Source organism: Salvelinus fontinalis, chromosome 39, assembly GCF_029448725.1.
Source record: "Salvelinus fontinalis isolate EN_2023a chromosome 39, ASM2944872v1, whole genome shotgun sequence".
In the NCBI taxonomy this organism is placed as follows: Eukaryota; Metazoa; Chordata; class Actinopteri; order Salmoniformes; family Salmonidae; genus Salvelinus; species Salvelinus fontinalis.
In genome coordinates, this window is record NC_074703.1 from 16,716,432 (window position 1) to 16,860,610 (window position 144,179).

General features: G+C 42.5%; 4 protein-coding genes across 9 annotated transcripts; 2 read left to right on the plus strand and 2 right to left on the minus strand.

Moving 5' to 3' along the window:
* Positions 1–4,977: 4,977 nt before the first annotated feature.
* LOC129838943 (ubl carboxyl-terminal hydrolase 18-like) lies at positions 4,978–9,208 on the minus strand. 2 transcript variants are annotated; one of them, XM_055906221.1, is made up of 11 exons: positions 9,095–9,208; positions 8,801–8,925; positions 8,207–8,303; positions 7,945–8,075; positions 7,752–7,831; positions 7,496–7,630; positions 7,234–7,329; positions 6,975–7,139; positions 6,670–6,798; positions 6,518–6,561; positions 4,978–6,398 (listed from the first exon to the last, which is right to left on the minus strand). In XM_055906221.1, exons 2-11 carry the CDS (start codon positions 8,850–8,852, stop codon positions 6,326–6,328), a joined length of 1,002 nt encoding a protein of 333 aa, XP_055762196.1. In that variant the 5' UTR covers positions 8,853–8,925; positions 9,095–9,208; the 3' UTR covers positions 4,978–6,325. The 2 variants fall into 2 exon arrangements, with proteins under 2 accessions (XP_055762196.1, XP_055762195.1); XM_055906220.1 differs by having other exon boundaries at positions 8,789–8,925; positions 9,095–9,206.
* A 2,716-nt stretch (positions 9,209–11,924) lies between these two features.
* Positions 11,925–40,589, minus strand: LOC129838942 (protein mono-ADP-ribosyltransferase PARP12-like). Of its 2 annotated transcripts, none has more exons than XM_055906219.1 (13): positions 40,024–40,589; positions 19,808–19,943; positions 19,244–19,574; positions 18,226–18,372; positions 17,889–17,939; positions 17,665–17,791; positions 17,305–17,470; positions 17,064–17,184; positions 16,749–16,845; positions 14,296–14,380; positions 13,994–14,124; positions 13,330–13,481; positions 11,925–13,187 (listed from the first exon to the last, which is right to left on the minus strand). In XM_055906219.1, exons 1-13 carry the CDS (start codon positions 40,296–40,298, stop codon positions 12,679–12,681), a joined length of 2,328 nt encoding a protein of 775 aa, XP_055762194.1. In that variant the 5' UTR covers positions 40,299–40,589; the 3' UTR covers positions 11,925–12,678. The 2 variants fall into 2 exon arrangements, with proteins under 2 accessions (XP_055762194.1, XP_055762192.1); XM_055906217.1 differs by having other exon boundaries at positions 18,226–18,384.
* Positions 40,590–43,133: 2,544 nt separating this feature from the next.
* Positions 43,134–61,076, plus strand: LOC129838314 (transcription factor ETV6-like). Of its 4 annotated transcripts, none has more exons than XM_055905222.1 (8): positions 43,134–43,749; positions 45,467–45,599; positions 56,397–56,561; positions 57,674–57,808; positions 59,311–59,898; positions 60,049–60,191; positions 60,301–60,401; positions 60,542–61,076. In XM_055905222.1, exons 1-8 carry the CDS (start codon positions 43,717–43,719, stop codon positions 60,642–60,644), a joined length of 1,401 nt encoding a protein of 466 aa, XP_055761197.1. In that variant the 5' UTR covers positions 43,134–43,716; the 3' UTR covers positions 60,645–61,076. The 4 variants fall into 4 exon arrangements, with proteins under 4 accessions (XP_055761197.1, XP_055761198.1, XP_055761199.1 ...); XM_055905223.1 differs by having other exon boundaries at positions 45,470–45,599; XM_055905224.1 differs by having other exon boundaries at positions 43,138–43,921.
* An 867-nt stretch (positions 61,077–61,943) lies between these two features.
* Positions 61,944–114,114, plus strand: LOC129838508 (chemokine-like protein TAFA-2). The gene is made up of 6 exons (XM_055905532.1): positions 61,944–62,554; positions 98,526–98,629; positions 103,055–103,207; positions 107,875–107,999; positions 110,254–110,310; positions 112,858–114,114. Exons 2-5 carry the CDS (start codon positions 98,527–98,529, stop codon positions 110,281–110,283), a joined length of 411 nt encoding a protein of 136 aa, XP_055761507.1. The 5' UTR covers positions 61,944–62,554; position 98,526; the 3' UTR covers positions 110,284–110,310; positions 112,858–114,114.
* The last annotated feature ends 30,065 nt before the right edge of the window (positions 114,115–144,179 follow it).

The following is a 144,179-nucleotide window of genomic DNA, read 5'->3' on the forward strand; positions in this document are numbered from 1 at the left end:
GAATGTTTTTTTGGGGGCCGAAGCATTCAAAGGTACGTGACAGCGACCATTTGACAAAATTTGGCCACTGTCCAACTCATTTCACTTCCTCTTAAGTTGAAAATTATTTTTTCGAGAGCATCTGGGCTCCTCTTCTGCTGAGAGTAGAGTGGAGCACTTTGATGGAAATTCCTCTCTTAATCTTCACAGACCACTGCTCAGATACAGCTCAGAGGAGGGTCATAGTAGTTGGAGTAAGGTGAGGTCAGAACCTTAACAAACCTTACTCAACCTTGAACTCTCCTTGTCTCACTCCTCAAAAAGTGTGATCGTGTGTGGTAGAACTAGCCTGGCTACCATAGAACGATGTAAGGCTTCAGACAATGTAACTTAGCTCAACAGAAGACTGATCATTCGTATGCTATGCTATGTTCAAAATCCTCCTCATCTTAAGGAGGAGGACACCATTAAGAAGACCCATAGGACAGTCTGGTCTGGGGTTAAGAGGAAATTACCTCATAATCAGAAGTCCCCTCGGCCAATCTCTGTCAATCATGGCTCATGATAGATTGATGGTTTGTTGAATGTCTCCAAACATGACTACAAAGGAAGATCTAAAACGACAGTCTAGGCCTCAATGTTAAAAAAAGAACTCTGCTCTGTCCTCTTGACTAAGACCACATCCTATTATATAGCTGCCTTTCTCCCTCTATGGACCTCCACCCTATCAGTCTGCAAGACTGTGTGTGTCACTGTCATAGTAACTGGTGAGCTATGCCATGGTTCACATTCCACTGCCATCCACCTCCTGTCCTGCCCATATTTTCCCACAGAACTTTAAACCCTGTGAATGAGAGTCTGCCTTTGTTTTCATGCATTTTTCCTCCAGATCCCAGCAACTTCTCCAAGGTAGGAATGCAGCCGGAATGCCAACACCAGCTACCTGCATTAGAGGGCCTTTGTCCGGAAATAGGAGTGGCTGAAGAAGAGAACAGGTCAAAGAGGTTTGACAGTTGATACCTCGACTCGAAGGAGCCAAGCCCACAATCCTTAGCAAATGAACAGTACATACAGTCTGGATCAATGTTTAAACATGGTAAAGGGGCACAAGCAGAGAGGCAAAAAAGTATGTTTGCGCAGGCCAGTTTCAGTTTGTGTCACAAGAGCCTCTCCCCATATGCCCCCCTGCACAAATCATTAACTTTTCTGCTGATGAGAGAACTGATTGCACACATAGCACACTCAACACGATCACTATCTAAGGGTAGCATCCCAAATGGCACCCTATTCTCAATATAATGCACTTCTTTTGACCAGATCCCTTTGGGAATAGAGAACAGGGTGTTTTGGGACACACCCCAAATGTGTCAGGAGCAGATACAACACTGTGCTGTGGACTTATCACTTCAGCCCAGAGCTTGGAATGATGAGACAGCCGTTTAGCCTGAGGTTCTAATTCCATATGTTCCTGCATGCTTGGGTTACAATCGCTGCATAAATTAATTAAAAGTCGTTATATCATAGCCTGCAGAAAGTGGACTCTCCCTGTTCTCTGCATAACAGTAATTTGTGATGTAATTCCTAAACCGATGCACCTATTTCCTGACATGATATGGCAGCATACTGCTCTTCCGATATGAATGTTGTTAAATTAGATAGGCTACATGAGCCATGAGTAACTGCTTGGACAAGAAACCCACATTCTCAAAGTATACTTGAGAGGAATCTAAACATTTGCAATCATTTGCAATACCAGCCAAAATAAAAAGTCACTGTAAGCGTGGGAACCATTGAATGCCGCTGTACATGTTGGAGCAAGAGAAGACAGAGGCTTTGCGATGGCATGCACAGGCAGAGACAGCTATAAGGGCCCTGTGTGAAGACAACAGAGAGGACCGTTTCTCCCCTGTAACCTGAGAAGGCCTATCTCACGGAGTGAGACCGATTACTGATCTGGCCTGGAATCCCAGTTTGACAACTAACGAAGATAAGGTGCTAACAGAGGGGTAGTAATAGAGGTTGAATGAATAGAGATTGGGACATCATATCATGTTAGCTGTTAGCCAACGTTCTGAAGAAGATAAGATTGTCTGAGTTCATTTCCTGGGTGACAACAACACAAAGCGAACCAAATCCAAACCACACCTCCCTCAGTCTTTGAATCTTTAGTTATGGTGGTCAGACATATGATACAACATCCTCTTAGAAAACACAGCAGATGTACAGTTTTAGTTTTACGACCCTCACGCCAACTAGACTCATAGGGAGCAAAGCTGACCGAGGGGAGAGGTAAACTTCATGAGGTCCAGACTCCCTCTGGAGAGGATATATTTTATGAACTCAGAAGGGGAAAGCTGAAGCACGGCAGCCTATATATGACCAGAGAAAAGATTCCACTGTTTCCAGACAGTTTAATGTATGAGTGAATCTTAGACAAGGGTTACTGGTAGGAACCTAGGACTATTAGGAATACCATTTAGCCAGAGTATCGTAGGAACACATGCCTGCATTCACAGTCAGTCAGTGTTGACATCAATATGAGTCAAGGGTCATGACCCTAGAAGCAAAGGTGAAGTGTCACAGGCCACCAATCAAAGTACATCACAGGGATACCTCCACAATGAACTGACAGATGGATGTCTCACTGCTCAGCAGATGGAAGACCATCTAACAAGAATTAGGCGTTGGTCTACATTTACCACTAGACGGTACACAGCAAGAACTTTTGATAAACCTATCGTGGCAGGTCAGAATCATGCACCTTTACTTTTCAAGAGACAACAAGGGGATAGTGATTCAGTGCTACATTCCATTATATTATTCTACATTGATACGCATGGAAATATCAAAGTGATGCAAAAGACATTCACATTCAGTTCTTGTTTGTTATTATTTACATCCTCACTTCACCATGGACACCAGGGTCTGCACACTCAACACGGAGAGCGAAGCAGAATCATTTCCTCTTTGAAAACCTATTACATAACCACGACAGCCGGTAGATAAGCTAGAGATTTCAAGATGATAGGTTGACTGAGATTAAAATAGAAGAGTAGGCCTAGTCATGACAGGGTGGAAATCAGAGATTGAAGTAGTTGTCATTGGACATATGGAGGAACATAGGCTTTTCTTCATGGTGAAGTAGGTGAAAATTCAGCAGTAAATCAAACTATTCTAACTAACACCATTGGCAATGTCCTGATTTTAGATACGAGATGGTGACTGCAAAGGCAACACAAAGGGATGGTTTGTCTCTCGATCCTAAGACATTCATTGTCCTCTGAATAATTAGAAAATGTTGCAGGAGACTACTAAGCCCTCAAAATCAATTGCCATTTTTGTGAATGGAATCCTCTGCACAACAGCATATACTGTGCAGTAAACATTGCTCAAGAGGAAGGAAGATCGGACGGATGACACCAGTGATGTAACACCCCTCTTTCACAGCTACTAAGTGGATGAAAGCAGTGAGAAATGCCCAAAGGAAGCCATGTTGAATTCCGAAACTGCCATCTTTGGCAAGACAGACGGAATACTGGGTTGGGTAGGGATATGTCACAAAGATTCACTCACATTCTCAAGCAAACCACTGACCTGAGCTCCTGAAATCCACCATAAACCATCCACACTCTCCTAGTAACTGGTACACAGACATAAACAAAGAACCCAAAGCATTAGGAAACCTTGTCCAAAGACAACACTAGCACTTGAGTGCTGCCACACTGCAAAGCCTGTAGAATATCATCACCTAGATCAGTTTTGGGGGGGAACTCAGTCCGGCTCTCAACGTACTCTTGAAAGTTGTAATAGTAGAAAGAATGCACAAGGTACACTTTCAAAATTGGGTAGTACATCATCAGTTTTCCTCTTGTCATGCCAGTCATTTCATACCTTAGAGAGCTATTTATTACTTGTCAGAAATGTCCAGATCAACTAGCCCATGTCAGCTAAAGTTTTTTTAGCTAGGTTTTCTAGCCCATAGATTTTGTAGTAATGTTCGAGTCACTCAAATATCCCACCAATACATGGCAAAATATATAGAATTGCAACAAAATTTGCTCTGAAAACGGCTAAATGTTCTCTGAACCCTGTGACAAAATGTGTAGAATTGCAGGAAATAATCTTTAAACCTGCAAAATGTTCTCTCTGCCAACAAGAGGGCTGTGAACAGTTTGTGTCATGAACAGTGCTTGTGCCCATACAAAGGGGGATCTGAGTGAAAAGTTTGGGAACCTCTGACCTAGATGACACTGTGGTCAGGCAATGAGTTCAGCTGGCCCACATGCTAGTTTAGTCTCTTCCCTCGCTCTTGGCATGTCAAGAACTGTTATGGGCAGAGATAAGTCACCTTGCCAAGACCTAGAAGAGGAGATCCTGTAAACACAATACAGTAACCAATCCAGACCGACTGAAAACCTTCCAAATACAAGAACGGTTCATAAGGTGCCTCCCATAAGGTGTCCACTGTCCAGGTGGGTAATGACAGTACAAAGGACAGACGACAGACTGGGAGGCTCAACAATGGTGGTGCAGACATGTAGCGTGTGCCACACGTATGAATAGGAGCTAATGTGTCGCCTATGTTAAGGTAGGTTAAGCGTACACTGGAGCCACATGGTGGGGTATGGAGGGGTGCGTTACGGCAGGTGTTCTCCTTGAGTGAAAATTGTGGCACACGCCAGCCATCCTGTGACTATAAGGGGACATTCACGCAATAACAGCTGGTTAGTGTTGGCCTCATTGTAACTGGGCATCAATAATTAATTTACAACTATAATAGAAGAGAAAGAGGTCTATCAACTAACTCCAAGTTCAGAATTATTTTGGACGCATTGTTCTATGTCATTGTCTTACTGCTGTAAGTACTGAAATTCAAAACTGTTAATTCAACTATCAAAGTCAAATATCTATTATTTTTCAGTTTATTCCTCATGTTATTATTTTTCTATTGGCATTGTTGGAAAGTAAGTAAGAATTTCACCTGTTGTTTACGAAGCATGTGAAAAATGACTTTTAATTGGATTTGATTCAAAAACAGAGTAGCATTTATAGAGGGCAGCCCGAAAATATATATCTGCCAATCAAGAGTGAGGTTTAAGACTTAGTTACAAAACTGTTACATTTCTGTAGTGTCGAGAGTAGATTCGAGCGTCAACTCTAGAAATGCAACATCTAAAAGGAACAGTGACACGCCAGTAAAAAGCGCTGTACATCACCACTGTACATACTGAATGTATTACTCCGCTACTGTCCGCTGACTGTGGGTGGGAGATGCCCACGTAGGCTACTACCTGTGGCACCGTGCAGACGTCTTCCATTCTGTCAGCGCGAGGCAGGCTGCGAGCACACGGACACCATTTCAACTGGTCCTCAGTGTCTTGGCTAAGGTAGTGGGAACAGTTTTTATTAACTATGTGTGAGATTCCCCAGACAGACAGCCTATACCAGTTGTACATGTACTGTAAAGTATGTTGAGAAGGAATAGGTGGATTGGAGATATTCTATCTGTGCATCACTCTCCTTTTCTGAGAGAAAGATGACAGGCAAATGAGAATAGAAGAAAATAGAAGATAAGAAAATAACAGAACAGAGAAGATTATACAAGAACATAAAATTTCAATGCATGTCATTCCAAACCACATTTAAGTATGAGTATTGAGAGAGCCTGTGGCACATACGATGGGTGTTTTAGGTCTTGCAGGGCTCATATCAGTAACTGGAAAAAGACGCAATGCATTTTCAGGTGCTAGCTGGGAAAACGACCGTTTAATTCTCTGTTGACAGCCTTATATCTGTAGTGAAATCGAAACAGAACAGAGTACCGGTAACTACTGTATAAACCAATTGTTCTGAAACAAGGTGAGTCACATGTTTTCCATGTCAGGCAAATATTATCACTAATGAGTCAATGGCCTTTTTCAGGTTTTCCCCCAGAATACCTCAACTCAGCACTCTCTTCAAACCACCCGTCTTATAGTGGTTTCAGAACGGTTTCAGAACCTGTGGTCTCTGGGGCTTACAAGATGACTGTACTAATGACAGGGTGAAGGGTCTTTGCCTCCACCTATTGGCTAAGCTCAGTAACGCCCTATGAATGTCCAATGTATCCAGCATAAACAAAACCTCAAAACATATACACACCGCACCAAATATACTTAAACAAATCCATGTAATTGCACATAAACAATGACCCATTAACCATCATTTTAAAGTGAAAATCATCAAGATAAAGGACATCCCCAATGCTACATGAAGACAACACCCCTCCAATAGGTAGTTGTGCACTTTGTGTTTGGTCCTTGATTCCTACGGTCTCCAGTCTCCACCCTTCATTCCTTTAGCTCCGTCAGCCCGAGGACCCCTCCTGTTGCTTTCCCTCTGGGGTTCGTCGGTAGAGCAGCATATATGCTGTGTCTTCTCTGTTAACAAAGGATAAGACACCTGTCAACTGATGCCATTTCCCCCCCAGAATTGACCGAGGATAATACTGAGAGTTGTCGCCATTCTAAAGAGAAGTAATTTTGTGTTAAAACCTTACCCCAGACTTCCTCCATAGGTGTTCTGTACTTCCTTCCAGCTAACCTGTGTTTGTGCAAATGTTATGTTACTTTTAATGATACCAAAAAATCGTATAGGTATAATACAAACTTGCTGAGTGGTGTAAACATTCTTCCACTCATTTTCTCTTACCTGCCGTACATAACGATCATTAGCGTAGTACCAGCTCTGGTCCTTGTGACGAACGTATGCTGTGTAGTGTCCAAACATGGCATCGCCGGAGTGCACTATGACTGCACACAAACTGTACTGGCTGTCACTCTGAAAGAAAGAACAAATACAATTTGATGTCTGTCAGTACAGCTGTACTATTTCCCTCCAATGATGTGTGATAAAATGTAATTGTGTTTATATAGGCCCATGTGTAATTGTTTTATGTGCATAATGTTGTATATTAGCATACCTCAAACAAAAATTGTAAACATATGCCTATCTACCTGTACATAACTTTCTGACAGTGCCTCTGCTGTCAAGATCTCAGAAATGTTCAGGGTTTCTGGGAAGGTGACTTTGCAGTGTAGTTTCCTGGTGTAACCATGGGAATGACGGAATCTCTTCAGGTGAAGACACAAGACAGGGGGCAGGGAGATGAGCTTGAAGCCCTGCATAAGAAAGAACAAAATAGAGTAATTCAGTGAAGAGGCAAATCACAACAGTCTCTACAATGGAACATCCCTTCAGTTAGAAAGAACTGACCTGTTTGGATGGCGTCTTCTCTCCACACCTTTCACAGTAGCACTTATCTCCATCCCGTAGCTCCTGAAGCTTGAAGAAAAACCGCATACAGTCCTCCTGGAAGACCGCAGAATAGGAAAGACAGACTAAATGTTCAATTTTAACAAACCACATCCTCCCTTTGACAGCTATCAAATAGAGCAATGTAACATTCAGTGCTAAGTACTTTGAATAGAATCCCAATATTAGAGGAAACTTTTGCCAAGTTTGAGGGAACCCTCACCAGGGAGTTGTGGCTCTCCCTTATGTGCATGGGGAGGCTGAGCAGAAAGCTGTTCCCAGTTTCGACGTATGTACATTCTAGACACTGAAGGTATGTCTCCATGGTAACCTTGTACAGAGACTGAATCTCCTGAGCCTGGGGATGGAGAACACAGACAGAGAAGCTTCCTATCGTATCATCTCCAACATGCTTTTTGTTGGGTGTCCTTGTTCTTTTTTAGTTGAGCTAATATTATGTCAATTTAAGTAGTACATACCAAGGCCTTGTCACTCATCTGTTGTTGGATGAGGTTTAAAATGGAGAGGAATACCTCATCTGCATCCTGCTGAACATGGTCTGAGAAACACATTCTTGTCAGTGTTAAAGTTGCAGACAGAAAAATGATATTCTTTGTAATTCATAATTGTCGTTGCTTTTTTTCCATGTAATGACACGTAGACTACTCATACTGCGGATGTAATTTCTGTCCAGGCAGTGCAGGAAGTCTTTATGAGGAGCCGGCTGGGATTGGTCACTCTGCATGGCTATTAGCACCTTCCTCAGATACAGAGGGACACTCTCCTTGTCAACTGGGTTCCACCTAAGGACACAACATTCCCAGCACTCAATGCTTTCCCACAAGCAGCCTGATAACTACCAGTAAGCTAACTAATGTCTTTGTTACATGTTGATTCTTAATAGCGAAGTATTGTAACCTGCCACCTGGCTTACCCTTCTAGAAGATCTACCAGTTCCCAGGTGGCAGAGAAGGACTGCAGCAGAGCATTCACACAGCATGACAGGCCATAGTTCAGTAGACCCCTTAGGCCTATGGGCATCAATATGATCAGAACATAGCTGCATGCCTCAATTCTATCCAGACAGTTAAGTAATAATAATGTATTATGTCTCACAGGAGGCTGTTGGCACCTTAATTTGGGATGGACCGGCTCATGGTAATTGCTGCAGCAGAGTTAGTGGAATGGTATCAAATACATCAAATATATGGTAAATATATGGTTTCCGTGTGTTTGATGCCATTTAATTCACTCAGCAGCCTCCTGTGCTTGTGTCCATATTGATCAATGCAAAGTGTGTGGTGTAAATTGCAGTGATGCTACTGCTGATTATGGTCAGAATTTCTTCCTGGCCATGTGATCAGGAAGAGGGAAAAGTCAAAGCCCTATAGCGGCTCAGTAGGGTTCAGTAATAGGGAAAGTGTAAAACAGGTCCCGTGATCAGGGAAAAATAACCAGCCCATTGGCTCGTTTCAGTATCTACTTTCCACCATATGCATTCAGTCCAAGCCCGTACCTTGTGACCTACTCCCGATAGGTAGACTCCAACTTCGGTAGAACATTGAGACACTTCGTGACATCAGGGCTATCGTTTTAGCTTATCTATTGTTGGACTACTGTTGTTGAGTTAAGAAGTACAAGGGGTCCACCTCCCTGTGAGTGAAATATAAAATTAATAACTGGATCGTCATCATACATTTGTACATAGCTGAGTTTACTCAACTTTGATAAACACGGCTAACATTAGGGGTGCAATTTATGTGAATCCAAAACACTGCATGTAGCTTGATATATATTTGTTTTAAGCAAAGATTTCACTTACTTTATCGATCTCATTGACTATCCACAGCCTTGGGAAAATATAATATGGAAAAGACGCGACTTGACACGACTACCGCAGCATCACTTTCAATTTCTATTTCTGGTAAACTTTAGGTAAAAACGAAACTAACGAAACTGAGTCCATTATATCGCCATCTGTCGGCCTTTGGGCTAAGTGCCATTCATTTCTACCGATTTCTATCTTATCTTATTGTTGGGCTTTGTTGAAGTCGCCACATACAGTATTTTAAAACAGCATTGACTGTCATTTGCCTGTAAAAATCCATGTCAGGACTATAAAGTATTTGACAGCGACAGTTAACAAAAATTGGACTTATGTTATGTAAAATGTTGTCCACATTGTTCTAGACAGCTGTGTAGGCAACTATTTTAAATCAGCATGGAGGCAACCTTTCGCAGCAAGAGAAGATATGATACTTATTATGGGACAAGATATATAACTATTGATGGGGCCCTCCTTCAGAGCAGTACAGTATGAAACCCACATAGTTGGTTGGATGGCACCCCCTAGTGACAAACCTGATCAAGCTGTAATTTCTTCAATGGAGAATGAGGATGAAGCTCACAGGGGTTGAGGTCTTCATTTCATCTAAACCTAGGGTATGGCAGCTCATTTACTGCATTTCTACACAATTCAAAAACTCTCAAATGCATTTAGGAGAACAGCAAAAACAACCCGAATGCACTCCAGCCATTATCACCTTGGCTGCAGTAGCTTCATCCACCTCAGTCGATAGGGGACTTAACATTCTACAAACATGTCATACGGCAATTAGCTACTACGCACTATAGCTAAGCACAGGGGTCAAACGCTCTAGTTTAGTTACACGTCAAGTCAAACAGTTAACGTTGCCTAGCCGTCTTCCAGATCTGCATTGTTCTCTGGAGAACTGCGTCGATGTTCTCTCTGTCCATAGTCCTAAAGCCAGTTAGCCGGGCAAACAGCCTTCTCGCCCTGCTCTGAGCCTTTCGCATGTTCTTAAAGCCAGACCTCTAATACTGCTAAACTGCATTTTCCTTTTAATTGGGATTGGAATGACTTTAGTTTACAATTTTAAATTTTTGGTGTTGAGCTAGGTAGGGTATGGTGACCAGCCATACCCTGCCATGCCCAATTGACGCCCTACTTCACAGGTCCAAAACGTTGGTCCCAGACCCGAACGAGGACAAATAGACCCGGATTCGAACGGACCCGGTCAGATCTTTGGACCCGGTCACTTGTTTAATTATTATTTTTTTAACCAATGATGTATATAAACCCTAGATTGCTGATTATTCGTATTGCCCAATGAGAGGTTTTGAAGCCACCGTACGCCATATTGGTACTCCTCAGATGGAGCAGTCCTCATAGATGGGTTGGTTGTTTAGCAACAAAACTGACAACTATGGGGCAAAACAGAGGGGGTTATCTTAGATTGTTGTCAACATGTTAACTCTATTATGTCTCCAAATGTTTATTGAAAACTTAAATACATTTTCACAATGAGCACTTGTTGTCTCTCAAATACATCATGACAGTTGTTGATAAGCTAGCTAGTGATTTTTTTTGCCATATTAGCATTGACATGAAATCAGTCAAAACACCTCAAAACAAGACATAGTATCAAGCACAAGATAAAACTAGCTGAAACAAACCACCTACAAATCCCCATACGGCAGCTTCCTGTCATTGTTACCAGCTATCTGACCGCTCAGAATCATAACAAAGTACGGCTTCCGGCCACATCAATGTGCCCGCATTATTTATGTGACGTCAGCCGACCCATCATTACAATTACAATCACTTGGTTTAATTTCATTCTTGGTGCATAACTTTACACTTACATTCTGGTGTGTTCATAAGAATGAATAAAGTGCTACTTCAATCAGCAAAATTATACTTATCAAAATATTTACAAAATTGTGATTAATGCAAAGAAAACAGATGGATTATATTCATAAAATGAAGGAAACCCCTAATCGTACAAACATTGAACTAATGCGCATCAGCAGATACTGTAAAAATACTGTACTGTACTAGAAATGTGTACATTATAAGCTTTATACAACTACTTCATGTTGTGAGGTTCACAATATGCCATTATATAAAGTGTGCAAAGCTATCAAGGAAAATGGTGGCTACTTTGAAGAATCTCAAATATAAAATATATTTTGATTTGTTTAACACTTTTTGGGTTACTACATGATTCCATATGTGTTATTTCATAGTTTTGATGTCTTCACTATTATTCTACAATGTAGAAAATAGTAAAAATAAAGAAAATCCCGACTTGCCAAAACTATAGTTTGTTTTAACAAGAAATTTGTGGAGTGGTTGAAAAACGAGTTTTAATGACTCCAACCTAAGTGTATGTAAACTTCCGACTTCAACTGTACATACACTCTAATGCCTCACTGCCACTGCGGCTGGGACTTTCGTCCCTCTTACAGATCTCACAGGGGAATACCCCACTAGGGACCTATCCTACACGTCACGCATGGATCTCGCAGAGAACTAGCTCCTCGGGACCTATCCTTATGGAACCTACCCTACACCATATATTTACGACCGGTTGTTACACAATGGGCCTACTGAATAAACTCAGGTTTTCTGGGTCCGTATCCTATAATTGTTCAGCCTACGATTCTCATCTCCCCAAGATGTCAGTATTGGTGGTAACAGGTGTAGGAATTGTGCCTACTTTGTTTCTTGTGCCAGCTCGTTTCACTGATTCGGACTCTCTAGTTCGACTGTAAATCGTGGTGAACCCTGCTCGCAGCTCCAACTGTTGGATTCTAAATAAACGGAGTAAAAACTCATAGACGACTAGTAAAGCTCAAATCAAGTTTATTCACCCAATGGGTCAAACAACTGAAAGACAAAGACATATTTACACAAGCACTGGTATTTAAATCTTCCTCCTATGCGGAGTCTCGTCCTTACACATCTGGACAGCCAATAGATCTGTTGCTAGACAGGACATTACTGTTCTTTCTCACTTCATCTGACCTCAGCCCAAATTCCTCACTCCTCCCCAACTCACGGCTGTCTTGTTGACTTGTACCAGACTGTGGCCCTTCTCCTTTCCATAGGATACCTGATGTCTAACCATAACATGTTCTGACTGAATGTAAATGTTCTGCATTTCCCTCTCTCCCTCAGTGACATGAATAAGGATATTTCATATTTTGAAGTTTAGAAGTCAGAACCCATCAATGCAACGAAAACAGATGGATTATATTAATAAAATGAATGAAACCCATAATTGCACAACCATTGAACTGATGCACATCAGCAGATACTGTAAAACCACTGTACTGTGAAGGTATAAAGCTTATAATGTACACAACTATTTTGTGAGGTTTGCAATTTGCCATTATATAAAGTCAGTAGCACTACAAAAAATGCTTGCATTACAGAAAACAGCACATCTAGTAATCATAGTAAGGTGCATCCCAAGATTATCTGTAATTTGTCAAACACATTTAACAGAGTGCTAAATCCATTTCTCTAATTCACAAAAGCATATGTTTTTGCCTCAGTTTAATATCAAAAGGTTCACAATTCCCCCCTCGCAGTCAGCCTCAACTAATGACACAGGAGTTGTCAGGTTTAGGTGCAGGGGTTGGTGCAGGGGTTAGGTTTGGTGTGTATGCTGGTGCTGGTCTAGGCGCTGGTCTGTATGCTGGTGCTGGTCTAGGCACTGGGGCAGCCGCTGGTCTGTATGCTGGTGCTGGTCTAGGCACTGTGGCAGCCGCTGGTCTGTATGCTGGTGCTGGAGCAGGAGCAGGTACAGGAGCTGGACTGTATTGCTGGTAGACTTGTGGCCATGCCTCGTCCTCACCATAATGGATGAGGTACTCTGGGTACACCTGGTGCTTCTCAAACACCACAAAGATGGAGGGGTTGCTGACGTCATCCACACAGCTGTCGTAGAAGATGGTGTCCCCTCCGTCCTTCGAGGGGGGCCGGAGGTAGCTCGAGTGCCCTTTGATGTAATCTCCCACCAACACACGACAGACAAACATGGACCTCGTATTTAATTGGCCAGTGTAGCTGTTGGAGTATTTGGCATCCCTGGCAAAGTAACTCCCTGAAATTGGATGTTAGGGGGATGAAGGGGTAAGCAGTAATCATTCATCACAGGAAAATATATTATATCAACGATATATCATCTTAATTTATGTCAATAATTAGAATGACATGTAATAGCACAAGCACATGAGATGGCTCACCTTTCCCATAGGCTGTTCCGTTTAGTCCACAGATCCGCCAGTCAAAGTTGTTAAGGCAGATAGCATCGAGGTATTTGGAGTCTGTGCCATGGAAAAGCTGTTTCTCTGTCACATTCCTCCCTCTGTTGTTCTTCTTCATGAGATCCCTTTGCCTTGCAATCAGAATTACACAAATAAATCCCTTTGCCTTGCAATCAGAATTACACAAATAAATCCCTTTGCCTTGCAATCAGAATTACACAAATAAATCCCTTTGTCTTGCAATCAGAATTACACAAATAAATCCCTTTGCCTTGCAATCAGTATGTGTGCAGAATGTATTGAAAATAAATTATTTGTATTTCCTTTTGAGATTATATTTGTGACAGAAAGTTAGTCGAGAGAGAGAAATATTGTATAATGTGCAATTATTGTGGGTGCAGTCAGGAAGTGAGCATCAGGCTGTATCACATCCGGCTGTGATTGGGAGTCCCATAGGGCGGCGCACAATTGGCCCAGCGTCATCCGGGTTTGGCTAGGCTAGGCCGTCATTGTAAATAAGAATTTGTTCTTAACTGGCTTACCTAGTTAAATAAAGGTAAAAAAATCAAAAATAAAACATCTATTCTAGACCAATCAATAGGTGATTGTCAATTGAAAGTGTATGTAGTCTTAGGGAACGTACCACTGAAAGACTTCCCAAAGGGCTTTGTTCTGAATCCTCTCGATTTGGTGGATGCTGAAGCCTCTCATGGTGTTCTGAAAAAGCCCTTGAATCTCCTTAAACTCCACTGACGAGCTCGGAAGATCAATTCTCTGATAGGGACATGATGGGAGACAGAGAAACAGTCATTATACACCATTAGCCTACCATGTAGGGACAGATTGGAGCAGTTATTTGCCCAGGAACAAAACAAACAGTCATCTCCATTGGTCTAAAACAGCAGGTTCCTTGCATCCTTGCATGTACTGTTTATAATATAATACCTTGTATCCTGTTTCAGGAGTTTGTGCCTTGTCCCAGTGTCCTGGTAAAGCTCTGAAATTTGAGTGATTGCTCGGAGCCCTTTTTCTGAAATGTAGAAGAACAATAAATATTCCTAAATGTCACGCCCTGACTTTAGTTATATTTGCTTTCTTTATTATTTGGTTAGGTCAGGGTGTGACAAGGGGTGGTTTGTTTAGTTTTTGGCTTTTTGTCTTGCCTAGGGTTTTTTGTTATCTATGGGGATTTTGTATTGGCTAGGGGTTGTAGGTTTATGGTGGCCTGAGTGGGTTCCCAATCAGAGACAGCTGTTTATCGTTGTCTCTGATTGGGGAGCCTGTTTAGGTTGCCATTTTCCATGTTTGTTTTGTGGGTAGTTGTCCATGTTTAGTTGCCTGTGAGCACTACGTTGGCTTCACGTTTCGTTCGTTAAGTGTTCTTCGTGGAATAAAAATATGTATTCCAATCGCGCTGCACCTTGGTCCACTCCTTTAAATGGCCGTGACACTAAAGATAAATGCAAAGAGACATTTGGTTGTCTAGCACAGAGGCCTAGTTCAACCACAAAATGTAAAACAAAACAAAAAGACAAATTAAAAAAGGCAAATGGTTGCAGATAAATAGTAACCTGAATAATAAAAGACTGCTCTTAGAATTTTTAAACTGCCATTGTTTTGGGGAAATCTGTCTATTTCACCAAATATCAATATATTTATGTCTTCTGATGTTTTGAAGTTCTACAGCATTTTAATTAAGATAATCTATTCTTTCTAATGATGTACATACGTTTGGGTAGAGTATTATGCTGTGCTCAATTGCTGCAAGTTAAAACTTCAGAGCTCGTCCCATTGTTTCCTATAGGGGAAATAGGGGTGTCTATTTCGCCAGATATCTACAAAATGTATATATTGATTATTTTCAAGTCTGACACCATAATAAATCACTATAATCTCCTCTAATGATGTAAGGCTGGGTAGCGAGCTCTGCTGTCATCAAACGCTAGTCTTTAAAATGTCAGAAATTACACATTACTGTTGAGGCTGCTGCTCCATTGTTTCGCTATGGGGAAATTCTACAAGGACATGTCTGTCTATTTGTCCAAATATCTCACAATGTGCATGTTTAGATTTTTTTCACGTTGGACACAATTTTTAATCAGGAGAATCTCTTTTTAATGATGCAAGTCTGGTCAGCGAGCTCTGCTGTCATCGATAGCTAGACCAGAAAAAGTCAGAAGTTGCAATTTTTCTATACTTGCTCATTGCGCAGATGTAAGCACACTTGACACCACTGAGTTATTTATAAAATAATATTTATACAATAAAAAGGGATACTTCTTTTGGTGCCATTTAGGGGAAATGGAATTCTAAGTATCTCTTCTATCAAGGATCATGGTAAGACCCAGATGCAGACCGTGTCAAAGTAACAATGTTTATTACAGCAGCAGGGGCAAAGGTACAGAATGGTAGGCAGGCTCAGGGTCAGGTCAGGCAGAGGTTGGTAATCCAGAGGTGGGGCAAAGGTATGGGACAGCAGGCAGGCTCAGGGTCAGGCAGAGTGGTCTTACGGGGTCAGGACATCAATGATCAAAAACCAGGAGGATGAGAAAAGCAGGAGCTGACACAAAAATGCTGGTTGGCTTGACAAACTGGCAATGGACACAGACAAACACAGAACACAAGTATAAATACACAGGGGATGATGGGGAAGATGGGCGACACCTGGAGAGGCGTGGAGACAATCACAAGGACAAGTGAAACAAATCAGGGCGTGACAACTTCAGTCAGAAGAGGCTCAGCGAAGGTTTGTTTCAATTCATTTGCTATGGCATCGCGCTGGTGTTCCAGCTCAGCCAATGTTCCTTTGGCCGTTTTTCAGCCTTGGGTGAATATTTACTTATTCTATTGTCCAGCCTACCAGCGGAGCTAGCTGGTAAATCAAGCTCTTGCCGAATCCAGTCGGGAGAAGAGCGATAAAACATCTTCTCCCCCAAGAAAAGCCTTCAATGCAGTTTTTTGCTGTTCTTTCAAATAAGCTATTCCCTCCAGTTCTTATATAACTGCTGATATAGCAGCATCAACACCAACCTCCAGGCACTTCTCGTTGTCATCATTAACTAAACCACCCCCACAGATTATCAGAGGACGCTGATTGGTCAGGCTGTACGGTGGAGGGAGAGGGATGTGCTCAAATGGTTTGAATCTGGTTGTTGCCAGACTGTATCCGTGTTGCGAAACAGAATGTAAGCTTGCGTCATCAGGATGGTTCGTACGAGGCTATAGTGCTACGGCAAAAATCAAAACGTGCACCTGGTCAGCTACTCCTCTTCTATAGACTACTTTCAAGGCAAGAGAACACACGAGGAGCCTAGTGGTGAAGTGAGTGAACAATCCCCAGGAGAGTCATTTCAAGAGCAAATTGATCCATACAAAAAACATTCACAGCTTCATCTTACCTGGTTTTGATAGTTTGTGCATCAGCTGAAGAGACAAACACAGGCCGTCTTCTCACAACCTTCTTGGTGCTGTACTGCTTGTTATTTTGAATCATGTCTGAAAAGGAGCAGAGCTGTTGTAACAACAGACAGTTCACTTCACATGCAGATGTCACTGTTTTACCATAGTGACTCCATCGAGAATTATCAAAATTTGTCACATACAATAGTAGCTGTAAGAATCACTGCATATCTGTTCGTAATATACTATTTTTGGTGTATATGGTTTTAAGGTTGCAGTTGGTTTATCTTGGATATCACGTCATCTGTGCTCACCAGGGAAACTGAGTTCATAGGTCTGTGACCCCGCGGTGAACTCTATCACAGCCTTGTTGTCTTCCTGGAACCTCTTCTCCAGGTCTTCACTGGTGATGGTAGCTGCCCTGTGTCCACTGATCTGTAGGGCAAGACAGAAAACATGGAGGTTATGCATTATTTGCATAATTTTCTATTTAAAGAGGTACTGAACTCTGTCCTATTCAACCATCACTATTCAACAGTGCTCGTCGTCACTCACTGCTGATGCGTACTGGATCCAGTTTCCAAACTCGTCCTCCCAGAACCAGGCCCACTCAGTGGTGAGGATGAAGGTAGGCTGTAGCACAGAGGAGACGGTGGAGAGACGCCGGGCTTTGTTCAGACCGCAGGTCATCGTATCGAAACACACAGGCTGGACTCCCCGACTAGACAAGAAAGAATAAAAGACAGCGAACAATCAGCAATCACAATAGGGGAAGCTGTATATCACACTAACTAGAAGTGTATATGGCATTAATAACTCATTATATTAGCAACTAGCAAAACTTGCCCACCATGGACCAAGAGCCCTACGTGTTACTGTCCATTCAAGTTCATTCTTCTTAAACGTAGAGCCCACCTGTATGTCTTTGCTGGGTCGCAATAGTCCTTCTCAATCACCTCGTTGTCTTGTAGAGCTGTCCAGTTTAGTCCCTCCCTCACCTCCCATTGGTAGGGCATGGTAGAGTGGGCTTTAAAGCACTTATCTGAAATATGAGTAAAGTTAGGTGTTGAAGTCTTATGTTTATTAAGCTCTAAGCATTGATTATTCATAAAATGATGCTTTGCAAAATGCTGTCTTACCACTGTGTATGCAACTGCCCTTGATGAAGTACATACATATTTCAGTTTTATCTGAAAAAGATATCTGGACATTTAATTTACCATGCCAATAGAATCAACATCTATACATTTTGATAGCTTGTGACTGGGAACTTGTTCTTAATGTTCATCACTCATCGGATCTTAATACCAGTTAATAACCATACAAATACACTGTAACTGAGCACATAAAATAGTTTCTGCTAAATGTTATTTTAAACAAGATATCCACAATTAACCTACAACACGATTCTTGACATCAATGATGGGCTATCCTATGACTGCATGACCACCATGCTACGTGCAGTATTGCCATTACCTTGACTAGGTCTGTTGGACCTCTGGCTTGTGTTAAGGGCAGCGGTGGCAGCAGCAGCAGGAGTAGCAGTATCATGCTCAACCTCTTGGAGGTGGAGCGCCCTGAGTCTGGCGAGCATAGGAGCGGGAAATAGGGGTGCTGGAGTTTCTGCAGCACCCTCTGATAAATGTAAATATATTTCCCAAAATTATATAATTAGCCTACTCCTGTCTGTACAGATTTATAAAAGCATTCAAAATAATAATACAACAGAGAGCCGCAATTTGGGCAGCAAGCGCGCCAAATATCAAACTGCTTGTTGCATTGTGGCCATAGAAATATAATCCATGGAAGGGTCTTGGAACCTCTAACCCTGGCAATTTGACTGGTAAACTCATGAGTACACTCAAGACGCCTGCCAGTCCTGACTTCAATGGACACAACTGTTCTATGTATTCTAATTATATTGTTGCGGTTGTCAGTGAAAAGCAAGCTATAGGCCTTTCGTTAATGTCGAAACACAATCGCGGGAAAAACTTATTTTGAAAAGCAAATGCCTCTTGCTGAACAGAGAAGACTAATCTGTCTGCAGAAGCTACCAAATGGTTTCTCAACACCTGCCAATATTAAGCAAAGAGCTGTTATTTTGATTGGCTCATGCGAATTGGCCATCACCGGTGAGTAGCCTATGTATATTCATGCATTATCATGAATGCATCTTTATCATTGGGTAAGCCAGTGTCACTGGACATTTTATTTAGTAGCCTATACTGTAGCCCAGGGTTTCTTAAATCATGAGTCGGGACGGGTCATGTGAGAGGTGGGTTGCAGTTATGAGAATGCATCTATAATCACACACTATTTCTTCTAACGCCTACAAGATATTAGGAAGTAGCATTAGGTTCCACTAAATGCTATGTTCTCATAAATTAAACAGTCTCACTTTACCATCTTCACACTTTAGTAAAACTATATTAAGGTATAACACAATATTATTTAATAACTTATGAGTTAACATGCTAATAACTGTCGGCCTTACCGTGAGTAAGTGGGCCTCTGTTAGACTTGTTACTTCTGTTAGCGGTTGCATTAGCTTTAGCTCTTTGATGTTGCCCCTTGCCTTGCATGGCACGGTCTTGCTTTTGCAACCACTCGATGTTCATGTACACAGACTTCAGGGAGGCAATGAGCTCGTTGGGCACCCCTCTGTCCTGCAGGATTTGTAATGGGTGGGGTTCGTAGAAATCATGACACCTGGGACAGTTGCAGCTACCCCTGAGATACATCTCACAGATGTGGAGCCTCTTGCATGTCTCGCCATCCTGGCATTTGCCATACTCTCCAACGCCGTTGTTGTAGTTGTGGCACACCTAGCAGAAGGAAAACGTTTGTACGAGAAAACAATACACACAAACACACATGCATGCACACACACCCATACATGTATGAGTACACACACACACAATATTCTGGGATATTCCATGTATATTTCTGCACACCACAGCACAAGATTGGAGGAACATGATCTTAATTTAGATCATACTAAAGGCCTTAACCAGACAGAACATACTTTAGCAAAGGGGCCTACTGCAGTGTTACATACTGGTGGTAAGAGGAAGCCATCATTCTGAAGCAGCAGGGTGCACAGCTCAGATCTGTTCAGTTCTTCCAGTCCGTGTTCTTTCAGGATTCTGCTGTTCTCCCCCGAGGTCATGTCATGGTTGAAGCGACATCCTCCTCTGTAGTCAAAAGTAAACATTTTCTTGATACAACCTTCCATCACACTAGGCACAAACTGTTATCAACGTTATTTGTCAATGTATTGTAACGTGAAATCTATGTGGAAAATACTCAGTGTACAAAATATTAGGAACACCTTCCAAATATTGAGTTGCACCCCCTTTTGCTCTCAGTACAGCCTCAATTCGTCAGGGCATGGACTCTACAAGGTGTCGAAAGCGTTCCACAGGGATGCTGGCCCATGTTGACCCCCATGCTTCCCACAGTTGTGTCAAGTTGGCTGGATGTCCTTTGGGTGGTGGACCATTCTTTTTTTGCAGACACCCGACCCGCCACAAAGAGTCGCTAGAGCGCCCGGCCAAACCCTCCCCTAACCCGGACAACGCTGGGCCAATTGTGCGCCGCCCTATGGGACTCTCGGTCACAGCCGGTTGTGACAGAGCCTAGGATCGAACCCGGGTCTGTAGTGACACCTCAAGCATTGAGATGCAGTGCCTTAGACCGCTGCGCCACTCGGGAGGCAGTGGACCATTCTTGATAAACACGGGAAAGGGTTGAGTGGGAAAAACACAGCAGCATTGCAGTTCTTGAGACATTCAAACCGGTGCACCTGGCACCTACTACCTTTCTCCGTTCGAAGCCACTCAAATATTTTGTCTTGCCCATTCACCCTCTGAATGTCACACATACACAATCCATGTCTCAATTGTCTCGAGGCTTAAAAATGATTCTTTAACCTGTCTCCTCCCCTTCATCTACACAAATTGAAGTGGATTTAACAAGTGACATAAATAAGGGATCATAGCTTTCACCTGGATTCACCTTGTCAGTCTATGTCATGGAAATATGTTTTGTACACTGAGTGTACATTTGATTTGAAAAAAGTTTTGAAGGTGACATTTCAACATAGATAAAGCTCATCTAAAATATGTTGAATTTGTATCTTTGAAACAACGTCAGATCTTCAACGTTATATCCAATATCAGAAAAAAACAATAGACTTGGCAGCATCTCCTACCTCTACTGATCTACAGCTACCCTTTGCTCTCCCATACAGGATTTTAACCAAGCCCTGCACAGCTTTGATATTTGTCACTGACTACAACCAATGTGCTATTGTGAGAATTATTATTAAGAGATCTCTTAATAACCAAATAGATTTACTGTTGCTATCGAAGTCATTCCAAAGGGTAGTTTTAACAGAGCAAATCAAATGTTACCATTCTTTAAAAGTCATATATTATCTAATAGGCCTATGTAGCATTTGCAAAATCAACAGCTATTGTTTCTATTCAACCCAGGGTTCAACTAAAAATAGACAACACATATAGGCCTAGGGTTTCAAGCTTTGGTTGATTTCAAATATACTCAAGTTAATAATTAATATGTTGGATTCATGTCTCCATCTCAACGAAAAATCCAAGTGAAAGATTAGGACTAAATCAAATCAAACCACATTTAAAGTTTGATTTTGTCCTATTCTTTAACTTAGATTTTGGGTTGAGATGGAGACGTGATTCCAACATATTCATTATTCCTTTGTAGACAAACTGCTTATTGAATTGTGTTTGGTTGTCAGTGCAACCAAATATCAACATTTGAAACAGATGTATATTTTGTGCCACTGATTTAGTCTGGATTACATTCCAGTTGGTCTACAAATTCATAATGGATATGTTGGATTCCTGTCTCCTTCTCCATATAAATCGAATAAAACTGTATTTAAAGTACATTTAAAGTTTGATTTGATTGAATCATTTAACTTATTTGTAGACCAACTGAAATTTAAGACAGACTAAGTCAGCACCAAAAAATATACATCTCCTTCAAATGTTGATATTTGGTTACATTGACATTGGTTACAATTCAATATCACTTTTGCCATACAGTAAATCGCCTTAAATTAAGGCTATCTTACAAACTAATGCAACAGTATTTATTTAAGTGATAATGCCCGCAACGCCGGTGTTTGGAGGATATATTGGCACGGGATATGTTGGCAAACCGTGCCAACATATCCTCCAAACACTGGCTTCAATGGCATTATCACTTTTATACAACGGGTTACCAACATATTCAAATAATGATTGACATTTTCATTAACGTTATTTAGATACATTTATTCATACAATTTCATCCATACTGGCTGGCAACGTTATTATCCCTTGCTTGCTAGCTAGCCAACTACGGCTAACTTAGTCACGTCAAACAGTGCAGCCAGAATAACAACAAAGTAGCTGCATTTGCTTTAGCTTTTTTCTAAATGACATTTATTTGGATACATCCATAACAATGAGCGATTTCCCTTGGTATAGAAAAGGTGCTCACTCGTCAGGACACTATTGTTCAGAGGAGCTAGCCAACAACACAGCTAACACAATCACTTAAAACTGAAGCTGAAAAGTCTGCAAACTAGCTGCACTCCGTTTCGTTTGACGTTTTTTCAATTTACATTTATTTGTATATATCCATAAAAATGATGCCAGCTGATTCATGATTTCGACTGGCTGAGAAACGCTGCCTGCCTGTCTGTATCGTCCCGACATATTAATTACTATTGGACAGTTGGAGATTAAAAAAAAATATTGAAACAATGTTGCAAATGACGGGGAGACAGACAGCAAGGTTTATACAAATCTCTGCTGTTGAAAACTAAATGTCAGTCTAAAAGAAATGTGAGTTAATGTCTAGATGCTTTTTAGAGTGGAGATCAAGTTTATAAATTACCTGGCTGGGCTGACGAGACAGCAGATTGCGCAGTCAAATGGAACACAGTAAATAGCAGGTGTTAACTTGTGTAATAGACACCGGCTGGAATGCGGTTTTAACCAAATCAGCAATCAGGATTAGACCCACCCATTGTATAATCAACTATAAATGTCTTCTTATGTAATCACTGAAAGTGTGCGTGCTCAAAATAGCATGCAAAGGTTGCAGGTCTGTGAAGGTGATAACACATAAAATAGATGCATAAATACAACATATCTGATATTGTATTCCCAATTGAAATTTGTTGTGGTTTTAAATGGTTGAAAGCGCAGTAATAACACATTTAGATGATGTCCGGCTGGTATGAAGAGATTCGGGAGACAGGCGCAGGAATGCGTCATAGGGTTTTTTATTACACCCAAAATTACGGCCCATCTAGGACAGTAAAGATCGTGTTCTGAAATTGTGCAGTGGGAGTTTCTTGTAAAAGGTGTTGTCAAGCAGTTGTCTATGACACTGTTGATGGAATTTATATGTTTAAATGAATGATTAGAATATTCCACCCTGAAACCATAATTGTATGAAATTGATTAGAATCATAAAATTATTATTAATGATGTGTGTAGTTTTAGTCAGAATTAGGGTAAAACAGTATATCTGTACAATATGTCTCTAAAGTATCTTAAACACAGACTGTCTGAGCAAAATTCGGTGCCGACCTTGGCCAGGGGCCACTGAGAGATTTGGGAGAGGGCAGGGAGTACTTCTCACGGCCTCCCTAGTCTTGGGGGAGGACAGGGAGAGCTTCTCACGGTCTCCATAATCTTTGTCGGCTGGGTAGTGATACAGTATGTGTGTAGGATACCTACTGTCCGTGTGTATGTATGTGCGTATGATATCTACTGTTTGTGTGGAAGTATGTGCGTATGATATCTACTGTTTGTGTGGAAGTATGTGCGTATGATATCTACTGTTTGTGTGGAAGTATGTGCGTATGATATCTACTGTTTGTGTGGAAGTATGTGCGTATGATATCTACTGTTTGTGTGGAAGTATGTGCGTATGATATCTACTGTTTGTGTGGAAGTATGTGCGTATGATATCTACTGTTTGTGTGGAAGTATGTGCGCCGCTATAAAATGGATGTCTTTGTATTGTGGACTTCAGAACGTTCTTCTGAATAAACATTCTGACTATTGTAGACTGGCCTCTGTCTGTTTTCATTTCAACCAGTATCTTACAAATTTTGGGTTGCAGACTGAGTAGTTAATAGAAGTTCAGTTTATGAACATTGAGAACATAATTCTCTTAACAGACACTCATTTACATAAGCTGTCCTATCCATGATTACAACCGACCCACCCTTATCAGCAGGGCGGGTAAAGACTGACGTATCGGATTGTAAATCAAGCAAAGTTTGTTTTTCATCCTTAGGTAAATTGTGGAAAGATTTGGACTCCTGTTTGTTCTTAAGGAGACGAACAACATCTTTTTCAACAAGTCTGCAGTATGTCTCGATAGAGTGATTGCGATTGGATGGAGGTATAAAATAACTCTTGCTTCTAAAAGGAGTCGGAGTATGTACAGGTGAGCAACCTACTAGTTCAGTAGAAATACCACGATTAGGGGAGCTTAAGTATTCCCTAAAACGGATGCTTCTAAAAAACTTAAACATGTCTACCTTAACATCAAAATCGTTGCACTGAGTTGTAGGCACAAAAGATAACCCTTTATTAAGCAAAGAGACATGGGCAGGGCTCAATATCTTGCTTGATAAATTGAAAACACTCAGTCCCGTGGGTTCTGGGACCGTGTGAACGGTCTCCTCTGCCTCTGATAGTCGTTTCTTCTTACCCCGTCGGGTGCGGCATCTCGTCGATGTGCGTGCCTGCGGCCACCTCCGCCCTTCCGTCCGTCCAGTCTCTCGTTGAATAAAAAACTACCACTGGAAGCCAATGAGGCGCTGGTTGTAGAGTGTTGATCAGACGGGGGTGGATCGAAGTAAGCGGCATCCCTCCTGCGTCTGCCATAGAGAGGAGGAGCAGGACCTCTTTGGTCAGGGTTTCTCCAGAAGTAGACTGTCCTCGGCCTTGTCTTTTTTGTCTTGGTTGAATTTCTTGATCTTAATTTCTGTAGACAACTTGTCCTGGAGCATTTAGTTAGTTTTCATCAGTTCAATGAATATGCTATCATCATTAACAGCTCCTTGCAGAGCTGTGCATTTCTCTTCAGTCGTGTTATCCATTTCAATAAAATCATTTTTCAACTGGTCAACAACAATTTTGTCTCTACTTTATATTGGCATCGAACATGTCACCCTCGCTAGGAGAGGGGGTGACCTCGATAATTTATTGTCGAGATGCTGCCTGGATCTTTAATTTAAAAACGTTGGACATTACATTTTTGCATCTGAGCTCCTAGAGTGTGCGGCTCTCATTTAGAGCATAGTGATAACACATTGGGAATTCAACAAACTTTTGGCTGTCTTTCTGAGTGGATGAATAAATATTGAAATCTCACTGATCAACATCTCAAACAAATATTACAAAAATATCAACATTGAAATTATGTGGTGTGCCCAGTAGGATGCGGCTATAGGCCTATACTTAATCCATTGGAAAAATAGGGATCCTACACAGTACCCACTGGGCCAAAAAATGGTTGAATCAACGTTAATGACGTTGAATCAACATGAAACTGATTGGATTTGCAAAATGTCATCAAGGTAAGGGAATTTCGTATTTATCTCACCCAACCTTTAACCTAAATCCAATATGATGGATTTTTAGTTGATTTCACATTGAATTCATGTTAGTTGACAACTCAACCAAATGTAAATCAAAAATAGACTTTGAACAGACATTTGTTCTCATTGGGTATTTGATCAGTGCATGATAATATGCCCAGGCCTGTTTCTTATAATTTATTGCAACTATGTTTAGCTTAGTGCACAATGGAAAAACATTTGAATGCAATGCGTAATTTCATGCATAATTATGAAATATTTTGGATAGGGCCTACTGGAAAAGTTATTAAAAGTAGGCCCCCTCAGATGTGCCTCCTCAGATTTGCCCTGTTTAAAAAATAGTTGTATTATTTTTTGGTTTCATTTTTTGTTGGTGTTTCTCTGTAATAATACTAGCCACCTAGCAATTTTATGAAATTGGCTATCTCCCAACCTTAAAACTGGTCACCAAGAAGCCATTTCAGCTAGCTTGTCTAACTATCTTAGTTGGCATGCCTGCTGGCACGGTTGGTAGACTTTAGAAAAGCAAGCACTTACTAAATGTACTGAATAAGACTCACATTCCCCACATTCATGATTTTAGCAGATACAGAGAAGCATATTTATATTCTTTAAAAAAAGAACCAGGCCCAGATCTGGGGAAGTGTATCAAAACATTTCTGCAGCATTGAAGATCCCCAAGAACACAGTAGCCTCCATTGTTCTTAAATGGAAGACGTTTGGAACCACCAAGACTCTTCCTAGAGCTGACTGTCCGGCCAAACTGAACAACCGTGGGAGAATTTAAGTACTGTATGCTTAAAAATACAGAAAAATAAAAATTTCTGACATAGAATTAAGCAGAGTGATTATGGCTCAAGATTGCAGGAAAAGGCTGTTTGGGGGCCTAGCCCCCCTCAGACCACCCCCGAGATATCCTCACATACTTTGTGCCCCCTCAGATTTTTGGTATGCATGATATGGAAGACTATTAGGCTTAAGTGAAGACCAAAAAAAATAAAAATACTTTGAGTGGTGGTACTTGGATTTTTTGGGGCACAGATTGTACTTTATAAACTTTAAAAACTTAGGGAATAAAGTCGAGACATTTCGAGCATAAATTTGAAATGTAGTTTTTTTAAAAAATAAAGTCAATATTTTAATTTGTGAATAAAGTGGCAATATTTTGAGAATAAAGTGGCAATATTTTGAGAATAAAGTTGCAGTTGTATTTCAAGATTAAAGTAGGTGATTTGGTTAATAAATGCATACCTCCCTGGCTCCCTGTTGCTGCGTGCTCCACCTTTGAAATGCCTGAGTTAGATGACCGGTGAAACTATACTTTAGAATTGGCTTTAGTAACAAATCCTTGCTCTTTTGGCACATAATAACCAAATTATTATAAGTTTTAGGACCTGGAAGAGGTTGTGACTGCCACAGATTGGGTCTTTTCAGAAGGAGGAACAACACAGACTTGGATGAGGTATTTAAGTCAGTGTGGTTACATAAATAGGTAGAGATGAGCAGGTTAAAACAAACAAATGGCCATAATAATCAAATACATTGTTCAAACAGGCGTCACTGTGCACTCACGCTTATCAATCTAATAACTTGCACGCACCCTCACACACAACAAGTTTCCATCTGGCAATTTCAGCATTACAAGGGCTTGCTCCTACCAATCTCTCCGATTTGGTCCTGCCGTACATACCTACACGTAGGCTACAGTCCCAAGACGCAGGCCTCCTTATTGTCCCTAGAATTTCTAAGCAAACAGCTGGAGGCAGGGCTTTCTCCTATAGAGCTACATTTTTATGGAATGGTCTGCCTATCCATGTGAGAGATACAGACTCGGTCTCTACCTTTAAGTCTTTACTGAAGACTCCTCTCTTCAGTAGGTCCTATGATTGAGTGTAGTCTGGCCCAGGGGTGTGAAGGTGAACGGCAAGTCACTGGAGCGACGAACTGCCCTTGCTGTCTCTGACTGGCTGGCTCCCCTCTCTACACTGGGATTCTCTGCCTCTGGCCCTGTTATTGGGGCTGAGTCACTGGCTTACTAGTGCTCTTCCATGCTGTCCCTAGGAGGGGTTCATCACTTGAGTGGGTTGAGTCACAGACGTGATCTTCCTGTCCGGTTTTGCACCCCCTCTGGCTCGTGCGGTGGAGGAGATCTTCGTGGGGTATACTCAGCCTTGTCTCAGGGTAGTAAGTTGGTTGTCTGTTGATATCCCTCTAGTGGTGTAGGGGATGTGCTTTGGCAAAGTGGGTGGGGTTTTATCCTGCCTGGTTGGCTCTCGCCCGAGGGTATCGTTGGACGGGGCCACAGTGTCCCCTAAACTCCACCCCTGTCTCTGTCTCCAGTATCTATGCTGAACTAGTCTATGTGCCGGCGGTCTAGGGTTGGTCTGTCATCTCTGGTGTCCTGTGTGAATTTAAGTATGCTCCCTCTAATTCTCTCTCTCTCCCGTAGGACCTGAGCCCTAGGATCATGCCTCAGGACTACCTGGCCTGATGACTCCTGGCTGTCCCCAATCCACCTGGTCATGCTGTTGCTCCAGTTTAAACTGTACTGCCTTCGGCAAGGGAACCCTGACCTGTGAACCGGACGTGCTACCTTGTCTCAGACCTGCTGTTTTTGACTCTTTCTCTCTCTACCGCACCTGCTGTCTCGACTTCTGAATGCTCGGCTATGAAAAGCCAACTGACATGTACTCCTGAGTTACTGACCCGTCGCACCGTCTACAACCACTGTGATTATTATTTGACCCTGCTGGTCACGTTTGAACATTTTGAAGAACAATCTGGACTTAAATGGCCATGTACTCTGATAATCTCCACCCGGCACAGCCAGAAGAGGACTGGCCACCCCTCAGAGCTTGGTTCCTCTCTAGGGAGTTTTTCCTAGCCACTGTGCTTCTACATCTGCATTGCTTGCTGTTTGGGGTTTTAGGCTGGGTTTCTGTATGAGCACTTTGTGACATCTGCTAATGTAAAAAGTGCTTTTTAAATAAATACATTTGATTGATTGATTGATCTAAATATAGGCCTATTAGATATCAATGATGATAGGGCTATATAGGCTAGGCCTATATAAAGAAATAATAATTGATCTGACATGACTTGGTTGGTAGCCTAGCTAATATCTCCTTTCATTAGGAATGAAAGATGCATAGGTTATCCCAAAACAGGGGCATCATCTCTGTTATAAGTTATTTGTTTCAACTATAACGCTTAGGCTATCACTTGTTCACCTTATAAAGACTAGTGGCTACATCTGTCAGGTTATAATAATGGAATGCAAAATTGCTGTTTCAGATAGGGCTTTACCGATGCACCGACAGTCACGAGTCATGACTGCAGTCAAATTCCATGTGACTGTTGAGTCACGGTAACTAGGCTTCTCCTAAACTGCGTTCTAATGACGCTGATGGTCATTAGTAGCCTACCTAACTTGCTAACGGCCAGTCGCTAACAGCAGTGGTGTGTGGGTAAAATCACAGGGGAAGCCAGAAAAAAATCCATATCACAACCTGTGTTGTGATAATTGTATTGTTTGCTCCAGGTTATGAGGCGAACACACCACCCATCGCTTCCGAGTATATTACTCGCTAATGTTCAGTCTCTGGATAATAAAGTTGACGAGCTCAGTGCGAGGATTTCCTTCCAGAGAGACATCAGGGATTGTAACATACTCTGTTTCACGGAAACATGGCTCTCTCTGGATATACTGTCTGAGTCCATAGCGCCAGTTGGGTTCATCGCGCTGACAGGAATAAAGATTTCTCCGGGAAGAAGGGCGGGCGGGGGTGTATGTTTCATCAATAACTACTCATGGCGTGATTGTGATAACATACAGAAACTCAAGTCCTGACCTGGAATACCTCAAAATCAAATGCTGTCCTTATTACCTCCCAAGAAAAGTCTCTTCGGTTATAGTTACAGATGTGTATATTCCCTCTCAAGCCGATACTACGATGGCCCTCAAAGAACTACACAGGACACTATGCAAACTGGAAACCATATATCCTGAGGCCACATTTATTGTAGCCGGGGATTTTAACAAAGCTAATCTGAGAAAAACTCTACCGAAGTTCTACCAACACATTGACTGTAGCACTCACTCTGAGAAAACATTGGACAACTGTTACTCAGCCCTTCTTATAGGCAGAAAATCAAACAGGAAGTACCTGTGCTACGGACTATTCAACGCTGGTCTGACCAATCGGAATCCATGCTTCAAGATTGTTTTGATCATGCGGACTGGGATATGTTCCAAGTAGCCTTTACAAAAATATCGTCTGAGTTTATCAGGAAATGTATAGGAGATGTTGTACCTAGGGTTGCAAAGGGTCGGAAACGTTCCAGTAAATTACCATCATTTTTCCAGAAATATTCCACGGGAAGTTAAGCCTGGGAATTTGGGGGATTTTGCATAGATTCATCAAAAAAGTAAGTTTATAACAGTGAACTTTTTTTGTGGGATACACAAGGCAATTCTAGGTCTTATGGCATATTTGGTTAAACTATCCCCAATGCAATGGAATTGCAACCTTCTGCATGCACAGTGCATTCTTCCATCACATGAACAGCTGATTCTCAAGATCTTACACACTAATGAGATGCTATTGAGCCCACACTACTACACTGTCTGAGCCAAGGACTACATGCTTTCTGGTAAGTTTTGATTACAATACTGGGTGCGGGGAATATATTTTATATGACATACATGATTTTCTGTTAACTTCTTATGGCTGGGAGGCGCTATTTTCACTTTCGGATGAAAAGCATGCCCAGAGTAAACTGCCTGCTACTCAGGCCCAGAAGCGAAGATATGTATATTATTAGTGGATTTGGATAGCAAACACTCTGAAGTTTCTAAACTGTTTGAATGATGTCTGTGAGTATAACAGAATTCATATGGCAGGCAAAAACCTGAGAAAAATCCAACCAGGAAGTGGAAAATCTGAGGTTTGTAGTTTTTCAAGTGATTGCCTATCCAATATACAGTGTAAATTTGGTCTGATTGCACTTCCTGAGGCTTCCACTAGATGTTAACAGTCTTTAGAACGTTGTTTCAGGCTTCTACTGTGAAAGGGGAAAGAATAAGAGCTGTTTGAATCAGGGGTCTGGCAGAAAGCCTTGAGTTTAGTCATGCGAGCTCCGTTCCTTTTCATTTCTAAAGACAAAGGAATTGTCCGGTTGGAATATTATTGAAGATTTATGATAAAAACATCCTAAAGATTGATTCTATACATTGTTTGACATGTTTCTACGAACTGTAATATAACTTTTTAGACTTTTCGTCTGGACTTAGTGCCTGCGCCTTGTGCATTTGGATTACTGGACTAAACGCGCAAACAAAAAGGAGGTATTTGGAAATAAATTATGGACTTTATCGAACAAACCAAACATTTATTGTGGAACTGGGATTCCTGGGAGTGCATTCCGATGAAGATCAAAGGTAAGTGAATATTTATAATGCTATTTCTGACTTGTGTTGACTCCACAACATGGCGGGTATCTGTATGGTGGCTGAGCGCTGTACTCAGATTATCGCATGGTGTGCTTTTGCCGTAAAGCTTTTTGGAAAGTATATCTTTAATTCTATGCATAACACTTGTATCTTTCATCAACGTTTATGATGAGTATTCCTGTAAATTCATGTGGCTCTGCAAAATCACCGGATGTTTTGGAGGCAAAACATTACTGAACATAATGCGCCAATGTAAACTGAGATTTTTGGATATAAATATGAACTTTATCGAACAAAACATACATGTATTGTGTAACATGAAGTCCTATGAGAGTCCTCTGATGAAGATCATCAAAGGTTAGTGATTCATTTTCTCCATTTCTGATTTTTGTGACTCCTCTCTTTGGCTGGAAAATGGCTGTGCTTTTTTGTCACTAGGCGCTGACCTAACATAATCGCATGGTATGCTTTCGTCGTAAAGCCTTTTTGAAATCGGCCACTGTGGTGGGATTAACAACAAGTTTATCTTTAAAATGGTGTATAATACTTGTATGTTTGAGGAATTTTAATTGAGATTTCTGTTGTTTTGAATTTGGCGCCCGGCACTTTCACAGGCTGTTGTCAAATCGATCCCGTTAACGGGATTTCAGGCGTAAGAAGTAAAGTAGCCTACAGCAAAGTGTGTTTAAATCATTTCTAACTTGTTAACAATTTCTGCTTGTTAGTTTTTGCTACCATGTGGGTTTTAGCTTGCTTGAGCCTGCTAACTGAGGAGTGTTAATTCACCTGTTTCCATATAGGTTTCATTTTAAAACATGTATCTTACAAAGGAGTTGTTTAATCTAACTGCTTAACTATTTAACTGTACGTGTAATTGTATTTGTTGTTTTTTACTCATTTTTTCTAATCTTTACAGGAAAATGACACGGGCACTATCTGATGTGTGGAGACATTTCACTGCAGCTAATATAGAAGGAAAAGCTGTGTACATTTGCAAATACTGTGCCAAATCATATGTGAAGAATGCAACAAAGATGCAGAATCCTCTGGTCAAGTGCATAAAGTTCCCTCAGTGCTCACAACAAGCAATCTCTGACAAAAGTCCCTCTACTTCTAATTGAGGTGAAAATTATGAATCAGACACCTTATCGATAGCAACAGCTAACGGTCCTCCTGGAATCAGACGTTTTTTGACTCAATGGAGGAACGTAGTCAGAGAAATGCTGATGAATGTCTTGATCGAGCTGTGTATGCAACTGGTTCAACTCTGATGCTCACAGGCAATGTGTATTGGAAGAGATTTCTGAATGTTCTTCGCCCAGCATACACCTCTTCAACCAGACATGCTTTATCTACTCATTTGCTGGATGCAGAGTTCAACAGAGTTCAAGTGAAGGTCAAGCAAATCATAGAGAAAGCAGGCTATACTGCAGTCATTTCTGATGGGTAGTCAAATGTTCGTGGGCAAGGAATAATTAACTACATCATCTCAACCCCCTCAACCAGTATTATCCAAGAGCACAGACACAAGTGGTAAGCAACCTGAGCCCTAGGACCACCCTAGGACCATGCCTCAGGACTACTTGGCCTTGATGACTTCCTACTGTCCCCAGTCCACCTGTTCGTGCTGCTGCTCCAGTTTCAACTGTTCTGCCTGCGGCTATGAAACCCTGACCTGTTCACCGGACGTGCTACCTGTCCCAGACCTGCTGTTTTCATCTCTCTAGAGACAGCAGGAGCGGTAGAGATACTCAATGATCGGCTATGAAAAGCCAGCTGACATTTACTCCTGAGGTGCTGACCTGTTGCACCCTCTACAACCACTGTGATTATTATTATTTGACCCTGCTGGTCATCTATGAACATTTGAACATCTTGGCCATGTTCTGTTATAATCTCCACCCGGCAGAGCCAGAAGAGGACTGGCCACCCCTCATAGCCTGGTTCCTCTCTAGGTTTCTTCCTAGGTTACGGCCTTTCTAGGGAGTTTTTCCTAGCCACCGTGCTTCTACAACTGCATTGCTTGCTGTTTGGGGTTTTAGGCTGGGTTTCTGTACAGCACTTTGTGACATCAGTTGATGTAAGAAGGGCTTTATAAATACATTTCATTGATTGATTGACACACCTGTCTCTACATTGCAGATGAGTTGAAGGCAGTCATCAATGACCTTGAACCACAGAAGGTATTTACACTGCTGACAGACAATGCTGCAAACATGAAGGCTGCTTGGTCTAAAGTGGAGGAGTCCTATCCTCACATTACACCCATTGGCTGTACATTACACCCATCTGCTCCTCAAGGACATCATGGCACTGAAAACAATTGATACACTCTACAAGAGAGCAGAGGAAATTGTTAGGTTGGGAAGGGTCATCAAGTTATAGCAGCAATCTACCTCACCAAGCAAAGTGAGAAGAATAAGAGCACCACATTGAAGCTGCCCAGCAACACCGGTTGGGGTGGTGTTGTCATCATGTTTGACAGTCTCCTGGAGGGGAAGGAGTCTCTGCAAGAAATGGCCATATCACAGCCTGCCGATATGGACAGCCCTATCATGAGGCTCCTCGTGGATGATGTATTTTGGGAGAGAGTGGTAAGCAGCCTGAAACCTACAGCAGTAGCCATTGCACGGATTTTGGGAGACAATGCCATCCTGTCTGATGGTCAGACTCTGCTTGCAGATGTAAGAGAAGAAATCCATACTGTCCTGCCCAATTCACTGTTGCACCAAGCAGAATAAACTGCAGTTCTGAAATACATCAAAAAGTGTGAAGACTTCTGCCTGAAGCCCATACATGCCGCAGCGTACACGACGGACCCCAAGTTTGCTGGCAAGAGCATCCTGTCTGGTGCAGAGATCAACAAGGCCTATGGTGTCATCACTACTGTGTCTCGCCACCTTGGCCGTCTTGGCAGTCTGGCGAAGTACACTTCCAACAAGGGCTTTGGGATGGAGATGCAATATGGCAGTCGTGCCAACATATATCATCAGCCACCTGGTGGAAAGGACTTTGTGAATCTGAGGCTCTTTCCCCTGTTGCCTCCATCATCCTCCAAATCCCACCAACATCAGCTGCCTCAGAGCACAACTGGTCCTTGTTTGAAAACACACACACTAAAGCATGCAACAGGCTGACCAATACAGGCTTGAAAAATTGGTGGCCATCCGGGCAAATTTGAGGCTTTTTGTGCCTGATAACGAGCTATCCTCAACAAGGTTGGAAAGTGAAGATGAGGCCTCAGAGTCTGATGTTCAATAGGTGGACATTGAGGAGGTCCATGGAGAAGACATGAAAGCCTGAGAGGATGACAACCAAAGCTTTAGTTTCTAGGCTATCATTTTACAGATGTGTGTTGAAAATGTTTTTGGGAGATGCGATGGCTCATTGGGGATCATTCAAAATTCTCTTTCTTTTGTTGTTCAGTGAAATCATCCCATGTGAAGAGTCAACTCATTTAATTAAAGTTCTATTTAATAAAAGTAGACTACATAAAGTTGGATACAGATTATATATTTTGCCTGGGTTAGGCACAACATGTTATCTAAATGTATGTGTGTTTTTGTAGTTTGTATAGTTTTTGTTTCGTTTTCGTCTTCTTTCTCAAATAAAGAGGATGTACTTCCACGCGCTGCGCCTTGGTCCTCTCTCAGTCCCTTTGACGATCGTGACAGAATTCCCCACCACCAAAGGATCAAGCAGCGGTGTAAGGGGAGAGAGAGACAGCGCACGAAGGAGGAATGGACATGGGAGGATGTGTTGAACGGCAAGGGTTGCTACACATGGGAGGAGATCCTGGCTGGAAAGGATCGGCTCCCATGGGAACAGCTGGAGTCAGCTCGGAGAGCGGAGGAAAACGGAGAGAGGAACCGGCTTATGAGGGGACACTTCTAGCACAGAAGCCTGTGAGTAAACCCCAAAAATATATTGGGGGGGGGGGGGGGCTAGAAGGGAGAGTGGCGAAGTCAGGTAGGAGACCTGCGCCCACTCCCTGTACTTACCGTGGAGAGCGAGAGTAAGGGCAGACACCGTGTTACGCAGTAGAGCGCACAGTGTCTCCTGTACGTGTGCATAGCCCGGTGCGGGTTATTCCACCTCCCCGCACTGGTAGGGCTAGAGTGGGCAGTGAGCCAGGTGCCATGATGCCGGCTCAACGCCTCTGGTCTCCAGTGCGTCTCCTCGGGCCGGCATACATGGCACCAGCCTTACGCATGGTGTCCCCGGTTCGCCTACCTAGCCCAGTGCGGGTTATTCCACCTCCCCGCACTGGTCGGGCGACGGGGAGCATTCAACCAGGTAAGGTTGGGCAGGCTCAATGCTCAAGGGAGCCAGTATGCTTGCACAGTCCGGTATTTCCAGCGCTACCTCCCCGCCCCAGCCCAGTACCACCAGTGCCTACACCACGCACCAGGCTTCCAGTGCGTTTTCAGAGCACTGTTCCTCCTCCACGCACTCTTCCTATGGTGCGTGTCTCCAGCCCAGTGCCTCCAGTTCCGGCACCACGCACTAAGCCACCTGTGCGTCTCCAGAACCCTGTACACAATGTTCCTTCTCCCCGTACTCGTCCTGATGTGCGTGCCCTCAGCCCGGTGCCACCAATGCCGGTACCACGCACCAGGCAAATAGTACGCTTTGAGAGTCCAGTGTGCCCTGTCCCTGCTCCCCGCACTAGCATGAAGGTGCGTGTCCTTAGCCCGGTGCCTCCAGTTCCGGCACCACGCACCAGGTCTACAGTGCGTCTCATCCGGCCAGAGCCATCCGTCTCACCAGCGCCATCTGAGCCATCCGTCTCCCCAGCGCCGTCTGAGCCATCCGTCTGCCCAGTGCCGTCTGAGCCATCCGTCTGCCCAGTGCCGTCTGAGCCATCCGTCTGTCCCGAGCCGTTAGTCAGTCAGGAGCCACTAGAGCCATTTGTCAGTCAGGATCTGCCAGAGCCGCCAACCAGACAGGATCTGCCAGAGCCGCCAACCAGACAGGATCTGCCAGAGCCGCCAACCAGACAGGATCTGCCAGAGCCGCCAACCAGACAGGATCTGCCAGAGCCGCCAACCAGACAGGATCTGCCAGAGCCGCCAGCGAGCCATGAGCGTCCAGAGCCGCCAGCCAGCCATGAGCGTCCAGAGCCGTCAGCCAGCCATGAGCGTCCAGAGCCGTCAGCCAGCCATGAGCGTCCAGAGCCGTCAGCCAGCCATGAGCGTCCAGAGCCGTCAGCCAGCCATGAGCGTCCAGAGCCGTCAGCCAGCCATGAGCGTCCAGAGCCGTCAGCCAGCCATGAGCGTCCAGAGCCGTCAGCCAGCCATGAGCGTCCAGAGCCGTCAGCCAGTCATGAGCTGCCCCTCAGCCCAGAGCGGCCATTAATCCAGAATTGCCCCTCAGTCCAGAGCTGTCTCTCTGTCTGGAGCTGCCTTTCAGTCCGGAGTTGCCCCTCTATCCTGACCTACCTCTCTGTCCTTAGCTATATCTCTGTCCTGAGCTACCTTATCCCGGTGCTGCCCCTTACCCTGGTGCTGCCCCTTAGTCCGGTGCTGCCCCTTAGTCCGGTGCTGCCCCTTAGTCCGGTGCTGCCCCTTAGTCCGGTGCTGCCCCTTAGTCCGGTGCTGCCCCTTAGTCCGGTGCTGCCCCTTAGTCCGGTGGGGTTAAGGTGGAGGGTGGCCATTTGGAGGAGGCTACGGAGGCGGGTATTGACTGTGGTGGGGTGGGGACCACGACCAGTGCCGGAGCCGCCGCCGTGGAAGAAAGCCCACCCAGACCCTCCCCTAGACTTTGTGCTGGTGCGCCCGGAGTTCGCACCTTAAGGGGGGGGTTATGTCACGCCCTGGCCTTAGTATTCTTTGTTTTCTTTATTATTTTAGTTAGGTCAGGGTGTGACATGGGGAATGGTTGTGTTTTGGGTGGTTATATGGTAAAGGGGGTGTTGGGTGTAGTGTATGGGTTTGTGTTAAGTGAAGGTGTCTAGCTGTGTCTATGGTTGAGTGTAGGTTCTAGGAAAGTCTATGGTTGCCTGAATTGGGTCTCAATTAGAGACAGCTGGTTATTGTTGTCTCTGATTGGGAGCCATATTTAAGGCAACCATAGGCTTTTGCTGTTTGTGGGGAATTGTCTATGTCTGAGTGTTTAGTGTCAGCACTTTTGTTTGTATAGCTTCACGGTCGTCTGTTTTGTTGTTTTTGTAGTTTGTATAGTGTTTGTTTCGTTTTCGTCTTCTTTCTCAAATAAAGAGGATGTACTTTCCACGCGCTGCGCCTTGGTCCTCTCTCAGTCCCTTTGACGATCGTGACAACATCATCTCTAGTTGACGCCTTTGCGATCAGGTATTGTGTCCATTTAAAACTTAGACAAGACAGTTCATAGAACTGTAAATTTAAAGAAATGTAGTCAATTTATTATTTCGTAAATTTAGCTAACATTAGATAAGAATCTCTGAATTAACTACCTTTGCCTCGATTCGGTAGTCTCGTCTAGATCATCATGGCATTTGTAGTTCTTTATGATAGCAACATTAGCAACTAATTAGCATTTAATTAAATTAATTTGGGGGGGTAAATATACAGTTGAAGTCGGAAGTTTACATACACCTTAGCCAAATACATTTAAACTCAGTTTCACAATTCCATTTAATCCTTGTAAACATTCCCTGTCTTAGGTCAGTTAGGATCACCACTTTATTTTAAGAATGTGAAATGTCAGAATAATAGTATAGAGAATGATTTATTTCAGCTTTTATTTCTTTCATCACATTCCCAGTGGGTCAGAAGTTTACATACACTCAATTAGTATTTGGTAGCATTGCCTTTAAATTGTTTAACTTTGGTCAAATGTTTCGGGTAGCCTTCCACAAGCTTCCCAAAATAAGTTGGGTGCATTTTGGACCATTCCTCCTGACAGAGCTGGTGTAACTGAGTCAGGTTTGTAGGCCTCCTTGCTCGCACAAGCTTTTTCAGTTCTGGACACAAATTTTATATAGGATTGACACCAGGGCTTTGTGATGGCCACTCCAATACCTTGACGTTGTTGTCCTTAAGCAATTTTGCTACAACTTTGGAAGTATGCTTGGGGTCATTGTCGATTTGGAAGACCCATTTGCGACCAAGCTTTAACTTCCTGACTGATGTCTTGAGATGTTGCTTCAAATATATCCACATAATTTTTCTACCTCATGATGCCATCTATTTTGTGAAGTGCACCAGTCCCTCCTGCAGCAAAGCACCCCCACAACATGATGCTGCCACCCGCGTGCTTCACGGTTGGGATGGTGTTCTTCGGCTTGCAAGCCTCCCCCTTTTTCCTCCACACATAACGATGGTCATTATGGCCAAACAGTTCCATTTTTGTTTAATCAGACCAGCGGACATTTCTCCAAAAATTTGTATCTTTGTCCCCATGTGCTGTTGCAAACTGTACTCTGGCTTTTTTATGGCAGTTTTGGAGCAGTGGTTTTTGGGTCTCGAGCACTGCACAAGTGGAAATTTGAAATGGAAGTTTTGGAATTCCCTCGCATGCTTCTGTTATAGGGAAAAGGTGACATTAAATGTGGAGAATGATAGATTTGCATATGTTGGCCATCAAGTAGGCTATTCATTTCTATGCCATTGTAGGCTAATGTAGCCTACCATTTGATACAATGAGTACGTTGAAATCACGATATCAATTTGTGCCAATTGTGTAGCCTACCTGGAGCTGGCAAATGTATTTAATAAATAGCCTATAACTTCAGTTTGTTGTTGTAGCCTTATGTTATTATGCAATTATTAATGGCAATGTTTAGTTAATTAAATTGGAAGTTATCAATTGTAATCATGGTCACAGCTCAATGTCAGTTTCATTGAGGACTTTTCCCTGAATTTAGATGTTGGCCTACCAGGGGCTATGGGCTACCTGCATCTAGTTCAGCAAACCAAGGCAAAGTTGAATTGCAATTATAAACACTGATTTTAGTCAATAGCATATTCCTATTGAAATAACAAGTCAAGCTCGCAAATAGGCCATTTATAACAGTTCGTAGTCTTAACATCTGGCACATAATAATGGCACAATTGCCAGAAAATAGTGTTTATTGGACAGAGATTGAGATCCTCTGTCCAACTTTCATCACTCAAACTCTCCTGTCGGATTTATCTATAGTTATGCACATGCACAAACTGGATATATTTAGTCCTGAACGCTGATTGGCTGACAGCTGTGGTATATCAGACTGTATACCACGGTTATGACAAAACATTTATTTTTACTAATCTAATTACACTGGTAACCAGTTTATAATAGCAATAAGGCACCTCAGGGGTTTGTGGTAGGCCAATATACCACAGCTAAGGGCTGTGTCCTAAGAACAGCCCTTAGCTGTACTATATTGGCCATATACCACACCACCGTGGGCCTTATTGCTTAATTATAGCAGCCAAAATAAGTTAAATCGACATCCATTGATGGAAAATGTTTAACAAGGGTGAATTATCTTTTCTCTTGCGACATATTCTTAAGCTCAGAAGAATCATTATTTTGATGGAAAACCGAATTTTACCTCAGCCTATGTCCTTACAAATTATGTCAATATTCCTTCCTAACTGCTAGATGGCGTTATGGAAAAAAGTGTTTATTGGATAAATGTGGCAACTCCTCTCTTGCTGTGGAAAAAAAAACATGGGGGAATAGTTCTCCGGCCTTGTGCGCGGGTTTTTAGGGGTCATTGGTTAAAAATATTATCTTCACCTGACAACCCTGGTGGTTCTCATTATACACCAATAACGCCATAAAGCAGGGTTCCACAACTGGCAGCAATGGTTGTTTTATATTTGCTCCCCAAGTTTTCTGAGCAAAAAACCCCGAATATTTTTGTTAATTTTTATTTGGACATAAAATACTAAAAACACCAGGAGATCAGCTGCAAGTGATTTTAATTTGAGAAATATGTTACAATTATTCCCAAGCATAATTATAGAGAGACTTGATCGTATACAAATGTAAGCAAGATTTGAAATCATTACGTTTCAGTGAAATATTACATCTGTTTGGGATTCTTGCGGTCAATTTGCAGTCAAATGATTTGTAATTATGATCCCTGCCATGAAGCAAAGGGAAAGGCTTTGTGCCAAAAGTTCCCCAGAGCGGGCCTTGTGATTAAAATAGCGTCACGGTAACAACAGTAACAAAATTGGAAAGCGTTGAAGTTCCATACCTTCTCCGACTGAATGGGCAATCCCCAAGCATGAATCGTTTACAAAAATGTAAATTTCGGCATCCCTGGCAATCTTTGGATTTGCACAGTCGAACTCCAGTCTTGGCTACCACCCTTTCCTCTCCGTTAAAAACAACAAAACAAAATTTCGCTCTATTCGTAATTACATCCCGCACCGAGACTTGCAAGTCACTGTAAAAATTTGCATGTAATTCATCGACGTTCATTGATCCACGATTAGCACAAATAAGTTTAGTTATTGTCGATTCCGTCATTTCTTCAACCCGTTAAACACAGCTATATTCGTTCCATATGGTTCGGAACTCTGACGAGGAAATGATGTGTTGAGAAGGAAGCTGGTGAATGAATCGAAAACGAAACTTAGTATAACCTTACTGATCATTCCTCCTTCTGCAATGCAATAAAGCGTTCATATTGCACAAAATAATTTGCAAGATCTTGACACTAGCCAATGTGTTATAGTATTTATATAAATAGGCCTGGAATTTTTATCATTGGAGTGTAAATACGGAGGTCTACTATCGCCTGTCTACTGTAAAAAATACCAACTATGCCCAGTAGATGTCAGATGCATCCCATCCAAACTCTAGGCCCAGGGGAAATTCATGTCAGTCAAATTACCTACAGTGATCAGAATTTTTTAAACATGTAACTATCAATATATTGCCATGAATTTGTTGCAATTTGCATCCATACATTTGTGCATAATTGTTTATAGTGTTACTCTACAAACTATGCGAGTGCCAGTTGAGGTTGCTGAGGGAAGGATGACTCATAATAATGTCTGGAATGGAGTCAATGGAATGGTATCAAACACGTGGTTTCCATGGTCGACATTCCAGACATTATTATGAGCCGTCTTCCCCTCAGCAGCCTCCACTGATGATTGTGCTGCCGTTACCATATGCCAGGGAGTTACACTCACGCCTGTACAGCAAGATTGAAACACTCTCATATTACATTGGTGGCAGAGGTGGGATAGCCCCTGTTGTCTCTGGCCTATGTTGTAAGTGTACCATTGAACGCCATGTTGGGCTTCATGCAAAAGTACACATAGGGAGAGTAGGGCTAATTTGCTGATAATAGGCATATAATATCTTACATCAGGAGTACTCAGCTCTTACCCTGCGAGGTCCGGATGCGAGGTCCGGAGCCTGCTGGTTTTCTGTTCTACCTATTAATTAAGTCCCAGGTCTAAAGCGGCCCCTCAAAAAATGCCATGGAACTGGCTTCGAGGTCCCGAGTTGAGTTTGAGGGGCCTACATGCATAGTATAATTGAAAAATGTTATAGAGGGAAAATATTGTTATGAGAGTTTTATTAAAATATGAACCTTTTGGAGGACCCCCTGGGACCTCTTGAAACCCCAGGGGCCCCCAGTGGCACATTTTTATTGAGCCCACTTTTGATGGCTATGAATGGACATCTCATTTCAAACTCATTCCACGGAGTGCCTAGTGTCTGCAGGTTTTTGTTTTTTCCTTTCAATTAAGACCTAGACAACCAGGTGAGTGGAGTTCCTTACTAATTGGTGACCTTAAAACTTCTTATGGCTGCAATCTCGTTAACGGGATGATGTGACAACAGCCAGTGAAAGTGCAGGGCACCAAATTCAAACAACAGAAATCTCATAATTAAAATTCCTCAAACATACATGTATCTTATACCATTGTAAAGGTAATCTTGTTGTTAATCCCACCAACGTGTCCGATTTCAAATAGGCTTTACAGTGAAAGCACCACAAACGATTATGTTAGATCACCGCAAAATCACAGACAAACACAGTCATTTTTCCAGCCAAAGACAGGAGTCACAAAAAGCAGAAATAGAGATAACATTAATCACTAACCTTTGCTGATCTTCATCAGATGACACTCATAGGACTTCATGTTACACAATACATATATGTTTTGTTCGATAAAGTTCATATTTATATCCAAAAACCTCAGTTTACATTGGCGCCATGTTCAGAAATGCCTCCAAAATATCCAGAGAAATTGCAGAGAGCCACGTCAAATAACATAAATACTCATCATAAACTTTGATGAAAGATAAATGTTTTACATAGAATTAAAGATAAACTTGTTCTTAATGCAACCGCTGTGTCAGATTTCAAAAAGCTTTACGGCAAAAGCACACTACTCAATAATCTGAGAACAGCGTTCAGCCACAAAAGGAAGCCATACAGTTACCCGCCAAATTGTGCAGTCAACAAAACTCGTAAAAAGCATTATAAATCTTCACTTACCTTTGCTGATCTTCGTCGGAATGCACTCCCAGGACTCCCACAAGAAATGTTAGTTTTGTTCGGTAATGTCCATCATTTATGTCCAAATAGCTATTTTTGTTAGCGTGTTTGGTAAACAAATCCAGTCAGGAAGCGCGTTCACTAAAAGCAGACGAAATGTCAAAAAGTTCGTAACAGTCAGTAGAAACATGTCAAACAATGTATTGAATCAATCTTTAGAATGTTTTAACAAATCTTCAATAAAGTTCCAACCGGAGAATTACATTGACTTCAGATGTGCGATGGTACAGAGCTCCCTCTCATGTGAACGCGCATAGTCAGAGCATGGTCAGGTCATGGCAGACCTGACTAATTCCTGTCTCCTTCGGCCCCCCTTCACAGTAGAGGCATCATACAAGGTTCTACAGACTGTTGACATATAATGGAAGCCGTAGGAAGTGCAAACGCATCCATATCCCACTGTGTATTCAATAGGGTCTTGGTTGAAAATCGACCAACCTCAGAATTCCCACTTCCGGTTTGGATTTCTTCTCAGGTTTTTGCCTGCCATATGAGTTCTGTCATACTCACAGACCTCATTCAAACGGTTTTAAAAATTTCAGAGTGTTTTCTATCCAATACGAATAATAATATGCATATATTAGCAACTGGGACTGAGGAGCAGGCAGTTTACTATGGGCACCTCTGTGCAACTTTCATCCAAGCTACTCAATACTGCCCCTGCAGGCATAATTAATGCATCGCTCAAGTACAAGGGTGGAGTATAACACGCAGACACTCAGCCCTCCGTGTGTAAACATCATCGGCAATATCCAGATATGGGGTACACCTTTAAGAAAGAAGTGGCTGCAGAAGAGAGTCTGGCTGCAGGCTAGACGAAAGTGTGTTTCTCGAATATAATTATGTAATTGGCAGCCTGGATCTCGTAGGCGTCTCTTTCTAGCAATGAACCATTTGGAGATCTTTCTCCCCAATAAGAAACGCCTACGAAACTCGGGAAGCCAATAAGATAATTATACGCAAGAAACGCCTTTTTTTTATCCAGGCTGCAATCAAACCCTCTGTAACAGGGGGGCTGGGCTCAATACTGAAATTCACGTCATTTCGCCGTTTACACGTCCAAGTCAATGAGCAGCACAACGGAGATGTCTGCCTTTTAGACCTGTCTTCCAGGAAGAGAATTAACCAACGCGTCGCCGAAATGTAGAGCACAGCACCAACAGAAAACAAAGAACTTTCACGCGTTTATGATAAACATGGTTATATAATGGATCGATAACAAACCGTAAACGTATTTATTACGTGGCCCTGTAACCCTCCCCAAGTCAGGGAGTCGGGTGTGGGTGTTTTTTTTCTGGTTTATTTCAAAGAGGAGAACGGGAAAAGGAAAGTGGGAAGAAGAGAACTTCCTGAATTTAGCGAGACATGTCAGAATCCTCATCGCAGATCATAACAAAGGTATTTGGTGATTTTATAAAACAGAATCAAGTTCTAGGACCCCGGGGTGAGATGCGCTTGACGCAGTCGTGTTGTTGACAACTGCATCGTGTGTGTTGGTAATCATCTGTTGCTGAGGGGAACGTTGTAGACTACAGCAGCAGGGGAACGTTGTAGACTACAGCAGCGCCTGGTAAGTCCATCCATGCTGCGCTACAAGTTTACCGACTTCGCAGCACACCTAAGATAAACGTTTTTCGTCACGACGTTCGTTTTCATAGGCTATTGGTGCTTTCAAGACAACTGAGAACTCGGGAAAAAACGAGGTCAAATCATGACGTCAGTGATCTTGAGGTCGGAAAGTCGGAGCTATAGAAAGATGCCTCCGTTTCCGACTTGGAAATCCCGAGTTGGATGACCATTGAAAGATTTTTCCCAGCCGGGCTGTTTTTTTTCCTGTGTTGTCAGTTGTCATGAACGCACTGAAGTCAGAAGTCGGAGATTTCAGAGTTCCCAGTTGTTTTGAACGCGCCATATGGCTTGTTTGAAAACCACCAGAAATGTGACTATCCTTATGGATCATATTAGCCTACAATTAATGTTATTGGTTGAAACTATTCATGGTAATATAAATGTATCTGTCACAATTATATAGCATATACACAGGTAATTCATTTTCTATAGAATACATTTTGTATATGTAAACCTGACATTTTTAGGCGTAAAACAGTTGCAGTGCATAAATGCATGGTGGTTATCATGTTATTACATTACAGTAAAGGTCTAAAGATGTCTCTTCAAATTTCAGGTGACAGGGAAACTATTTGGGATTGTTGAGATGCACCCTAGGAGAGTAGGCCTAAAGATATTTTGGAATGATATTGTTTTGCAGAGAAAAGTAGCAGAGTTATTGTAGGCTATATGTATGCCCCTAAACACACACACTCACACACAAACTAACTCTCTTGCCCCCCCCCCCCTCGACCCCACCTGTACCTGAACCCCTTTTTGACCGTACACAACCTTGTCAAATCTGGGCTGTACACATGCAAACTCTTCTAAAAGTAAGACTTGATATAGGGTATTATTGTTGGCTATAGGCTACCAAAATACATTAAGTATTCTTGAAGAGTAGGGCGGTCTGTATAATAAAATGAGATTAAAAGCTCATTGCTACACATGCCACAGTGAGTTCCTAGTACAGTATGCTAATAGGAACTAGCCATTTTAGATTGACTGGTTGAATGAATCACCAATCCAAGTTATAAGATGCTGCTGTTGGCAAACGGAGAGCCTATAAACATCACATTCAGCAGCACTGATTGGCCCATACATACTCACCTGTTAACTGTTGCTGTCCATAGACGGTGCAGAGTAGAAAGAGGAAAATAAATGATGTTAGAATACCATTGTACACAACAGCACATGCATACATTGTCAGGTTGACAGGTTACATTTTGTATAAGTAAATGTGCACAAATACCAGTAAGTTCAACCTCCTGTGGCTGGCTGCATTGACCATGCAAACACACCAGCATCTTTCTCCAAATAAGTCTAATACGATTTTATGAATAAAAAGATTGGCCCTGTGTGGGTACCTTATCACTTAGATAAAGAATGTGTAAATGGTCTTATAGTTTCTCGGTATGGTGATTCTCAGGCTGTTTGGGTTTAAGGATGGCTTTCGGGGAGGTTTGTAACTAAGGCATGCTTTGTGTCTCTGTGTATCTATTCATAGCAGGAGAGGCGCTCATTCAGTCCTTCCTCCGTGAGCCCCCTGCCAAACTCCACTTCCTCCCCCGTCCATGCTCCCACGGCCAGGCCAGCCAGCCGAATGGAGGACGAGCCTGCCAGGCTGCCCGTGCACCTGCGTGAGTCACTCACACAAACATGCAGACGCACACGCACACACAACTCATGACACCCACAGGCGCACACAGAGAATACATGACAGTCATAATCAACAAACAAATCTCTTTGTCATTTCAGCCTACATTTTCTTTATCCCATAAACATTTGTTTTGAGAGCGTTTGACCTCAGAAAATGGCAGATTGAAAGCCATGATTTACTATAGCTACTTGCATGTCACGTCATCACTCCAACTGGCATCACTCTCCGCATGTGGACAGACAGACCTACTCATGTATCCCTCCTCTGAGGTGCTGAAGCAGACCCAGGGTCAAGGACCAACACAAGACGTCTTTACTGAACCATAGCAGAATCACTGTACTGGAACACTACACAGTAGAACACAGTGGAATGCAACACAGCAGGACAGTGACAGCCAACACAACTCAGTACACAGCAGCACCGCAGTGTTCAGTACAATAACACCTCAGGGTACTGAAGGACAGCACACAACACAACGTAGCTCAGTACAAGAGAAAAGAGAACAGCACAGAATAATAGCCCAGTGTAATGGAGGAGTATAACATGTAAAGAGTTTAGGAGAAGAAAGGAAGTAGGAGATGGGTTGGGCTGGGGAGAGTCTCGAAATAGGAGAGAGAGTGAGGTATTATAGGACAAGACGGACAAGAAGGAAAGCAGGGAGAAGGCTGTAAATATGAGGCAAGGTAAAGAGAAGATTTGTATTGAGAGGGCAGATGCGTATATTGATTTACTGTGCTACTTTACATTATTGTGCACTGATGAGGAAGAGCAGCAAGTAAGAATTTCACTGTATCATTTACACCCGCTGTATCCTGTGCACGTAACGAATAAACTTCGATTTGAGGTGTTTATTGACCTGACATGGTTGGAAAAGTGAGAGAATTGGTGGAAACCATGTTTTTTTTTTTTTTACCTATTCTTAAGACCAGTAAAATACCCAAGTGCCTCAAAAAAGAGAGTAGGGAAGGGAAGGAAGAGGGACAAGGAGAGGAGGGAACATGACAACCATGTACTGTCTGGTGGAGCTGACGGCAGGTCTCAACCGGCCACTGCCTGAGCCAATAAAACAACAGGCGGGGTTGGATCACGGCCAGGATATAGACTGGGTGTTTATAGAGTTGTAGAGTCACTGGGCCTGCTCTGTGTGAAAAACTATTAATGTTTAACCAGGCACCTTTTAACGTGTATGACTTTTAGGGCTTAGAAAGTAGTGAGATTCGTCTTTGTATTTCTTCAGTGAGTTTGGATATAAATCTTCCCACTGGGCACAGATGTCAATTAAACGTCTATTCCAAGTTGGTTCAACGCAATTTCATTGAAATGACGTGGAAACAGCGTTAATTCTACCAGTTTGTACCCAATGATTTGTCGTGGGAACTTTTGAGGCTAATTGACCTAAATATTGGCGGTTTGTTGGTGTGTTTGGCAAAGATATGGTACAGTACTCATAAATTATACCAGTATATTAACACACTTTGTGGTAAGCTCAATTTCTAATAGAAATGACCTGTAGTGTCCATGCACGTGGACCATATAGAGGAAATTCCCCATTTCTACTTCCCCTTCTGTATTGCCATAGAAAAAGGAAGAATCTCTGGGCGTGGTGAATGTGGTCTGCTGGACTGTGGGCTTCGATTCAACTTTTTGTTTGAATCTTTAGATTAGGCAAGATTTCCCTCCATTATACATGTTGACTCTGTCTTTAACTCTGTGAAATATATAAACTACCCTTCACCTGTAGGCCTTCAGTACTCAAACCTCTTATTAGAACCTTCTTTGGCTCAAAGCCATCGCTCTTCCTGAAAGAAAGAATGAAAGAGGGGAAAAAAAGAGGGAGAGGAAATTGCAGTGGGCAGAAATCCGCCTTCTCCATTTCCTGAGGAGGAAGTGGATTAGATCAGGGTGAGAGTTGCAGCCTTCTCCTCACTCTCAAAGAAGGCTACTCTTCTTTTTAACCCTTTTAGCCAGGAGTGTTAGAAACCACCCCACTCTGAATGGGAGAGGTTTGCCTCTCCCTGTGTGTCTGGGTGAATGTTCTTGAAGTGGTGAAGTTAGGGTTACATTTCTCCATCACATTGGCGGATTTTCACGTTAATCCTCCAATTTCCTGTCTGTTAGCTGTCTCATTGTTGAACTATAGAACATGCACATGAAAAGAAAATAAGCACAGCTGTAAAACACTTAATTCTACTGTTTGGTTGCACTAGATGTCAGCGCTTGAGTGAAGTGGATGGCTTTTCAACCCTCAATTCCATTACATTAATTGTGTTTACTTAATTGTCTTGCAATGTGTCAGCCTCAAGGTCACCCGCCTAGCAGACACTAAGAAGCATAGCATTCAGGCTCACCGCAATAAGGGATTCACGCTATTTACTGACGTCACGACAAGTCGAGTGGGCACTGATGGGGATGTAACATTGAGACACCTGTGACAAGTTCAAAGAATATGGAGTGAGTGTCTATGGGAATTTGTATTGAGAGTACAGTTTACATTAAACATGGAAGCTTATTGAACATGAGAAATCTCTTGCTGGGTGACAGAGAAAGAAGCCTCCTCTTGGATACTTGACTTGCTGCTGTTTTTCTTTGTAAACCTTTCTCAATAGATTGTGTTTGCTTTTCTCACAGCTGGGTTTCTACTGTGTGTGTGTGGGTGGGTGGCTGAGAGTGTGTGTGTGAGACTGTTTTTGGGCACATGCATGTTGGAGTTGGTGTGTGCTTGTGTATTAATCGATCTCCTTGTGTGTGCATGTCCACATATCACTCTGTGTAATTGTACTGTGTGTGTGTGCCTGCATACTAGTTTGTGGAGTCTTTCTGTATGTGTAAAGATGTTTGCGTGCATATCAACGGTACAGTATACACAGAAGGGTATTTGAGTGTCTTGTGTGTGTGCAGTCATTGTATATGTGTGACTGTGTGTACGCCAGTGCCTTTCAGAGGGGAAATTTCCTGCCCCTGGAAGCCGTTCTCATCCTCAGGAATTTCCTGAGTGGGCAGACGGCGCTTCCTGAATAAATGTTGTTGTTTTTCCCCCCTCGTTCCCTTTTCTCCCTCTGAAAGGGAAACTGTTCTCACATGCCAACAGCCAAGTGGAGAGCAGCCCCCTTCTCTTCCTGTTTGAAACACTCCACATGCCATCATGGAAGGAAGGGGGTTTAAGAGGAAAGTGTGGGGCATAGTTCCCCACCCTAAACCAGGCAGGGAGAAAACTGAGCCCACCAGACTGATTGATGCTTAAAAGACATCGCTATGTTGCTAATGCTACCCATTCTGCCTTTAAAGGGCGACTGCAGTTCCTTTGGCTTTGTTTTGAAGATTGCTCAATAAGAAATGCTAGAGACCATAACTGAAGCCAAACCAGAGTTGTCTTGGGGGTGTGGTTTGATGTGGGTGTGTTATGTTTGTATATAGACCCTTTCCAGTACACGACACACTGACAGATGCATGCTGCAGTAAGAAAGCCATCACCATCTGTGCCCATTCAACATAGCCTAGATTTAGATTTTATTACTTCTAAAGAAAATAACTTTTTGGGCTTCTCATACACTTACAATTATGTTTTGATTATAGTTATAGTCAATAAGATTATATTTGGTTGTGATCTTTGCAAAATAACTGTTTTGGATGCCACAGTTGTTAGCTAGAATGCTAATGATCATTGACATAGTCTGTAGCAAAAGCTAACCAACGAGTAATTTTACTGGTAGAAGTTCAAGTGTTTTTAAAGTAAAATGCAGTTGATTTGTGATGATGACACAAACATTCATACGAGCCTTAATGTCCCATTATAATCCAAAAAGAGTGTGAAATGCTATCAAAAGCAACATGTTAATAGAGGCTTTTTTTGCTGGCGTTCTATAAGAACTTCCCCGTGTTCTGCCACCAACTTGTGCGTATCGCTCTCGTGAGGCAATGTTTGCAAACACAGAAATGGGTCTATTGTACCTTGGCAGGTGTTTGTCCCTCCTGAGTCACTGTTGCAACAACAACCACTTCCTCAAAATATTAATTAATTTAGACGGTTTTGCAGAGGAGGTCTTAGTCGCACAATTTTGCATCTAGCTAGGCTGTTTGGTGCAGTAATTCTTAAGTAAAAACATTTGCATGAAAAACTAGTCTGTGCACTGCATACAGTCTATCAAGCCGGGAAAGTCTGGCTCTGAGCTCAGGACTGATTTCTGAGAACAATAATATCTTTACATCTGTAAACTGTCAAACTATTGTAAATAAAACACAAGCAACACACTGTTTATCAGTGTACAAAATCACTTGCTAGCTAGCAAAGTTCCAACTCTGTGTTTGTGAATTAAGATAATAAGTAGAAGCTAGCAGGCACATTGAGCAGCCAGGCCACAATCAGCTTATTAAGTCAGTGGCGAGTTGTGTGCTTCGGTGCTGTTATTTACATTTTTTTACTTTCTCACCATCTATTACCAGAATGTGAGTCTGTCTGGCAGTTTTTAATAGGGAGTCATGTTCCAAAACAAATCGCGGGGGATACGAGATGCTTGGAATGGGTTTTGGAATATTGAGAAGTGCTCTCTGATCGTCTCATTTTGCCCCAAAAAAGTGTCCGACTCGAGTGATTGACACTATCAAACATAATCAAGTGGCCACTTCATAAAGGGCTTAGGGTCAAGGGTTACTTCAACATAACGTTGGCGAATCAGTTGTCTTATGTAAACAAGTCTGAGGTGCTGTGTAATGGGCAGATCTGTTTTACTGTCTGGAGGTTCTGGCTGCTACGATTGGATAGAGCGTGTGCAGCTGATGGAGGCAAATCAGTACAGCTGCTTCTCTCGTGTTAGTGGGCATGACCGTAATCCATACCCAGCCCCCCAGTAAGTCGCGACAAACTCATTTGCAGAACTCCGTTTTGGATGAGACTGACTTCATGACCAAAATTATCCTATTTATACGTTGTAGATAATGTTGACCTGACCCTACAATTGATGTTTCTAACTCATATCGATGCAACATATAACCAACTTCTCTGGTTTTAAACGGCCTAAGGGGCAGTTGACATTTTTAAGTGAAGGGCCTACTGCAGATGTCATTAGCATAGATGACATGCTAATTTCCATGACATTGTGGTTTAGTACAGAATAATTCTGGATTGAACAATGAGGTCAAATTGAGAACAGCTATTCACTTGAACATCTCTGAAACGTCTAGCTGGGCTGATGTTTGTTCCTAATACATCTGCATAATTTCGTATGCAACATGTCATATATATATGTTATTGTTCAAACAGACAAAACAGAGCTAGCTATGCCCTTAAAATGGTTCAACAGACTACCTTTTAAAATCTTATTGAGCACACTGGTTAACAAATGAGAGCTTAGAGCCATAGAATACCAACCAAGGACTTAGAATAAATGAAATGTTTGAACAATAACCTGTATCTAGCATGTACACGTTCTGTGGTCTGTTTTCCCAAAGAGAAGAAAAGCATGGTAGGTGTGCATTTAAGATTCACAAGTGTAGCTTTTTAGGTACAGCATTAGTACAGTACTACTCGTTCCTACATTTTCTAAAAGAGGGTTGGCCTTCTCTTATAAAAACGCATAAGTAGAATCAGTGAAGGCAGGAACTTGTTGAAAACAAACTACAGTACATGAGCCAGCTTGCCCCCAAAGCACAACATACTATCAAACAGGTTGCGCTACTTCCTGCCCATAAACCAAGCGTTTGATTGGTAATCTGTTTTATGCTTGTTTTGACTGGATGGAGTCCAATCCGGCTGGATTTGGAACACACAGTTTCCGATGAGGTAAAGTATGTAGTTTGCATATTGACCTGGAGCGAGAGAAAGGAGGGGGGATAAAGTGAAGGACAGAAACGGGAGAGTGAGAGAAGAGGGTGTGAGTAAGGGAAATGTGTAAGGTGTTACACCCTCATGTCTGACTCACAAGGTCAAAAGGCCTCCTCTTCTCCCTCCTACCCTGCTTGAAGAAAAGCTATTTTCAATCAAGAATGGAAGACAAAATCCGCCTCTTCATTCAAGAAGGAAAGAAAACATTTGCAGCAAAGGTGAATGACTATAGAGATCATTGATTCAGGAAACATACTTTTGACCAGTCCTTAGCTGTCAAAAGCATTTGCCAACTTCTACAGCATTTACAGTACATTCAGAAAAAATATTTTCTTATTCATTCCAGGTAAAACTGTACACACACACTACTGGTCTGACCTTTAGAGGTCTACAGAATGGACACATATTTCACATATGTATGTTATGTTTTGCTGAGAGAGGAGTTAAAGAGGTTGTGGAGGGTAACAACGAAACAAGATACCAGTGATCTCATCCCTTCTCTCCTTCATTCATCCCATGCGCTTCCGAGTTTCCCCGGCAACAGCGTGCATCACTGTGTGTGTGTGTGCGGGGGCCTGCAAATCCACAGAGTGAAAATTGTGTGTCATCAGAGAGGATTAGTAGCCCACGGTTTAGTCAAGGGCCTTTCGGTTGGATCCTCTGGTCGTGTTCGAGAGTGTTTCATCCCATACACAAACAGACTGCACACCAGAAACCCGAGATGGTGTCCAACAAAGACACGGATGGTGAAACGAGAGCGGGGGCTGAAATTGATTTGGTCATGAACACTGAAACAGTAAATCTGCAGGTTCTTACACAACTGAAATGTGAAAAGGATTGGGCGAAAGGGGAAACTTCTCTGAGCCTGTGAGGGACAGAGTAAGATGTGGGGCTAATCAAAGAGGCACTGCCACTCTTTCCTCCTGATCTTTTTCTGGCTGCCTCAGCTTCTCTCTTTCCTCTCTCTCTTTCTCACCATGTGTTTGTCTGCTGAGTCTTAATATCCGTTTCTCTTCCTGTTGGTCTTCTTTTTTCTACCACTTCTCCGTTATTGTTTCTGGTTCCCATCACTCTCTCTATCCCCCCCTCCCCTGCTCTATCATTTTCTCTGTCTGCTCTCTCCGTTGCTGCTGACTGTTGATAAACCTCACAGCGTCGCTCCCTAACCTTACCGTAGGAAGTTTCCTGTGCTGAAATGGAGCCCATGCTGGATCGCTTCCTGCCCAAGCGTGTTTGCCCCCCCCCCCCCCCTCGCTGGGCCCTGTGCAGATGGCTGGGTCCGGCAGGCCGGATCTCAGTGGAGTTTTGGCAGCGTTATGCCTTCCCTCTCTTTCTCCTCTCTCTCTCTCCAGCCCTGGAGAGAACATACTATGGCAGTGACCTCACAACCAGGGCCTCCCTGCACGCCGTACGCATCACTAAGGTTATGTGATTAAGGGGTCACCCGTAGGCGACACAGCTGGTGGATGCTGAGCATATGGTAATTAGATCTGTTCTCTTGTTAGGTGCTACCTTACTGATGGTGTTTGTTCATGGGAGTCAATGGCATTGTTCGGTTGTTCAATCTAAAATCTAGAGCTGGCATTAGAATGAAAGGATATGAAAACATATTTCATTGGGACATTCTAAAATCTCTACAAACAATGGGCTGTAGTCCTCATGTTATTCTTGAACACCGGTATCCAACTGTTGTATGATTTACACCTTTACTCATAAAAGGGCTCTTTACTTGTCATATGTGACCCATCGGGGGCCAATTGGCCCCTGAATGAAAATCCAGCTCAGCTAGATAACCAGATGCATGGCCCCTGTGACAATCTGTAATATTTTTCACAGACTGGTTCTGGCTTGACTGTTTGTGGAGACTATCTAAGTAGACCCTGTGTAGTGATGGAAAAGGCTGCATAAAACATTCCATTAGACATCAAGTTGTTCACTGGCTATATAAACTCAGCAAAAAAAGAAATGTCCTCTCGCTGTCAACTGCTTTTATTTTCAGCAAACTTAACAAATGTAAATATTTGTCTGAACAAAACAAGACTCAACAACTGAGACATAAACTGAACAAGTTCATGTGACTAACAGAAATGGAATAATGTGTCCCTGAACAAAGGGGGGGGGGGAGGGGGTCAAATCAAAAGTAACAGTCAGTATCTGGTGTGGCCACCAGCTGCATTAAGTACTGCAGTGCATCTCCTCCTCATGGACTGCACCAGATTTGCCAGTTCTTGCTGTGAGATATTACCCCACTCTTCCACCAAAGCACCTGCAAGTTCCCGAACATTTCTGAGGGGAATGGCCCTAGCCCTCACCCTCTGATGGGATTGAGATCCGGGCTCTTCGCTGGCCATGGCAGAACACTGACATTCCTGTCTTGCAGGAAATCACGTACAGAATGAGCAGTATGGCTGGTGGTATTGTCATGCTGGAGGGTCATGTCAGGATGAGCCTGCAGGAAGGGTACCACATGAGGGAGGAGGATGTCTTCCCTGTAATGCACAGCGTTGAGATTGCCTGCAATGACAACAAGCTCAGTCCTATGATGCTGTGACACACCGTCCCAGACCATGATGAACCCTCCACCTCCAAATCGATCCTGCTCCATAGTACAGGCCTCAGTGTAACGCTCATTCCTTCGACGATAAACGCAAATCCGACCATCACCCCTGGTGAGACAACCGCAACTCGTCAGTGAAGAGCACTTTTTGCCAGTCCTGTCTGGTCCAGCAACGGTGGGTTTGTGCCGGTGATGTCTGGTGAGGACCTGCCTTACAACAGGCCTACAAGCCCTCAGTCCAGCCTCTCTCAGCCTATTGCAGACTGTTTGAGCACTGATGGAGGGATGGTGCGTTCCTGGTGTAACTCGGGCAGTTGTTGTTGCCATCCTGTACCTGTCCGGCAGGTGTGATGTTCAGATATACCGATCCTGTGCAGGTATTACACGTGGTCTGCCACTGCGAGGACGATCAGCTGTCCGTCCTGTCTCCCTGTAGCACTGTCTTAGGCGTCTCATAGTAGGGACATTGCAATGTATTGCCCTGGCCACATCTGCAGTCCTTATGCCTCCTTGCAGAATGCCTAAGGCATGTTCACGCAGATGAGCAGGGACCCTGGGCATCTTTCTTTTGGTGTTTTTCAGAGTCAGTAGAAAGGCCTCTTTAGTGTCCTAAGTTTTCATAACTGTGACCTTAATTGACTACCATCTGTAAGCTGTTTCACAGGTGCATGTTCATTAATCGTTTATTGTTCATTGCACAAGCATGGGAAACAGTGTTTAAATCCTTTACAATGAAGATCTGTGAAGTTATTTGGATTTTTAGAATTATTTTTGCAAAATATATGTTTCTTTTTTTGCTGAGTTTAGTTATGTCCATACACTATATTCTAGATAAACTTTCCCTTCACAAATCCTGCCAATCTCTATTCTCTATCTCAATATAGAAGGGAAGAGAGAAATGGGAAACTGGCAGTCTGAGACGTTTCTTTTTATATTGATTGTTCCCTGTATAAAACGTCCTTTGTTTGACGGGCGGGGGGGAAGCGATCGCTCTGAAACCGCGCACGGGTTCAGATTACTCCTGTGACAGTGACATTGCGCGCGCCGCCGGGCAAAGATAACAGCTGTCCCATTCCAAGAGGAAGTGTTTGAGGCCTGGCGATAAGTGAGACGTAGAAACTGCTGCTCTTTGTCTGGTGTAGGTGTGATGGATGCAGCTCTGGTGGTTTGCTGTGTGTGTGGTGAAGCACAACGATACTGTAAATCTGTTCACAGGTTACAGCCTAGTACAAATGTATAGATGTATGAATGTAAATATAGGCGACCCAGTACCCAATGACGTCATCTAGATCATGGCTCTCCAACGCTGTTCCTGGGGAGAGACTCTTGCTACAGACGCGAAAGAAAACAGTTCCTGACAAACAACAATGACTTTTCCGTCAATGATTTATGTGCTAAACATCTCGTACTCTCAATTGCAAAACGATGAGCAAGACTGGGAAAACAATACGACTTGACTAATATGCCAAATAAACCCATGGTAAGGCTTTATAGCTGATATGAATTACAAGCTGTTTACTTTCTAGACTTCTAGTGCTCTCCGATTCCCGCGGTCACACACCATTGTTTTCCCTTTGAATACTATTTATTGTTCATGTGTGGGTTTAACGAAAAATGTAATGTGATTTTTATGACATTTCCTAAAAGAATGTATAGAATGCACCTGAAGGTTTGATTTAACCACGTTGTTATTGCTTAGGTTACACGGAACAAGGTTACATTTTCAAAGTCATGGTCCCGGACACACATTTATAGTGAGCGTTGATTTCTGGGCTATTGCTCAGTCACTAATGCGTTTGGCCGATCCATCAGTGCAGATGTTTCGCTCTCGTAAGTTCCCACGGCAGTGAAAAATATTTCAGAGCCTGAAGGGTGAAAAATGTCAGAGCTGTTTCCTCTGGTATTCCTTAGTGTGTCCTTGCCATTTATGCACTATGCATTAGATTAGTCTAATACATATGTAGTTATACACTATGTTTTAGACTGACTGAGAGAAAGCCACAGGCTTTCATTTGCAAAATAAATCTACCAAGGTTAACTCACAAATATTGACAAACATTAAGCAAATATGAAATGAACGCGCTGTATGTGAGGATGCATGACTGAAGATGAATCTTTCTTGTTCGACACCTCCATTCCTGCACTCTGCTTATCTCACCTCATACCCTCCCCCCTTCTATTCCCCGCCCTCTCTGCCTCTCTGCTAATCTTCGAATCAATCCCTCTTACTTTGATCTCCTTCCCTCATTTCCCTTTTTACTGCCACCTCTGTCTCCTTCCTCCCTCTCTCCCTTTGCTCCTTCCTTTACTTCCCCCCGGTCTCCCTCCTCCCCAACACTTTACTCTCTCTCTTCTACCACTCATCTCTCACTCCTCTCCCCCCTCGCTCCCTCCACCCCCAGGCCTGCAGCCGGTGTTCTGGAGCAGGGAGGACGTGGGCCAGTGGTTGCACTGGGCCGAGAGGGAGTTTGCCCTGCGGCCCAACACCAGCGGCAGTTTCCAGATGAACGGCAAGGCCCTGCTCCTCCTCACCAAGGAGGACTTCCGCTACCGTTCGCCCCACTCCGGTACGCCCACCTCCCACGGCCCTTATTAATTCAAACGGTTGCTATGTTATTAGAACATATTTCTAACAACATGCTCATGTTTAACAATAATTAATACTGAAGGGGGAATGACTTTGGAGAAATGGCACACTGACCTAAGATAATGGCCATGTGTTTAGGGCATTCACTGAATGTCTTTGATAGACCTTTAGCCTATATTTGTAAAATATGTCGATAGATCTGCTCAGCTGGAAGAAAGCAGATGAAGAGCAATATCAGGTGATTTAGCAGCTGCCTTATTGGAGTTGCTGTCTGTCTTTATTGTTGGGGGGAGGAAGTAGGAGACTGGTTGGGTAAACGGCCGATCAGGAAGTGCAAACCGAACTCAACCGTCACCTGCTAACACCAGGAATTTCCCCTGCAGTGCCGTGTTAAACAGCAGGGCCAGAAAGTGAGAACTGAAAGGGGTTTATGTGTGCAAGTGTGTGTGCCTTCACTTCCTTTATGAGAACCATTTCCTTGATGTTCTGACGGGAAGCCTCTCAAATTGAAGTGAAAAAACTCCCTCCATTCTCTTGATTCTCTTTGAGGGAAATACTCTCTCAGAGCCCTTCATATACAGGTAGCGAGTTAAATCTTTCAGGGTGGCCTAATAATGCAATTTTGACACCATTTTTAAACGGTGTTATGCTAATGAAATCTCTGTTGTAGAAGATACTACAGGCTTTTTTTCTTATCTTCTGACACAATCAACCTAGCCTTAACACAGGAATCTAGGAGTGAGTCACATGGTTGGTTTATGACTAGACTTGCCATTAGGATTCTGTCACATCCATGACCACCTCAAGTAAGCTGCTTTGTAGGAGAACGGATGAGGTACGGAAGTTGTTAGGCAATAATATCAAGTCTTGAAACGGTCTCTTGGCAGGCTGACTCATTAGCAACACTATGACTCTTGTCTTTGTCTGTTGGCATCATTTACCATCTGTTTGGTCCACACATATATTTTAAAACTTTTTAAAATCCTTTTGATGACATTGATTGACAGCTGCTGCCATGTCTATGGGGTGCACCATTGGAGGAGCTCATACGGTAACGTCTGACCTCTAACCACTGACCTGTGTATTCTGCAGGGGACGTCCTGTACGAGCTGCTGCAGAACATCCTGAAGCAAAGGAAGCCGCATGTCTCCTACCCCTCCACCTACTTCCCCGGCAACTCCTTCCACCCTCTGCCAGAGGGAGCTCTCCAGCACCACAAACTGGAAGGTCAGTGATGTTCATTAGGGCACACTGTAGCAAAAGGCTTTGTAATGGCAAGTTAAAATCTGTGTTCAGACAAGTTCATGTTGTACATTGCGTTTCACTCTCCCTACTGAACACCAGCCTGATGGTGTTCTTGAGATCACACTTACTGAAGGAAGAATGGAGAGCGATGATTACAGGAAAGCGTTGAATTGAATGGGGGGGAATGCGGTGGCGTTGAGTTCAATAACCTTAGGATGGCTGTTGATTATTGTAACGTGATCTTAGAGAGCCAGTCCACTTGGAAAGCATTTCTCAGACCAATATGAAATCAACTTATTAGCCTATGGGGGGAAAGACAACAACATTTGAGGCCCACCATGGAGTGGAATATTGAACGCATCACCATTGCGTTACTTTCCTGACAATATTATTTTGTTATTCATCAATCTTGTCTGCCAGAAGGATTTCGCAATTCTATTCTTGCCTAGGGGAATTTGTCATATGTAATTCCCCCTGAAGAACCCAACTGATCTGACTTCTGTTTCACAGGAGTTACTCAACAATCTTAGACGGTGGCTTCAATTCAAGTATTTAATTACACATGATTAGCGAAAATCAGTTGGTCATGTAGCAATACAATTGCGAGAAAGCTTCTCGAGTATGCTTTAAGTGAATCTGACAAAAGTAACAAGTGGTTCAATGGTCTACTCTAGAGAGAGGTGGTTAAGTCTACTATCCACCTGAAAAGAGGAGGGACTTCACCTTCTTCGTGCTACACTTTGGACTCCTTTCCCTGCATGGATAGAAGGAAATAGGAGGAGCGAGGGGAGGGGAGGAGAGGTTTGGGGTAGGAGTGTTGACAGTGAAACCTGCTCCACAAGGAAATTATTCTATATTTAAACAACCTTTGGTCTAGGAGTTGATTATCTACAGTTCCTCATCTCTACATGTTTTATAGGGGAAGTGATTGGGTTAGACGATTAAGATGCTCAGGACTTCCTTGTTGTTCGGTATGCTAGTTTTGGTATGCAGAAGCAAAGATATTTCTTTCTTGCTTAGAGGCAAAGAATACTAGCTATTCACATGTAAACACTAAGTAAATGTGTACTGTACAAGTTGTAATGTCCTACCCAGTAGAGGGCAGTCCAAATGAATCACTAATAATCTACCACCCACATACATTGAGACATGATGAAGTTTGTAAATGTGTGTAGTGACATCTACTGGACATAATGTAAATATGTTTTGAAACATATATCCTAGGTAGCCAAGTGGTTAGAGCATTGGGCCAGTAACCGATAGGTTGCTGGATCGAATCCCCGAGCTGACAAAGTACAAATCTGTCGTTCTGCCCCTGAGCAAGGCAGTTAACCCACTGTTCCCCGGGCTCCGAAGACGTGGATGTCGATTTAAGGCAGCCCCCCGCACCGGTCTGATTCAGAGGGCTTGGGTTAAATGCGGAAGACACATTTCAGTTGAAGGCATTCGGCTGTACAACTGACTAGGTATCCCCTTTATTGCAGAAACGGTACGGCGGACACCACGCAGTACAGAGCTCCAACCCCAGCACCCACCCACCATTGAGCTCCGACATCGCTCCCGCTCGCCACACCACCCCGCTCCACGCCTCTCCCCCCTGGACCCCAACTACCCACGCCCTGGTGCCGAGGACCACCTCCAGACGTCCTCCCAGCTGCCCGACAGCAACCACCACCTGCCCGAGGACTTGTACACTCTATCAGTGTCCCCGGTTGCCCCTAATGGTCGCTGCACCACACCCCGCGAGGCCCCCTGCCCAGGCAGCCCCGGGTGCCAGGACGCTGCCCCGCCTCGTGTCATCCAGCTCATGCCCAGCGCCGCCATGCACCCCCTGCTGCTCAGCCCAGGGCGAGGAGGTGGTGCTGGAGACTTCAGGCATGGCCGTGGGGGGCCACCACTTCAGGCCCCCAATGAAAATGGGCGTGAGGGGAAGAGCCACATCCAGCTGGTACTGGCCCACCACCAGCAGCACACTCTGCATCAGCAGGAGGAGGCGCTCTACAGGAACCACCACGTCATCGTGCCCGTCTTGCCACCAGAGGAGCAGGCAATGCCCATTGGACGGATAGCAGGTAACTAACGCTCCTAACTACTCAGGGTTCATCTTAGAGGGGGGTGGTCAAGGCTTCAACCAACTCTGGAGGAAGTGTGGCTAGAAAACAGTTGAAGTTAACAGGTACTGTCTGAAATGTGTCACACCTCTAACGTGTTTGTGTTCCCAGACTGCAGGCTGCTATGGGACTACGTCTACCAGCTCCTCTCAGACAGCCGGTACGAGAACTACATCCGCTGGGAGGACACAGAGACCAAAGTCTTCCGCATCATGGACCCCAACGGCCTGGCTCGCCTGTGGGGGAACCACAAGGTAACGAACTACACCTCCCAGTGTTTGATTGGAAAAGGCATTTTCCCGCAGTGCTGGTTTTCTTGAAGTTCTGTGTTAACATTCTATCTTGTTCCATTGGTTGTAACAGAACAGGACCAATATGACGTACGAGAAGATGTCACGAGCACTGAGACACTACTACAAACTGAACATTATCAGGAAAGAGCCAGGACAGAGACTCTTATTCAGGTATGGTAGGGTTTAGTTAAAACCCAATTATTATTTGAAGTAAAAAAAGAAATGTGTGTGTATGTATATGTGTGTATATATACACACACACTTGTCCAGTTTGAGTTAATGATTAACCACTGTGTGTATGTGTGGTTCAGGTTCATGAAAACCCCAGATGAGATTATGAGTGGACAAACTGACAGGCTGGAGCACATAGAGTCGGACACAGATGATCAAATCTACATCAAAGAGGAGTGCTAAGGCCTCTGGGAAATGGAGTCCACTAAAGCGATTAACTACTACAGCCGCTGATGCCTTTCGGAAAGCAGCTCGAACAATCGTTTCAAACCGAGAGTGCCCGGACATTCACTCTACCCAAAACTCAGAGGAACTTGATGGTGACGTCTCTCTGCCTTTTAAAACTTTATAAGATTTTCTTTCCAGACAAATCTTATCAGTTTTCTGTCTTAATTCAAGGAGTTCAAAGGACCTGGTGAAAAGTATATCTCATAAGACATTCCTTTTCCCTGAACTGCCACAGCAAATCAATCATTTCATGCTTGTCATGTCATATTGTTGATTTTTCTTCCCCACGTGTGCATTAAGTATAAGAAAATGTTGCAATTTGTGCAAATAATGGGAGGGGGTGTGTAGCTGGAACGTTTTCACCACCGAATAAATCTTTTTAAATAATTTGTATGGCTGACCTCTTTAAAATGCATCTGACCTTATTGCCTGAAGCATAAGTCTAGCAATCATTCCTGAAACGATTGAATGAAGTGATATGTAGGCTAAATGTATGGTGACTTTCTAAATCTTTTTTTTTTTAACATAACTGCCAACATCAAGTTTGGACCTTATTCTGAAACAATCCACATGGTGGCAATGCTGCACCACTTTTGACTGTAAACCAACATAGTTCACTGCACTGTAGTCCAAGTCCAGCTCTATTGAAGTTCACAAGGAATTAAAAGTCCAATGCAGCCTTTATCATCTCAATGTCAAATCATTTCCGGGTAACAATTAAGTACCTCACTGTGATTTTTGTTTTCAATTAAAATGGTCAAAAATAAACAAAAATAGTAACTTAGCAAAGAGCAATTTCTCATTATCACGTTCATAATTTCACACTATTATTCCATCCTCATAGTGTGGAAATATATATACAACACTAGAAATTCACGTTTTTGACTGCACTGCGCCTTTAAAAGGATTTAATTAGTCTGTGTGTGATACAACCACACCTGTTCTCACATAAGACAATTAAAAGGTATACAATATATCTACTTATGCAAAACTGGGTCCCCTAAGGCTCACATCTGCCAAAGTTAAATTAAATCTTACACATTACTAGACCAATGCAAATAATACCCTTAAGCTATAATGTCATGTCTCTTACAACTTTCAAAAATCATATTTAACGATATCATGATGCAATTCAATGTCATGAATCGAAAATCCCATTGATCGTATTTGCGCAAAACTGAGCAAAGACATTTTTGTGTAGTCTCTTGATATGATTAACCAATGTAGGCTTATTAGTGTGTTTACGCCAGTGGCGATGGATAGTGTTAGTGGCCTTGTGCGACTATGATGGGTTATGCCCGAGTCTGTGATGAGCGAAGCGGTCGGTAGGTGTTTGTTTATATGATAAATTAGTGCGCACCGCGTGCGTACAGTCAGTCTCTGATGGAACTCCGTGGAATACAGACTGGTGCCGCAACTGAGGCAGAAGTCGGGACAATTTAACTTCAATTTTGAGCTTATTACTATTTTTATTAGGTTATATTTTATTTTCTCTCACTTCAAGGGTGATCACACTCCGTTAAGACTGGGGAAAAAATGATGACAGTGTATTCACACATTGGACAATAAATAGCCTGACTATCAGAAAGCATAATAGGACGAGAAAGCACCTGAATAATTTTCTGTGCTCTATCAATCTACAGTCAAGTATTTGTTCCAAGAAAACGAGCAGTGTTTCATTTGTGTGCGCGTGGATTTAATTTCCGGATATCTATCACTGTCAAGCAATATTGGACCCGTCCTACACAAATCTAGGCTGTGCTGATGTCGCCCGCGGACAGACGCACCGCTGGATTGTAGCAGTGCCGATGGATTAAAGGGCAACCTTAAAACCTTTGGAGGGCGCGAAGGGAGCGGGGCAGCAGGTATGAAAGCATCATTTTAGCATACTTGGTCAATTTTGTGCGCCCTATAATGATCACTACTGACACTTTTATTTCTATTAAAAAAAGTGTGCGCAGTCGAGCACCATTTTATTTTTTATTGCGTGCTACAAGAGAATTGGTCTACAAGGAGCTCACCTAATAGGTACATGCCATTTCAACGTCTAGTTTTGATTTACATTTGATTGAGTTGTAAACTAACGTGAATTCAACGTGAAATAATCAATGTAACAGGTTCAAAGTTGGGTGAAAAAAATAGGACCTTTTTTTAGTTAATTACTTTTTGCAAATCCAATCAGTTTTCCACGTTGATTCAACATCATCACATTAGTTATTGTTGAAATTATGTGGAAACAACGTTGATTCAACCACTTTTTGCTCAGTGGCCCTTCTCAAAAAGTGCTTAACTTGAATCTCATCAAAATCCAATCAAGTCTGAAATAATTAGCGCATTAATGACTGTGTTCGTTTTAAACTTGATGTTGATCAGACAAGGTCACAGCATGAGTTTAATTGCCAGTCAATCGCCCTCATCTCGAGAAAGTGCACCTCGAATGATGTGTGGACCTGCATTTATTAGGCTATGCCAACTGCATCTGCTCATTATTTATTTTTTCTCGATCAAAAGTTTAACCCCTGAAATTTCTGACATCATTGTAACTATTTAGATGATCTTTTGTCCCCTAAATATGGTTCAACTGTCAAGTTAGTAGTCTATTTGGTCTTGGGGCCGTTAATAAGGGAAAACCATATATGGTGATTCTCCATCCACTCATTTTATACACAGACATCCATTGGTCTGCCGACAGTGCAACCATTGTTTATTCAGTGGGCTGCCATACAAGATAGAGCTGCCTCTTCAACATTGGTCCACTGTCAAGGTCCAATACTAAATAGGCTTGTAAATGAACAGGCTAAATGCATCAGAAGGGCAAGTGTGTCCTCTGGATAGTCATGCAACCTAATGACTAGCTGTTCAACCCAAGACAGTATACCAGAACAAAACCATAGGGGATTTATGTCGGCCAACTGAAATCTATGATAACATTTAAAAAAACAGGGATGCAAAACTACAAACATTCTCTCTCACTGTGGAGAAGCTAAATGTGTTTTGGTCTAATCAAAACCTGGGTTTTCAATCAAATAGGTTGTCTCTTTCTTTCTATTTTACTGTATGCCTGCACCTTACACCCTCTATACCAATTCAGAGGCACATGAGGTGTTCTTGCATCACCACCAGCAGAGTAAAGATTTGAGAGGCTTGATATGAAATAGACTGCAAAATGTGATCTCATCCTACTGGCAGTCAGAGCAAGTTAATGACAGCCTTGATACATACCATGACACACTATAAATGATACAAAGTAAATGTGGAGTCTGAAGAGCATTGTGGAGTTCAGGTATGACGTTATCATAAATCTCAGTCAATAGAATATCTAAGCTGTTTGTCAGGCTGCTACTTCTTAAAATATCCCATGTTTGTATCTCTCCTGCTCATCTTGTGTCACACTGACGTTGTTAATCAGATGACATGAGCATTTGTCCATTTGTCACCAATGACAATTATATTACACCTCATGGAGAGGGCATATGGATTTCAAAGACGGGAAGAATTTGCACTCACAGGGGAGCGAACACGCACGTTAGTGAGCACACACACACACAAGTGCATGCATAGTAGTTAGTCAACATCAATAACATCTACTGACAACTGCCCCAACTCCCTCAGACAGACAATTGATGGGCACACCCCTGGCTCTTAGCAGACTGGCTACACTGTGAGGGGACATAACACAGAGGAATGCCCTCTCCAGCTGGGTGACCTGGTGCCAACTGTCAGCAGCTGTCTGGCCAGAGCCGGATGATGATTCTCCAATGTCACATCCCTGGTGTGTACTGTGCCCTTTCCCATTCAGGACATTACCATTGATCCATCCATCTATGAATCTGAGAGTGGTTACATTGCTCTCAGCTCATTCCTTTAAATTATCAAACAAAGTGGCAGGTGTTAGGCTGTTGAAATGACAGATTAGGCTTTTAAATGAGCAAAATGTTATGAAACCTACATTGACCTGCTGCTATATTAACACATAAACCCTTGTGGTTCAAGTCCCTCTGGAGCTTTTCTGTAATGTCTGGCTTGACCTTTCAGTAAGAGTCAATGAGGCGTCCTAGTTCAGGGGTTCCCAAAGTGGAGTCTGAGGAGGTACTGCAGGGGGTCCATGGCAAGACCTCAATATGTCTATATATTTTTTTGTAATACCCTTTTTATGAATATTGCTAGCAAGAACAGTTTAATACATTTTGTATGAGATGTGTGGAAAAAGTTGAGTGTACAATATAATGTAATATTATTCATCCACAATTTACGTTCTTAACCTTTTAGATGCCCAACACGGGCCTGGGAGGCTCACAGGGATATTTGTATCCACAGTACTCCATCATTGACACATTTATTTCCTACTCAATTCTTCTTGTATTCCCCCAAAATGTTTTGAACATAATGCAGTGTAATTTAAGCTTTAAAACGGCAGCTCTTTCACTCTGCCCTATGGCAAAATGTGTAGAATTGCAAAAAATTAGCTTTAAAATGTCAAAAGGTTCTCTTTCTCAGGGTCCGAGACTTGATTAGTCCAGCCATGCACTGCAGAAGTCATAGTAAAACTGCTTGTATGCTATTATCACTCTAAATAAGAGTTGTGTTCTGATATTCTGAGAGGGTCCCCAATATATTTGCTATCACAAATGGTGTCCCTGTTGCAAAAAAGTTTGGAAACCCTTTTCCTAGTTCATGAGTTTGTTTTGACGACGTGCTGCTGTTTAGTGTTGCTGGTTCAGCTGACACTTCTGAGTTGTAAACTCATTCTACGGTCACAGATTGATAAGGGTCACGGAGGTACATGACCTAATAGTCCTAATGGTGATTCTATAAAAATCAATACATTGTGGATTTAATCTAGTAGACAATTTCTCTAAGTCAGGCCTAGGTTACATGGGTAGAATATCCTTCCAAAGGACACACAGACAAACTAAATCGATGTAGCCTATGACCTTAAGTACCTTTGTCACAACTTTCAATATCATTGTGACATATCCTTGGTGTCACTTGAAAGGCGTTGGAATGTGATACATTTTATATTACTCCGCAAAGAGAGAACCTATACTGTAGCTCTCGACTGTTCTGGGCTCCGTTTTCTGTGTGATCAAAACAAAAGACTTCAGAGGCCAAGCTCTCACTCCTTTCTCCAGAAACTATAGAAATGTGTGAAAAAAATTGGTAGTTGATTGTCACCCGCTGTGCCTGCGTTTGATGTAAGTCGGAAGCGAGGGCTTTTTTCCCCACTCTCTCTCTCTGCCTGTCCCATTCTTTTTGATCAGTCTTTTCCAATTGGAGTTTAAACAAATTCACCAGCCGCAGAATAAATAAGAGAGCAGAAATGCCAAAATAACAGCAAGTACCGCCCCTCACCACCACCTATCTAACACAACCCCCCCCCCCCCCCCCCCCCCCCCCCCCCCCCACACACACACTGTTAACATACACCTCATAGATGTTATTTGCCTCTCTCCTACTCTCTCCCCCTTGCTCTCTATCCAATCAAATGGGCTTTGGTACTCTAGTGCCAGGGTTTTGCTAGGTCCTCCCAGGATCCATTTGCCAATGCCGTGCGGACGCGTTCGTTAGCATCATGTCCGCCTTCATTAGTCTTTGTTTAGAGGCTGAAGGCTTTGTTCCTTTTCCAATTTAACACATTGTCCGTGGTGTTTTCGACAATGTTCTCATCTCTCTGCCTTCCCCTCCCTCCATCTCTTTTGTGCGCTCTCACTCTTTTATTCTCTCTCTCTCATTCTCTCTTTCCCTCTTGTCTCTGGAGAGGTACATTGTATATTTCACCATCAAATAATACTGAGTGAAGCACAGCTGTTGGGCACTGTGTTGTGCATCACATGCTTCTATAAGTGGTGGTTTCAATTTAGTAGGAGGAAAGAGGTTTATTGTAGGATTAGCTATTGGGAAATATAGAGCATTTCACCATGCATTGAGTCACTTCCTGTTTGTGTGTTCTACTGACTAAAGGGTACTACATTGGCCTATCAAACTGGCCCTGTGAATCGTCTGTTTACTGTGGAATGTGATGGTTTTAAGTGGGTGGCCGAAAAGGTACTTGCCGTTGTCGACGACCTTTTTAGACCCACAGACAACAATAATTACACAATTATAAAAGAGTAGGTTATTGAACTTGATGCTCTTCTAAGTTCCATGTTGTTGACCAAGCCCACTGGGCAAAAACTGGTTGAATCAACGTTGTTTCCACGTACTTTTAACCAAAAATGAAATGACATTGAATCAACATGGAAAACTGATTGGATTTGCAAAATGTCATCAGTGTCTTTTTTTCTTTTTTTCACCCAACTTTTAACCTAAATCTAATGGCAGGGTGACATGTTTGGTTGATTTCAGGTTGAATTCACGTTAGTTGACAACTCAACCAAATGCAAATCAAAACTAGACATTGAATTGACGTCTGTGCCCAGTGGGATGCTTTGTTACGGTTTCCATGCTCATTACATGCGTACTCCATGTGTACATACCAATCGAACATAACTATAACTTCTCTCTTTCTCTATACTTGTGATTGTCTCCGAAGATGGCTGGCAGCCATTGCTATCCCAGAATCCTCTTCTGGTGTGGTGGCTCTCACATCCCCTGTCCAAAATTTCCCCTTCCTCTGCTACCCCCTCTTCCACCTCCTCCTTCATGGGCTGTCCTCCAGTCGTCTGTGATCCTGTTTCACAACGCTGGTCTGCGTCCACCTTTTCCCCACCAAGGCCGTTTTATCTCTCCTGCGGGGTCTTAGCAGGGCTCTGCCTGTGGCTTAAAAACACTCAGCTTGCCAGCAAGGCCCAGAGAAGTCTCCACAAATACCAATACTCTTTTGACAGTAGGAAGAAAACTCTTTTCATTGCTTTTTGTTGGTTTGTGGGGCAAATCTGTAGCTACATCAAACTGTTGTTTACCAGTAGGTCTCTGACTCTTCAAAATTGACAGCGTGTTAACCCTTTGAGCTAAAGCCAAGATTGTAGCTCCAGGAGGCAATTGCTGTCTTTAGGTCAAAGGCAAGGTGACATCACAACCTGACTGTCAATGCCTGACTAGAGATGTAGACTAGCGCCCTTTACAAATGTCTGGCATCACACATACCTTCAACATAAGTAGGCAGTGCAAATAGTTTAGCAGATAGCTTACTTCCTGTTCAAGTAAAATAAAAGGAAAAGTATTTGTAACATGCTTTGTAGACAACAGGTGTAGACTAACAGGGAAATGCTTACTTACGGGTCCTTTTCCAACAATGCAGAGTTAAAAATATAATAAAGGAATAATACATGGTGAATAAGGAATAGAAATAACATGTAAAAATAGCATGGCTATATACAGGGAGTAGAACAATATCATGGCTATATATAGGGAGTAGAACAATAACATGGCTATATACAGGGAGTAGAAGTAGTAAGTCGAGGTAATTGAGGTAGCTATGTACTCTACATACAGTATAGGTATTTGTAAAGTGACTAGGCAACAGAATAGATAATAGACAGTAGCAGCAGTGAGTGTGTGTTTTGGGGTGTCAGTGTAAGTACTGTATGTATGTATGAATGTGTGGATAGTGGCCAGTGTGTGTCCATAGAGTTAGTGCAAGAGAGTTAGTGCAAAAAAAGGGTCAATGCGTTTAGTCCGGATAGCCATCTGTTTAGCTGTTTAGCAGCCTTGTTTAGAACTACAGCCCTGTCGATGTGAATGAGGGCATGCTCATCCTTCCATTTCCTGTAGTCCACAATCGACTCCTTTGTCTTGCTGACGTTGATGGAGACGTCAGCAAGACGTCTCCTCTCTATAGGCTGTCTTATCGTCGTCTGTGATCAGGCCTACCACCGTCGTGTCGTCGACAAACTTAATAATGGTGTTGGAGTCGTGTATGGCCACGCAGTCGTGGGTGAACAGGGAGTACAGGAGGGAACTAAGCACGCACCCCTGAGGGGCCCCCTTGTAGATGGTCAGTTTGGGGGATGTATTTTTGCCTACCCTCACCACCTGGGGCCAAGCCCATCAGGAAGACCAGGATACAATTGCAGAGGGAGGTGTTCAGTTATTTTCAGGTCATTCCAGAGATGTTTGATCGAGTTCAAGTCCGGACATTCAGAGACGTCCCGAAGCCACTTCTGTGTTGTCTTGGCTGTGTGCTTAGGGTTTTTGTCCTGTTGGAAGGTGAACCTTTACCCCAGTCCTAGTACCTGCGCATTCTGGAGCAGGTTTTTTATCAAGGATCTCTCTGTACTTTGCTCCCTTCGTCTTTCCCTCAATACTGACGAGTCTCTCCCACTGAAAACCATCCCCACAGCATGATGTTGCCACCACCATGCTTCACCTAGGGAAAGCAAAGTACAGAGTGGTCCTTGATAGAACCTGCTCCAGAGCACTAAGGCAATAGGACTGGGGTAAAGGTTCACCTTCCGACAGGACAGAAACCCTAAGCACACAGCCAAGACAACACATGAGTGGCTTCAGGACATGTCTTTGAATGCCCGAACGTGAACACAATCAAACATCTCTGGAATGACCTGAAAATAGCTGTACAGCGACGCTCCCCATCCAACCTGACAGAGCTTGAGATGATCTGCAGAGAAGAATGGGAGAAACACCCCAAATAAAGGTGTGCCTAGCTTGTAGCGTCATACCCAAGAAGACTCGAGGCTGTAATCACTGCCAAAGGTGCTTCAACAAAGTACTGAGTAAAAGGTCTGAATGCTTATTTCCGTTTTTTAAATGTATAAATTTGCAAAAATGTCTAAACCTGTTTTTGCTTCGTCATTATGGGGTATTGTGTGTAGATTTATGAGGGATAATTTTTTTCAAATCCATTTTAGAATAAGACTAACGTAACAAAATGTGGAAAAATTCAACGGGTCTAAATACTAGCCTATTGGCATGGAGGTGGCGTCTAATTGTAGATTTGGAGACTTGGTGACCCTAAGATGCGACAACACACACACACACACAAACAGGGCTATTTAACCCGGGGACTGTAACCTAAAGACTTTACCCTCAGAGACTGTGGCTTCCAATCGGACCACTTTCCTGCTCTTATCTGGTGAAGAGGCCATTTTAATAGCTTCCAGCCAGTGCCCTATCAGGCAGCTGAGTGTAGTGAGGATGGAGATAAGGCTGACATGGAGTCAGGCGTGAGTAACAGGATAAGAAGACCACAGAAACAGGGGGGTTGAGTCTTCCTCAAGGGAAAACACTGGCCTCAGGAATGCTGCGAAATATTAATAAGGAGACCCCATTCAATTAATTAAAACTAACATTGTGTCACGTTCCTGACCTGTTTTCTGTTGTTTTTGTATGTGTTTAGTTGGTCAGGGCATGAGTTGGGGTGGGCATTCTATGTTATGTGTTTCTATGTTGGGTTAAATGTGTTGTCTAATATGGTTCTCAATTAGAGGCAGGTGTTTGACGTTTCCTCTGATTGAGAACCATATTAAGGTAGGCTGTTCTCACTGTTTGTTTGTGGGTGATTGTTCCTGTGTCTGTGTATGTCGCACCACACGGGACTGTTTCGTTTGTGTTCGTGTATGTGTTCGTTCCTGTTCGTGCGTTATGTTATCTCGTTCAGGTTTGTTCACATCGTTTCTTGTTTTGTAGCTTATTCAAGTGTATTTCGTGTCAGTGTTCGTCTTGTCAATTTAATGAAATCATTATGTCTACATACCTCGCTGCATGTTGGTCCGATCCTATTCCCGAGGAGGAATATGACGAACGTTACACATTGTTCCTTGGGTTCCGGGAGCCAGCATGAATAGCATGAACTATCTGGTAGTCAAATGCTGTGATATAGCCGTCAATGGAATTGACAGTTAAGTGTTTGTATGTTTTGTGTGTGTGCAGGCGTGCCGTGCATGCATGTGTTTGTGTGTGTATTATTATAAAATAATAAAAAAAAAATAATAATAATTGTTTTGTCGTTTTTTGTTGAGGTTTGCAGGTACAATATAAATTTAAATTAATATATTTTGGCTGCCACTGAAAAGAAAAACAATAGTAATAAATACATAGAAATTACCATATTGAGGATATTGTACTAGTAAAATTGGTAGTTAAAGAAAAATATATAGAAGAGGTGGGCCTACACCAATGACCCCCCCCATACCTCCCCTTCCCCATGGGACTGAAATCAAGGAAAGTACAAAATATGATTATATAATATACACTACCATTCGAAAGTTTCGGTTCACTTAGAAATGCCCTTGTTTTTTAAAGAAAAGCAAATGTTTTGTTCATTTAAAATAACATAAATTTGATTAGAAATACAGTACAGACATTGTTAATGTTGTAAATTACTATTGTAGCTGGAAACGGATTATTTTTAATGGAATATCTACATAGGCGTTCAGAGGCCCATTATCAGCAACCGCCACTCCTGTGTTCAAATGGCACGTTGTGTTAGCTAATCCAAGTTGATCATTTTGAAAGGATAATTGATCATCAGAAAACCCTTTTGCAATTATGTTAGCACAGCTCAAAACTATCTGCTAATTAAAGAAGCAATGAAACTGGCCTTCTTTAGACTAGTTGAGTATCTGGAGCATCAGCATTTGTGGGTTCGATTACAGGCTCAAAATGGCCAGAAACAAAGTACTTTCTTCTGAAACTCGTCAGTCTATTCTTGTTCTGAGAAATGAAGGCTATTCCATGTGAGAAACTGAAGATCTCGTACAGTGCTGTGTACTACTCCCTTCACAGAACAGCGCAAACTGGCTCTAACAAGAATAGAAAGAGGAGTGGGATGCCCCGGTGCACAACTGAGCAAGAGTACAAGTACATTAGTGTCTAGTTTGAGAAACAGACGCCTCACAAGTCCTCAAATGGCAGCTTCATTAAATAGTACCCGCAAAACACCCAGTCTTAACGTCAACAGTGAAGAGGCGACTCCGGGATGCTGGCCTTCTAGGAAGAGTTGCAAAGAAAAAGCCATATCTCAGACCGGCCAATAAAAATACAAGAAAATTAAGATGGGAAAAAGAACACAGACACTGAACAGAGGAAGATTGGAAAAAAGTGTTATGGCCAGACAAATCTAAGTTTGAGGTGTTCAGATCACAAAGAAGAACATTTGTGAGATGCAGAAAAAATGAAAAGATGCTGGAGGAGTGCTTGAAGCCATCTGTCAAGCAATGTGGAGGCAATGTGATGGTCTGTGGGTGCTTTGGTGGTGGTAAAGTGGGAGATTTGTACAGCTTAAAAGGGATCTTGAAGAAGGAAGGCTATCACTCCATTTTGCAACGCCATGCCATACCCTGTGGACGGCGCTTAATTGAAGCCAATTTCCTCCAACAACAGGACAATGACCCAAAGCACAGCTCCAAACTATGCAATAACTATTTAGGGAAATGCAGTCTGCTGGTGTTCTGTCTGTGCTGGCCACTCCATTATAGGCACCGGATCTCAACCCTATTGAGCTGTTGTGGGAGCAGCTTGACCATATGGTACGTAAGAAGTGCCCATCAAGCCAATCCAACTTGTGGGAGGTGCTTCAGGAAGCATGGTGTGAAATCTCATCAGATTACCTCAACAAACTGACAACTAGAATGCCAAAGGTCTGCAAGGCTGTAAGTGCTACAAATGGAGGATTCTTTGAAAGCAACGTTTGAAGGACACAATTATGATTTCAATTAAAAATCATTATTTATAACCTTGTCAACGTCTTGACTATATTTCCAAATCATTTTCCAATTAATTGCATGTATGTTTTCATGGAAAACAAGGACATTTCTAAGTGACCCCAATCTTTTAAACAATGGTGTATATACAGTGCCTTCGGAAAGTATTGGCTTTTACCACATTTTGTTAAATTACAGCCTTATTCTAAAATGGATTAAATAGTTTTTTCCCATCAATCTACACACAATATCCCATAATGACTAAGCAAAAAAAGGTTTAGAGGTTGAAGCTAATTTATATGTTTAAAAAAAAAAATGGAAATATCACATTTATTCACACCTTGAACTCAGTACTTTGTTGAAGCATTTTTGGCATCGATTACAGCCTTGAGTTTTCTTGGGTATGACGCTACAAGCTTGGCACACCTGTATTTGGGGAGTTTTACCCATTCTTTTCCGCAGATCCTCTCAAGCTCTGTCAGGTTGGATGGGGAGTGTTGCTGCACAGATATTTTCAGGTCTCTCCAGAGATGTTTGATTGGGTTGAAGTCCGGGCTCTGGCTGGGCCACTCAAGAGCATTCAGAGACTTGTCCCGAAGCCACTCCTGCGTTGTCTTGGCTGTGTGCTTAGGGTCGTTGTCCTGTTGGAAGGTGAACTTCGCCCCAGTCTGAGGTCCTGAGCTCTCTGGAACAGGTTTTCATCAAGGATCTCTCTGTACTTTGCTCCGTTCTTTACATTGATCCTGAATAGTCTCCCAGTCCCTGCCAATTTAAAAACATCCCCACAGCATGATGCTGCCACCACCATGCTTCACCGTAGGGATGGAGCCAGGTTTCCTCTAGAGATGGCACTTGGCATTCAGGCCAAAGAGTTTAATCTTGGTTTCATCAAACCAGAGAATCTTGCTTCTCGTGGTCTGAGAGTCTTTATGTGCCTTTTGGCAAACTCCAAGCTGGCAGTCATGTGCCTTTTACTGAGGAGTGGCTTCTGTCTGGCCACTCTACCATAAAGGCCTGATTGGTGGAGTGCTGCAAAGATGGTTGTCCTTCTGGAAGGTTCTCCAATCTCCAAAGAGGAACTATAGAGCTCTGTCAGAGTGTCCATCGGGTTCTTGGTCACCTCCCTGATCAAGGCCCTTCTCCCTGGATTGCTCAGTTTGGCCGGGCGGTCAGCTCTAGGAAGAGTCTTGGTGGCTCCAAACTTCTTCCATTTAAGGACCTTCAATGCTGCAAAAATGTTTTGGTACCCTTCCCCAGATATTTTCCTCGACACAATCCTGTCTTGTAGCTCTATAGACAATTCCTTTGACCTCATGGCTTAGTTTTTGCTCTGACATGCACTGTCAACTGTGGGACCTTTATATAGATAGGTGTGTGCCTTTCCAAATCATGTCCAATCAATTGAATTTACCACAGGTGGATTCCAATCAAGGTGTAGAAACATCTCAATGATCAATGGAAACAGGATGCACCTGAGCTCAATTTCGTGGCTCATAGCAAAGGGTCTGAATACTTATGTATTTTATTTGTAATACATTTGCAAAATGTATAAAAACCTGTTTTTGCATTGTCATTTGGGGTATTGTGTGTAGATTCTTGAGGATTTTGTTTTATTTAATCCAGTTCAGATTAAGGCTCTAACGTAACAAAATGTGGAAAAAGTCAAGTGGTCTGAATACTTTCCGAAGGCACTGTATATACTACATGACCAATAGTATGTGGACACCTGCTCGTTGAACATCTCATTCCAAAATGATGGGCATTAATATGGAGTTCGTCCCCCTTTGCTGCTAAAACAGCCTCCACTCTTCTGAGTCAGGCACTGATGTTGGACGATTAGGCCTGGCTCGCAGTTGACGTTCCAATACATCCCAAAGGTGTTCGATGGGGTTGAGGTCAGGGCTCTTTACAGGCCAGTCAAGTTCTTCCACACCAATCTCGACAAACCATTTCTGTATGGACCACGCTTTGTTGATGGTGGCATTGTCATGCTGAAAAAGGAAAGGGCCTTCCTCAAACTGTTGCCACAAAGTTGGAAGCCCAGAATTGTTTAGAATGTCATTGTATACTGTAGTGTTGAGATATCCCTTCACTGTAACTAAGGGTCCTAGCCCGAACCATGAAAACAGCCCCAGACCATTATTCATCCTCCGCCAAACTTTACAGTTGGCACTATGCGTTCTCCCAGCATCTGCCAAACCCAGATTAGTCCGTGGTGATGTGTGATTCCTCACTCAAGAGAACGCGTTTCCACTGCTCCAGAGTCCAATGGCAGCGAGCTTTACACCACTCAAGCCAACGCTTTGCATTGCTCATGGTGATCTTAGGCTTGTGTGAGGCTGCTTGGTCATGGAAACCCACTTCATGAAGCTCTCGACGAACAGTTATTGTGCTGACGTTGCTTTCACATGCAGTTTGGCACTTGGTAGGGAGTGTTGGAACCGTGGACAGCCAATTTATTTTACGTGCTGTGCGGTTCAGCACTCGGCGGTCACATTCTGTTAGCTTGTGTGCTCCTAGACATTTCCACTTCACAATAACAGAACTTACCGTTGACCGTTCGCAGGGCAGAAATTTGACTTGTTGGAAAGGTTGCATCTTATGACGGTGCCATGTTGAAAGTCACTGAGCCTTCAGTAAGGCCATTTTACTGCCAATGTTTGTCTATGGAGATCACATGTCTGTGTGCTCGATTTTATACACCTGTCAGCAACAGGTGTGGCTGAAATAGCCAAATCCACTAATTTAAATAGGTGTCCACATACTTTGTATATACAGCTCTGGAAAGAATTAAGAGAAACATGCAGTTTCTCTGGTTTTACTATTTATAGGTATGTGTTTGGGTAAAATTAACATTTTTGTTTTATTCTATAAAGTAATGACAACATTTCTCCCAAATACCAAATAAAAATATTGTCATTTAGGGCATTTATTTGCAGAAAATAACAACTGGTCAAAATAACCAAAGTGTTGTCAGACCTCGAATAATGCAAAGAAAATAAGATCATATTCATTTTTAAACAACACAATACTTATGTTTGAACTTTAACTCAGAAATCAATATTTGGTCGAATAACCCTGATTTTCAATTACAGCTTTCATGCGTCTTGGCATGCTCTCCACCAGTCTTTCACATTGATGTTGGGTGACTTTATGCCAATCCTGGCGCAACAATTCAGGCAGCTCGGCTTTGTTTGATGGCTTGTGACCATCCATCTTCCTCTTGATCACATTCCAGAGGTTTTCAATGGGGTTCAGGTCTGGAGATTGGGCTGGCCATGACAGGGTCTTTATCTGGTGGTCCTCCATCCATACCTTGATTGACCTGGCTGTGTGGCATGGAGCATTGTCCTGCTGGAATAACCAATCCTCAGAGTTGGGGAACATTGTCAGAGCAGAAGGAAGCAAGTTTTCTTGCAGGACAACCTTGTACGTGACTTGATTCATGCATCCTTCACAAAGACAAATCTGCCCGATTTCCAGCCTTGCTGAAGCACCCCCAGATCATCACCGATCCTTCACCAAGTCAGTGTCTCGAACCCACTGTGAAATTTGGTGGAGGATCAGTGATGATCTGGGGTTGCTCCAGTGGTCTCTTCATTTTTTCCAGAGCTGTATAGTGTTAGCATGTATATTGTTTGCATGTATGTGTTGGGCTTCATGGATTGTTTAGTTGTATGTGCTAGGCTTTAGCTGAGATTATTCTCTATGGAGTCAAGTATATTTGTCCAGGCCTCAATTGTTCCTTTACTAGCTCCATTAATTCTCGCTGTCGATAATTCTAATGTTCTAACTTATAATTGTAACTGGCAAATTGGGAGAGAGTGGGGTGATTGCCATCTAAGAGGCAACTGCCAACAGTAATCTTCTCTGATTGATTGAGAGATTCAAGGAGCTATCATCGTGAAGTCACATAGTAGATGCAACGCATTGAATATTTACCTTCATGCACTTCCAAATTTTTATTTTTTACTTTGGCCCAGAAGCATTTAACTGCAGGGAACTCCCACATCATATGAAGGAAAGTGCCTACCTGATTTAGGGGACACAGTGAGCAGTTGGGGCCAATTTCATTGTAGAACGTTTCCTTCGTGTTAAATACAGTCTGTGAACGAACTTGTATAAATTGATGGTTGGGATTACGTGATGCCAAGGTAATATTTTTCCATGTTCTTTTCCATTTAAAGAGTTGTTCCGATTCACTTAGATCTGTAGACCATACTTTTTTAATGGCTAGCTCAGAATATGAGCTTTCCAAAAGTTGTTTATATATTATAGAGATCAGTCCTTTCGGGGGCCCGAAAACCCCCCCCACCTCTTACAGGTCAGTAGAAGACACCATATTTCCCTCTATACTCAGCAAGGGGGCGGAAGAATCATGTCGAAACCAATTTAAGATGGGACGAAATGCTAGTCCATGGAAATACAATTTAAAGTTTGGTACGGATAGTCCTCCCTCTTTTTAAGTTTGTTAATTTTATCCAGGATCGCTTACCTTGCAATATATATTTTTAATCGACACTGGATTTCATCCCAATAGCTAGAAGGGAGAAACAAGGGGAAGCAAACTACAGAAATTCCGTCATGGCAATATTTTCATTTTGACAATAGACATTCTGGGATATTAGTCAATCTACTGAGGTTGGATTGAATTGATTTGAGCTTTCTGTTAAAGGTTCTGGCAATGATTGTATTTAAGGAAGGAAATATATCTATTCCCAAATATTCAGTAGAGACGGGGTATTCCATCATGGTCTTGAGGCAGCAGGGCAGATTTGGCTAGATTTATTTCATAACTTGAGATGGCGATGAATTTGTCTATGATCTTCAAAGTCTTTGGGAAGGTTTGAGAGACATTGTCTTAGTAAGATATTATCTGCATATAATGAGATGATGGGATCCGTAGAATTGAGAAATTTGTGTATTTTATTTTGATTGTCGAATTGCTTGGGCCAGGGGCTCCATAGACAAAAAAAATAGCAGAGGTGAGATCAGATCACTTTGCCTGCTACGTCTAGTTATTCTGAATGGAACAGAGCAGGTATTGTCTGTTATTACTATGGCTGAGAGATTGGCATATATTTTAATCATATTAATGAAATGGAAGCCAAATGCAACCAAAGATATGACCATTCTAGTCTATCAGAAGCTTTTTCTGTGGTCACATTTTTGTGCAACACATGGCAAATCAACACACTCCCTGGGTAAATGTCAAACTGGGTCCTAACGAGATCTGGGACCACGGCGGAGCCCGCACTAGCACGGACGCTTCACTCACGCTCTCATTTGCATTCTACCGGGGTGACTGTACCAGAGATGATTCCACAGGAGAGAGCAAGAAGGAGGGAGGGAACGAGAGAGAGAAAGTGAGAGAAGTGGAGGACGAAGAGGAGGAGGTGGTGGAAGAAACTCTGAGGAGTTCAAAGCCACGTCTTTGGCCCTGTAGCACCCTGTCAACCCAGGCACACTTCCTGAATGTCAGAATACGCCAGACATGAGGGGAAGAGAAAGAAATCCAATCACACCAGTATGCACGTACAGTAACATGCCGTGAATGCATAAAAACAAGGCTTCTTGTTGCTAAGGCAATGGCACAAGCCAGTAGACTCCAAGTTTTGGTTGGTTTTTATGGTTGCAGGCAGGGACTCTAGTCTAGGTCACACAAATCATTTAGCAATGAAGAAGTTTGTCACTCGTTAATCAAGAGAAGCCAGTTCATGCAAGAAACCAGAGTGATAGCATCAGCTAATATTGCACCAATTACATTCACTACCTGCCGCGCGCAAGCCATGCGCTGGAGTTTATTGGTGCCATGCTGTTGCTTTAACTTCTCTAGGATAGGTGGGACGGTAGCGTCCTACTTGGCCAAAATCCAGAAAAAATGTAGCGCGCCAAATTCAAATATATTGCTTTAAAAATCAATCTTTCATGAAATCACACATGAAAGACACCAAATGAAATCTACACATGTTGTGAATCCAGCCAACATGTCTGATTTCAAAAAGGATTTACGGGGAAAGCACACCAAACAATTATGTTAGCTCAGTACATAGTCACAGAAAAACACAGCCATTTTCCCAGCAAAAGATAGTAGTAACAAAACCCAGAAATAGAGATCAAATTTATCACTAACCTTTGAACATCTTCATCAGATGACACTCATATGACATCATGTTACACAATACATTTATGTTTTGTTCGATAATGTGCATATTTATATCCACAAATCTCTGTTTACATTGGCGCCATGTTCAGAAATGCCTCCAAAATATCCGGAGTAATTACAGAGAGCCACGTCAAATAACAGAAATACTCATCATAAACATTTTTTTAATTTTTTAAATATTATTTTTATTTAATTTTATCCCCTTTTCTCCCCAATTTTCGTCGTATCCAATCGCTAGTAATTACTATCTTGTCTCATCGCTACAACTCCCGCACAGGCTCAGGAGAGACGAAGGTCGAAAGCCACGCGTCCTCCGAAGCACAACCCAACCAAGCCGCACTGCTTCTTAACACAGCGCGCCTCCAACCCGGAAGCCAGCCGTACCAATGTGTCGGAGGAAACACCGTGCACCTGGCCCCCTTGGTTAGCGCGCACTGCGCCCGGCCCGCTACAGGAGTCGCTGGAGCGCGATGAGACAAGGATATCCCTACCGGCCAAACCCTCCCTAACCCGGACGACGCTAGCCCAATTGTGCGCCGCCCCACGGACCTCCCGGTCGCGGCCGGCTGCGACAGAGCCTGGGCGTGAACCCAGAGACTCTGGTGGCGCAGCTAGCACTGCGATGCAGTGCCCTAGACCACTGCGCCACCCGGGAGGCCCCTCTCATCATAAACCTTGATGAAAGATACATGTTTTACATATAATTAAAGATACACTTGTTCCTAATGCAACCGCTGTGTCAGATTTTTTAAAAACTTTACGTAAAAAGCACACCATGCAATAATCTGAGACGGCGCTCAGATAGTAACAACATTTCTCCGCCATGTTGGAGTCAACAGAAAAACGAAATTACATCATAAATATTCCCTTACCTTTGATTATCTTCATCAGAATGCAGTGCCAGGAATCCTAGTTCCACAATAAATCGTTGTTTTGGTCAATAATGTCCATTACTTATGTCCAATTAGCTAATTTTGCTAGCATGTGTAGTACACGTGTCCAAACACTCGCGCAGATGCAGGCAAACGTCGGACGAAAACTTCAAAAAGTTATATTCCAGGTCAAATAAACTGGTCAAACTTAGTAGAGAATCAATCTTCAGGATGTTGTTATCCTTTATATCCAATAAGGTTCCAACCGGAGAATTCTTTTCAGTCTCTCTAAGTAATGGAACGCAAGACGATATAATGAGGAAAGCGCGTGTTCAAGAAATGGCAATCTGCCAGACCACTGACTAATTTCCCTCCCATCCTGTACCAAAACACAGCATAAGCTTCATTCCACGTTCTACTGACTGTTGACATCTAGTGGAAGGCATATGAAGTGCAAACAGATCCATATATTACAGGGAATTGAATAGGTGATGACTTTAACATCGACCACTCTCAGAATTTTACTTCCTGTTTGGATTTTTTCTCAGGTTTTTGCCTGCCATATGAGTTCTGTTATACTCACATACATCATTCAAACAGTTTCAGAAACTTCAGAGTGTTTTCTATCCAACAGTAATAATAATATGCATATATTAGCATGTGGGACAGAGTAGGAGGCAGTTCACTATGGGCACGAAATTCATCCAAAAGTGAAAATGCTGCCCCCTATACCAAAGAAGTTAACATGCGTTACTCGCTATGCATGTCTGTTTTCTGTTATCCCACCAGCACCCCAGCCTCCACCTGTTTGGCTCTTATTTTTTTTCAGTCAGGGGGATTTGTATAGTATACCTTATTCACTGTTAGTAATTATTATTATCTTAACATGATGCATGCTTTATCTGTACATTGTCAGCCCCTAAAGGGTCAGACGTTGGCAACATGCAGGATGTTGGGCAAAACCACATACTGTACACACCAGGGATCGTCAACTAGATTCAGCCGTTGGCCTTTTTTTCTTCTTCTTCTTGAGTGGATGGTTGGGGGGCCGGAACAGACTTACTAATAAAGCCCAAAGAGATATAATGTTTGACTTAAACATAATCATTTTAAACCTTACTTACATTTGTATACGATCGTGTATCTTTCTATTATGCGTGGGAATACTTGGGAATAGATTTCCTGAATAAAAATCACTTGGAGCTGATTTCCTGTGTTTTTTAGTCTTTTTTGTTTTGTTTATTTTTTACCCCCCAAAATTTGGGAGGCAAATAAAACCACCCACGGGCCAATTGTGGAACCCTGCTGTACACTCTTACAAACAAGGGTTCTTCGGCTGTCCCTATAGGATAACCCTTTTTGGTTCCAGGTAGAACCCTTGTTGATTTCAGGTAGAACCCTTTTGGGTTAATAAATAAATTCTATCTGGAACCAAAAAATATTATTCTAAGGGTTCTCGTAATGGAACAGCCGAACAAACCTTTTAGGTTCTAGATAGCACCTTTTCTTCTAAGACTCTAGTTGAAATTTGAGCGTTAGCCTAATTGGATTTATTGTAAACTGTAGAGTGAGCAACATCAGACAAACTGATGTAAATCTGTTTCAAGTGTGTCCCATCACGTGTCAAGTGTTGTTGCAAGCTACTTATCTGCAGTTAATGACAAAGTCAACTCAATGTGTGCCTATAGCAGATACATCTGTATTGGATGGGCGTTCAATCTCAGTAGTTGTCAAGGACAGGGCTTCACCTTCTGTCCATGCATCAGGCTTTTCCCCTCACTATCAGTCTGCTTTTTAAACAGCAAATCCATAATCCTATCAATAAGGTGCAAACGGGTGGTAAAAAAGGTGTGTTGCTGTTATTAAAGGTTGTGAAAAATGTAGGTCTATTATGGCGTCTTTGCAGTGTACAGTGTGTGAAGGACATTATTGCAGTGTAGCTCGATTGTATTTTCTTCTTCGAAGGCTGATTCAGTCATTATATTATGTTCATCAGTATTATATTATGTTAGTATTCCAGTCCTCTATGCTCATATGTATTTCCTAGGCCGTGCTGATATGGAGCTACCCAGACAGTGCCACACGCCACCAATTTGCAGCAGCTTTCTGAGGTGTCACTTTTCCTCACCAGACTTTATTTAAAGGCACAAGATCAGACACGTATTCAGCAGCATCTGCTCAGTGCAGCGTTTTTCTGTTCTGTGTGTGTGTGTGTGTGTGTGTGTGTGTGTGTGTGTCTGTGTGTGTGTGTGTGTGTGTGTGCTGAGATGACACAAGGGGAAATAGTGTGTTCTAGCATGAACACATTCTTATTCAGAAATGGCAAACAATTCATCAGAAGTCCTACTCAAAAGAAATAGGCCTATCTTTTGAACCTATTGTTTGATATTACGGCAGAAATATATTTTTTAATTAGAATCTTATTATTGTTGGTTATAGGCTATACATTCACAAGCTGCCAGGACAATTGTACCCTGCACCACTATCCAGCATGCATTTGGTAAAAAAGGGCAATTTGGTTTGGATCATACAGTACATCAAAGTGTTTACCCGGGCCCAATTGTTCATCATGAAAATGTGGGCAGAACAGTTGATATACTTAGATTTTTCTCTTGTAATTCTTCAGCCTGTCCCTCACAGCCTTGTCCCTCACAGACTATGTAGGCTACCACAGAGTGCTCTCAGACAACAGTTCCTACTCCGGCTTGAGTTTTGTAGCTTAATGATGCCCCCCAGTCATGGCTTTGTGTCCACTGGTGACTTTGGAGAGCAACTGCCAGTTCCAACAATGCATCAACTTCTTTATGCCTTACAAACCAGACAATCATTTTGGGGTCTCAAAACATTCTATGAATGTAGGTATTCAGTGGTAGGCAAAAGAATCAACATTTTCTATCAGAACTTTCCAACTTTGTGTTGTCAAGTCAAGATCACTTTCTCAGTCAAAAGCTGAGATCTACCGCTCAGGTAAAACAAAAAAACATGAATTAAAAAATGTAAGCCCATTAACGTAATACAAACAGTTCTGTAGGAATGAGGTTTACCACTGGGCACAGACATCAATTCAACATCTGTTCCACGTTGGTTCAACGTAATTTCATTTGATTTGATTCAATCAGTGTGTGCCCAGTGGGTTGTGCAATAGGCCTAATACATTATCACAGTATATTGGCTATGCTTGGCCTGACATTTTTGTTCATCTCAGACCATATTATACTTCAACACTCAAGCTTTGATAACAAAATAGGCCTAGATCAGTTGTTGTATCACTTGCAAGGTACAACTGAGCATAAATTGAAGTAATTTACTGATCATTTTGTACTGTATTTTACTGGACTGATGGTACCAGCAAATGATCAGAGGAAGGAGGGAGAGAGCAGTAGATGGTCCACCTCTCACAGTCCTTGCTCTCTCCTTTCCTCCGGTGAGACTGACCAGAGAGAGGGGACATCATCTTCCACCTGACGGCGAAACTCGAGTCGCACTGCATTATTTCTGCCTCATGCACAAATTCATGTTGTTCCTATGACCAGGGAAAGTTCAATATTCCTTGATATTAAAATAGACCCTACGAGCTGCTGATAATAAAAACGCAGTGCTATATATACATACTCATTCATTTCAGCTGCAACGCGAGTGGAAGTAGGCAAAAGAGCGTTTTATGTTTTGTTAATGTGTTGAATAAAAACAGTGTTGAATAAAAACTTGAACTCCCTGATAAAAACATAAGCTCTTTGCTGTATTCTTTGACAGTCTCTCTCTGGTCATGGGTTTTCAAAGTTATGAAATCACACGTAGGCTTGTATCAAACTTTTCTGTGGGGTTGTGGAAATTGTAGGTAGGCACGTTGATTTGAGCTATCCGGTTGGCCAGCACAGTAAGTGCACTTGATTTAGCCACAGCTTGTCTGCCGGGTATGCGGAGTTTGTCCTTTCAGACCAATGAAATGGTTCAAAATGGGAACACTTTGCCTACTTGGTGCACAGCAGGGCTTCTGAATCAAGTGCACCTACCGTCAACATCGCAAGACAAACTTTTTTTTAATAGGAGCACAGGGCTTTATCGTTGGCTTTTCAACAGAAATGTTTGGTGATCGACTAGGAATGCCTTGAAGATGGACCGGTTGGTGACCACTGGTCTAGAATGGTTCAGAGAACAATGGCACTATAGGGTGGTGGAACCTGTAGGACATATATGCTCCAAACAGCATGTCTAAATCACTTTCAGGTTAATTTACTGTAAATCATGTTTTAAATTAGTCCTATTAGAACATTCTAGAAACAGGCCACAAACCGATTAACAGCCTGGTCATTGATCACCCATCAAAGATGGCTGCCGCTGCTCTGTATTTGATGCTCTCCTTAAACAGTGGCACCTCACAATATTTAATAAGTGATGTCCCACACAGAAATAAGTTTAGTCATTTGGAGGTTTGCTCCAGTTTTGGGGAGGGGGCGGGGGGGGGGGTAGACGTGTTCTGAGTGATAGTAATGAGCTCCTGGAGACAGGCTCGGCGTGCTTCCCGTCGACACGGCAACCAATTATCGGCCCGCACCTGTCCAACTTGGTCGCAGCTGTACGGAACGGTGAAGCAGTCAGGCTGCATGCTCCAGTCCCTCCCGACAGAGCAGCGAGCATCGAGCACTGCTTCCTATTCCTGGTTGTAATGAAGGTGGAGCCTGTTCTGATCCACAGCCATCAGCGATCAGCTCTCCATTTGAGTGTCAGAGCCCATCACATTCCCCATCTTGTCTTTCTACCCACCCAACCACCCATCTACTGAGGTTATTGTTAGTCTTTGTCTCTGATGTCGACTCAGACTAGAGTAAGCTGCTTTTGCTTTCAACAAGCTGTGTGTGTGAGTCTTAAATACTGTGCACACAATAGAAGCTACAGCTGGCTGAGAAAAAATAAAAATAAACTACAACCTGTTAACATCTAAGTATCATGTCGATAAATGTATTTAACGTTGCAAGGAATTGTTTGCAGACGCTCGCTGTTACACGCCACGCAAAGGTCCATTATCACCCCCCCCCTTTATAAATAATACATTTAAATGACATGCATTTCCAGAATGGCGGATATGGATTGTGTCTCTGGGTCACATGGCCTGTATTTTGAATAACAGAAAATAAAATGTATTCCTTAAATGGCGGATTTCATATTTTAGCATTCATTGTCACATATTACTTTTCTCTGCACAAAGAGAGCCCCGGCCACCACGTTCCTAATCATTTAAATCCACATGCAATCTCGCTCAGCCATCTTATCCAGGCCTGGCCATCCATTAGCTACTTCTCATTTCAGGGAGAAGCTGCAGCCCCATTAGTTCTGCCATGCTCGGCTACATTTCCATATCGTTCCATTTCAGTGTTTTCAGCCTAGAAAATGGGAAAGTTGGGGATTAATTCCAACTAATCCTCAATTTTTCTATTGCCTTTAATGACTTGTTCTGGCCTCTGACATTCTGAATGGTCTCCTGCAATAACTTGACTTAGACACATTTCCCATTGTGACTTTAAGAAATGTTTGCTTATTTTTTTGCTTCTCTCTGTTTGTGTCTGTCTCTCTGTGTGTCTGTCTCTCTGTCTGTCTGTCTGTCTGTCTGTCTGTCTGTCTGTCTGTCTGTCTGTCTGTCTGTCTGTCTGTCTGTCTGTCTGTCTGTCTGTCTGTCTCTGTCTCTCTGTCTGTCTCTCTGTCTCTGGCGCTCGCTCGCTCTCTCTCTCTCTCTCTCTCTTTCTGTTTGTGTGTGTGTGGTCTCCTATAGTTTGGTAATGAGTGACACCTTGTTCTGGTGGATCCTCATTTGAGATGACTAGCTAGGCAGGTAATTTTTCATTTCTGGACCATTTTCATAAAGATTTTAGACAGCTGATGTAGACTGTGAACGGATGCTTATCCAAGTGGTCTACTTAATGATCCCTAAATGTTACACTCAAGCTCTGTAAGAGTCTTCTGTCAATGTCTAACATAACTGGTGGGAGCCACTTGCATAGTACTGCAATGCAATGTCAGACACATGCTAAAAGGACAAAATTATAATGTGCCACATCATCTGTGTAGAATCCATGTATACATTTTTTAAAGTGAGTCATCAAGGCGTTGGAACAAGGCGATGGGCAGGTGTGTGTGACTCCTCTGAGCCACCACAGTGTTGTGATAGCCCCCTTGACAGCCATCATGAGCAGCACACTAGTCACTGTGGCCATCCAAGCAGAGCAGCCGTTTATGCCCCTTTGCGTTCAAAGAGGCCCCAACGAAACGCGCTGATGAAAGTAATCTTATACTACAAATTAGCCTGTCACTTAGGCCGGATTATAACCCCTGCGAGAGCACGAGCTCAAATAACTTCTGCTTCGTTGTTCCTGGATGTAAATGGAAGAAAGAGGGAGGGAAGGGGGAGAGAGGGAGGGGATAGAGAAGAGAGGAAGGTGAGAGGAGAGGGAGAGAGGCGAGATGGAGGGGGAGAGAGGTGAGATGGAGGGCGGAGAGAGGAGAGGAGACGGAGGGAGGGGAGAGAGGTGACGGAGGGAGGGGGAGAGAGAGAGGAGACGGAGGGAGGGGGGAGAGGGAGGGAAGGGGAGAGAGGGAGGGGATAGAGAAGAGAGGAAGGTGAGAGGAGAGGGAGAGAGGCGAGATGGAGGGGGGAGAGAGGTGAGATGGAGGGCGGAGAGAGGAGAGGAGACGGAGGGAGGGGAGAGAGGTGACGGAGGGAGGGGGAGAGGGAGAGGAGACGGAGGGAGGGGGGAGAGGGAGGGAAGGGGAGAGAGGAGAAGGAAGAAAAAAGTGTACCATTTCATTTTAATCTGCTCAATCGCTCTCTGTGTAATTAAATAGACCCCCCCCCCCCCAATAAAATAAGGCCTGCTTGTTCCATTTGAACACACCCTGATTCCCTTCTGGACTTCGAGGTGCCTGCCTCGCTAATCTAAATCAATGCCTGGTTGGCCCCAGCCACCCACTCCAGCCCTATGCCTATGTAGCTGTGCTGACATGTGAGGGAGGTTGACACAAGTAAGAGAAAGAGAATGAGGTGTTGTTGATTCTTGGCCTGCTCTGGCAAAGCTTGTCATAGGCTGTGCATTCGGAATGGTCAATGGCACTGACCTACAAATTATCACTGAAGAAAGGTTTTGAAGCCTGGGTTTGATTAGCTGTCAGGGTCACACACACTCACATGCACACACGCACATGTGTGAGGGAATGAACAGAAAAGCATTAAGGGTGACATTGGCTGAATTTGTCAGCCATTCTTATGGTAGATGGGCTTGAGTTTACACACAAACACACAGAGAAAACACACACACACACACACTGGGGAAGGGCTGCTCACCTTGGCTCTCTCCCCTATCAGTCTTAACTTAACCTCTGAACAAATGGTGCCCCGGCTTCAATGGGGGAAAGAAGGGGCCTTTGAAACATTGCTCCACAAGGTCTCTCCACTGGCAGGCAGGCAAAGACAGCAGAACAGAAATCTCCAGTCACTCTTTTGAATAGCATCTCCAATAGCTACAGTTACAATTACACTACAGTATATAACCTCAGATGAAGACAGCAACTCTTCTATAGAATCATGTCAGGCTAATCACCGGCTTGATTATGCACATGATCTTGATGAATGATAATGATATGATGACATTTGCTGCAAGGTGTTTCTATTCCAACTGAGGTACTATAAAATCACACCTAACGGTTCTTCGACAGCTTGACAATGTGGCAGGCAGGGTGCTTTACAACACCTTTTTTTTATAAGGTTAATCCATCACCAAGGTAGTTGGTTCAGATAGCATAATAAAGCCCCACCATTGTCTTAGAAATTCTTACATCTTGAATACTTGAAATGAAAACTTCAGTACCAAACAACATAAGGTACTACCCATTTATATGCTGTGCATCAATTTCCCAACCCTAGCTACGGTTTACTGCACAATAAAGCAACATATTAATTTCCATGTTTTCTAGGAAGTGATATATTACAGCTTCAGTTACAAAGTTATTAAGAGCCGGGTGCAGAGTGCTCAGACGATAATTGGCTAACAGGTAGAAGTCAGTCTCTGTGGCTAATTAAAGGCATTAAATAATCACCTGTCACTACTCGCCTATCCTTGGTAAAAGAAATGAAGTTTTATCAAGCCTCCTAAAAATAGAGCGCTCCCTCGCTCTGACTCCTCACTTTTCACCTTCTCTTTCTCATCAAAGAGGAGCTCAGCGCGCCCGAGCACGGCTTAGACACTCTATTCATGTTTCCTCTCGCTTATTGGCTTCCGTTAATCCGAGGTGGGAATTTTTGGTTTCCGATCACACCAAGTAAGGCTAAGAAAATTGAGCCTGTGACTTTGAATGCGGGATGCGGCCCCCCCGGGGGGATACTTTGTGTCGTTATTTACCGGTACAATATCTTCACTTTAAAGGCCCAGTGCAGTCAAAAATGTGATAACCTGTGTTTTATATATACACTGCTCAAAAAAATAAAGGGAACACTTAAACAACACAATGTAACTCCAAGTCAATCACACTTCTGTGAAATCAAACTGTCCACTTAGGATGCAACACTGATTGACAATAAATTTCACATGCTGTTGTGCAAATGGAATAGACAAACGGTGGAAATTATAGGCAATTAGCAAGACACCCCCAAAAAAGGAGTGATTCTGCAGGTGGTGACCACAGACCACTTCTCAGTTCCTATGCTTCCTGGCTGATGTTTTGGTCACTTTTGAATGCTGGCGGTGCTCTCACTCTAGTGGTAGCATGCGACGGAGTCTACAACCCACACAAATGGCTCAGGTAGTGCAGTTCATCCAGGATGGCACATCAATGCGAGCTGTGGCAAAAAGGTTTGCTGTGTCTGTCAGCGTAGTGTACAGAGCATGGAGGTGCTACCAGGAGACAGGCCAGTACATCAGGAGACGTGGAGGAGGCCGTAGGAGGGCAACAACCCAGCAGCAGGACCGCTACCTCCGCCTTTGTGCAAGGAGGTGCACTGCCAGAGCCCTGCAAAATGACCTCTAGCAGGCCACAAATGTGCAATTTATTGTCAATCAGTGTTGCTTCCTAAGTGGACAGTTTGATTTCACAGAAGTGTGATTGACTTGGAGTTACATTGTGTTGTTTAAGTGTTCCCTTTATTTTTTTGAGCAGTGTATTTCCACACAATGAGGTTGAAATAATGCTGTGAGATTGTGAAAATTATGATTAAGGACCTTTTTAGTGTAATAGCTGTTTGGAAAGAGTGGCTGAAATTTCTGTCTGCCTGCCTGCTGTCATCAAATTAGTTAATAGACCAATAAGAAAGAGTGTTCCAACCCATTCTGTCAATAAGAGCTCAACTCAGCAAAAAAAGAAACATCCCTTTTTCAGGACCCTGTCTTTCAGGACCCTGTCCAAATAACTTCACAGATCTTCAATGTAAAGTGTTTAAACACTGTTTCCTATGCTTGTTCAATAAACCAATAACAATTAATGAACATGCACCTGTGGAACGGTCGTTAAGACACTAACAGCTTACAGACAGTAGGCAATTAAGGTCACAGTTATGAAAACTTAGGACACTAAAGAGGCCTTTCTACTGACTTTGAAAAACACCAAAAGAAAGATGCCCAGGGTCCCTGCTCATCTGCGTGAACGTGCCTTAGGCATGCTGCAAGGAGGCATGAGGACTGCAGATGTGGCCAGGGCAATAAATTGCAATGTCCTTACTGTGAGACGCCTGAGATAGGACAGACAGCTGATCATCCTCGCAGTGGCAGACCACGTGTAACAACACCTGCACAGGATCAGAACATCACACCTGCGGGACAGGTACAGGATGGCAACAACAATTGCCCGAGTTACACCAGGAACGCACAATCCCTCCATCAGTGATCAGACTGTCCGCAATAGGCTGAGAGAGGCTGGACTGAGGGCTTGTGGGCCTGTTGTAAGGCAGGTCCTCACCAGACATCACCGGCAACAACGTTGCCTATGGGCACAAACCCACCGTTGTTGGACCAGACAGGACTGGCAAAGAGTGCTCTTCACTGACGAGTCGCGGTTTTGTCTCACCAAGGGTGATGGTCGGATTTGCGTTTATCGTCGAAGGAATGAGCGTTACACTGAGGACTGTACTCTGGAGCGGGATTGATTTGGAGGTGGAGGGTCCGTCAAGGTCTGGGGCAATGTGTCACAGCATCATCGGACTGAGCTTGTTGTCATTGCAGGCAATCTCAACGCTGTGCGTTACAGGGAAGACATCCCCTCCCTCATGTGGTACCCTTCCTGCAGGCTCATCCTGACATGACCCTCCAGCATGACAATACCACCAGCCATACTGCTCGTTCTGTGCGTGATTTCCTGCAAGACAGGAATGTCAGTGTTCTGCCATGGCCAGCGAAGAGCCCGGATCTCAATCTCATTGAGCGCATCTGGGACCTGTTGGATCAGAGGGTGAGGGCTAGGGCCATTCCCCCCAGAAATGTCCGGGAACTTGCAGGTGCCTTGGTGGAAGAGTGGGGTAGCATCTCACAGCAAGAACTGGCAAATCTGGTGCAGTCCATGAGGAGGAGATGTACTGCAGTACACAATGGAGCTGGTGGCCACATCAGATACTGACTATTACTTTTGATTTGACCCCCCCCCCCCCCCCCCCCTTTGTTCAGGGACACATTGTTCCATTTCTGTTAGTCACATGTCTGTGGAACTTGGTCAATTTGTCTCAGTTGTTTAATCATGTTATGTTCATACAAATATTTACACATGTTAAGTTTGCAGAAAATAACGCAGTTGACCGTGAGAGGACGTTTCTTTTTTTGCTGAGTTTAGTTTTCAGTTTTTCCCCTCCCCACTCAGACTATTCCCAGACAGTCCTAGCAAAATTCTTGCTTGAGAAACTGCTCTTTGCTAAGCAATTTGTATTTCTTTTTAACAATTTTAATTGAAAACAATCACAGTAAGGTTCTTAATTATTACCCAGAAATGATTTGATATTGAGATAAAAAAACGGCTGTACTGGACCTTTTAAATTGAATGTCGTTTTAGTCACACCAGATGGAGTCTGAGGTAATAACGGTTTGGAGGGTTGTTAAACAGCCACGCCCATGAACACAACTCTACTGTGACATATAAACAAAGTCAGTGCATTAACATGTCATCCTGAGGTGTCTGGAACTAAATTAGTTCTCAGCTCTCCTGTACGACCGCATCAACAGCTCCTTAAATGACGTGTAATATGAGGCTTGTTTAAACCATATTACTGCTACAGGTGTGAATGTGCCTCAGCATCTGTGTACCCACCAGCTCTTCCAAGTGTCTCGATTGAAGGTCACTTTCCCTAGTGGGCAAAGTTGGATGTGACGTCCTCATGACAGTTCCTGGTTGCAATGATGTCATAATGACAGTTTTTGGTTGTAATGATGTCATGATTGGAAACAGTCATTGCCGGCTGGGCACTTGAACAAGAGGGGTGTTCAGGTCTCTAATTTGTGCCAAATTACCGTCCTAGTTGCATCGCCGACGTGGATTCTACACAACAATGGTGGTGGATCAGGAACGGTACTCTTTCCTGTGTCCTTTATGAGCCCCATCTTGTAATTGCAGATAATAAGTCACATTTCATTGTCTTTTGTTCTAAGAATAATCAATGTAACCCCTGTCTTGTGGTGAATCTGTTGGGCTGCGTTGATTCCCATACGGTGGTTAAGTGTTTGTGAAAAGCGGCCTACCTTTAAAAGGTCAGACCACTTGGCACCCTCGGTTTGTTTTATATGTTGCTACTGCACCTCAAGCAAATACTGGGGAAAAACACTCGGAAGCCTAGGTGATTCTAATCAAGGATAAATGACAGTGTCTAATGCTAGCACACAGCATGTGTACACACAGCCTCCATACACGCATTCACGCCCGAACACACACATGTACACACCAACGGCCTCACACACTACAGGCATGCCCACGTGTACACTCCCGCACACACACCTTCCGTAACAATCTGCATCATTCACCATGATTGGATAATTCAAGTGGCTCTCCGTTTTCGACGTGATGTCAAGTGCCAGATCTTTGAAGTCATTTGCTCCCTGCTGAACAGCTAGGACCTATTCACCCTGCAGCACTAAGGCATAATGTAGTGCCATTTCTCAATGCCTGCGTGCCAAATGGCACCCTAGTCCCTACATAGTGCACTACTTTTGACAAGAGCCCTATGTAATATAGGCCTATAGGGGATAGGGTGCCATTTGGGACGTAACCTATGTTCCCTACCCAATACACTGCTTTCTTTCCGTAGCATCGTCTTCTGGGGTTAGGTTGTAAGGGGATGGAAACATTGCTTTTAAAAAATATTGCACATGAATATTTCAAACGGCTGCCAAAGCATGTCAATAGTCATAAAGAGTGTTGCACTTCTGAACAGAGAATGGTAAAGAGAGAGGAAATATGCTGCATACACTTAGGGAAGACATCCCACATTATACCCTCATCTATTGACATTCATGATACATGTTGTTGTAATAGTGTAATTCATACAGCGGTGCAGCCCAAAGGCCTTACCATAAATCAATGACAAAGGCATAATAAAGCAATATGATTAAACATAAAGGATAATATAAAGATGAGAAAAATGCCAAATCAAACCAATAGATTTTATGACAGACACTGAAGACAGTGGTGATATGTGGCTAGATAAAAGGACACAAATATTTCAAGGATCTAAATCTTTGAGACTGGTGGAGACCAGTGTCTGAATTGCACAGGAAGTGACTATCTGGCGTGATAATCTATCTCCACAATTTGATTGTATTCTAACATGTCTGTTTGCGCAGACAGCGCCAGCCTGGGTGGCAGTGCGAATGTTGCATATAAATAACACAAAACTCAACAGGTCATTACTAGTAGAGGCAGATGATGCACACTTCCTCTGAGGATGCGACAACGGTTACCCACAACAATAATCACCACTTCACCATCAATATCAGCTGTGCACATGAGAAATGCCTCGAGGAGGTAGGCCTAAACTGAAACTCATGAGAACAATGTGTCACCTCCAACTACACACACAGCTACACATACAAATGTTTCTAAAAACATGTTTTCCCTTTGTCATTATGTGGTATTGTGTGTAGATGGGTGAGGAAAAAAAGTAAGTAATATTACCATTGTTATCAAGTTAGACAAAAACAATATGCATTAAATAAAAATAGCTCTTGCTGGGTTCTTTACAGTTAATTCAGTTGCATCAATCAAGAAGACAAACTTAATAAAGCGAACAAAAGGGCATAACTATTGAATGTAAACGACAGAACTCAAAGACATTATTTCATAGTTCCCCCCTATATTCATCTCTCTCTGATCAATCTTTTCATGTGGAAGTCATTATTGGGTAGCAGTCAAGGAGCCCATCCTGTATGACTACTTCCTGTACTACCCTTCATTAAAGTAAACACTCAAAAGATATGCAATGCCTTACTACTAAAATGTTTAGACCACATTCATTCATAATTCATAAAGCCTCGGCTATGAAAGCAATTTACCGTCCATTCCAAAATAGACCATTGTACTATGACCTCATAACTCATAAGAGGAGGAAGTGGGAATAGGAGAGCAAGAGAGGCAGCCATCCAATCCATTGGTGTGAATGCACTGGTTTCTCCTGATTGGTAATAGTGCCAGAGTGAACTTGATGGGAAATGGATTGAAATATCACACTGGCCCCCGTACGCCTGCCTGAGATGGACAGGGTTGAATGTTGTAGCCTGCTACGTTTATGAGCTTGCCCTCTCAAATGGCTTCACATCTCTGAGTGTCATTACGGAAGGTCATTATGACGGTTCGGAAGGGGCACTCAGCGTTGGTGTCGGGTAACGGGTGAACACTTTGAAAGTGAAAACTTTTTGAAAGGGTTCAAACTGAAGTCAGATCATGCATTTAGGGGTCCCTGCATTTTCATGTCAGTTACTTACAGTATGTTGGGAGGCTTCGACATGTTGTTTGTGTTTTTCATCTCCGCTGGACATGCATTGCAATTTCCATTAGCCAGAGTGACCCGGTTAGCTCAAGATAGACATTGAACCAGAGAATATTTTGTGACAGGGTCTGGTCATTTTGTTGATAGTTTCGACCTAAAAATCCCAGACTGTTATGACTGGTGTCGCGTCTCGTTTACATTCACATTAAAGCAGGATCTGTGACAGAAGGTTCATCAAAAGTGTTTGGTGTGGCAGAGGGGGAAAAGCTTTCGCTTCATACCGTCAGTGGAGAACATCTGTGTAGCAGAGATGCTTGTTCTGTGACCGTGCAATCGGCCCACTGCAGCTGTCCGAGGTGACAGTCGCTGTCACGGTCGAAGAAAAGCGAGGGGGGGGTGAGAGAGAGAGAGAGAGAGACTAGAGAGAGATAATCCCTGTATCAAATCCAGCTCCAGAGAGTGGAAAGTCCAGGTTTTTGCAGTTTAACGATTTCACTCGCTTGCCTGCCAATCTCTTCATCCACAGCTTTGTCTGTCTCCCACGCCACCCTCTCCCTCACTTTATTACGCTGAGGCTTTTATCATATGTTGGGCCATGTCTATAGGAATAAAAGCCTATGTTTGTTCGCCGAATGTGTCAGGGCTCTTTGTTGTTATGGCCTCACAAATCGCACTGTAGGCTACTGTGTGTCATCTCAAAGAGGTTTGCACAGTACAGTGGCGTAGGAACAGCTCTCATCATGCATGGCTTAACTGTGTAATAGCTTTGCAACTTCAGCAGATCTTACTTACTATAATGGCTCCACCATTACAGTACCATCAGTCTGTATGGCCTCTGTCTTTGATAATAGGGCCCTTATTTTTTTCCACTATGTAAATACAGATGTAGGATCTTAATTTGATCTCCCTGTTGCAGGGGAACTGTCCTGGATTACAGGAAAGGTATACAAAGATTTCTGAAGTTTGTAATTTCTACTTTGAAATGTTTCAAGCCCCACAAAAATGTCTGTTAATTATAATCCACATAATAATTCACATTTCCTGTTGTTGCAGGATTATTTTCCTGCTGTAGCAAACTGGCTCAAATTAAGATCCTACGTCTGTAAGTCTTGATGAATAAATGTCTTCCCTTCCTGAGTTCTTTCCTCGTTACAGTATGTATGTAGGCCAAGGTCGACGGAGTCTTTTGTCCACATTATAAAAACTATTATAGATTGGTCCTTCTAGGCTGGGATATGAGTGACATGTGTTACGCGGCAAAATATTTTTAGGTTTAACAAATAGGACAGAATGATTTGACATGTATCCCGTTGATACAGTCTGTCTTCACAAGGGAATACAGCGTTTCCACTATCTGTTCCCCTTGGCAAACGTGGTCTTAGATTTCAGCCCCACTCTTAAATTATTGAATCTCAAGTGTCATAAAAAGTAACCTAGTTATGCTATCCTTCCCTGACAAAAGTTATAAAACTTGCAGCAGCTTGACCCGTTGGCTGTGAGAACACTGCATCGCTCGTCTTTGTTCTTATATCAGCCTGAATAGACTTACTGATGCAAACACTCACTCTGGGTTGAAAGAGATCTTGGTATGTTGCCCTGTCTGTAGAGTGCCAGCATCTCGCTTTTACCTCAGGTCAGAATCCATCATTGTCTGTCCATGAGGAAGGCTGACCTACGCCCTTCTCCTCACCACAACGGCACAGGGGGAACTTATCAAAGTCTGTGAACACGACCTTACTCTCCACAGATCAGCCAAGGAGCTCGGCAGAATCTAGTAATGATTTTGGGGAATAGGCTAACTTTCAGTGGAAGGCTGACCATAACCACATGCTGACCTAATGACCTGTTGGAACCACAGTGAGGACCAGCCTCGTAAGCAGTCCATCATAGCTTGTGGATGGGAATAAATCACATGGTCTTCATCCAATCACAGTTGGCCTATTTAGTAATACTATTCAGTCTAGCCAATAATTGTACTCCAGAGTATTTGGTGTTCAAGAACAGTTATGAGGCAAATACTCAGTTCACTGCTACCAGTGGCAATGTTCTCATATCAAAACCATGCATTATGACACAGTTTCATATATTTATGTAGAATATAGTGATTAACATGAATATGTGCAAAAACAGCATAATTATGTCATATTTGCATTGGTAATTGTTGGTGCTCAATGAAGACAAGTGTAATTGCTGGTCATTAAACAGTAACAGCATTTAACATTCAAACCTGACTTTATGAAAACCTGCTAAATATAGATATTATTACATTAAAAGGTAATAATGCGTATTTACATTTATTAATGCAACATAATATAGTTTTTTATACCTTTATATCATTTAATGAAATCAAAATACTACAGTCAATTCCCTTATTTTTCATTGCATTCACTTCAGCTAATTTTACATATAGATCAGCTGTGCATGCACATTTCTTCTGGGCGGGAAAGCTCTTTGTGAAGTGGTCCTTCCATAGCCAATGCAACCGCTCCTCTCTGCAAGGTCAAGTTGAGTCTTTTGAAAGCCTGCTCATTGGTCTGTAACTATTCAATTTGTTTCAGAGAGAGAAGAAGTTAATAGAATAGGAAGGGGCATACGAACAGAGTTCACAGGAAAGGAAAAATATTTCTTGCTCCATTCAGTTTTAAACTAATGCACTTTGTACTCTTGAAAGAAAATCAAATCTATACTCCATAGGCCATACATCAAACAACAGACCTTACTGCAACAGAGATATAAAGGGAGAAAGTCCCATTCCAGATGAATTTGAACACAGATTTCAATTAAGGGAAACCACTGAGGTGGCACAAGTGAACAATACTATGCTCTTCAAATGAACAATTTTAATAGAGGTATTCTATCGTTAATATCAGCAGATATCCATAGAGTAGAGGCTAAAGAATAAGAAACTCATCCTCACAAACCATATTTTAATTATACAGTAGATTTCTCTGTGGTTTATTAGTGTTTGGTTTGTTTTTGCTCTCCTCTAAACTTTTGTGTGATATTTGTGTTTTGTGCCTGCAGCAATCAGCGGCATACATTATGCATATTTCCTCTGGGTCTATTCTGTGACAAAAATCCATGCATTAAATATGAAGTTGTATTTGAATAAAACACACAAATTAGAACTTGACGCTTGCACTTTGACACTATCTTAACTCGAAAATAAGTGTGAGTCTCCTCCTTTCTGTCTAAAACTACAGTACAATTAAAAATAGTAATTTCACACAGTGGCGATGTGGAATATTTAGGTAACTCAAATCCCGCTGCTTGAAGCCCAGCCCACAATTAAAAAAAAAAAAAAATCTGCACCCTTACTTTCATAGTTTCCCATGAAATGAAAAGGCTTTGCAAGAATACTAACAATGCACAAAATGGTTCTTTACTTCAGACTTGTGCTTTCTCAGAGAAACCCCTCATGTGAGGTAATGGTCTATGTGAGTGTTCAAGGAGGAGTGAAAACTTAGGAAGGGGATGAATAGTTTGCTAAATCAACACTTTCACTGATCCCACAATAATTTTTAACATTCAGTGAAGAAGGTGAAAATTGGGTTGACTAGAAATAGGCTAATAATGTGATTGTTTGTACTGTGCATGGCTGACTGTGTGTGATACTGGCACAGCTATGCGGCGTCATAGTAACATCCACTTATTATGGGAGACGTGGAATGAACAGTACATTTTACAAATCTTGTATTGAAAAATGGAATCTTGTGCAAGGCCACCATGGCAGCTCAGTGCTATATTAGAATGGTCAGTCTTGTATCTGTTTTATCGATCGGACATCTTTTAATCACTATTTCCGCACTCAAAGGCCAACTCCCGTTTCATGATTGCAAAAATAAAATGAACTACATGAATAATCTGATAATCCCTGTGAGAGATACGGAATCTATATGTCAATGATCGAGGTGGAGAAAGACAGGGGATGGTGAAAGAAAAGGGGTAAACGAAGCATGTCACTGTCTCTGCCTCATGGCATCTGATACCTCGCCTCTTCCAGTAATTACTGCACCACTTGTGTCTTGTGTTTTGAAATTTGATCATTTCCTGTCAAGGATAGCAAGCAATGCCAAATGGTTTATGTATTCCGGCCCCATCTCAACCACACTTCATTACGGAGAAAAGAGTGCAAGGCCCAGGGTAAGGCAGAAGGAATGGATTCATTCTGAGTTGAAGAACCCAGGCTCCTCTCTCGTCTCATCCCTGTGTGGAGCCACAGCCCACGGGCCTGTCAAGGCCTCTGCCCTGCTGACATGGTGAGGGCCTGTGTGGGGGTGGTAAAGGGCCTCACCTGCTCTGAGTGGCCCTTTGGCTCCTGTCATAGAGAGAGAGGTAATTAGGAAATGTGGCAGAGACAGAGGTAAAGCAAGTGAATGAAACTGGAGATTTAAAAATATATATATATAATTCACCTTTATTTTACCAGGTAGGCCAGTTGAGAACAAGTTCTCATTTACAACTGCAACCTGGCCAAGATAATGCAAAGCAGTGCGACAAAACAACAACAACACAGAGTTACACATAAACAAATGTACAGTCAACACAATATAAAAATGTATGTACAGTGTGTGCAAATGTAGAGGAGTAGGGAGGTAAGGCAATAAATAGGCCATGGAGGTGAAATAATTCCAATTTAGCAGTAACACTGGAGTGATTATGTGCAGATGATGATGTACAAGTAGGGAATAGAGATACTGGGGATGAGGGGATGGGTAGAAAAAGATAGAGAGGGAGATAATGAAGGAGAAGGTAGAGATGAGTAGTTGGCTAGTGTGTAGGCTTCCGGTGTGCAGAGGTTGGCCTGATGCCTGATGCAATTTAAAGCACATCTCCTACAACACTGGAGAAGACACTACTAGATGGACGCTTGTTGTGCCTTTCTTGGAAGTGTATTTGAAAAGGCAGGAGCAGAATGAATGTGAACCACGGGACCTCAATATTCAAATGTCTTCCTCTTTTCGCACTGATCCAAATTAACACGATTGGTGAAAGTAATATGGCAGAAACCAACGGGATGATTTTCTTTCACCTGTCCAGTTGTTACAGATCAACGTTGATGAATAATAGCTATGTGGAGAGAGGAAGTCTCATAAGACCCCTGAGATGCAACGGCCATGTTTTGGATGACCTGAATGCCTAACGTGCGAGATGCTGAAGTAGACAATGAGATGCTTGTGTATGAGTGTATAACCATAGTTTGTTTTAACAAAGTGTAGCCGTGTATCTCTCTTCACCCTCTCTGTTTTTCTCTCGCAGGATGAGTGAGAGACACACACAGCAAGGAAGTAAAGGGGTTCTACTTCTAATGGTCTGCATGGTGACTCTGCTGGAGATGGCTAGACCAACAGAAGGTCACAGAGGTAAGGACAGTACCGTACACCTGTAAGAAGGGGCGTGATATGATGAGCGTCTGTTGGCTGTCATGGACAAAGTGGAGCATGCTCATTGCCTTTTTTAATGTTCATTTTGGCAGATGCCTACCGTACGTGTACTGAGTGTACAAAACATTATGAACAGACTGACCAGGTGAATCCATATGAAAGCTATGATCCCTTATTGATGTCATTTGTTTAATCCACTTCAATCAGTGTAGATGAAGGGGAGAAGACAGGTTAAAGAAGGATTTTTATGCCTTGAGACAATTGAGACATGGATTGTGTATGTGTACCATTCAGAGGGTGAATGGACAAGACAGAATATTTAAGTGCCGTTGAACGGTAGTCTTATTTTATTTAACATTTGTTTAACTAGGCAAGTCAGTTAAGAACACATTCTTATTTACAATGATGACCTAGGAACAGTGCGTTAACTGCCTTGTTCAGGGGCAGAACTACAGATTTTTACCTTGTCAGCTCGGGGATTCGATCTAGCAACCTTTCAGTTACTGGTCCAATGCTCTAACCACTAGGCTACCTGCCGCCCCGGTGCCAAGCGGACCGATGGAATGCTTTCGACACCTTGTAGAGTCCATGCCCCAACGAATTTAGGCTGTTCTGCGGGCAAAGGGTGATGCAACTCAATATTAGCAAGGTGTTCCTAATGTTTTGTACATTCATCCTGCTAGTTTAGGTGATGTCTGATCTCTGAGCCTTCACATTATAATAACTTTTTATAGCCTATAGTATGCCTAGATGTTTTATCTTAGGTCATAGATGATTAAATGCACCTGATGTTCCATCAGTAAAGGATTGTGTGATAGGGTTTAAATGTGTGAAAGAGATGTAATTCAAAATAATTCCCTTGTCTTGTTAAGGCTGTTGACAAGCTGGGACACCACTAGAACTCAGTGAGATCAATTATGGCATCTCAGTAACATTACAAGTGTGGGGCAACTCAAATGTTTCAACATCATTGGTTTCAACACTGGGAGCCTCACTGACAATCCACTGTCGCAGATAATTGGCATGGTGATTCAGTAGACATGCAGGATGGCCATTCGTGGACATGACAGAAAGTATTTAGCTTCCTTCTGTCTGTCGACCAATTAAAGTAGGGCATGGGCCTACAGCATGTGGCTTTTGATTGGCAGCGATCCTTACTCAAGGCGCTCATCATTTCTGCCGGAATTGGATCAGAATAATCTCGCACACGTTCAATTTCTATCTGATAGCTTCAGCAGCCCTCTAATTTCCCTCGGGTGTTATTTCTGTTGCTGTAAACCTGTTATCATTCCAGGGATGAAATCAATCCAGAACACGTTCAAAGTCGAAGAAAAAAAAAAAAATCTTCCCAGAGAACACAAGAAAAAATTAAATTATACCATTGAAAAAAATAACCACCCTAAGTAAATATTGTTGGTTTCGGCAAGCAAAGAAATTGATTTTCTAATGCACTTTGTGTCCTATTTGAGTGCTCGCAATACTTTTTTATATTAGTGGCTTCTGTCAGCAAAAAGCTGCATAAATTTGTATATCTTCAAAAACTCTTCCCTCTTTTCGCTTTGACGTGCCGGCTTTAATTTGCTGAGATGTGCAGGAAGAGTGATCTACCTCGCCTTCCGAGTTGCTCTCTCTGGTTCACCTTGTATTTGCCACTATATTGAGTTGTTTACACGGCCAAGGTGCAATACTGGAGAGGCACAACAAGAGCACTTGAGCCTATGGGCACTCCTACCGGATACACATCCTTGGAATATGATATCCAAGGACCTTTACAATCCTTATCACGACAATGATCCACTGTCCTTGTAAAGTCAGTGGAGGAATGTTTCTGATCATCTGTCTTGTTCCTTGTATTGCAAGTATTGATCCAATGGGAAAACACTGGACATATACAATTAGCACTGAGACTAAATATATAGCTTTAGTTTGTCCAATGGTTTGTCCAATTACTGTCATAGACCATTAGCACATTGCAATAAAATGTACAATGAAGCATGGTCTCACTCCAAAGGTTTACGACCTATTCAGCCTACTTAAAAACATTGTGAGAATGTCCTTATCCCCCCCATTATACGGGAGCAATTCTATTTGAATTATAGGCAACCCAGAGCGAGTATCCTATTATGTCTGTAAGTGCATTTTATCTTCTTTGTAGATTTCCAGTGTTTGTTGGGAAATCAGTTGGCTGGTAACAGTGCAAATGGATTCCCAAAAAATAAACATTGTTCTTTTCCTCAAGAGCACTGTTCCCGACCATTTGGGAGTCCTATCTTTCTTTTTTTCTGAAACAGCACAATCTATACTTCTTGGTCAGGAATAGATCAGCAATTGCATTACCCTCGGGAAAATACATTTTATTTCACTTCCTAATCTGATTTTGTAGTGTGCCTTGAGGATTTCACTTCATAGACTGTCCGCTTCAGTGGAGCCCTGCAATAAAAGGTATCTTATGAGAGAGAGAGGATGTGTTCACGACCAATTTACATGATCAAAATGATGACCAAACAGTCTTCTATCCATGGCCCAAGCTTTACGGACGTCAGATGCAGAACACCATAAGGATCAATGATTTGAAAAGCTATTTGTGCCACTGGCTGTCTTCACTTGCACTATTGCTATAATTACATATTCAGAATTGATTGAAGGTTAAAAAAAATCTAGACATTCTGTACTGTGCATCTGAGACCGACTCAGCCAAAAGCCTCTCAAACAGAGAGAAATAATGACTATATACATTTTTTAAGTGAATATAATCATGAACTGTAGTGTTGGTACCACTTTCCTAACACGGAGAGAATCAATTTGTAGTCAGTCAGTGCATAGCAATTACATGGGTCACCAGTTCTTTATCACCTTGGAATATGCTTTTCACCAGTGTATATACTCACTCACTTCTTTCCCATGCACCGGCCCAGCAGGGAAAGGCGCTTCTCTGGGATTCTGGGAAAAGACTCATTCCCAAGTACATAAAAAAACTCTGTTTCATAGCAGGACAGCACAGTGGTCATATGGCTAGAGCTCCAAATCTACTCCAAAAAACTATTCCACTCTGTGTGAAGCATGGCGCTACTTTTACATAGATCTAAGCAACGCCGGCAGAAACGTATTTGTCTTTCATATCTTTTTTTATACGAGTAGAGTGCGAGTCAGACTCCCGCTACGTTCAAGCGATTGCTCCTCAGTTATTTTGATGTATGAGCAGGGACAGGGGGGACGGCGATAGCAGAAACGCTATCAAAACTTGTGTATTATCAAAAAAGAGCCCCGCCTCCCTCCTTTTCACTTCCTGCTTGTCTTTTGATCTATAGGCCTATACCTAACACCTCTCGATAACATGGCACGCCTACTCATCTGCTTGAACTCCTAACAGTTAGTGTGAGGAATCTCACCGTAGCAATAATACTATTATCTGCTACTGTGAGTACATCAACCACTGCATTCAGTTTGATTTAAACCATTTGGGTACAAATGATAGATTGAAGCCATTGGAAACATTCAAATGTTATTGATTGATGTGTGAGTCTTCCACATTGTGTCCCACATATGGTGGTGTTGAGGGTGTTACTTTAGGTGTTGATGCAGCTGCAATACAGTCAACTCAATACCCTATCTCTTCCTATGACATTTCTGCTTAATTGAAAAAAAGAAAATAACATAAGGCATGCAAAAGCAATTTAATTAAATAAGCTTGGCTGGCTTCACTGGTATAAAGTACAGCAATCAGTGGGAAGGTTCCACAGCACTTTTCATTTGTTGTTTACCAAATGAGCAATAACTGCCTTTGCAGAAGGACGGACTCCTCGTGAAAATGTCACATGTAATTAAAAGAGCAGGGAGCAGCACAGTCCCTAAATAATTTAGACAATGTAGCGTGAGCTGGAAATTGACTCAAAATACTGCAGCAACTGCACCTTATTTTCTGGAGAACTTGTACGAAACTACTGAGAAAGGGATTTTTCAATTGTTTTTTGAATTGCAAAATAGGCTACTAATTCATTGGCTGATGCATTCAGTTGCAAACTATTTTAAAGCTTAATCATAGTTATTCTGTACCTTCAGGGTTGTGGGTACCGCATAAGTATTAGGTAGCCTCCCTTAACAGGTATAAGCCTCCAGTGTTCTGAATATGTGAACAGGCTGTTAGTCAACCTAATACAAAGTTAACTCTACAATGGACATATAGTAGGCCTACTTCATTGCCTGTTAAAAATGAACCCTTGAGTCTAACTGTTTTTGCAGTCACACAGCATAAGTAATACAAAAGTATTTGTGTTATGGCTCTTTTTTGTGCTGCGCTATGACATTAAGCTGAGTTTTAGGCTATGTGGAAGTACTGCTGCGTTATTTTACTTACTGAGTTATCAAGTGTAATACTGATTTCCATCTGTTTTATGTTTTCTACAGTGCATCAAGTCAGAACCGGCACTTGTGAGGTTGTGGCTTTGCATCGATGCTGCAACAAGAACAAAATAGAAGAACGCTCTCAAACGGTTAAATGCTCCTGCTTCCCTGGACAAGTGGCCGGGACGACCAGAGCTGCCCCGTCTTGTGTAGATGGTACGTTCCAGCTGAATATTTAATGTGCTATCGATGTGTCATTTTTTGCTGATGGTCTGTTCCACTCGGACTAATCTGAGGAGGTTAAACTGAGATCATCATTAAATCTTTATATGGTTAGCTTGCACCGTCTTCCTTAGTGAAACTGCTCTTAAGAATTGTTGTTAATTTTGTAACGCTTCAGACCACAAGGTGCTTAGTCATAGCCATCCACAGAGGCCTCATTTATACTTTGTTTTATTCTTAAACTTTACAATACACTTCACAAGTGTTAAACTGTAATTAAATGTGTTAAAGTGTTTACCAGAAGTGCTCCAGTGCCATATAGTCGTATCCTCAGGGGAAATTAGTTTGGTCTCCTGTTTTTCAACCTGCAATTCCTTACATTTAGTGGAGTCTGGTGCTTTACGACAACTCGGTACTGTCTCTGCCTTTTACAGTAATGGTCTTGCTGAATTGTACTCCTCCTTTAACTCCCTATAGTGCTGTAGAACCATGTGATCCTATTAGAATGAGCTGAACATGCCAAATACACTGCCTTCAGAAAGGATTCATACCCCTTGACTTTTGTTGTGTTACAGCCCGAATTTAAAATGAATTAAATTGAGATTTTTTTGTGTCACTGGCCTACACACAATAACCCATAATGTCAAAGCGGATTTTTTTTTTTTTTTTTTTTTTTTTTTTTTTTTACAAATGAATAAAATATGAAAGCTAAAATGTCTTCAGTCAATAATTATTCAACCCCTTTGTTATGGCAAGCCTAAATAAGTTCAGGATTAAATGATGTGCTTAACAAGTAACATAATAAGTTGCAAGGACTGTGTGCAATAATAGTGTTTAACATGATCTTTGAATGACTACCTCGTCTCTGTACCACACACACACTCAATTATCTGTAAGGTCCCTCAGTCGAGCAGGGAATTTAAAACACAGATTCAACCACAAAGACCAGGGAGATTTTCCAATGCCTCTCAAAAAAGGGCACCTATTGGTAAACGGACACAGGATAAAAATATTACAAAACATGCATCCTGTTTGCAACAAGGCACTAAAGTAATACTGCTAATAATGTGGCAAAGAAATGTACTTTATGTCCTGAATACAAAGCGTTATGTTTGGGGAAAATCCAAAGCAATACATCACTGAGTACCGGTTACTGCATCATGTTACGGGTATGCTTGTCACCGGTAAGGACTAGGGAGTTTTTTTTATGATAAAAATAAACGGATTAGAGCTAAGCACAAGCAAAATCTTAGAGGAAAACCTGGTTCAGTCTGCTTTCCAACAGACACTGGGAGACAAATTCAACTTTCAGCAGGATAATAACCTAAAACACAAGGCCAAATATACACTGGAGTTACTTACCAAGACAACATTGAATGTTCCTGAGTGGCCTAGTTACAGTTTTGACTTAAATTGGCTTGAATCTATGGCAAGACTTGAAAATGGCTGTCTAGCAATGATCAACAGCCAACTTGACAGAGCGTGAATCATTTTTTAAAGAATGTGTAAATACTGTATAATCCAGGTGTGCAAAGCTCTTAGAGACTTACCCAGAAACACTCACAGCTGTAATCGCTGCCAAAGGTGATTCTAATGTGTATTGACTCAAGGGGTGTGCATCACAAGAGGTTGGTGGCACCTTAATTGGGGAGGACGGGCTCGTGGTAATGACTGGAGTGGAGTACATCAATACACATGGTTTCCAGGTGTTTGGTACCATTCAATTTTCTCCATTCTGGCCATTATTATGAGCTGTTCTGCCCTCAGCAGCCTCTACTGGTGTGAATACTTTCTGAAGGCACTGTACCTATAGGATGTGAAAGTAGATGTTGTGAATCTCAGCGCCGTTTCAATGAGTGTTATCTTCAGGCACCCAGAAATGTGTTGTCTTTTCCCATCAGAACCCAATTTTACGCCTTCAATGCAATGTCTGGCCCAAGCCGGATTCACCTCACGTTGATACCGTACGACTTAATCCTTAAATTACTGACAGATCAGGGGTATAAGTGACTGCTCCTTGTTTTGGAGTAAATCTCATGTGTGGCAAGCAGGGAATGTGTTACCGTGAAATAAGTGTGAAATTAGATATATTTGTTTCAGGGCGGCAGGTAGCCTAGTGGTTAGAGTGTTGGGCCTGTAACCGAAAGGTTGCTAGTTTGAATCCCCGCGCTGAAAATGTAAAAATCTGTTGTTCTGCCCCTGAACAAGGCAGTTAACCCACTGTTCATAGGATGTCATTGTAAATAAGAGTTTGTTATTAACTGACTTGCCTATTTAAATAAAATATGTGGTGAGCAAAGTATGCCAGGAGTGCTCTTGGCTTTTTAAAACAAATGTCTTCTATTCTCTTAACTGTTTTCTGGATTCATAAGAGGTTTTCAATGTACAGGATAAGAATTTCAATACTGTCCATTATATAGGCCTAATGCTGTATTAATGATGAAATCAATGTACCGTTGTGAACTGTAGATTTGAGTGCTTCAAAGTTGCCAGTAGAAAGAAATGTACTTCATTTGCATACCTTGATTTTATTTTTAATTAAACCTTTATTTAACTAGGCAAGTCAGTTAAGAACAAATTCTTATTTACAATGATGGCCAAACCCTAACCTGGACGATGCTGGCCCAATTGTGCGCGCGCCGCCCTATGGGACTCCCAATCACGGCCGGTTGTGGTACAGACTGGAATCGAACCAGGGTCTGTAGTGACGCCTCTACCACTGAGATGCAGTGCCTTAGACCGCTGCGTCACTCAGGAGCCCTCATGGTAAATGTGCTTCTTCTGAAGCATAAAGCTGACTGCTGCATCATGTTTCCTTTCATTGCATTAAATCATACAGCCTCTCTGAACCACATTCAAGGTTTAGTTACACTTCAACAGGCCTCACTGCAAGTCAACTCAGCTTTACATATCCACTGTCACGTTGGTATGAATGAGTCGGGAGACCGACGCAGGAATGCGTAATAGGGTTTTTAATTTCACTGAAATTACGACGTGCCGTGTAAAGGCATGGGGACAAAGACCAAACAAACACGTAACAAAACACAGGGTAGAAACTCAAAACAAAAGAGCGAGGAGCACCTCGAACAAATAACACAAGCACACAATGATTAACACACGGGACGAGACGCAATCCACAATGGCACGAAAGCCCAAAACACACAGCACAGGTACTCACACGCACCAACGGACATAGTAACAATAATCGACAGCCCAATGGAATCCAAAGGGCACACTTATACAAGTACTAATCAGTGGGAATAGGGGACAGGTGTGCGTAATGACAGTTCCGGAGGGATCCGTGACATCCACAAAACCGCTTTATAATTCAACAAGGCTGAAGTTTTGACCACAGAAAGGTGAATTCACAACCCTCCCAGTTTTGCTTAGCTCACATTATATTTGCTGCATTCCTTGTGCACCTGGTATCAGATTCAAAAGCTCACAGATTAATTTGCAAGGCTCCAAACCTGTTCCCTTGTATTGCACAGTGAATGTAGGTGATTAACAGTGCTGTGTATCCGAATGTTAAAACTGATGTATCATTGTCCCACAAAGCTTTCTATCCATGTACAGTATCATGATACTAGGTCACCGCGAGGTGAGAAGGGAACACACGTTTCTGCTTTGAAATCAATGGAAAGTACACAGCAATCACCATGCTTTCTAAGGGTAGGAGACGATTTGAAACCCTCACATTTTCGAAAAAGGCACTTGAAGTTAACTTACATCTATGCCATGTCAGTCCCAGAACATCACTTACCCACACTAATGTGGCAGTCAGACCACCAACCAGGCAGAAAGAGCTGCCTCAATTTGGGATTGAAAAGCAGTTCACACCTAAAGTCTGGCACCAGATGCGTTTAACCTATTCGATGACATTTGAGTATTGACATTCTCAGCAAATTAAAGTGCTGTGCCAATGGCGCCCAGTTTAAAGTGCTCCACGGGTGATCTCTGAAAAATGATCAGCACTTAACCTTTTAATTATGTTTTTTATACGTCCAGGGATTACCTGAGCTCTCATCTCAGTTTGAGCCTGATCACCTCCTCAAAGCATTGTTAAGTGTTTGAAATGTATCCTGTTCCAACAGTTTGGTGGACATCAAACCGTATGATACAGCCAACGTTGTACAATTACTGTCACTTCTAAAGGTGCTTTACACAACATTGCTGTTATAATCATGCCTGTGGGATACAAATAAGTTTATCTTAATGTATCAACCCTCTGTGCATGAAGGTTTGGCTCTCATTAAATTCAATACAACTACCTCATGGTGTTTTGTAGTGAGGGGGGGAAAAAATCGATAGTTACATTTCACAATATTCTTTTTTGCCAATATTATATCAATATTTGACTCCAAGTATTGATTTGTAAAAAAAGTAGGTAGGTAATGTAAGCGTTAGCTCTCTCTTGTCTCTCTGCAGCAGACATATAGTGAGAAATATGTTTGGAACATCAAATCGCAATACATATAGAATCGTGAGAATTGCAATGCATATCGTATCGGCACCTAAGTATCGTGATAATATTGTATCGTGAGGTCTCTGGCAATTCCCAGCCCTAGTGTTTTGTAAAACAAGGAACATGTCTGTTCCTGTATGTGTCCCTAGTATCTCTCAAAGCTGCTCATTATAACGACGCCTCTGTTCTCCCCTAGCCTCTATAGTGGAGCAGAAGTGGTGGTGTCAGATGCATCCATGTCTGGATGGGGAGGAGTGTAAAGTCCTCCCAGATCTAAAGGGATGGAGCTGCGCCACGGGGAACAAGATAAAGACTACCAAGGTGAGGGTCATCGTAATCAACACATTGCACTTTAGACAGTGGCAACAAGCCATCGAATTTCATTTCAGCTGTACAGTCATGGCCAAAAGTTTTGAAAATGACACAAATATTAATTTTCAAAGTCTGCTGCCTCAGTTTGTATGATGGCAATTTGCATATACTCCAGAATGTTATGAAGAGTGATCAGATGAATTGCAATTAATTGCAAAGTCACTCTTTGCCATCCAAATGAACTGAATCCCCCAAAAAACGTTTCCACTGCATTTCAGCCCTGCCACAAAAGGACCAGCTGACATCATGTCAGTGATTCTCTCGTTAACACAGGTGTGAGTGTTGACGAGGACAAGGCTGGAGATCACGCTGTCATGCTGAGTTAGTTTGAATAACAGACTGGAAGCTTCAAAAGGAGGGTGGTGCTTGGAATCATTGTTCTTCCTCTGTCAGCCATGGTTACCTGCAAGGAAACACGTGCCATCATCATTGCTTTGCACAAAAAGGGCTTCACAGGCAAGGATATTGCTGCCAGTAAGATTGCACCTAAATCAACCATTTATCGGATCATCAAGAACTTCAAGGAGAGCGGTTCAATTGTTGTGAAGAAAGTTGATTCAGCTGCGGGATCGGGGCACCACCAGTACAGAGCTTGCTCAGGAATGACAGCAGGCAGGTGTGAGTGCATCTGCACGCACAGTGAGGCAAAGACTTTTGGAGGATGGCCTGGTGTCAAGAAGGGCAGCAAAGAAGCCACTCCTCTCCAGGAAAAACATCAGGGACAGACTGATATTCTGCAAAAGGTACAGGGATTGGACTGCTGAGGACTGGGGTAAAGTCATTTTCTCTGATGAATCACCGTTCGATTGTTTGGGGCATCCGGAAAAAAAAGCTTGTCCGGAAAAGACAAGGTGAGCACTACCATCAGTCCTGTGTCATGCCAACAGTAAAGCGTCCTGAGACCATTCATGTGTGGGGTTGCTTCTTAGCCAAGGGAGTGGGCTCACTCACAATTTTGCCTAAGAACACAGCCATGAATGAAGAATGCTACCAACACATCCTCCGAGAGCAACTTCTCCCAACCATCCAGGAACAGTTTGGTGACGAACAATGCCTTTTCCAGCATAATGGAGCACCTTGCCATAAGGCAAAAGTGATAACTAAGTGGCTCGGGGAACAAAACATCAATATTTTGGGTCCATGGCCAGGAATCTCCCCAGACATTAATCCCATTGAGAACTTATGGTCAATCCTCAAGAGGCGGGTGGACAAACAAAAACCCACAAAATCTGACAAACTCCAATCATTGATTATGCAAGAATGGGCTGCCATCAGTCAGGATGTGGCCCATAAGTTAATTGACAGCATGCCAGGGCGGATTGCAGAGGTCTTGAAAAAGAAGGGTCAACACTGCAAATATTGACATTTTGCATCAACTTCATGTAATTGTCAATAAATGCCTTTGACACTATTGAAATGCTTGTAATTATACTTCAGTATTCCATAGTAACATCTGACAAAAATTTCAAAAGACTTTCAAAAGACAAAAATTTCAATCTTTTTCAAAAAAGCAGCAAACTTTGTGGAAATTAACATGTGTCATTCTCAAAACTTTTGGCCACGACTGTACAGAGTACCAACATAGTAGGGGTCATAGTAGTCCTCAAAGTAACCAAGTACAGTCAACTTCAGTTTAAAAAGACACCTATATTTTTCTCAATCTATTGACCTTGCCTATTTGTATCATTGGTCAAGGTAAAACGGTTTAGTCTGAAATTACAGCACTCTGCCGTGCCATTGCTAAAACCGTCTAATGTTTGCAGTCACTACTGGGACCCTGGGGGCCTATATCTGAGGGGCCGACATGTCTCCTTAGCACTATCAGAGCCATTTTGAGGACCGAAACGTGCAAATTACTCACTCCAATTACTTGCTTTTAACGCAGTAACCCGATGCCCATATCCTTCCCTGGGTTATGACGACCCCTAGACTTGAGTTCTGCCTCTTCCATGTACTTAATTATTTAAACTGGCCACACCACACCACACCTGTCTGGAGCCTGTAATTATCGATCCGGGGATTAGTCGGGACCTCAAAATGGAATGGGGTTTATTTGGTGGACAGTGTTGCTGCAGCAGTATTGATGGATTGATCAACCATAATAACCTCACCCACATGTTAATTTCGCTTGGGATGAAATTTAAAACTCATCTCTTCACTTCCTCTTTTTCCCCTGTCTTTGTTAACACGGAACGCCGGAAAGATCTCATCGGACAGGGATCAGCTCTGGTAACCCTTGATGCCATGGAACCGAATCAAGGTGATGCAATCTTGTTAGATGAATTTGATTGAATTGGACCAATATCAACGTTAATCTTCATTGTTTTCTGAATTCAGACTATAGCCTTTAATGCAAATATTGAATATTACAGTTTAAACATTATCTGTATCCTACGGTGTCAAGTGCTGGTGAGAAACAGCAAACAAACCATTTCTATTAGTTTGAACATTTGCTTAATGAGGAGATAAGATTTACACCATGCTCCTTAATTGTACTTATTAGGATGCAAGTAATGACTATTCATGGATCATTTATGGTTTAAATGGATAAATTCAACAAAACAGCTGGAGAGTGTTCTAATTGCTTTACCTGCCATCCAAGATACTTCAACATCTTTTGGAAGATGGAAAATACATTGCTTCCCCATAATGTGATTATGCCATCTCAATAAAATTGCCTTACATTAAAATGGAAGCATATTTCCATCTACTCGCTAATGTGCTTCCCTGCCACGGGCAAAACCTATTGAGAATGCAGGAGAATGAACAGGAGAATGATTATCTAGCATAACATGTCCAAATACCCCATTTAGCCATTATAGATTGGAAAATGATAATTGTACAATGAATAATGAGCCGAGCCAGGTTGGGTATCTTTCTGTTACGGATTTCATGAGTCACCCTCTGACCCATGCAGCTATAGGCCTGTTTCGCTCATTGTTTTCACTCAGCCTTAGGTTTAACACAATGTATGTGATTGAATATGATTCAGAAAGAGATTGAGTTAAATGTTTTGAATGCAGCCTTAAAAACCTTCAGAAGGTGCCACATTCCTATTTAATTCCTCCTGTCTTCTGTTGATGATGATGATCTCAGTCGATGCATTAATTTCCCCCTTCTGCGACTACTGAGATGCTGTTAGATCTGTCTCGTGTAGGCTCCTTTCTCTGCTGACAAAAACCTGTGCCTGCTCTTTGTCTTTGTAGCATGGAATTATTCTCAAATTAGTACCACATTAATCACAGTGACAGCTCGGAAATGTAAATGGCTCGTTGAGGGGGAGAATTTATTGCAATATGAACGACAAGAAGGCGCTCTCTCCTTACACATATGCAAAGTGGCGTAGTGCTAACCTAAATATCTGTGGAATTTACTGAGAGTGTGTTTGATATGATTATGAGAGATTTTTTAATATGAAGTTAGGCGATGCCTGGGGGTTGTCACAGAATTTTTTTCCCACTATATTTTAAGCTAATTTATTCATAGACAGAGAATACAGTGTATTCGGACAAATTAAAACGGGCCTGTCCACAGTCAAATAGCTGATTGGTGAATTAGCAAAATGAGTCTGTCAAAGGTGCCTGTTTTCTTTGCAAAGTTCAGCAGTAAAAATGTAGCTTGACAACTCCCGTGGCAGCTTCCCTCAGCTGTCAGAATGGCCTAGTCGGTAGACAGTCTGCTGGAATCGATAGTGGAACGTCGTTATGAAGGTGTTATGGGTGTTCCTCGCAAGGCACGTTTCTTAAGCTCTTTCCGGAATGTACTTTTGCTCGAGCCGAGGAGCTGTCAGTCAGAGCCAGAGCTTCATGACTGGCAATTTAATCTTGTGAAGGGTCCGAAGTGCTGAGAGTATCTGACAGCATTAAACTAGGGGAGGGAGAAAATCTCTGTCTGTACGGTAAGGCAAATTCTATCCACACAAGTCCTTTATCAAGATAAAAACACCATCCGTGTCAGGATAGGCCAGAATCTGATATGAAAGGTGGAACAGGAAAAATTTGAATGACAACTTAGCCTAAGCTGCAAAACATATTCTCTGTTTCAATTTTCTTCAAGGAATTTCCTCCCCCTGAGTGTAGCCTACCACTACAAATCATTTCCCAACACGGATGGGGAAAGGCATTTAGTTGGAAAAGCACATTTTTATCCAGGGGAAATCACTTGTGCCTTTCAAATCTTGATTTAGTATTATGCTTATCATTATCGTTTTACCCCTATCTGGAAAAAGAAGTGGACAAAATCATGTGTGACTTGTGCAGTCAGTGTGACAGAGGTAATTTCAGTGGCTGCGAATGCTAATGAGTTTGCTTTGTTTGTTGACCACTGTGAGCTGAGACGCTAATATCTCCTGATAGCTTTTCTTTGCTCACTTTATTGCCTTTTCTCATTAAAACTAGTAAAGAAACCCAACCACCTAATTCATATAAGATTAAATCATGAGATTAAGAATTGTAAATTTTTCCAAAAAGGTAATTTCATAATGCAGGCAGATGAACCGTAAACTTTCGATGCAAAAGGCCTTGTGATAGACTTGTGATTACTTTGCACCAAATGACCTCAAGCTGACTCTGTAGTCACTAAGGACTGAATGTGAGAACACTGTTTTTTTTCCTGGAGAAACAATGCATTTTGAATTAATCTGTTCATTAACCTTTATGTCTGCACTTCAAAGACACTCTTTAGAAGCCTTTTATAACTCAACAACTGGGTGGTGAAACAGTGACGTTGGTTGTGTTGCACATACTGTATTCATTGTGAGATGGAATCAGGATGGCCTGATGTTCATGGAAATGTGTTTGTATTACAGGTGGATCAATAAATGTTACTGGGTCTTTACCTGTGGAATACCATCATGGACTCAAGAACATTGCAGCGACCCTTTTTGTAAATAGAGACTCCCTCTATTGGAGACTATACTATGAATCTTCTGGAAGACTTATAAGCACAGGGTAACAAAGGACATCTGGATGAGAAGAGAAGAGTGGACACTACTAAATGATTGTTCAGTAGAGGGGACCTTTATTTTGAAAAGCCCAGACATGACTATCACTACATTGGGCATCAGGATGCCTTTTTATTCTCTAACATTGTTCTGCTTATAGTGGATTACAATGGTGAATTTTGCCTAAACATTATTTGTAAAGTTTTTCTTTGGGAAATAGTTGTTTTCCCCTTATAATGCATTGTGCATCATTACTGTAACAGAGTATCATCAATATCAAGAATTTCCCCCTTGAATATTAGGGACGAGTCAAATTCGATCCAGTTTTTATCAATCAAATGATGGTCAGAAAATGGTAAGAAGAAGAAATTGAAAATTAGTGAACCTTATTGTATTGAGCCAATCATTGAACATGCAGGGTGATTTTCAAAGACACAAAAAAGGCACAGGTACTGGAATTGTCCTATGTACACCTCCATATTTTTTTAAATGGGTGGCCATTATTATGGGTGGCCATTCTCGATAGTGCTGCGTGCAGGGAACATGGCTTATTCAAAAGAGAGTTGGAACCAATGGCCAACCAATGGCAAGTGAGAGAATATGATGTATCCAAGGAGAAATACATGTAGACTACTGATGTATAGGGCAGACTACAATGTAGCACAAAAACTGAAAACTGAAGTTCATGTTTGATTTGCATGTTTTATTCCAAGGGTATTATCTTTCATTTGGGGGCACTAGGTACATACTTTTGAAAATGTACACATTTAATGAATGTGGTGTGCAAATGAGTTACCCCTAGTGTGCTTAGCGTTTGCTTAGGTTCTTTTGAAAATCATCCTGTCAACTGCCAGTGGATCCAGTTTGTTTATGTTGCACAATGCTGAGGCTCAGATTCGAATGTCCATGTAAAGTTTGTTAATGTATGCAAGCTAAAACGCATTCATTCTACAATACTGGCTATAGTCCATGGGGTTGGTAGGGGCCGGTTAAGTGTTAAATACTTTTTAAAATTAATTTCTGATTCGCTGATAACTTTTCAACAGGTATCTCTGACGCTTCCTTCGTCTGTGCAAGTGATAACATCTTCGAATAATAAACTGTGGTTGTGTCTTAACTTAATGCTTGTCATGTGACCCTTAACCTCCTCAGGTGTAGGAAGAAGAAACCAGAGATTGACTCTGTTTAGCTATGCTTCACACAGTGTAGGCTACAATATGAAGCTATAAGGCTTCATAATGATTATGCAGCAGCCCTTAGATTATCTCTATTGTGGAATGGAACATTGATTCCTTTCAGATTCCTCTTTATGTGCTATGCCACAACACATAGTGTACAAAAAACAATTATGTGTACACACACACACACACACACACACACACACACACACACACACACACACACACACACACACACATACAGTCTTGTACAGCTACCCAATTCAGTCACATTCAAAATCCTACTTTCCCTAACCCCTAAACCTAACTCTAACCCTAACCTGTACTCTTACCCTTAACTCTAGCTTTAACCCAAAAACCTAACCTGACCCTAAAACTAACCCTAGTTCCTAACCCTAAACCTAATTCTAATCTTAACCCTAAACCCCCAAGAAATAGCATTTGACCTTGTGGGGATGAACAAATGTCCCCAGTTGGTCAAATTTTTGTTTGTTTCCTATTTTTGTGGGGACTTCTGGTCTCAACTAGAATAGTTAAACACGTACACACACACACACACACTTTGAAAATGTATATTTAAAGATTTTATGAGCCATGATAAAAACGTAGCAAACTACACATCCTAAATTGGTACTGTATGGGCCATTTTCAACCATTATGAATGCAAAGCCCACAAACTCAAAGTCAATGTCACCCCCACTCAACTAGAACCTACCTTTTCAAAAGCTCCCCCCTAAAGAATACCATTGTTTGCCTTTCATGGGCAGACAAACAATGATGTCACCAGAGTAAATACATCACACCGAGAGAGGAGCTAATGAAATCTAGGGGTTATTGAGTTCTAAGAACATGACAGCCAGGAGAGAAAATACCTTCATAAAATTACAACTGAAAAGGCATGGAACTGCGAGAATAATACCAGTAAATGAATGGCGTACTGGCATAATGTCAACATAATAATAATGCTTTTCATGAAGTTCTTAAAATGTGTATTTCCAGTGCAGTAATTCTATGGGTGTATAGTTGCTTTGGGGCAATATAATATAGAAAAACAGCATGTTCACTTAGATTGTCAGTTGTATGGAAAGGACTAGGCTCAAAACAGTAAGCTACTTATTTAGTTTTCTTTGGTCATGGCAATATGGATTCATTAATGTACTCTAGTCTACTTGACGAAGGTACGATGTACGGTAAGGTTCAAGGAGGTCCCTCATGTTTATATAGTTAATTTAGCTCCTCTTCAGATTTTCGTGGACACATGTTTTATTCTTGTACAATCCTTGTACAATTGACTCATATCATCTCCCAGCAGCCTCAATGCCCTCTCTTACTGAACCACTGATATTTCTTTGCAACGATGTCAAACACCACCGTCTTGAATGAGATGGCTTTCCTAGCCTGCTAACACGCTTCCACTCTGCTGCACCGAGCGTCTCAGTTTGGCATGTTTTGCGGAGTCCTCTTAGACGAGCAAGTGCTTCCTTTAAACACAGAGCTTCACCTTCGATTACAAAGGGCGCCCCATTCAGCACAACACATGTTCTCCACCATCAGAAGGCCATGACACCCCGCAAGCCTCAGAGCGTTAAAACAGGTTGACATTTTAACAACCCTCACAGATTCTCCGCCGCTTTTTGACACGTCTCAATGCTGTGATGGGAAAGGTGAGGGAGGTGGTGGAGTTAGCAATGAAAGAGAGAACAGTGAGCAGAACTTAGAAGCTCTCTCTCTCTCTCTCTGATGCTTCTTGATTCAGATGAGGTAAAGGCATTTGTCTCGTTCTTTTTTCCCACTGCTGCCATTATAAGTGCACATCAAAGGAAACCCGTTCCTCTCACCATATGCTGTATAGTTTCATAATCTTATGTGGGTTTTGTAATTAAATGCTCCGCCAGCGGAATGGAGCTTGTCGATTCTCTGGGAAAGGAACATTTCATTAAAGAAGCTCAGTGTAAAACATTGGTGATGCTATCGCCGGCTTTGTACTTTTTATTTCATTTTATAGTTTTGCATAACAAAAGGACTTGTCAGGCTTACATGTTGGAAAAAGTATAGATATGAAATGAATCGTTCTAATCATTTTAAGACAGGGAATGTTGATAGCATATCAAAAAAAAATCCTAAACTTTCCTCGGGCTTGGAGAAGAGACAACATATGGGTAGATTATTTGGTCGATTATGAACTTTTTGGATAACGCATTTAGCCAGACAATTTCTTATTTCTTTCACTAGACAATTCATAGTATTTCATTTGACAGTAGGTGTAGTGACGAGTCGACAGCATGTGTGGAGAACCAGCAAAAGGACACCATTTCCTGTTCCTAATAATTACTGGCCGTGTACAGTTTCTCTGGACCCCCCCCCGCAAAGTTTTCTAGTCTTCGCTGAGAAATAGGCAAGTTAGATGCATGACAACTGCCTCACCTACTACCCCATGTAGATTGGACAACACAAACAATTCACTTGCTACATCAGGGTTACTGTCAAATAATTTTTGTATTTTTTAAAATAAAATGTAGACATCGGTTTGAGATGACGGGTGCATGGGCCCCCAGAGTTAGTGCCTTGCGGGGCTGCAGGGGTTTCTGCTACGCCAAGGCTAATAATAACAGCTACCAGCTAAGCACAGCTCTAGGATCAGCAGTGCACCTGCACTTTAAGCACAAAAATCAGCTTGTATATTGATGCATTCTGTAGACCCAGGTCCTAATACACTAATTGCTAATGGTCCCTATAACCTGCATGTTGGACAACATTCTGCCAGTAGAACATTTTGTCCTACTTATCAATTTCACTCTTTCAGCATGGGCCCACCAAGATACACAAAGACATTTTACAAAGCCAAACTTCAAATTGCCCTCCTCTGACCTGTTATATTGAAGCAGCTCCCTGACGGACTGAACGAGTCACAGCCTGTGATTCATTCTGCTTCTCAGCTGCTAATGATGATTTTTTTTATTTATTTTATTTTACCGTTATTTTACCAGGTAAGTTGACTGAGAACACGTTCTCATTTGCAGCAACGACCTGGGGAATAGTTACAGGGGAGAGGAGGGGGATGAATGAGCCAATTGTAAACTGGGGATTATTAGGTGACCATGATGGTTTGAGGGCCAGATTGGGAATTTAGCCAGGACACCGGGGTTAACACCCCTACTCTTACGATAAGTGCCATGGGATCTTTAATGACCTCAGAGAGTCAGGACACCCGTTTAACGTCCCATCCGAAAGACGGCACCCTACACAGGGCAGTGTCCCCAATCACTGCCCTGGGGCCTTGGGATATTTTTTTAGACCAGAGGAAAGAGTGCCTCCTACTGGCCCTCCAACACCACTTCCAGCAGCATCTGGTCTCCCATCCAGGGCCTGACCAGGACCAACCCTGCTTAGCTTCAGAAGCAAGCCAGTAGTGGTATGCAGGGTGGTATGCTGCTGGCATAAACAATGATAACAATGATCACCTGTTTAGTCCACTTTCTTTCTCAAATGCTTTAAAATGAGCTGATATTAACAGGTCATAGATGTTTGATCTTAATTTGACCAGTATTGCTGCAGCTAAATAATCCTGCAGCGAAAGGATTTTAACGTTTAGTCCATAATGTTGCTTGATTAGTGGTTAGGCTATTAGCTTGCCAAAATGTGGCTACATGAAAAGTGCAATAATGTTAATTTAACCGTTTTTTAGTGTGGGTTTTCAGTGAAATTATGATAAATCGTGAAGCTTATCTGCATTTCCTGCAGCACAGGAAAATTCTCAGCAACAAGAGTGATCAAATTAAGATCCTGTACACACACATACACAAACGATATACACACAACCTTTATCAGAGGACCCATGATTTTTCTGTCTAAGCTTCTTTTCTACTGATGATGGTGAGATCAAAGATCAACATGAGGCCTTCGTCATCATCAAACGGCACTCCCAAATGCATCTGTGGTTTCACTAGAAGGGTGAGATACCACACGCTTGTGTGTACATGTATTTGTATGAGATAGAGAGAGAAAAAAAATGGACTGTTGTATTTATGAGGTTGTAAGTATTTGAAATTGGTTTGGGGGTAAAAAAATACATTATTGCTCAAGGCAGCAGCCCACAGTGCTCACAAAATAACCAATAATGAATGTGATTTACTGTCTATTATAAACTGGGTGGTTCGAGCCCTGAATACTGATTGGCTGACAACCATGGTATATCGGGTATGACAAAACAGTTATTTTTACTGCACTAATTACATTGGTAATGTCACAAGTGTAGAGAGGAGTAGGCAGGAGCAGGTTTAGAACTACCGAGTTTATTAAAGCACTATATATTTAAAAGCGAAACAAAACCCAAAGTGCAAAATAATAAAGTTCTCAGGAAATAGTGGGATCGATTCCTCTCAGGAAAAACAAGCAACATTTACAATGACCGACAAAGACAAATGACAGAGGGAGTATATATACAGTGATAGAGTTGGGGATTGGAATCAGGTGTGTGTAATGATGACGGGACAAGTCCGAGGTTGATGAGGGAAGGGCGTTTGCCAGCTGCAGGTTCAGCAGCAGCTGAGCTGTACAGGAGGGGGAGACAAATATACCCCGGCTAAGGGCTGTATCCAGGCACTCCGCGTTGCGTCGTGCTAAGAACAGCCATTAGCCGTGGTGTTTTGGTGATATACCACACCTCCTCGGGCCACTTTGGGATGGGGGGGATGATCAGGAAATTACTGAGCAGAAATGTTGGATAATGTTACAATATAGTTAAATGTGTCCTGTCAATCTCATCCCAATTTCAACAGTGAGAGCGAGAGACACTAATTAAGACCATGACGGATCATGCTGGGCCGGCTCATTCCCCCGAGCTCACCGGAACATTGTTCATTTAACACAGTGAGGGAACACACTGGTAAAACACAGGAAGCTGAGGAGATTCATTCCAGTGATAGATTAAATACCCCCCCCCCCCTTTCTCATATGCCTTGCCTCTGTGTCAAAGTACAGGCTTGGCTGTGCTCTCCATTTCATCAGTGCACTCTCTAATCAAACGCCTAGGGAGGTCTGCAAAATTATCATCCGCTCAGCTGATACCACTGTACTTCCATAACCGTAAGTGGATAGGGTTTGTGAACACAACGTGTTATGGTTAAATTGGAGGCTCTCTCTCCAGTTGTCATGGCAAGATAGGATGCCCTTGCCATATTTGTAGGCCTATGTTGGAATTTTGATCCCACTGGGCACAGACGTCAGTTCAACGTCTAGTTTTGGTTTACATTTGATTGAGTTGTCAACTAATGTGAAATCAACAAAAAATTGTATTTAGGTTGAAAAATAGATATGGCCTTAAATTGATGACTTTTTGCAAATCCAATCAGTTTTCCAGATTTATTCCAAATCATTACATATATTTTGGGGGTTGGAATTACGTGGACACAACATTGATTCAACCAGTTTTTTCCCAGTGGGATGTTGGGAGTCCAACTGAAATTCCATAAAAACTATAGATTTTATTTAGTCTAGTTTAATTTCTATTCAAATCAGGTCAATGGTATCACTATGTGAAGGGCAGCAATCAAGAATGATTGCTTTCAGAGTTGCATTACATCCACCCTAATTATTATTCATAGCAGTTCATTTTATGATAATTTTTCTGGACACAGAACCTTGTAGTTAGAGGAGCAGTCAGTCAATTATTTTGGTGTAAAACACCAAAATTGATTACCAATAGAAACCTACTGTCACGTCCTGACCATAGAGTCCTTATTTTCTATGGTGGAGTAGGTCAGGGCGTGACTGGGGGGGTAGTCTAGTTTATTATTTCTATGTGGGTGTTCTAGTTTTCCTGTTTCTATGTTGGTGATTTGTATGATTCCCAATTAGAGGCAGCTGGTAATCGTTGTCTCTAATTGGGGATCATATTTAAGTAGTGTTTGTTCCCACCTGTGTTTGTGGGATATTGTATTGTGAGTAAGTGTATGTAGCACCGCTGTAGTCACGGTTCATTGTTCGTTTATTGTTTATTGTTAAGTTTCACTATTAAATTATTATGTGGAACTCAACATTCGCTGCGCCTTGGTCTGTTTCTACAAACGATCGTGACATAATATCCCACCACAACAGGACCAAGCTGCGTGCCCAGGAGGAGAGTGTATCCTGGACTTGGGAGGAGATTCTGGATGGGAAGGGATCCCGGCAGGACAGGATCGCCTTCCTTGGCGGGAGACGCAAGGAGAGGAGAAGGGAGAACAGCGACGACGCCGGGATTCGTGGCCACAAGGAAAGCCCAAAAGACAGCCCAAATTGTTTGGGGGGGTGACACACGGGGTGGTCGGCGGAGCCGAGGTGTGAACCAGTGACAACATGGGAGGAGGTAGAGAGGTGGTCGGTCGACCCATGGAGAGTGCCAGAGCCCGCCTGGGAGTCAATGGAACAGTGCGAGGAGGGATACCGGAGAATGGAGTTGGCGAGGAGTATGCGGCAACGCAGGCGTTTGGAGAAGGGTGTTAACAGTCCGGTGCAATCTGTGCCGGTCCCACGCATCAGGCCTCCAGTGCGCCTCCCCAGTCCGGTACGTCCTGTGCTAGCTCCTCGCACTCGCCCAGATGTACGCCTCCACAGCCCAGTACGTCCTGTGTTAGCTCCTCGCACAAGCCATGGGAAGTGTGTCATCGTTCCGGTGCAATTTGTGCCGGCTCTACGCGCCAGGTCTCCAATGCGCATCCACAGCCGTGCGTCCTGTGCTAGCTCCTCGCACTTGCCATGTGAGGTGTGTCATCGAACCGGTATCATTGATGCAGGCTATACGCACCAGGTCTCCGGTGCGCCTTCACAGCCCAATAAGTCCTGTTCCTTCTTCCTGCACTCACCCTGAAGTGCGTGTCACCAGTCCGGTGCCACCTGTACCGGCCCCATGCATCCGGAACCTCCTGAGACGGTCCACAGTCCGGAACCTCCTGAGACGGCTCCATGGCAAAAGCCCTCCTCGGCACAGATATCCAGGCCAGGGCCGGTGTCCAATCCCGCTCCATGTCAGGAGCCTTCCTCGGCATCTGGGTCCGGTCCGGGCACAGTGTTCAGACTGGGTCCATGGCTGGATCCACAGGATGAGCGGGTTCTTCATCCCGCACCAGAGCCGCCTCCGATGCTGGCGGGATGAGCGGGTTCTTCATCCCACACTGGAGCCGCCCTCGATGCTGGCGGATCCGCGGGATGAGCGGGTTCTACATCCCGCACCAGAGCCGCCTCCGATGCTGGCGGGATGAGCGGGTTCTTCATCCCACACTGGAGCCGCCCTCGATGCTGGCGGATCCGCGGGATGAGAGGGTTCTTCGTCTTGCACCAGAGCCGCCACCGACACTGGACACTCCCCCCTAACCCTCCCTTTTGGTTTCAGGTTTTGCGGCCGGAGTCCGCACCTTAGGAGGGGGGTACTGTCACGTCCTGACCATAGAGAGTCCTTATTTTCTATGGTGGAGTAGGTCAGCGCGTGACTGGGGGGGTAGTCTAGTTTATTATTTCTATGTGGGTGTTCTAGTTTTCATGTTTCTTTGTTAGTGATTTGTATGATTCCCAATTAGAGGCAGCTGGTAATCGTGTGTTTCTGGGTTATTGTATTGTGAGTAAGTGTATATAGCACCTCTGTAGTCACGGTTCGTTGTTCGTTTATTGTTTTCGTTAAGTTTCACTATTAAATTATTATGTGGAACTCAACATTCGCTGCGCCTTGGTCCGTTTCTACAAACGATCGTGACACCTGTATAGGTACTAACTTACTAAGCCAAAATAAATGTATTAAAAAGCATCACATTTTTCTGGTGTGAGCACGAGAAATCAACAAAAAAAGAAATGTATACAATAGAAATCTGGCCATCTGGCATAGGATAATGTTTTGGGGAGAAAAGAAATTTAACAAAGCCATCTCTCCATTGTCTGTCATGCGCCGGACATTCCCCGCTTTATTAATGTGTTGAAAATGGATTCATTCCCTGTGAAGGGGTGGTAAATTAGGTGTTGGCTCGCAGTTCAACCAATTGTAAATATATAAAGCAAACAAATGATGTTTTGGATGAGCCGGTGACCATCCCTATCACTGTCATCAAGCATAATATCCCGCTCACCCCGCTCCTCCGCTCTCTCCACTGGCTTCCAGTTGAAGCTCGCATCCGCTACAAGACCATGGTGCTTGCCTACGGAGCTGTGAGGGGAACGGCACCTCAGTACCTTCAGGCTCTGATCAGGCCCTACACCCAAACAAGGGCACTGCGTTCATCCACCTCTGGCCTGCTCGCCTCCCTACCACTGAGGAAGTACAGTTCCCGCTCAGCCCAGTCAAAACTGTTCGCTGCTCTGGCACCCCAATGGTGGAACAAACTCCCTCACGACGCCAGGACAGCGGAGTCAATCACCACCTTCCGGAGACACCTGAAACCCCACCTCTTCAAGGAATACCTAGGATAAAGCAATCCTTCTGCCCCCCCCCCCCCCCCCCTTAAAATGATCTAGATGCACTATTGTAAAGTGGCTGTTCCACTGGATGTCATAAGGTGAATGCACCAATTTGTAAGTCGCTCTGGATAAGAGCGTCTGCTAAATGACTTAAATGTAAATGTAAATAATATATACCTGTCTAACAACGCATCCAATGGAGGAGAAGCAGACACGACAACGGCTGCCACGGTGATTTGCACTGCTATTGTATCGCCCATTGTTGTGTTATGAATTTATCATTTGCGAGAACCCTGCGTTGAATACCCAGTTTGCAACAACAATGGTGAAAAGAGATTGACAATAACCAATTTAAAACGAGTAAAATAGCAGGGTTTTCAATGAAAGCATGCCATTTCAATAACTGTCACATTTCTGGTGGAACATCAGAAAAGCGGGTAGTGTCTTTGTTGGGTTTGTCAGGTTCTTTGTTTTCTGGCCTGTTTTTTTATCTGCATGATGAAAGCATGGTATGAAGGCATGCCGTTACATTTATGATCAAGGCCTGGTGGCCAAGTTGTTTTGTGGTATTGTTAGATGAGTCTGTCACTAATGAATTATGGTGAATCATAATCAAATATTTGTTATACGACTGCCCTTTTTTTTATCCGTTCAGTTCTTTTTTATAACCTCTAATACTATAATTCAAACTTTTATGGGTGGGTGTTTGAGAGAATTTGAATTTGTGATACTGTATAATTAGTAAACTACCATACTGACCTCTTTTTCCTCTCAAGAATGTTTCAACACACTTATTAATTATTTGACAATACTGAACTACCTGCCCTCATCTGTGTACGTCAGTCTCGACAACATCCCAGGTCATGACCTGGACATTACACTAAGGAATCTGAAAGAAGAAAAGCATGATCCTTTAGAATGCGATGGAAGCCTGGCCTCTGATAACCTCATTTTTAGGGCTGTCTCATCTTTATTGCGATAAACCCTCCACTGACAGTGACCTGAGATGAAAGCAAGAGACGCAAAGCCGACACAAGTTCAGATAAAGTTCTCTGCGGGTCCGCATCTGAATCGCACCACCCACTCACCCCCGCCTAAACCTCTGTTCACCTCCACACCGATGCAGTGAGATTGAATAGGGAGGGAAGGAGGTTGTGGGGAGGGAGGGAGAGAAAAGTTCCTGTGCTTTCATTACAACTTTCTGGTTGATCCCACAAGGGGGCCTTGGATGGTGCAAAAGACACTGGGATTGACGTCTCTAATCTCTTCGGCTCCCTTGAACTCTACCTCTCCTTTTGTTCTTTAAGCTTGGCCTTCGCTCATTTCTACAACTCTATTTGCGCTCAGGTCTTGGTTCGAGGAAGGGCGATGGGAGGGTGGGGCTGGGGGAGAACAGGGAGGAACCATGGAAGCGGAACAGCAATCGGCGTCATGGCTGGAGCACTCGGTTCAGCGTCCTCTGGAGGGATGAGCTGGTAAAATGTATTCTGTCTGACTGAGGTAAAAAAAAAATGAACTTGGCTGGCTGAGGTGACCCTATCACAGAGGCTTTAGAGAATTCAAAGGAGAAGACTGATCAGCTGTTTCGTATTGATCTACAGCGGACTGCGACCAGGCAGATCGCTTTTATGTCCCAATAAGTTTAATGGGTTCGCTTCCTTGTCTCCTTTGCTACACTCAATCTGTAAAGTGTGGATAGGCAAAAGCAACATGGCAGCAATGTGTCGTAGTCTTATCTATGTTTAACTATCTAGATCAGATCAGTGGTTGTTCCAAAGGAAAGGAGGACTCTTTATTGGGAACCCACAAAATGAAAAAACCCACAAACAATAAAAACCCACAAAATGATGGTAGAGAGGCTACTTAAATGTAGATGTATAGGACTACCTCCTAGAAGGAATCCCCTTCTTTCTCCTTCCACTATTGTGTATATTAACATTCTTTGGGAAGTTGCAGACTCTATGTTACTCTATGTTACTTGTCTGACATTCATCACCAAATGGGGGATCCACACACACACACACACACACACACACACACACACACACACACACACACACACACACAATGAATCTCGCACTCCTCTTCCTAATTTCTCTACTTTCCATGATGAGTGGATGCAGCCTACTGATTCATTGTGAACTCTGCTACTCTATAACAGATGACCTCATTACAGTATAGGCCCCTGTTTGTTTTGCAGACAGGAGCTTTAGTGAGAGGCTAAGCTGAAGTGGGTACTGGGACACCTGTATGAATACATTAGACCCTCTCATTTCCATGGCTCCCACCTGGTGCCCCCATGCCGTACCAGGCACCACGCAGGCCCTTTCTCCAAGAGCCCGGCGCTGTGAGTGCCTAAAAGTAATCAGCCAAACGGCAGGCTAGCTAGCTTCCCCCTCCCTTATGTACCCTGTGACGCACAAAGAGGCTGTAAACCAAACACTATTTGTGTTCAAGGCACAACTGTTTCCCTCATCTGCTATTTAATCATGTTGATGTGAAGACACGTTTATGGGGAATCCAACATCTTCATTTGTAACACTGTAATTAGTTGTTCACTGTTTTACTAATCTTCTTTTGATTCAACTTTAAGGCGTAGACTATGAATAGACATCGCATGCATTGCAAATCAGTCCTTGTACACAAATTACAGTAAGCCTACATGGTCAAACAAAAACATCTTATTTCCATATAGGATGAAGGACTACGAGACTGTAGGTCAAAGGGAACTATACAAACCGGCTTCGCTCAGAACAAATCCATTACATTGTTTAGCCTAAATATAATGTATATGGCTGTTTTAGTTTGAACAGTCCACAACAATCTAAAGTGATTCACAAATATATTTATATATATATTTTCATTCCTACTGTAAACTGGGGGGTATTGTTTTTTCCCTCCAGAATGTGCTCCCTGCCAATCATTCAGCCTTGCAACTACACAAGTCTTGTTCAGATGTGCAGACGTGGTAAGAGGAAACCACTATTTCAAATCCACTCGCTTGAAAACATGACACTACAACAATCCCCTAAAGTCTATTCAAAGTTTTCTGGGCATCTCCAAGACAAGAGGATAAAAGACTGGAACACTGTGTGCTGGTTTGCAGGCATGCAGCAGTTGAAGGATCCCATCTTGAGGATCAGGTGCCATAGCAAATTTGACAGCCTCTCTCATCTCCACATCCTCATCTGCAAAAACTGCATGCCTGGTCTTCCCCTCCCCAGCGCTTGAGATAGAGCTGGAGAGAGGAAGTGCTGCAGTCAGATCTTGTCTTCGGGCAAAGAGAAGCCCTTCTCGCCGCTGAGAGCGGCGTCAGATCTCAACAGGAAGTGTTGATGCAGCGGAGCTTGCGTCTGATCTTGGCTGATCGCGATAGGCAAGGGAACTGTCTGGCCGTGGTCACAGATGGTGTTCGGTGCCTTTGGCAGTTTATAGTCTCAGAGCTTCCATTAGATTTCAGTGCTAACAGTGCTTGGGTTGTAATTAAAACTGGGAGTAGACACCGGCAGCTTGACATGACAATATTAAGCCATTTCGGTTCGTGCACTTCCAGGAAGCCTTCGAGGAATATTCTCCCGGAAGAGTTTACCTCTAGTGTGGAGTAAAGTAGATAGATGTTGAGTGTTCAACAATTGATGTCATTCCAGACAATATTACACACATGACGTAGGCCTATCATATAGCCTAGTAACTTTTAACGAAACAATGATGGAGGCACTGCATGGCCTGTAGGCGCATGTTCCATTGTATTTCTTTTTTTTTCTCTATAAAAAAGATAAGGATGAATATGATGGCATGAAATATGCTATGATGGATAGGACTGCTATATCATGAGTATTCTATTCTCTATGGTCCTGAAGAGCTGCACACCTCCAGGGTTCCCACAGTCCCTTAAATCACACCTTCAGATCCAGGGGCAGGGTTCTAGAAAACGGTTGCCTCTCATTCAAAAGCCTTCACTGCTAAAGAAGACAGCTTAAATGGTCCATTTGAATTAGCAACACCCAAGTCATTTTCATTGCAAAAGCTACTGGGAAATGGAATTCAGTCAGAGGGAGGAATACTCTGCTCTGCACAAACTCCCCCGGGGCTCTGTCAGTGTGGAGGGGGACTGGGGAATTGGTGCGGTAGGGGAGGGAGTCGGTTTTTCCAGCGTGCATATCTCTGCTCCTCCACCCACACACTCTTTTCTTTTACAGAAGAATGAAATCCCAGCAGAGGAGTTCCTTCATCTTCTCAGAATATATATGTCCTTTTGTGGCAAAGCAGCTCCTCTTAATTAAACAATGGCAAGTATCTGCTGTGTAGTCTGGCAGAGGAAAAATGTCAGAAAGTGTAAGCATATCAGACGAGACCCCAGTTCATTAGGAACGTAAAGCTAGAGCAAAAAATAGATATTTTAGGAAGAAGAGAGATATAAAATTATATCTCTGGCAGATATGGTACATGATCCTGGTCTGGAACATACTGAATCCTTGTCACAGAGATTCCAGTGGTACCCATCACCAAATGTATACAGTATGTGAGAATGTGAGAGAATTTAATTGAGAGTTTTTGGGATGTCCTCCTCCACCAAACATTATTTATTGGAGACATTGCATTGCTGCTGCTGCCTTAGGCTTCCCCATTATGGAGTAGATGATACATTTCATTCTTAAAGTTCTTTGTGAAATGGCCTTGAACAAAGCAACTTAGAAATAAATGGATGATGATGACTTACCAGGTTACCATCTTCAACAACTGCCAAATCCTACATACCATAATGAGTGTGGCTGCTGTACATTTGCATCTCTTAGAAACTGTAATTTTCCAGAGGGACTTGAAGCCAGCATTTTTTCTACACATCTCATTCAGTACTGCTGCCCACTAAACGAATCAACACATAGGCTACAAGCTTGTCAGTGATAGAATATTGCTGTTCAAATTGTTGAATTTAATGGGCTAATCTAATGAAATGAAGACTGCGCTATGTACTTCCCTTATTCCTGATCTATAGATAACTATACTATGCTGCTAAACAATTAAGTCAAATAGAGAAAACACACACAGGTTGGCGGTGGCCGGTAAGGTGAAGTACATCACAGATTCCCGCCGACACCTTTGCAAATGTGATTTATGCTCACCGCCACAGCATGGGCCCCCAATCTTTAATTACCGTGCAAATTACTCGCCGCTGTAATTCATCAGTACGCAACCACCCTTACCTCGTTTCCACACTTGTTTAATGAATAATTGCTTTCCTGGAAAACCGGCTTCTCCCCTTGTAATGGCCACGGCCTCTGAGGGTATTGGCCGCTAATGTTGAGCGCGGGCTTGCAAATTCGACTAGAGCCCAGATTGCTACCTGCACTAATGACATGTACGGCAATAAGGACGAATTGTCTTTAATTGCACAGACCTTAACATCTTCATGTCGCAGGGAATCACGTATCGTAATAGGGCCGTCTGCATCCTCTAATCGTCTACACAGGGAAGCAATCAATGCCGGTTAGCGTTTTATTTTTCAATTCAAACAGTGGAGGATTAAAGGGGACTCGTTGACTGGCTGGGTTGCTAAACATGAGCCATTGACCATAGCCTCTTCAGTGTTTGTGCGATAAAGCCCACTAAATTAATTATGAGAGGCCTCGTAAAACACAAAGACATTTTACTGGGTGAAGGGCCTTATGATACCCTTGAGTCCGCTGGGTAATAAACATATTTTATCCCCACATACCTTAGAAACAACCTATTTGAGTCTTTTTGTTTGAACTGTTATACAATGTAACCAATGTTATTATTGAATAACTTTCAAGGTAAATGAATGGACCAAAAATAGATCTATTGCATTGCAGTTTCAAACTTTTATATCTCACTGAATAATCTGGTACTCATGATATTGCACAAGACCAAAATATTTTACAAAAGACAAATGCCACTATCACTGTTTATTACACATTGCAGGAGCCACTGGGTCTGCTGGTTGTGGAAATGGCCTTTTGTCCAATCAATTACCAATCAATTACCCAACCGCTAAATTGATTCTCAGCAGTAATCATTTGGGCAGAAATCCCAAATCAGTAGGGAAAAGAAAATATAGATGACTAAGCTTGGATTGGTTGGATCATTTTTGCCTTGGAACTACAAGAATAAAGTGCATATACACTGTAGAAGGAAATCATTCACTCTACTCAACCCTGAGAGATCATTTGCAGAACACGCTGATTCTTCAATGCAAGGCTAGTAGCTACACTGTCAATAATTCATCACTTGAAAGTGGGGTGAGAATCGACACACCAACACACTGGAAAAAACAGGTACCGTATACAGTCGTAAAATAGTGAATCATGCGTGGGTCTTTAATAGCTTTTCCATAGCCATTATTTATTCACTATGGCACTATGTTGAACTTATAAAACCAATCAACAAATAGCTAACAGCTACAAATCAAAGACCTCTTTAACTACCATTGATGAGGTAGCCTATTATTTGAGATGCACACAGTAACTCAGCAAAAAGTATAAGAGCCAAAACTGATGAGAACTCCAACTCATTCCCTTTAGAAGCCAAGCGTCTTACCAGCAGAATAACCCCAACAAAGTATCCCAGACAAGCCGGTGGGTAACCTAGCCTACAGTACCTCTGGGAGAGGGTTTTGAAGTGTAACATTTTCCAGGGTTAACCGGTCGAAAGGCTGTCCGCCAGCTATTTTTAATTGCCTCCAGGGGCCGTTAGCTTGGGTCATTCGTCACGGTGGCTTAGTGCTGTGTCTGCACACCTCGTTCCAAGTCCACACTAGGCCTGGGGACCATGCAGACTACCCTGGCCCCACTCAACTCATCCAATCTGGATTGGCGGCCAAGGGAGGGAGGCAGCATCCACAGTAAGATCTGATTATACCTGCCCTCGCGTCAGCAACATTTGTGGGTGCTTGAACTCAAGCGAATCATCTAGGCTGGGAAAGGGAGGTGGTGGCCTATAAAAGTGTTGGGTTGTTTGTATTCTTATAGAACAGTACTTGAGGCCCTCGGTTACATACTGCAATGCCAATGAGTAGTGTGTTCTTAGCCAAGACTGTGGTGGAGAGATTGAGAACAGAGTCCATTAGAAGTGGTTAGATTTTAATTACTGCTTTGTCCTGGGCAAATACAGAGAGAGTGAATGTGGACTGTGGAGGTCTATGTTTTTGAACAGGATGTGATTGTGTCCATTGTGATTGTGACCTTAGTCTTCTTCCATTTTTTTTTTTTTGCATATTCTTTGACGGGTCATCTGTTTTGCATTTCCTTAAAGAAAATCATACTTTATTACATTTACTTTGTCCAATGAAAAGTAATTTCTTTAAATGTACTTAACATTATAGTTTAACAGTGCTATAAACTAGCAAATACACGTGGGACTACAATAACCAAATTGTGTTTGTTTGTGTAGACAATCATGAGTTGATTTGAGGGAAGACTAAACAACGAATAATTTGTAAAAAATAAATAACAAAGCAAAATAAATGTACAAAGCATAACAATTTAGCTATACGGAATAAGAATACGACATCAAGTGTGGGTATTCCTAAAACATCTATCATATATGTGCAGCAGGCACAAACACTTATATGCCAAAGGTATATTATCATGACTAATTTGAAATCATAGATCAGTTTGAATCTTTCAACATATATCTTCTGAAACAGGAAAACAAGATGGGGAACACAACAAACAGAATATACTGCAGGGATACCTAACCATACCTGACTGAAGGTAAAGAGTCATTTCTAAAAGAGAATGTGATGTATTGTCCCATCGTTCCCTGTTCAGCTGAGCCCTGGGCTGGGCATGGCCCTCAGAGAGACCCAATCCCTGATTATTTTTCACCTTGTTTACGGTTGCACACCTCCGCGGCGCTCCTTCCCTCCATCCCTCGCTCAATCTCCCTCTCTGCATGGGCCCGTCTCATTACGTCCATCTCAAGGAGTCAGTCAGCGGAAAGAGGGAGCGAGGGAGGAGATTAAACGAGGGGGAGGCAGGGAGGGGACAGGTAATACAGGGACAGGTAGGGGAAGCGCCGGTGAAGAGATAGGAAGAGTAAAAGTCGATAGTTGAGAGTAGAGGTTGTTGGATGAGAAAGTGAGAATGTTTGCTGTTCAAAAGGGCATGTCAGGTGAGAATGTTTACTGTTTTCAAACTGCTAACAGTGTTATATTGAAATAACCCCTCTAACCCACAGGCAGATTGGATGGGATATGACAAAAGACAATTTGTAACACTAAGACCCAAATATAAGTCATCATTTGCATGATGACAAGTGTAGCTGTGATTACATTCTGAGCCTACTGTACTATGGGAGGTTTAGAAGCAAATGGGTTGTCTTGTACAAGACTTCCATGACAACCAGGCCAGGGATTGACTAGCCTACATTTCCTCAAAGAACAAGGTGCATTTGGAAGTCAGCATACTCTGACTTCCAAATCAATATTTGAAAGAAAAATAGGTGAGTTGAACAACAGGAACACCGGACTACAGCAATAGCCACGAAAACCCCACTCAGACACAGTCTATGGGAAAAACACCTGTAAAACATGAGCTAATAAAAACGAAACCCAAACTCACTGACAGTTCAAACGAAAACAATCCCGCACAGAACACCAAAGGAAATGTCGAATTAAATACCCCCCCTAATTAATCAAAATTAAACCAGGTGAAACAAAACAAACATAACCAAAAGGAAAAAGGATCGGTGGCAGCTAGTAGACCGGTGACGACGACCGCCGAGTGCCGCCCGAACAGGAAGAGGAGCCACCTTCGGTGGAAGTCGTGACAGAAATGCTAATTATGCTAACGTTTGCTTCCGAGTGCTGAGTGCTTATACTACGTGAAAAAAAAAGTTTAAAAAAATGTCCTTAACAGAGAATTGAAATATCTTTCTAATTCTGTGCACATTATTTAATAGTTTGGCAAATGTAATTCATATTTAACGATGGTTTCGCTTGTTTGTCAATGAGCCAGCCGGAAGTAGAAAAACGTGTGTGTTCGATCAGGAACTGAGTCAAGTGAGCAGGACTACATAAGGTGAATAGTTTGGAGTGATTCAATCATAACTTCAGTGAAAAGAAGACAATTGTGACTGCGCTATGATCTGTTACTGGAGGGACTAAGGATGTAGCGCAACACAAGGGATTGGCACAGTTGGGCAGAGGTACAAAGCTCAGTGACAGTTGCACTGGGTGTTTTGCCATGTCCTCTGGGTATACTGTAGGATGCTCTCCTGGTGGCACACAATGCAGTGCCAATGCGTTCTGGGTTAAACAGGTTTTGAGAAGCTGTGTGGTGATGTGACATGAATGGGTTTACAAACTGTTCTGTGTGGGCTGGAAAACATCAAAAATAGCAGTGCGGCTATATGTAACCCATTAAAACATACATCTGAAGCAAAATGTATACACAGTATGGAGTGATAAGCAATTATTTCCATAATGATAATAAAGAATACGTAATGCTACAAACCCAATTGATTGGTAATTTTTCTTCCTGTTAAATGATCGTTCAACATATCGTACAGCACTAGCTTATTACTGTACACAGGGGGTGTGTGACTGTGTGTGAAACAATGTGCTGGGAGGGAGATAGAATACAGGGAAATAATAGCAATCTGTCCCCTGTGCTGTCTGCCTAACACCTGTGTGTCAAAATGAGAGGGATCCATTTTTCCACATTACTAGCTGAAACATTACCATGGCACGTGTGCAGAATAGATAAACCTCAAACCTAGGAAAAAGCCTGGTTTTAGGGGAACAAAACCGATCTGAGACAATGATGACATGTCCAAATGTGTTGTTAGGTGCATCTCACTAAACTAATGTGGAGATTCTCCCACAAATGTAAATCATACAGTACAACGTCAAGTAATTCATACAGAGGCACTTACTTGAAACACCAGGTGTATGGTGTAAATATAACCAATTGTGACTGACCGAGGAAATTTAACTTGGCGGTTCAAAGACACAACACATGGCTTTTATGTGACACACTCAACACAACACAATTACAGTGGGCTAGCTGTCCTGCAGTCAGTACAGTACATTGATTAAATTGGCCTTACTGTATTCTTTATGTAGCCTATGCTTTATGTTGTCTGTCACGAACGTCTTAAGAAGCGGACCAAAGTGCAGCGTGGTTTGAATACATTCTTCTATATTTAATGAAGAACACTTAAACAAAAAACAACAAAACGAATAAGACGAACGTGACCGCTATATAAACACTGTGTTAACATGCAATATAACATAGACAATCACCCACAACCCACAATGACAAAACAGGCTACCTAAATATGGTTCCCAATCAGAGACAACGACTAACACCTGCCTCTGATTGAGAACCATATCAGGCCAAACACAGAAACAGACAAACTAGACATACAACATAGAATGCCCACTCAGATCACACCCTGACCAAACAAAACATATAAACATACAAAGCAAACTATGGTCAGGGTGTGACATTGTCCCTCTTTCTGTACAACACAGCTAATGCCACTGTGCCACAACATAACCCTCTGCCCCACCAGAGAACCAGTGTCCCAGAGAAACTTTTCTCCCGCCACAGTTAGGACAATCAGCTCGCCACTTTCCCTGTTTCTGGAGCAGAACTAATTAAAGCTGAAGAAGAGAGTTCCTTCACTATCCATGCACGACGTGTCTACCGAATGTATGCGAGGATATAAAAAGGCTTCTGCTGGATGTGACCATTTTCTAAACCTGTCCATTACACTAGCTTGTTCTATTCAGAAACCTCTGGAATTGCGTTTTTGTTTTTTCTGTTTTGGAGTATCTGGGTAACTTCTGCATGTTGTGATTGAGTCATTTACTTGCTTGTCTTAGTGGTTACACTTTATTTTACAGTATTACTTATTAGCTAGTATGTAAGTACTTTTAATATGGCAATTCTGTTTATTTTTTAAGCACCACTAAGCATATTTTGGAAGCAGGAAGTTGCGATAATGCTTAACTGAATTAAATCTTTGTTAATACTTTTTAGTATTTTTTTCTACCGTGACTCTGGGTATCACCATTTGAAGCCAAGTAATAGAAATAGTATGCTTCTTATTGAATGTCTAGAATTGGAAAATTCATGCCTCCCTGGGTGTGTTTCTACCCCTGGATAATTTCAGTCTGTCTGAACACGGAAACAAGACAAGGTGATCAAGCTGAAGGTAAACATATCTGCAGGTGCACCAGATGTTTTTACCCATGATTCGTTGAGTCATGCTGGTTTCAGCTGATGCAGGAGGAGACACCTGCGATGCACTATGCTTCTGAACAGTTGAGAATCCCAATATTGTATTATTGGGCAAAACTTCCTCTGCTACATTTTTGGCAGGTTGGCATTCATTATCATGAAACTTGACCTGGAGGCAGCTCTGCAGAGTGGTCACTAGCTAGCAAAGCCAAAAAGTCATAAAATCAGATTTTAAACCTAACCCTAACCTCAGTCTGGTCTTATAGACTGGATGTAACAGAGTAAAAGTAGATTTGGGACACTAAAATTGGTATGATATGTTACGTTTGGTGTGGTTACATAAGACCGATGGTTAATTAGGGCAAAAACAAAAGTAGGGCGGTTGGTCGTGGTGGACGCAAACTTCTAGCAACCTAAAGGTTCCCAATTCAAATCTCATCACGGATAATGTTAGCATTTGAGCTAATTAGCAACTTTTCAACTACTTACTTCTTTTTAGCTACTTTGTAACTACTTAGCATATTAGCTAACCCCTCCCCTAACCCTAATCCTTTTAGCCAAAACTTCCCTTAACCCTAACCCTTTTAGATAACCCTAGCCTTAACCTAACTCCTAAACTTAAACCTAACCCTAACCCCTAGTCTAGCTAACATTAGCCAGCTAGATAACATTAGCCACCTAGCTAGAATTCGTAACATATAGTACATTTCTAAAATTCTGAACATATTGTACTTTTACAAATTTGTAGCATATAATACAAATTGTAATTCGTAACATATCATATGAAATGTGTGATGGACATCCATAAATGAATACATACCATACGAAACACTATAAATCAAGTCAGAGTAGCTTGTCTAACTATCTTAGCTGGCATGCCTACTGGCAAGGTTCCTAGACTTTAGAAAAGCAAGCAATTACTTAATGTACTGAAGAAATTCCTTTTAATCTTTTACCCATATTTTAGCTGAGATGCAGAGAAGCATTCTAGTTTATTTTAAAAAGACTCACCAGTCAGGAGGATACAGACAGCTCAAGAGGTATGCTTAGATATGCAGACAAATACTTGGTTTAAATGTAATCTGGCACCCTATGAGAATATCATGATATATATGTATTCATGATGATGCCATGATGTGCCTTTATGAATGATGTGTGTCATGATCCCATGTACCCATGTACTATGCTGTAATTTTGCACTATGATGTAATATCCTAGACATGTTAGTGCAGTATATTGAGATGTGTGATTTCCAACAGGCAGAATGACACCCTCATTAACAATGGAACAGGTAAAGAGGTATGCGTAGATAACCTATGCAGAAGAATTTACATATTTTTTATACATAGAATTATGCATAATGATTATAGCTCTAGATTGCAGAAAAAAACTGTTTCAGTTGTTTGAAAAATACTACATTCTCTGACTTTCCCCTCCATCTTCCGGTACTTCGTGCCCCATCTAAAATAATAGGTGCATTACACCCCTGGCTGCATATTTGGGCCAATTAAATATTAACAGTATTTTAATATTTCAGTGCAAATAATGAGGGCTCTTGACCTCTGTATTTAAATGTGAATGTGAATTTAGGGGCATTTTTCCCCTTGTCTCTTTCTCATTTCCTGAGAAACTTTGGAGAGTGATGAAGAACCTGTCGTTACATAATAAATGAATACAATAGAAGATTCATCAAGAAAATGAGTCATAAAACCAAGTGCTTATTGTGAAAATGTTGACTCCATCAAATTAGAAAATGTCTGAATAGCTGGCAAATCAATTTCATTTTAAACATTTCTAAATATACAAGCACATCTAATACCTAAGAAATCAGGGAAGTAAAAGTATTTCCAGGTGAAAAGGTGAGGAGTGTGTGCGTCTGAGTATGTCTGTGATTCGATGTGCATCTGCGTTTGTGTTTGTGTGTGTGTGTTTGTGTGTGTGTGTGTGTGCGTACGTTTGTCTGTGGAGAGAGTAAGGCAAAGGGTCGGGTATGAAGCATCTGACAGCTTCATCAAAGAGGGACAAACACCGACTCCCAGACACAGGCTGAAGGTCGGCCAAGCCGTTATGGCTGGCCCCCGCTCCCATTTGTCTAAATCAGGACGTGTGCGTTTAGCAATCAGCCGCAGGTAAAAAGGCATTTGGCTGGCTGTCATACCCAGTCACCTTCATCCACGCCTGTATCGCCCAGTGGCCCTGTCAGGCAGGAGGCTGGACGCAGCCCGACTCAGGTAGCACAATAACTCTTATCATCAAGAGCAGCGGCGAGCCAGATAGACACGTTATTATTCTGAGACACACATTCCATCCCAGGTACGGCGGGTGGAAGACAGAAAGAGAGAAAGAGGGGGAGACAAAGGAAGAGAGGGTTAGAGGTAGAGGAGTGGGAGGGGGGACGTGAAAGATAGGCGGGTGTTCAGTAGAATCAAGCAGAGAAAGGATGAGAGAAGAATGGAGAGATGGTACAGCTGGGGAGATTGGGGTAACGAAAGACGATGTAAGAAGGAGAGAGGAAGGAGAATGAAAGGAAGGAGAAAGAATGGCAGGTAGATTTAAAGAGGGAGATGGAATGCGAAGGAAAATAAAATATGAAAACACTGAAGGGAAGAAGATAGTGAGAGCAACAGCTGAGTATACGGGTGAAAGAGAGCTGATTCTCTGAGGTGAGAAAACGGTTAGGCCTATGTGTTAGGACCCAAACACAGAAACACAGAAACAGAAACACAGTAAAATCCCCATGAGTACAGAATTCATCAAGAGGGACTGAGGTGGATATTGATCTTTTTGAGGTAAACAATATTTACCCTGCACACATGCATTTCTCACCTGGAATCAGATACTGCGCAAATTACCTCTTGTCGAATTGTAATTATATAGGGGAATGATTTCCTGGCAAAGCAGCCTTATTGATAACATGTACTTTTTGCCGATGTGTTGTTAGCTGTGTGAAGCATCTATGGCAGTAAGTACAGGGCAGTGTTACATTTAACTGTTTGCTTTTTAGTAATGAGACGTAGAGTAGAGTAGACATCAGCAAGTCAGATTGCCAAAGACCTGGACTGGTTCCATTCTGTTTCTCATTTCAAATCCAATAAGCACTACAAATACACCTTGTTATTAAATGGTGATCGAATGGCACAATATATAGACGCAGGCTGAATGCAAAACTGATTTGAATACCACTCTACCACATCTATTCCTCATCTCCATATCTATGACAGCCACCAGATGACTTGGACTTTACCTAGCCTGTTAAATCTAAAAATATACTTTTTACAGAGTCAGTTTTACCACTGAGGCTTCCCATCTCAATCCCTCACAGAGCTATCTCTCTGCCCTGCCCTGCCCACGCACACTGACACCACGTTCACCCCAGCTCACTAAGGGAGCAAAGAGGCAGGATTAAATACCTTCAGAGACTAGGCGTGGGTAACCAATGATAGGGGCGACCTCAAGCCCCCCATTTCCTGGGAGATGACTTGAAAGCAAAGTGACCATGTCAGAGACAGGATGTCCCTCTCACGACATCCAAAGTCTCCACCTAAGCCTCCCTGCCCTCTACCCCCTCCACCCCTTTCCCCCTGGCCTGTATAAGCCCAAGCACCTGGCCACAACTGGGAGAGTGGCCAGCGAGTCACACACTGCTCTTTTTATAGACACTCGCTGAAGCTCAGACAGAAATGTGGACCAAGCATTAATCATGAATTTCAATTTGCCACTAATTTCATTCATCTCTGTCTGTGATACCTCTGGGTTTGTGATTCCAGATTTTTAAGTGCCACCACAATCCCATTGGTTGGTTTGATTGCATACCTGAAGGGTATAGAAGCATCAACAGTCGGAAAATATGTGCAAATTACTTTCTGTGGGTAAATGCAGGGTTTTCCAACAAAATGCAGGGTATATAAGTCAATACAATATACTGAGGATACCACTAAGACTGTCTGGTTAAGTTTGCTCAAGTCAATAATTAAATGGACAAAGGACAACCCACAGAGTAGCCGAATAAATCTCTTAAAAAAGTTACATACTGGAAGGAATAATCTAGTATGCAATGCAGCAGACATTACTGTAGTCATGTTGTTGTACTATGGTTTCTTTTGAATTTGGCCTTTTGTATTTGACCTTCTCTTGAAATTCTGTAGAACCCATTTCCTCCCAAACACTACATATTTCCTAGCCTGAGCAAGACCTAGTCCAGTGATATGATCGTCTTTAAAGGATAGCCTAGCTATACAGTATTACCAAAATGACCACGCTCATTCAGGAGTCCTTCACTTGCAAACAATATAAAAAAACAACTGTAAAATCACCATTTACAAAGATGAAGTAAGAGAAAGGTATAAAATAATATCCTATCCAACAATAAATGGTTGATTTGTAATAAAGTCAGAAGTAGGACTTTTGTTTATACCCAGAGCTCAATTTTCCTTTCTGGTGTCTCTGAGAGATACATTTTATTTCCTGTAATGAAATGAGGCAGATGAAGACTTCAGGAGGTATTCTCTGTAGTGACAACAGTCGTCTCACACCTGTTCTCTCACATCTGACCATCTCCCTGTCTGACGAACCCCCTGGGGTCTGACCTGCAGTTGGAAAGATAGTCAGATACGTGCTGCGTCTGGTAAACAGACACAGTGGGTGCTGCTGGCATTGAGGAGAAGTAGAACTTTGGATGTTCCGAGATATCGGCCGACACAAAGACAGATGATTCCAAAAGAGATAAATAGACAGAAAGATGAGCAGACAGAAGGTAATGTTCCTGACGCATTCCTTCTCTTTGCCTGAGGGACTATGCATGTGTTTATCGAGCATCAGCAAGTCCTTTTGTTTTGCTTAGTCCGACGTTGCCCCCTGTTTAAGGCTCCAGTGGTTTACATATTCCATTCGCTGCCCTGAGAAGCCGCTGGGAGAGGAAAAATAGCCCTTGGTGCGGTGCATCTTGCTTTGTGCGGTTCACATAGCAACGGGACCCTCTAACCTCTAGAGGTCGGTCACCCGGGAATTCTGGGAAGCTCAACTGTCAGATCTGGCAGCCACTCAGGCGTGGAGTATGAACCGGGGGGAGAAAAAGACCAGCGCACACACTGTAGAAACTACTGCTCCACACACACACACACACACACACACACACACACACACACACACACACACACACACACACACACACACACACACACACACACACACACACACACACACACACACACACACACACACACACACACACACACACACACACACACACTATCAAAAATCCGCATCCACCTCTCCATAACTGCCTCAAACCTCCCTGGTGACTCAGTTTGATCCCAGGGATGAGATTGCTTCCTTGCAGATACTGTACCCTGTCTTAGTATGGGCTGTTTTACCAGGGTTAAATTGATACCCCAGGGAGAAACGGGAAGGTAAGGGATCAATGGGTATGGGAGAGGGGGTGTCAAGGGATGCAATTAATCTCTATCAAAATGCTCCTTTTAGGTGTAATTAGAAATGATCTCAACACGGGGAGATGGGAGAGCCAGGATTACAGCGATGAGGACGGGGTGACATCTGTATACTGAGACAAGGGGTAATTTGTCTCTCTAACGAGGATGTAATATTGATTGGGATGCAGGCTGACTGAGATCATGCAGTACCTCACTAGCATTTTATTTTACAGTCACATTGATTGTCAAAGGCAGAACAGAACAGGAATAACAAACACTGGCAATGCAATCTAGCCTGCATGTGTTTATCATACGCTTACAATAAAATGTTCACGGTGATGATAAAAACATTTCTTTCAAAATGTTTATTTTGATAGCTAGCCCTAGTAATATAATATATGCCATTTAGCAGACACTTTTATCCAAAGCAACTTACATTTATGCATACATTTGGGTGGTCCCAGGAATTGAAACAACTAACCTGGCAAATACAAGCGCCACGCTCTACCAACTAAGCTACAAAGGACTATGTTACCAGGGCAACACCTCCATTCTACAAAGACCTAGCCCAATAATAGATTAAAGGAGCCTAATGTTACTCCTTATAGTCCAAGGACCTTACATGTTCTGTTAAGAGGTGAATTGACTCAGGCATCCAAAACAGCCAAATACTATCTAAACGAGAATAGTTTCTCAATTGTTGTACGGTTCTAGAAACATAAAGTGCTCTACTTTCATGTCTTCTGTCGGTTTCCGTAAACGAGCGCTGTAACAAACAGGACTGTGTGGGAAGCCTACCCTTTAAAGGTATGTAGTCATTTTTTAATTATTTCTCGCTGTTGTGAAAGAAATGTTCCTTAGGTTTCCAAAACCATACCGCAAGAATTGCATTTTAACATTCAGAATGAGTGTCAGGGCTCTTAAAAAATCCCCCGGCCAGAAGATACTATCACCAATAGGCGCTAAAGGTAATTAGCATCTATGAATGGGTTAAGTGCACTGTAATCAACGATTGAGACATATGCTCAACCGACATATCCAAATGTGCAATACTCTAGTGAATGCTTTAGGTGAATGTTTGGGTGGAGGCCCTTAATTGCTTGGGGCCCCCCTCGCCTCATTGGGGTTGCAGGGGCCTCCGGTAGTACACCAGTGATTGTCAGTACTGTAGTTTTCAAGGCAAAATCTGGCCAAAAAACAGGCAATCGTTTTATTTGATGGAGAGCACTGGTTAGACTACATAGACAAGAGGTAGCGCTAAAGCATGTATTGTACAGGCCTGCTTACTTGGAATTCCGACGGCTTACTTCCTGATAAGGCTCTTTATCCTCGTGAGCCGAACCTTCCTCATTGGCTCGTAGCAGAGTCATGCTATCGTCTCTAGGCTTGGGTCATTGTGTCAAAAGATACATCTCTCACTCTCACTAGCAAAGGTAGAAAGAGTGACATGACATTCCCGAGCCTGCATCTCCAGCAATTAATAGGGCGTTCGACATCATTAGTCTCGGTGAACATGAATAAAACAGAGTGTTTGAGTGGGCCACGAGAGGTGATTTAAATGCAAAGAGGCCTGGGTTCCCGAGCAATCCATCTCATAAACCTGATTTTGTACTAAATGTTTCATTCATAATCGCCTGGTAATGACTTTCCCGTCAAAAAGGAATTGCGTCAGAGTCAGATTTAATCCGTACCTTGTTCAGATGATATCCTATCAAAGCCTGGAGGGGTGTTCCTATGTACCACGCGATGGCTTAAGGGTAAGAGGAAATGACAACCACCTATAAAAGGCTATTATGAAATACCACCGTTTTAACGTTTTATGTCCTCAAATTGCAGGCATATTAGCCTACACACACAGGTAGACTCTTCCATGCATGTAGACTTTGGCACACACACAGACAGATATGACATGCATGGTGCACATACAAGCATATTTTATTTATCTTTCTCGTCGCCTCTCTCACACACCCAGGGACTGAGACATACACAGACACACACACAAACACTTTCCTCATAGCCGACACCCATATTTCACCGTAGCTCCAAGGGCTTCCTCCTGTGACAGTCATTAACTGTGTGACAAGTTCCAAATCGTCAACCCACACAATGTTGTCAGATTTCACTGCTTATGAGTTTTTCAGCTGCGGTGCAGCTACCTGACAGGAGACGTCAAGGAGACTGCAATAAGCAACCCAAGCCTCTCCATGGCACCATGCCTCAAATAAATTAGTACAGATGTAGGATCTTAATTGGATCACCCTTTTGCAGGAGTACTTTACTGCAATCCAGGACCTTCTTAAATTGTAGTCTATTTGAGGATTAAAAAGGCTTCTGAAGTTTGTAATTTCCACTTTGAAATGTCAGACTTGATCTTCCTGTATGAAAAATGTATCAACGCCTACAAAGATGTCCATTAATTGTAATCCAAATAATAATTCACGTATCCAAGATTATTTTCCTTCTGTAGCAAACTGTCTCAAATTAACATCCTACATACAGTACGTAGTGTGGTGCAGATTCATTTCTTTAAAGATGAAGCACATGACGTCATACAGACATATTGGATAAGCTAAAATCAATGAATACATTACATGGAAATACTAGCAAGGTCAAGCCCTTGGTTCAATACTATTCGAGCCTTCTGCCCTGCCATACTTGTCATTTTACCTAACTACACTAGAACCTATTGCTCATGCCTTGTTAAGTGTAAGTAAAAGGAAAATATTACCTTCAACAACAAACGTTATTGCGTTTATGATTCATACCATGGCCTACCATGACCTGTACATGTCCTGTGTTGAGTGTGTATGCAGTTGTGTGTTTGTTTATGTGAATTTATTCAGACCAAAGACAACCCGGCATTAGCGTTCAAAATGAATAGGAATTGTGTGGCATTCATCACCAGTTACTGTTCCTCAGTTCTTGTTATTGATAGACATTTATGAGAAAGAATTGTACAGTAACTGTTGATTACTGGACTAGGTTGAACCAGGACATACATTCAATACAGGGAACATGCAGTACATGAACAATGATCACAATGTTTTTCTAAGTTTTGTCTTCATGCATTACACAAAAAGTAGCCTTATACTGTATTTCTCAAAATTCTTCATTGACTGAAATTCCAACATTGGCACCAAACCAGCAAGAACAGGGCTGTCCAATCCAGACGATATGGAGATCAAACACCATACCAGCCAGCCAAGCCGACCCGCGGCAGCATGTGCTACCCGCTACCCCCAGCCGGCTCTTGAAAGGCGACACAATTCCGATAAATGTATTCCTGTCAACATTGCTGCGATGCGTTTTTAATACAGCCCCCGGAGGATTCAGGGCACAAACAGGCAGAGTCAAACTCAATTTCTCACTGCAGAAAGAGAGACGTGACAACTGCCTTATGCAGGTCAGGGACAGTCAGGGACTAGCTGTCCAGGCAGCCCGTCTGGCCCCAGTCAGATATGGCTGAGGAAGCGATGTGCTATGAACCACCATGTCCTGAACAGGTTAGTGGGGATCTCAAGTCCAGGAACTACAAAGTCAATAGCATGTTGTGCCCATGTATTTCTCATTTTATAGTTTAAATAGACTCAAAGATCAGTGAACGTTTATTATGTCATGGTAACTGGGCGAGCTTGCGTCAAATATGAATAAATGCTTGCAGGATCACATCTAATCTCAAATTTGGTTTTTAAAATGACCTGGTTAGAAGGGTTATGAAATATGGATGTTAAGATGGACAGATGTCAGCCTTTTGGTCAAAATGTCATTTAGAGCTCCTTTAATCATTAAATAATGATCAATGTGGTTCTGTGTGTCATACACTGACATTACCATACCCGTAATCTCATGGCAGAAAGTACTCATACCCATTGACTTAGTCCACATTTTGTTGTGTTAAAGTCTGAATTAAAAATTGTTTTTTCTCACCCTTATACACAGAAAACCCCATAATGTCAAATTGACATTATTATAATTTTTTGCTAATTTATTGAAAATGAAATACAGTAATATCTCATTTACATACGTATTCACACAACATAAGTATTCACACATTACTGCATGGAGTCATCTTGGGTATATCTGTATCATCTTTGCACATCTGGATGTGAGGATTGTCTCCCATTCTTCCTTGCTGATTTTCTCAAGCTCTGCTAAGTTAGATGGAAACCGGTGGTGAACAGCAATCTTCCAATCTTTCCAGAGATTTTCAATGGGATTCAAGTCTGGGCTTTGGCTGGGCCATTCAAGGACTTTCACATTCTTGTTCTGAAGCCATTTCAGCGTTGCTTTGGCTGTATGCTTGGGGTCATTGTCCTGTAAGAACGTAAAACGTAAATCTTCGCTCCTAGTCTAAGGTCATTATACACTCTAAAGCAGGTTCTCATCAATGATTTTCCTGTATTTGTCTCTATTCATTGTTCCTTCTATCATTACCAGTCTCCCATTCCCTGCCGCTTTACCATAGTTACGTATTTGCATTCAGGCCAAACAGTTACATTTTTGTCTCATCAGACCACAGAATATTTTGCCTTATGCTGTTAGGTTTTTCACTTGCCTTTTTCTCTGGAGTGGCTTCTGTCTGGCCACTCTCCCATAAAGCACAGATTGGTGAAGTGCTGTAGAGACTGTTGTCCTTCTGGCAGGTCCTCCCATCTCAACCAAGGAAATCTATAGTTCTGTCAGAGTGGTCATTGGGTTCTTGGTCACCTCCCTGACCAAGGTCCTTCTTGCCCAGTTGCTCAGGTTGGTCGGACAACCAGCTCTAGGCAGAGTGTGGGTAGTTCCATATTTTTTTCAATTTCCCAATGCTGGAGACCACTGTGTCCTTGGAAACATTCAACACTAGAAATTGTTTTATACCCTTCTCCAGATATATACCTCATCACAATCTCTGTGCTCTACGGACAGTTCCTTGGACTTTATGGTATAGTTTCTGACTGACATGCACT

Bases quoted from the DNA above. Each gene is read 5' to 3' on its own strand.
- LOC129838942 (XM_055906217.1), bottom strand. From the start codon at position 40,298: ATGACGGAATCGACAATAACTAAACTTATTTGTGCTAATCGTGGATCA. The intron at 19,944-40,023 runs GTATGGAACTTC...TTTTGACTACAG, and splicing joins TGCCCATTCAGTCGGAGAAG to AGGAGGATGTCGCTTCAACC. The intron at 13,188-13,329 runs GTGAGCCATCTC...ATCCAATTTCAG, and splicing joins CGGAACAGCCTATGGGAAAG to GGAGTTACTTTGCCAGGGAT.
- LOC129838508 (XM_055905532.1), top strand. From the start codon at position 98,527: ATGAGTGAGAGACACACACAGCAAGGAAGTAAAGGGGTTCTACTTCTA. The intron at 98,630-103,054 runs GTAAGGACAGTA...TGTTTTCTACAG, and splicing joins ACCAACAGAAGGTCACAGAG to TGCATCAAGTCAGAACCGGC. The intron at 108,000-110,253 runs GTGAGGGTCATC...AACGCCGGAAAG, and splicing joins ACAAGATAAAGACTACCAAG to ATCTCATCGGACAGGGATCA.
- LOC129838943 (XM_055906220.1), bottom strand. From the start codon at position 8,852: ATGTCACGAAGTGTCTCAATGTTCTACCGAAGTTGGAGTCTACCTATC. The intron at 8,304-8,788 runs GTACGGGCTTGG...TGATGCCCATAG, and splicing joins TATCGGGAGTAGGTCACAAG to GCCTAAGGGGTCTACTGAAC. The intron at 6,562-6,669 runs GTAAGAGAAAAT...GCACAAACACAG, and splicing joins ATGATCGTTATGTACGGCAG to GTTAGCTGGAAGGAAGTACA.
- LOC129838314 (XM_055905222.1), top strand. From the start codon at position 43,717: ATGTCAGAATCCTCATCGCAGATCATAACAAAG. The intron at 60,192-60,300 runs GTAACGAACTAC...TGGTTGTAACAG, and splicing joins GCCTGTGGGGGAACCACAAG to AACAGGACCAATATGACGTA. The intron at 60,402-60,541 runs GTATGGTAGGGT...TGTGTGGTTCAG, and splicing joins GGACAGAGACTCTTATTCAG to GTTCATGAAAACCCCAGATG.